At 38.9% G+C, this 144,179-nt stretch overlaps 4 protein-coding genes across 6 annotated transcripts; 2 read left to right on the top strand and 2 right to left on the bottom strand.

Moving 5' to 3' along the window:
- Window positions 1–38,747: 38,747 nt before the first annotated feature.
- On the bottom strand, window positions 38,748–51,639 carry mlycd (malonyl-CoA decarboxylase). Its single transcript, XM_067501970.1, has 5 exons — window positions 51,057–51,639; window positions 46,554–46,666; window positions 46,154–46,310; window positions 44,777–44,929; window positions 38,748–41,209 (listed from the first exon to the last, which is right to left on the bottom strand). The coding sequence occupies exons 1-5, from the start codon at window positions 51,600–51,602 to the stop codon at window positions 40,664–40,666; spliced, it is 1,515 nt and encodes a 504-aa protein (XP_067358071.1). The 5' UTR covers window positions 51,603–51,639; the 3' UTR covers window positions 38,748–40,663.
- Window positions 51,640–53,171: 1,532 nt separating this feature from the next.
- zgc:173742 (DNA topoisomerase I, mitochondrial) lies at window positions 53,172–80,330 on the top strand. The gene is made up of 19 exons (XM_067501626.1): window positions 53,172–53,650; window positions 54,893–54,947; window positions 55,895–55,941; window positions 58,795–58,914; window positions 59,103–59,190; window positions 59,319–59,446; window positions 59,616–59,731; window positions 62,310–62,431; window positions 65,279–65,401; window positions 65,540–65,727; window positions 66,229–66,373; window positions 68,515–68,658; window positions 69,181–69,366; window positions 73,197–73,265; window positions 77,078–77,192; window positions 77,816–77,943; window positions 78,198–78,298; window positions 78,884–79,033; window positions 80,200–80,330. Exons 1-19 carry the CDS (start codon window positions 53,535–53,537, stop codon window positions 80,300–80,302), a joined length of 2,244 nt encoding a protein of 747 aa, XP_067357727.1. The 5' UTR covers window positions 53,172–53,534; the 3' UTR covers window positions 80,303–80,330.
- A 351-nt stretch (window positions 80,331–80,681) lies between these two features.
- hsbp1b (heat shock factor binding protein 1b) lies at window positions 80,682–82,984 on the bottom strand. The gene is made up of 4 exons (XM_067501625.1): window positions 82,780–82,984; window positions 81,742–81,808; window positions 81,400–81,526; window positions 80,682–81,275 (listed from the first exon to the last, which is right to left on the bottom strand). Exons 1-3 carry the CDS (start codon window positions 82,822–82,824, stop codon window positions 81,405–81,407), a joined length of 234 nt encoding a protein of 77 aa, XP_067357726.1. The 5' UTR covers window positions 82,825–82,984; the 3' UTR covers window positions 80,682–81,275; window positions 81,400–81,404.
- A 57-nt stretch (window positions 82,985–83,041) lies between these two features.
- On the top strand, window positions 83,042–128,153 carry si:dkey-246g23.2 (solute carrier family 66 member 2). 3 transcript variants are annotated; one of them, XM_067501623.1, is made up of 5 exons: window positions 83,042–83,164; window positions 85,902–86,149; window positions 86,660–86,793; window positions 110,631–110,847; window positions 123,907–128,153. In XM_067501623.1, exons 2-5 carry the CDS (start codon window positions 85,941–85,943, stop codon window positions 124,079–124,081), a joined length of 735 nt encoding a protein of 244 aa, XP_067357724.1. In that variant the 5' UTR covers window positions 83,042–83,164; window positions 85,902–85,940; the 3' UTR covers window positions 124,082–128,153. The 3 variants fall into 3 exon arrangements, with proteins under 3 accessions (XP_067357724.1, XP_067357722.1, XP_067357723.1); XM_067501621.1 differs by having other exon boundaries at window positions 83,042–83,325; XM_067501622.1 differs by having other exon boundaries at window positions 83,042–83,325; window positions 85,875–86,149.
- The last annotated feature ends 16,026 nt before the right edge of the window (window positions 128,154–144,179 follow it).

Genomic DNA, 144,179 nt, shown 5'->3' with positions numbered 1-144,179 from the left:
CTAACAAGATTTTTTTGTATTTTAACCAATGCTTGCAGACTTCAATAGCACTAACCGCAGTGTATTTTAATTAATCATTTAACTGATCCTATGAAAAATCAGCCCTTATCTCACAAGCAGAATACAGACCAACGGGTACTGGTGGCAAAGTCATTATTCACAAGGCTTATCAACAAGTCTTCCAACTTTATAGGCCGTTTGTCTCTATTGTCTCATATGACTAAAAGGACAAAAAAAACCCAGCACAAATCTTAAAAACAAGATCACTGCAGACTGTCTTTTTGAGTAGAAAATTAGTAAATCTACTGTCGATCAATAATGATTGTCTGGTTTTTAAGAGTGATATGTAAAGATTTGCATAAGGACAAAGATTCTTATTTTATCTTATGATATTAAAGATGCTGTGGCAATCTCACACTGGAGTAATAGATGTCCATGGTGCTGCTTTGTGACTGCCACAGACATAATTTAAGAAAGGAGTTATGTTTTTGTTTGTCAGTGGGAGAGTGTCTGAAAGTCATGTTCTTAAGGAAAAATATGTGACGGCACCAACACTGTGAATCAGATAGATGTGCATCCTGTCGCTGTACAATGTGAGCGTCAGGAGAGAGAGGAGCAGCCCACTGAGGACAGGAAGGAATACGGATGCATGCCTATATGAGTAATGATGCTGGCCATTAAATCCCCTAACTGCATCCATGAAAAGGAAAACAAATACAGTATTGTGCTGCGCACCCTCTGGCATTTGTTGAAGTTGGTTGGCCACCTACTTTACCCTGTGTTTACACAAAGTAAAGTATAGTGATGCTTCCCAAAGAGAAGAAAAAAAGGCACAAAAAAAGGCATAAAAATCCGGTCAAAAGTCACAGATTGCAAAAAGTTCAACGTAAATCAGAAAGAGTGCAAAAACCCTGTAACCCCGAATGAGGTAAGACAAATCTGGCAGCACGGGTTGCCAAACGTTCGCCTTAATTTTGTGCATAAACCTATAACCTAAAATACAGTCAAAAGTTTGGCAGCACAAGTTGCACATTAGCCGTAAACAAATTTTTGTGACCCTTTGGACCACAGTCCAACATTACAGTGCAACATTAAATGGACATAGAAACATCTCACAATCTTACACAATGATGACCTCTACCATAATAAAGGTTTTGCAAACCTGCACAATGCCCAAACTAGGACAACATTCTGTTTCCCTGTAAGAATGTATATGACCATAAACACCTGAACCTAAACTGTTTGATATAAATAGGTAATAAGCTTACAACTAAGAAAAGACAACTCAAACAAAATTTATTTCTAATACATAAATCAAATACATGAAGGTGGTTTCTTATCTGGGGGACATTTCTGTGTGTGCGCCTCCGACAACTAATACTATACAAAAAGTGACTTTTATGCAAACGGCAGACTAATGCTGATGAACCGATCTCGAGATCGAATGGGGAAAAGCCTGCTGTTCATACGTTGTCCTGTGTGTTGAAGCACCAGATAACTTGCTTCTTTGTACGGAGCTGCCTCCCGGGCTGCAAAACAATAATAATGCAATTAATCTGAAAATCACTATGTTTCTCCAGCCCTATTATATTATACCAATTACATCTTAATCTGTGGATAAAAACAGGAATTACTATGTTAGAATCACTTAATTTTGTAGCTTTGTCATCATTACAACACTACAAACACAGAAACCAAATCATCCATAATAAAATGTGCTGAAGGCAAACGATGCTCCCAGCAACTCAGTACTTGTACTTTGTATTGTCTGTATCTTATATGAAGACTTCCATCACTTTGGATACTAAGCTGGCTAAAACTTACAAGTCCTTTTCTCTTCATTTTAAAATATTATCAGTAACACTTCTCTGGAGTTACAATAGTACTGTAACTACTACAGTTTAATTGGAGACATCTGCCTGTGCGTATGCTTTGTCGTAAATAATCACGATCATAAAACAATGATCATAAGAGTAAAAAGAATAAGAATAATTATTGAGTAGCAAACTAAGTAGGATTTTTATTCTTCTCCTAACCTAAACGTCTTAAAATAAATGCGCTTCAATCTGAAATTTGATATGAACTGTGTGAATGAGTAAATTAAATGTCAGACATATGTTCAGACTCCACAGGAGGGAGGAGACAGAGGGAAAATGTAGTTTTGTTAAAGGAAACCTGCCAGAGAGCAGCTTAGGTTCACAGAGCAAGTTACTGCGGTAACTGGAATATATTAATACCCTTTTGTGTCTGCACAAAAGTAGTGCCCATATAAAATTGGCTTAACTTGAGACGCTGTGAATCTGTTCATTTAATTATGAGTTAAGCAAATATTTGTGCCAAAGATGCTCAGTATAAAGACAAATAAATATTCTGTACTGTAGGCCTGTAGCATGAGAAGATCAAATATAGATTGTCTGGTATTTCACAACATACTTACTTTGGCACAACTTATTTCCCCACAGCTACTTTCTTTAAACACTGAAGCTCCGGATTCAAAAGTAAAAACTGATCTTGATAAGACATTATTCAAACATTGTAACTTCTGAAACGGATGCTGAAGATCAGCTGGCGGTTTTACTTGAAAATGTGTCTCATTATGTTGAAAGTTTTTGGAACTACATAGACACAGGCCTTCCTGGACTTCGCAGTTAACGTTGGGACTTGTGGTGACTTATAGAAATAGAAATCTACAGGAGAAACACACACACGGACCAGTACCTATGGTTTAACTCCCACCACCCACTGCAACACAAACTAGGAATCATCAGGAGGCTGCACGACAGGGCAGAAAACATCCTCATCTCCTCTGAAGCCAAAAAGAAGGAGGACAGACATCTTAAGGACAGCTCTCAAGGCCTGCAGTTACCCTAAGTGGGCCTTAAACAAGATGGCGTTCTGATCCAACAGAAGGACAGAGCAGAGACTCAGGGTTAAAGGAAAAACCTAGTGAATTTTTACAAAGCGAGAGTGTCTCAAAAGGATCTTCTGAAAACACCTGTTCACTTCAAACCCACCAACGCAAAGACAAAGACCAAACACCTAAACATAAGAAGAGCAACGTTGTGTATCCAGTCCAGTGCATTAAAGAGTGCTCAGAGCTCTAGAATGGAGAAACCAAACCACTAACAGCATCTACACAAGAGGATGGCCCAGCACAGGAGAAGCAACACCTCAGGACCAGAACCATTCAGGTGGAATTCTGTTACAGGTTGAACGAGCTACCAAACTCTGCACGTTAAGCACACTCACTCCCAATATTCAAAAAACTGCTGAAAACAGAACTCTTCCTCATCTTCCTATGCACTTAAATCTATTAAAAAACAAAAAACTTCCTTTCTGCTCTTTCTCACACTTGCCTCTCATGAAATATGAACACTTTTCTAATAGGACTTTGCTTTGATGTTTTCTCATTGACTTAGATTCTCGCTGCATTTTACCTCACTTTTAAGTCGCTTTGGATAAAAACGTATGCTAAATAACTAAATGTAAATGAATCAGCAGTGTACCTACACCTGAAGGACAAAGGACACCCGTTTGAGGATGACAATGTACACATTTTGGACAGAGAAGACAGATGGAATGAGAGAGGAGTACGCAAAGCCATTTATGTTCACATGTCACCTGTCTCGTATTTCTCATGCTACCCTTTGATCCATCCCCACGAAGATCAAGACCACTTCACACATCCACCAAGAGGGGGACACCTAATGTCCCCCATCTTAGGGGTTTAGGGAGCTTAGGTCGTAATCATTACATCTTGATGAGTCCACCCTGTTCCCACCTCCCACCTTAACGAGCCTATGCAGCCAGGGTGGGACAAAGCCAACTCTGGAGGATATACCTGGGTTCCCCAGCCACTTTATTCAGACTGAAGAAGCTGCTTGGATAAGTAGTAAAGTTTTTCTAACCAGGAGGAAAGAAGTCCACTAGACATGGTTCAATCTTCTGACCAGTCCAGTAGTTTATCAGAAGTGTTGTAAAATAATGCATCTTACCTGATAGAATTTTTTAAACAGTGAGCAGTGTTGCATTGAGTCCCATTCTGTTTCTGTTACAGACAGCTTACATGCATACAATGGCATGTTCCATTTGTTCTGTAAAAAGAAAAAAAAAGCATTATCTTACATGTTATATTGCAAATTGGGTCATATATTAGGAAACATTACATTACAACTGAGAAAAGACAAGGCCCAGCATCACTAAAGAACTAAGCTTGCTTGTTTTGTGAGTTACAGACTCACACTCAGTCAGCCTGCAACTTACAGCGCACTAGACATTTGCGTTCTCACATACACCGTCTCCGAATAAAGTCCAAACCAAAACATTCAAGACTCCAGTGCATGCCTGGAAAGGACTCGTGAGACTACCGTTTAGATTTACCATGGAAAAAATGTGGCTGGAAACATTGTTAAATACTGTGCCGGGGGTTTTCACTCTTTGGTGGGTTTTCACACTTTCACAGTTTGGTTAAAATTATACATAAACACAAAAGGGTTAGGGGTTAGACAAAAGAAATAAGAAGGGTTAAGTTGAAAGATAAAATACGTCTAAATGTTAAATACATCCATACACTGAAAACGTTAAACAGATACTGCCTTCCTGTAATAAACACAAGTTGGCTAATTGTAAGTTCACAAACTGGGTTGCTTATCTTTTTTACTGAAGGGACATTACAGTATATTCACACTGTTCTCCCACTGCAACATTCTCAAAAAATGCCCTGTACAGGGCAAATTACTGCAGACTAATTTCATAACTTCAAACAGGTGTCACTGTAGTGTTCCCACTGGAACAGACTGATTTTGACACAAAATCCAGGTGTCTCAAGGTTGAATGAGCACACACTTTATGGCAGGTCCTGAGGCATGGTTTTGCAATCATTTGTGCAGAAGGAAAGTTTCAAATTTTGTTATGTAAAGAATGAAAATCTGGATTTCAGAGAGAAGCTCACACCTTTCTTCCTTTGTCACATTTACTCCCCCAGCTATTTGTGAAGTGCAATATCAAATTGTCAATTTCAGAAGGTTATAGTATCCTATGAAGGAATTATTCCACCATGTTACTCCCTCTAACATCACTATTTGTAAAGTCCATTTCTTTTAAGTCTGATAAATGTGTTAACAAGTGAGCTTCAGAGGTGCTGGTAGGTTCATTTTGTTGCCTTTGGATAGAGCCAGACTAGCTATTTCCCTTTGCTAACCAAATCCAACCATGCCCGGGGTTTAAATTTAACCGAGGTCTCATCAACTGTGAGCGAGATTCTAAAGTCTAAATTGTTACAATCAATACGGCACAATCCAGATTGGCACTGAGCAGATGATAAGTGTGCGGCTCCAGTCAGGCCAGAGAAAGGCTCCATTAAGAATCCAGAAGGATAACCTGATGAGCATCCATCAAACTGCACTTTGTGATTACTAAAGAGGCTGACATGGTGGTGGTCTGAAGGTGTTTTTTTTTTTTAGAGTGTGTAGGAGCTGACAGGAAACCAACACTGACAGATCAGCCAATTTAGAAGCCTCTGCAGAGGAATGGGGTATATCTACAGCAGACCTTTCTGCCAGGTCAAGCAATAAAATCCTGTGTGACTCCTAAATATCTTTGATCTTTAAAGTCCTTTAAAGCCCTTACACTTCTCCAAAAATAAATACCCTTTCAGTTTGTTTTATTGCCTTGGGGGCTGCATGTAAAAAATATTTAAGCTATATCACTTTTGGAGAGTACTGTACATTAATGACTGAGAGAGCAAAACACACTATGGATTTTGTCGTGTCCTGTGACCATAGAGATTATCTCTCAACTAAAAAACTTCTTTATGTGCTATGGTATAATGTGACATTCACCCTGCTAAAATCCCCTTTATTGCTATATTACTGTCTGTACATAAGTGTTCCTTCACTTTTCTCTTACAAAGAGGAAAAATAATTTAATTGAAAAAATATTTGAAAGCATCCAGTACACACATATCAGTACACACACGTATGACTTAATTACCAATCTAGAGTAAATAGCAGACAAACAAGTTCATAACATGTCACATGAGCACGTTTGAAGACAAAAGTGTTTATTTCTGCAGCCAATGCACACTCAGAAAGAAATGGTGACAAGCTCACCGTCCTAAAAACGGGATGCTGGTCCAAACTGCAATAACAGCGCACACTTTTAGACAGTTCTCAGAGACGAGATATGAAGCTAAAACATGCTGCACTTGTTTTTACACATGAAAAATGACAGGCGACCACTGTGTGAGGTGGTTGTGAATGTCAGATTGTCAGCTTTGGAAAATTACAGACACAGTCTGACATTGAAAAGGTGTGCTGGCAGGGGGTTTCCATTACTGTTTGACTACCTGAACCTTCTGAGCCCCCAAATGCTCCAACAGACACTGTGATTTTAGTGACAAGTGTGAACTGCTGACAGAGAGCTCCTGCAAACAAAACTTAGGGTTGTCTACCATTAAAGGTGAACCTGGCTCAACTTCTGCCAGACAGAAACACAACAGTAATTGGACAGTAATTCAAACAAATTTGCTTACAGAGATCAGCAATTCGTTAATGTTGGCAGAAACATTTTATGCACATTAACAGCTCACTGACTGCTAGTATCAACCCCTTTCTGCTGTCAGGTTCGACTAGGCTCTATCTTTTCAATTACAGAACATTTTCACTGCTTTCATGTTTAGCCAGCTTTCATTCAAGCTGTAAAGGTATCCACATACCTTAGGTGCACTTAATAAAAACCATCTTTCTAGTGACGTGTTTTGACAGATGATGCAAAAGTATTGTTCAGTTTTTAATATTATAATAATGAGTACAGTTATGAAACAAACTGCCTGTTTTTAACATTTCAATTCTATTTCCTCTGATAAGCCAGAGCTGTGAGGAAACAGGAAGGATAAACAGGGAGGGAAAATCCATTTATAAAGAAGTTGGTATTGAATTGTGCAAACAGCTGTGCCTGGTCGAGCTGAACACAAAAGAAAAGAATGGCCCCGTCTTGAACAAAATGAAAGCAATTCCCAGCACACCTCCCCTGGGTTTTCATCAAGAGACACCTCAGTTCTGAACAACTTGACTTTGCATGTGTACTTTGCCTGAGAGAGGAACGATAGAGGGAGAAAGAGAGATTAGGAAGGAGAGAGAGGAGGGGGGGGGGGGGGAGGGGGGAATAAGGCAAACAACACTGACTGGCTAAAACAAAGACAAGAAAAGCCAACTAAATGAGCACCACAGGGGATGGTGGAACTGTCCGGAGATGATAGTGACATGCTCAAATGAGACATTTTGAGACACAAACAGCATACATTAGGATGCATAATGCCCTTGGTCAACATGGCTGAACTGTTGTTCGCCCCAGAGTCCCTTCAACAAGTGAATTAAACATGTAATTTGCCCCCTGCAATTTACCAGGATGGCCATGTATCTAGCTGGGCTGAGCGGTGACATCAGTGTGTGTGTTTAAGTGTATCTAACGAAGCAGTAAAACAGAAGATGCCCAGTTGGCACCGGACCCCCCTCCGACAAATTAACTACAACAGGCTGATGTCCCACCAGCTGGCCCCATCAGCTGTGTGTGTGTGTTTGTATGTGTGTGTTCGTGTGTGTGTGTGCGCGTGTGTGTGTGTGTTTGTGTGTTTGAACAGCTTAGCCTCCAGTGCCTATCGCAATTTCTTAAGATGGACTAAAAATACAGGGTTGTTCCTTTATCACGGTGCATGCAGGGACGTGAATGGCTGAACACAGTGACCATTCCACTGAGGCTGTTATGTCCCCGCAGACTCATTGTCACCGCATGACTTTGTGGGGAAAATTGTCACTCTGCAACAAACTTTTCATTTGTTTTATTTTGATGGGCACAGAGACACCGGCATGAAAATGATGGAAACAGCATGAAATCGCAGATTAAGTGCGAGTCAAAATTCTAGTAGATGAAAAAGATAGAAATCCCTGCTGTCAAAATGGAACAAAGCTGCAGAGAAGATGTACCAAACCAGCAGTTGGAGGGTTTGCGAGATTGATGCAAAATGTTTCTGTTCTGTAGGCTGTTGGGTGTGTAAGAAAGGACACACACAAACAAAAATTAACGAACGTTATGTGTATAGATATCACAGAGTGAAATGCTCTCATCCCTAACTGACTTACCTGAAAGTGCTTATTAGTGAATATGACTGAATATGAGACCACATGTGTGCTTCAGTGACTGAAACCACCATGCATGAGTGAAGATGACTCAAGGTCTATGTTGTATCAACTGACTGCAAATTTTATATTTCCATAAAACATTTGCAGATAAACAGAAATAATGTCACGTAATGAATCTAACTGTAATATGGTTAAATTTTATTCCTGTTGCTTCAAATTGTTTTCCAGGCATTAGAAACTTGCAGGAAAAAAACACAACTAGCCATAGTTGACGTGTAGATAGATTACTGAATGAGCCCTCTGAAGCTGCTGTTCATATTTTCAGTTTGAAAAAAGCTCAGTTAAAAGACACAAAATAACCCCATAAAGGTGCACAACAACCACAAAAGGATGCAGAAAACCATGGACATGACCTTTAACTACACAAAATAGACACAAAATGCCTACACACAAACAGAAAATGCCCAAAAATAGACTTCACATGATCACAGACACACAAAAGTGTCTGTCTCAGTCTGTGCTCAGGTGCTCAGTATTTATTATTGTTTTATACTGAATGTAAACTTAATGGTTCAGATCTACAGAGATGCATGTTGGATGGGCATGAATCTTGTCTGATGGGATTATTTTTTATTCCTTGTATAGATCTTAGCATTGTGGTAATTTTAGTTGGCTGGCAGATGACAGCATGATGTTCTTCTCAGCCTCTGCAATTTTCAGCAACTTTCCATTTTGCTCAGCAAGAGGTCGTCCCTAACCAGATAATAACAGCAGAGGTGATAATTTACTTGATGAAGAGCATCTGAACCAGTCCAGGACTTTACTGTCCATCAGAAGGGGGCGTTCATCTGAAGGGGGGTTGACCTGAAACTTATCTGATAGGAGTAATTATCTTCTCTATACTCATTCAAGCATTAAGGGGATCTTATTTGCTAACAGATGACACTTTCACGCTTCTCTCAAAACATGCAATTAGCAGCAACTTGCACAGCTAGACATCGTCTAGGGAGATAATACTGGAAACGAGGATGATTTACTTGATGATAGGAGACTGCAGCCATTTTAAGATTTGCATGACAGGTTGCACTTGCATCTGTAACCGAGCTCATTTGCTTCTTCATCCTGCTGCTCTAAATAAGGTTTATGGTAATGACTAGATACTGTCCTGTGTCTCTGTTCTTTTTCCAACTTTTCAGTAAGTTTTTTTCAATTTCCAGTATCCATCCTGGGACACTTTCCTGTCCACCTCTGCTGCATGTACCTGACATGAGAAAACAATGGTGTCATCCATTAATGTAAAGCCATAACATTTAGAAGTAGAACTCTGGTGTTTATGATTTGTAATTTTATACCAACGCTGGATCATATTATTACTTTTATTGCAAAAGATCTTCTCGAAAAAATCCACAGAAAATTACTACCAACTCTGCAGTTTCTTGCAGCTCAGCTGAGCTCTCATGCACCTTCAGCTCATTGTTTTTTGGCAGCGCTTTGCTGCATTGGTTCAGCTCTCCCAGCTCTCATTAGCGTCATTTCCAGCCCCAGCAGACCAGCAATTTTTACTGACAAAGCTCCTGTGAGCCCACGGTAGCATGACAGAACGTCAAAGTTAGCAACTAGCCGGACACATAAGCGCAGCATTTATCTGCTTAAAAGCCACATATTTTTTTCTCATGAGTTGGTGCAGAGTCAATACACAGAGTGATTGTTTGACATACATTTGCCCGACAGCCAAAGAAATGCCAGAATTGATAATGTCTGCTGGAGATGCAAAAAAGCAGTTTGGTAACAGATTGGCCAAATGTGCAGAATGTCAATGCTGCTATTACAGCTTATTTCTGCTGCCCCCCAAAAGACAAAAACTCAAAATTTCATTACTTCTACTCTGAATTTTTCAACGTTATGCTGTTTATGCAGCTTAGCTACTCCAGAACATTTCAGAGGTATCAACCAATTTTCTGCTAGAGCTGCAGACGATTTTTATTGGACATACAAACAAATGACAAATTTTCCATCAGTTATGCTCACTAGCCTAAGTTCCTGTTCCAGACCTTTATTTTGTAATCCTCACTTCCCACCTCCAGTCCTTAATTGTTTCTGTAACTTCATCACAATTAGTCCTGATCACTTTCACCTGTGCCTCCCTCACTCCCTATATAAGCCTCCATCTTGAATCCCTGTTACCCTGGCTAATTCTGTATACTTGGAATCTGAACTCTTCCCCATGGCTCTCATTGGGAACCTACCATACTGAATATACAACTTAACTCATATACTAGTCATGCTGGTGGGATCTCATCTTGATTACAGCAACCCTTTGTTAATGAGGTTACCAGTATCCACAATCAAACCCTTGCAGATGATCCAAAATGCGGCAGCAAGCTTCATTTTTATGGACCCAAAAAGGGATTCATGTCACACCACTTTTCAGATCTCTACACTTCCCGTAGCTGGTCGCATCAGGTTCAAAGCTCTGTCTCTCGCCTACAGGGTGATCACCTCAACAGCTCCTACTTACCTCAACTCCCTCATTCAGTTCTACAGTCCTTCCTGTCTGCTCCGGTCTGCCAAGGAACGACATCTGGTGGTCCCAGCACCGCACAGAAGACACCAAGCAAAACTCTTCAGTGCAATGATCCCGCGATGGTGAAACGAGCTAATAAACCCTGCACAATCAGCAAACTCAGTCCCAATATTCAAAAAATTGCTGAAAACAGAATTCTTTCACATCTTCCTATGCACTTAAATTTATTCTATGCTAAAAAAAAAAACTTCCTTTCTGCTTTTTCTTGTACTTGAATCTCATGAAATGTAAACCCTTTTCTAATAGGACTTTGCTTTGATGTCACTTTGGATAAAAGCGTCTGAATAAGTGTCTAAATAACTAAACGTCAAATCTGTCTCCTCCTACGACAAATGGCCAACAAGCGTCCCTCACCTGGACATGGAAATTCTGTTGGACAAAAGGTCTGGTTGTCTACATCTGATCTACCACTCCCTCTGGAGAACAGGAAACTGGCCCTTAAGTTTGTTGGTCCCGTCCCAGTCTCTAAGGTGGTGAACCCTGTGGTCCCCAGACCACTGAGAATACACCCTACGTTCCATATGTCTTGGATCAAACCTGTCCTTCTCACTCATTTCGTTGCCTTCTTACTCTTTCACAATTATATTTCTGGAAATTGAGATTTGGATTCTGTTAAACTCTTTGATGTTTAGATTTGGACCTTGTTAATGTCCTGGATTATTGGTTTGGTATTCTGAATCACTCTAGATGTTTTGGATTATTTCTGTAATTAATTTTGGATTCTGTGAGACTGGGATTGTTCCCTCTGATTCATCCCAGCTCTTCTCCACCAACTAATATTGGATGTCTTGCTGTCTTTCTCCCTGTCATGTTTCCCTTTTTGACAAGCCACATGGAGAACACCTACACGGAGGTAGGTCACCTTGCTCTGACGTCCTCCTGTTTATTCCACCATTCTCCTTCCCTCCTACCTGAGAAACACACACACCTTCCAGGCCCGGCCCTGCTTACCTTGTAAGCAAGTAAGCCTCATAGCGTCTTATCCTCATTAAACTACTTACCTGTAAATCCATTGAAACTCACCTTTGTCTCCTTTGTGGATCTGGGCTACTGCGCCATCTAGCGAGCCGGAGGAATCCCTGCAAGCTCTCGTCACATTCATCCTGTTGCATGTTTGTCAACTTTATCCACATTAAATCTTTTATACATTGATACTCTTAAATGAGTATACACTGAGCGATTTGTGTCTGGCCATCTTTGGGTCCTCACTATTTGACTAAACGTCACACCATTGACATTTACAGTAGTGCCTCTCCAGGGCACGCTGGCAGTACAGCTGACATAAAGGTCACCCAGAATCAAAATTGTCCCATGTGGAAAATGCATGGCCATTTTAAATGTTTTGAGCTTTGAATTTTATTGGTAGTACCAGAAAGCCTAAAGGCAAGGCTCTGAATTTACTCTACATATGGTCCTGAGTTGTATGAAGTGACTCAAAGAGTGAGAATGAAGAAAAAAAGGCTCTTAAATGAGTTCTCTTCACAGATTGGCTCCACCTTTGTCACAGGTTGAGGAGCTTTGATATGTGTAAGAAGCTGAAAGTGCAGTTCAGCTGCATCATTCCTACTGGTCGCTTTCCCGTGTTAGTATTGTGGGCACGTCCACCTCAGAGGAGTGCCTGAGGCAGACCCGCACACTGGACACACTGGAGGGATTACATATCCCATCTGGCTGAGGAATGCCTTTAGCTTTCCCCAGAAGAGCTGCAGGATGTGACAGGACAGAAGGACACATGGCCTCGAATAACCTCCTGCCACAGAGACCATTTTCTGCTAACATGTGTGTCTCTCTGCTTTATAAAGAGACGAGGAGAGTAAGTCATGGTCATGCATTAATAAGTGTTTGTAGGTGTGAAGATAAGACTTGGAAAAACAGGGGAGAAAAGTACTGTAGGTTTATAGGAAAAGATAAAAGAGGCAAAAAAGGCAAAAAGACCGATGTGAATGTCCTCTGGGAATAGACAATGCATCTGAAATGAGTGCACCCTCTGGGATGACAATTTACTCTAAATGGGGAATATCTATTTATTCATGTTGCAGTGACACATTTAAGGTGGTTATTTGCTGTGAAGTGTGCTGCCAGTAAAGTATAAATGAGAGGAAAAAAATTCTTCAAGTTCCATGAAGCATTGTGGGGTGTTGGATGTGTCTTTGTTACTATTATCAGTTTTATATATTAAAGGTAGCGGGATATTACATAATTATGTCTAACAGATGTGTATTTTTTTTAAAAAAGACTCAACGTAATTATGCGAAAGATTTCACTTGCCTTGCAATTACTGTAATTAGGATGTGTTTTCAGCCTTATTTGACAGCAGACGTATGAACTGTTCCCTAATCATCCTTCATTCATACATGACATACAGTAGACAAGTGATCATTTCTTTGCACTGAATTGACCAGTGCTCATAGCGGTTAAATCATCTACCTTGATTTTCTGTTGCTTTTTTCTTGGTTTGCACAGCCACATGGTCACAACTGCAACTTATCGTGCACATTTGATCTACAACAGATACACAAACTCCATAGCTGAGACAGAAGCAGCTGTTTAGGGGGCCATAGTGACCTTGGGCACCGGATTAACAGACTGCAAATGTTGAGACAGCATTTTAGCATCAATCTAGATCTACTCAGTAGCTCCAAAGATCTGCTATAGTCTTTTGACATGTGTTTGATAAAACTTACAAAACATAACAAGTTTATGAATGGAAGTAATTTGATTGTGCTGGAAGAAGTTAAGGATCATTAATTTTGGGGCGACTGTGGGGCAGGAGATAGAGCAGTCGTCCACCAATCCCCCCAGTTGCTGGTTCGATCCCCAGCTCCTCCGGTCACACGTCAAAGTGTCCTCGAGCAAGACACTGAACCCCAACTTAGTTGCTCCAGGTGAGTGCCGGCCAGCTACATAGTAGTTTCCCCATCTGTGTGTGATTGTGAGTGTGAAGGGGTGAATGAGAAGCAGTGTAAAGTGCTTTGAGTGCCAATAGATAGACTGCTATATAAGTTGAGACCATTTACCATTTAATTTGACACTTTCACACTTTGCTGTGAAATTTTGTTCCCATTACAAAATACATCATTCACATGTACTCAGTTTGAGTAGATGTGTGGTTTATTTTTATTGTTAACTACTTTTTTTTTTTAAATTTTGTTACTGCTTACAGAGGAGTTCAAGGTGGAGGTCGGTCTCCAGGCAGAGGTAGAGTTAGCAGAGTGGAAGATTTTGAGGTTCTCTTTGTGAATGACGAGGACGGATAGGATCAGGAATGAGTACATCAGAGGGACAGTCATGTTAGATGTTTGGTGATAGACACCAGATTGAGGTGGTTTGGACGTGTTCAGTGGAAAGACTGTGAATATATCGGTAGAAGGATGCTGAGGTTGGAGCTGCCAGACAGGAGGTCAAGAGGAAGACCAAAGAGGAGATTTATGTATGTAGTGAGGGAGGACATAAAGTTAGTTGGTGTAAGAGAAGAGGACGCAGAGGACAGGGTTAGATGGAGGAAGATGATTCGCTGTGGTGACCCCTGAAAGGGAACAGCCGAAAGCAAAAGAAGAAGATTTTGTTACTTCTGACTGCAGCGTGGACTCAGACTGCTCAGTCTGAGTCACCAATAATTACTGTGATCAGTACCTCATGCACTGGTCGCACTGAGTAAACAGAAGCACCTAAGGTCTAACATGGTTTGTTTACAGCTAAAATGTCTCTGTGCTTTGCCGGGTAATGTCTTAAAATACAAGAGAAAATTGTGAGACATCTTTGAGTGTGAAAACTTGCTTGATGTTTGACTTGTTTCCTCTTGCTGAGCACACCTGATTAGTACTAGTAGTTACAGACAATTATACAGAAAGGCACTTATTAAGAAATTACACAATTAAAGAGGTACTTTACCAATTTTCATCCCGAGGTTCTGTTAATGAGGAACTTGATAACATTTGAGTATTATGGCACAAAAATAAGCATTGGTTTGAGAGAAATAAACCTGACAATGTCTTTTATTGTTATCAGGGTTATCTTGACTGTTAGGTTTAACACAATTTTAATTTAAAAAAAAAAACAATCTGTTACAATCTGTTTGGGGGGGTCTGTAGCAACCACCTTTTTGACCCATTCAGCACATATCATTTGGCTTTATTTATTTATTTTCGGGAGTAGACTGCATGTTTGACTTACATTTAATGAGAGGGATGGAAGGAATGCAAAATAACACAAATGAATGTACTCAAAATTGGCTGTGTCACAGTTTGGCTCATGATTTTCCCTTCTGTTTGTTCAGTTTTATTATTCACAGTTCAGCCCATGGTCTACTCTTTTTTTGTCACCAGGCTCACACACAAATAGTACATCCAAAGTCAGTCCCACTAAAGATGCATACAGAAAAGACTTAAGGAGAGGAAATGTGTTATTGAAGACAGGAGACGTCCTTTCCTCTTAACCATCCTTTGCACCAATGTCTGTTTCTGATGATGGTGACTGAGCTGGACGAGCTGTCAGTCGGACTTTGGGGATGTTTGAAGTTCATATTTGCCCATACACACTTGCCCATTGTATGCACAGTTGGCACTGAGTGTTCTTCTTCCACTCTGTGTTTGACACAGCTTTAAATCTGTAAAGGCATTTTACATTTTACTGTGCTCAGATGAGATCAGACCACAGTGTGTAAATATTTGTGCCTGCTCAGATGCTGGATACATGAGCACATAAACACGAGCAACCTTTTTTAACAGCCAATTATTTACATCCGCATGTACTAGTACTGTGTTTATAAATCCTTTATTCATTACTGGTTGTGATGATAACTATGATTAGGTTTTATAACCCAAAGATTTTAAATGAATGATTTATTGAACCAGATGTTTTTGATAAAGGTAAATTATGTAAATATTGTCACATCAAACTATTTCTGTCCAAACCACAGGGATTTTCAGTCTCATATGATTGAACAGTTGAGACGATGAGACAAATAAAATGTGTTCATTTCTGACCAACATTACACTTCATGACATTATTTACAGTAGAAAAAAACAGATCTTGAAGAGAATAAAGTCTATTTAACAAATATAGAAAGTTCTTTGTGATTCTTTTGTAGCAGGCTGTGTTGAACAGGTTCTGTTTTTATACTTAAACAAAGGCATCATTGCTATGCACTTTCAGAGTAACCAACAGCTTTCTAATGAGGGGGGGAATCATACCGGTAAAAGATTTCCTCATAGGCTGATGTTGTGCATCCTCACTTTGAGTAGAGTCAACATGGGGCAGAACGACTTCCAATGCAAGGAGACAGACTTGAGATGTGCCCATACACCCACCAGCCTCTCTCGCTTACCCACTCACTTCTCCGTCACTTTGTTCTACTACTGTCTTCTCACTGGCCCCACCCACAAACCTGCAGCTTGTTCCCCTCAATCTGCCTCAATATAAAAGCTTCCCACTCACCTTCACTGACAGCCAAGTTGTTTTGTTAGAGCACAGTTTCACCCTCCAAATTGCTGTAGCCCATCAGCTCCATGAATGTTTCCCTCTTGCTGATGCTCATCTTTTTCCATGAACTTGCCTCCATTGCCTCTGTTTGGACTAAAGATTTACCTGTTTATCAGGACATTATTCGCTCACAAGTGTTTTGATATTGGTTTTTGTGTTTAAGATTTTCCTCTAGCAGCTCACTTCACCTTTGTGATTTTTAACAGTTAGTATGGAACATGTTAAGGTGGACCTGCTCCCTTAATACAAAAAGCTGGACCTCCCACGCAGATTAAGAGGTTAAAGAGTGGAGTCGCTGACCACTCCAGAGACAGACACATCCTGGAGATGATGAGGGGAGTCAGCATGCAACATCTGGGCCTTGGGAAAGCTGGTGTTAACTCATTTCATCCCTCCACCTCTGTGCCTGTGGGTGCAGGAGCCTAAACTGATTCCATCTTAACTGGTTACCAGGGGCCACAGGAACTAATGTTTTTTCTTTTTCCTTTCTCTTGAAATACCAATATGTAGCCAGGAAATTGACAAAAGATATTTGTCATCCAACGAAACTATTTAGTTAGAAATATCATAGTGAAATGTTTTCAGGCAGTCAGAAGATGTGATGGCGTTGATCTTGATCTTTTCCCTCGGTCATCATGGGCACATTCTCCATCTGGTGGAATAAGTTCTGATCAACATTGGAACTTGAGATTTCTTTTAAATTTTGCCCTATGGATGTGTACTAAACAGACAAGGTGAACTAAAATACCACTTATCACCCACAGTCCCGCCTTCTCTACTGAAGCAGTTCAGCTATTCACACACTGACTCATGTGACCCTCACAACACACACAATGGCTGAGTGGGACAAGTAACTCACAGGTGGCTCGACAACTCGCTAAGTGTAAACAACTTATTGACAGCGTTAACCACTGTGACTTCCCACCTTGAGTTGGAAATGAAGAACCATTTCAGACGAAAGGATGAAACAGGCCTGCTGCCACTAAACATACTAATTTGGCATAATGTGCTGTGTGTGCTGAGTAGTTTAAATAACTGAGCAAAAGGTATAAAAGAGTAAGTTATTGGTGTGGATGCTGTCTATTAAATTGATTTCCAACTCATATAATAATTTAACACGTCAGCTGGGAACTAATTAGTTTTGTTAACAACTCTGGATTTATTGATTGATTGTGTTCTTTATTTGTTCATTAATTTGTGTGTAATTGTTTAAAGGCCAGCTTGTTGTAAGATCTTTGTTTAACACTGTGATGAAAATGATTTGCAGAGACGGAGCACAAAAGAATCACCCATAATTTGTCATTACACATCATGTTAAATGCTGCCCTTTGAGAAGAATCTCAAACTGCATGGTTACATTTTCAATGTTAAACAATTAGTGTTGTATTGGACTAAAGAATGGAAGTTGAGTTTGAAAAAACACCAGCGTAGTCCAAAGTCCTGTCACTTTTCCATTGGTCTTTACAATTTGAGATTTTTAATTATGAATAAATCACATGTTGTGCACATTCTCATGATATTTAAGGGCATATTTACACATACATATATTATACATAAATGTTCAGTGTTTATAGAAACAAATAAGGAACCTGATGCTGTCTGGCACCTCTATAATGTATTCTCAGTCCTATGAGAAGCAAGTGTGAAAAATCTAAAGACGGTATAAATCTGATCATGTTTATCTTTACGAATGACTGAATGACTGTAAGAACTGTATTTCTAATGTCTGGTTTACCATTATTTCCATCCTGATTGACAGTGTCCTAATTTGACTTTTACATGCTGACGACAGAATTGTGACGGGAAACACAAAGGGGTAACCGTTTAATTAATATAACAAACTGATTTTCACTATCACATGACACACCTTTAATTGCTTTTTATTGATGCTAGAGATCTGATGACTATGGCGTCATTGGAATTTGAATTGACTGGGCAACAGAGTCTGTACAGGCAGAAAAACACTCTTGCATTGTCTCTGCATAACCTCGCCATCACATCTTTCCTTGCTCTGGTCAACACTTGCACTGTATATAGGAAGATAAAGTGAGAATTGATTTATTCTGTTATGGCATGTGAACAAAGGACTAAGTGACAACATAACATGAAAATACAAGATTGCAATTTTTTTCTGTGATCTGAACCTGCTGTAAGGTAAAAAAGGCTACATATGATATTTCAATCTATGTACATATTGCAGCTATAAATTCAAAGTATAGAGACTGGAGCTTATTTTAAAGTTAAGAGCTGTGCCAAGAGGTTGGAGTGTTTTCCTTGGTATATACTGGGTGGGGAGCTCTAATTGTATGAATGTATGATTTTTTTGACTATTCCACAGCACGAAGAGACACTTAAATTCTGAATCAAAATGGTAAATGGTTGACACTTATAAAAAACATTTGCATCCAAAGTGCTTTTACACTGCTTCTTAATCAACCATTCACACTCCCACCGATGAGGGATCTGCCATGCAGCTGGCCTGACCCACTGAGAACAGCTAACTTCGGGTTTACTGTATTGCTTAAGTGTAGTTGGACATATGACAGGAGGAACTGGAAATTGAACCAACTACCCTGTGATTGGTGGACGACCGCTCTACCTTCTCAGCTTCTTCCTCTTTTCCTTTCGGCTGCTCCCTTTCAGGGGTTGCCACAGCGAATCATGTGCCTCCATCTAACTCTATCCTCTGCATCCTCTTCACTCACACCAACTAACTTCATGTCCTCCCTCACTACATCCATAAATCTCCTCTTTGCTCTTCCTCTAGACCTCCTGCCTGGCAGCTCCAACCTCAGCATCCTTCTACCGATATATTCACAATTTCTCCTCTGAACATGTCCAAACCACCTCAATCTGGCCTCTCTGACTTTATCACGAAAACATCTAACATGAGCTGTCCCTCTGATGTACTCATTCCTGATCCTGTCCATCCTCGTCACTCCCAAAGAGAACCTCAACATCTTAAGCTCTGCTACCTCCAGCTCTGCCTCCTGTCTTTTCTTCAGTGCAACTGTCTCTAAGCCGAACAACATCGCTGGTCTCACCACCGTCTTGAACACCTTTCCTTTCATTCTCGCTGATACTCTTTTATCACACAACACACCTGACACTTTTCTCCACCCGTTCCAACCTGCCTGCACTCGCCTCTTCACCTCTTTTCCACACTCACCGTTGCTCTGAACCGTTGACCCTAAGTACTTAAAGTCCTGCACCTTCTTCACCTCTGCTCCCTGTAACCTCACCGTTACACCTGGGTCCCTCTCATTGACACACATGTATTCTGTCTTGCTGCGGCTAAGCTTCATTCCTCTGTTTTCCAGAGCAGACCTCCACCTCTCTAGATTTTCCTCCACCTGCTCCCTGCTCTCACTACAAATAACAATGTCATCTGCAAACATCATAGTCCAGGGAGATTCTTGTCTAACCTCATCTGTCAGTCTGTCCATCACCAGAGCAAACAAGAAGGGGCTCAAAGCCGATCCTTGATGCAGACCCACCTCCACCTTGAACTCCTCTGTCACACCTACAGCACACCTCACCACTGTCTTACAGCTCTCATACATGTCCTGCACCACTCTAACATACTTCTCTGCCACTCCAGACGTCCTCATACAATACCACAGCTCCTCTCTCGGCACCCTGTCATACGCTTTTTCTAAATCTACGAAGACACAATGCAACTCCCTATGACCCTCTCTGTACTTCTCCATCAGTGTCCTCAAAGCAAATACTGCATCTGTTGTACTCTTTCTAGGCATGAAACCATATTGCTGCTCACAAATGTTCACCTCTGCCCTTAGCCGAGCTTCCACTACTCTTTCCCACAACTTCATTGTGTGACTCATCAGCTTTATTCCTCTGTAGTTGCCACAGCTCTGCACATCTCCCTTGTTCTTAAAAATTGGTACCAGTACACTTTTCCTCCAGTCCTCTGGCATCCTCTCACTCTCCAAGATCTTGTTAAACAAACTAGTCAGAAACTCTACTGCCACCTCTCCTAGACACTTCCATACCTCCACAGGTATGTCATCAGGACCAACTGCCTTTCTGCTCTTCATCCTCTTCAATGTCCTCCTCACTTCACTCTTACTAATCTTTGCTACTTCCTGCTCCACACCAGTCACCTCTTCTACTCTTCGTTCCCTTTCATTTTCCTCATTCATCAACTCTTCAAAGTACTCCTTCCATCTTCCCATCACACTCCTGGCACCTGTCAATACATTTCCATCCTTATCTTTAATCACCCTAACCTGCTGCATATCCTTTCCATCTCTATCTCTTTGTCTGGCCAACCTGTACAAATCCACCTCTCCCTCTTTAGTGTCCAACCTAGCATACAAGTCCTCATATGCTCTTTGTTTGGCCTTTGCCACCTCCATCTTCACCTTACGCTGTATCTCCCTGTACTCCTGTCTACTCTCTTCAGTCCTCTCAGTGTCCCACTTCTTCTTAGCTAACCTCTTTCTCTGTATACACTCCTGAACTTCCTCGTTCCACCACCAAGTCTCCTTGTCCGCTTTCCTCTTTCCAGATGACACACCGAGTACCCTCCTACCTGTCTCCCTGATCAAATTAGCTGTAGTAGTCCAGTCATCTGGAAGCACCTCCAAACCACCCAGAGTCTGTCTCAGCTCCTCCCTGAAAACTAAACGACATTCTTCCTTTTTCAACTTCCACCACTTTGTCCTCTGCTCTGTCTTAGTCCTCCTTATCTTCCTCACCACCAGCATCATTTTACACACCACCATCCTGTGTTGTCTGGCTACACTCTCCCCTACCAATGCTTTACAGTCACTGATCTCTTTCAGATTACAACGTCTACACAAGATGTAGTCTACCTGAGTGCTTTTCCCTCCGCTCTTGTACGTCACCCTATGTTCCTGCCTCTTCTGAAAGAAAGTGTTTACTACAGCCATTTCCATCCTCTTTGCAAAGTCAACCACCATCTGACCTTCTGCGTTCCTGTCCTGAACACCAAACCTGCCCATAACAGTCTCATCACCTCTGTTCCCTTCACCTACATGCCCATTGAAATCTGCACCAATGACAACTCTCTCACCTCTGGGGATGCTCTGCATCACTTCATCTAACTCACTCCAGAATTTCTCCTTCTCTTCTAACTCACATCCTACCTGTGGGGCATAACCACTCACAACATTGAACATCACCCCTTCAACTTCCAGCTTCAGACTCATCAACCTGTCTGATACTCTTTTCACCTCTAAAACATTCCTCACAAAATCCTCTTTCAGTATAACTCCTACTCCATTTCTCTTCCTATCTGACCCATGGTAAAACAACTTGAACCCTGCTCCTAAGCTTCTAGCCTTGCTACCTTTCCACCTGGTCTCCTGGACACACAATATGTCCACCTTCCTTCTCTGCATCATGTCGATCAACTCCCTAGCCTTCCCTGTCATAGTACCAACATTCAAAGTCCCTACTGTCAGTCCTACATTCTTAGCTTTCCTCTTCTCTCTCTGCCTACGAACACACCTTCCTCCTCTTCTTCTTCGTCTTCGACCAACAGTAGTCCAATTTCCACCGGTACCCTGTAGGTCAACAGCACCGGTGGCGGTCGTTGTTAACCCGGGCCCCGACCGATCCGGTATGGAAGTCTTTGTCACGATTCGCATGTTTGATTTGGCATGTGTTTTACGTCGGATGCCCTTCCTGCCACAACCCTCTGCATTTATCCAGACTTGGGACTGGCACAAGAAGACACTGGCTTGTGCCCCCTTGCGGTTGCATTGCTCTACCTTCTCAGCTATAGCGCATAAAATATGCCCATAGGTGAGACTTAGAGATGGCTGAGTATCAATTCTGATATGAACCCACAAAAAAAAAAACTAGATGACAAAATAAAGTCAGCAGAAACAACAACTGCAGTTTTAAAACGGGGTTTCATGGATGGACTGTCAATGTATATTCAGTTACATTTATGAGCTTGTAAATATATGCTATTGTGTGATTTTAGCTGTAGCAGCTGGAGAATGTATTGCCTCTTTTTGTGTTAAAGTTAAGACAAAAAGTTACCGCTAGCTCTATGGCAGTAGAACCTGCTGTTATCTAACAATTGCATTTGTCCTGAGACCTGCTACATGCAGGTTCCAAACAGTCTCATGGACAGTTACCCAATTCACAAATATTGCCATATTATTATGAAAGCTTAATTATACTTTAGATCATTTCAGCATTAGAAATGAAGTTAGCTGGAAACCAGCTGTGTTTAAACAAAATGTGTTTAAAGATACATTGGTATGGTACATATTCTTACTATATTGATACACTTGTAGATGGATTTCACCCGGCTGTTTTGTTTTTATTTTTAAAATTAATTAAACTAAATAAACAGCCCACCCCCACCCCCAGCCGTGCAGTGCCGGTCCCAAGCCGGTAAAAATTGGGGAGGGTTGTGTCAGGAACGGCATCCGGCATTTAAAAAAATTCAACTGCCAAGTCAATATGCGGACAAATGGTCTGCTGTGGCAACCCTGAACTCACAGGATAAGACGAAAAGAAAAAGAAATAAAAAATCAATGCAATATTTATTCTTTTTGCATTGATTACTTTTCCCTCTAATTGTTTCAGTTTTCCTGAGTGCTCTTGCCTACTTTTACTTAAGAAGTATTTTTACAGTGTAATATTATTACTTTATTTGAATACATAATCTGAGTACTGCTCTCACCACTGCAAGCATCTGATCTTGGAGGATAAAAGAAAAATAAACTGGTGAATGCAAATAAGAAACTACAGAAAACAATGAGGAGACTGTGTCACATGCATAAAACAGATGCCAAAAACATGTAGAACAAAGATTGCAAACAAAACCAATCTGACATCAAACATGAGTTGGAGGAAGGCGAGACGATAAAAGACAAAAGAAGATCATGTTCTTTTGGGAAACCCCACTTGCTCAGCAGAGGATAAACACCACTTGCAAGCTGCTTGGGAAGAGGACAGCAACAACGTGAGAACTGCCTCAGAAAAGGACTTGATAGTGAGAGTGAGAGTATTTATAGTGGTAATTGGCAGAAGAAGTTGAGTAATCTATAAAAGGTGATACAATCTCTTCAGCATGGTCGGATAAAGAGGGAGCCTCACAATCAGCATCTCCAGACACCAGCCTGATGACAAGAAAGAACCTCAGAAAGCTCTACAAGATGTTTGCAGAATTTGAATAGAAAATAGCAATTTTCCAGAGCAAATTATTCTGCTCTAATACACAAACATTTGCATGCAGGCTTGAATAATGCTATTAGAATTAGAGCCATGTCTCAACAAGTCAGTGGTCGGGTGTTGACTGTTGTTTGGCCATCAGTGAGCATCTGATGTCCTAGTTTTGTGTCCCGCACTGTTGACACTAGTCATTGCTAGCTGTTCAAGGGAAACAGCTAGCAAAACAGTCCATAAAAGGAAAAACGGAGGTGATGTAAGCAGGCAAATGTCAAAGAAAGTGGGGCACACATGTAGAGCTTTTTTCATTTTTCATCTTCATCTGCTAGTGTGATGAGTTATTTCCTCGAATACAAGTGCAGTAATGCTGTAATCTCTGGTCGAGACGAAGACAGTGTGAGACAACGTGTATAAACCTTTTAGAGCTAATTTTAACAAATTGTTGACAACAACTCTTCCCAAGAACAAGAGTTAATTTTAATTAATTTTGTGTGTGTGTGTGTGTGTGTGTGTGTGTGTGTGTGTGTGTGTGTGTGTGTGTGTGTGTGCGCACGCATGTGTGAGAGCAACACTGAAGCAGCAAACTTTGGAGGTGCTATTTAAAGTAGTGGCTTAGGCTAAATATTAGCAGATTATTACAGGAATCCAATCAGGATTAGGGCCAGAAAAATTAGATCCAGCATCCTCAATGAATGCCCTACATTTCTAAAAGTCTGATTTACAATTTTGTCTGGTGATATATATATTTGTTTAAATTTTTTTTAGGTTATGTGTCAGACTTCTACAACTAGTATTAAAGCTTCTTTCTCAAGGCCACAAACTCTTTAAATTTCTTATCCAATTCTTACTGAAAATGGGAGGTTTTCGTGACATCAGCCATGGTTAATTTATTTTAATATATTCAAATACTACATGCTGCGCATACATAGTCATTTGAATGGATATTGGATACGAAATGCGTTCATATTCCTTGCTCCCTCGATACAGGCATATCACTTTGGCAGAAAGATGGATGAACTGTCTCATTTTCATTTAAATGAAAACAGATGGAAAGAATCAGTAGCAGCACAAACATTGTTTCCAGAGCTTGATTTGATTTGATTTTTGATATGATTTCACCACTTTGTAACCACTCATGAGTTAGCTAATTTCTTTGCAAGTATTAAAAGAGAAGAGAATGGCCGCAGCCTATATGTTTGTAAATGATGCCTCCCTCGTCTCCTTCTGACATGCAAACATACATAGATACATAGAGCCCCCCGTGCTTTTAACTCAAGGGCAGCTCAGCACTAGTATGATTTGCTATGCTAATTCAGGATGTCATGCGTGCCCATCATAATAAGTCATTTAGCGCCTGACTTCTCCCATTTCTATTGACACTACTCTTACATCCAGAGGACAAGGATTTTCCTGTCTCCCCTCACTCATCATATATGGATTCATCATGGACTAACTGAATCTGTGACACACTTTAAGGAAGGAGAATACTGAATGATCGCTATTTTATATTTTTGCCTGATTGATCTTCGATACATTTTACTTGTATGAGGATATTTAGATGGACAGTTTTCCTTTATATTTTGCAAATCTCAATACAACAATGTGTTTTCAATCAATGTGCAGATTACTGTGGATATGTCATACGTTTTGTTGAATACAGAAACTCTTCACTATGGGATTTGTGTGTTATCCTGAGTAAATGGGACGATGTTTATGTTAAACGCTTTGCAGAAGTGACAGAACATTTTTAAGTGGCTTTTCACAAAAGCAAAGGCCTTTTTTTTAAAAAAAAAGAAAAGAAGTGATCAAGAAGTAAGAAAGAAAAGTTAACAGGAGAAGGCCAAGTCAAGTTATATTTTATTCTGTATGTTTAGATGAATGTACTGTAGTCTCTTATAATCAAAATTCCTGCAAGGCAGCACTTCTGACTTTAAGAAATAGAATTCAATGCAGTAATATAGCACTGTCATACACTCTAAAGTGTGAGTGCATATAGGTTTAACCATTCAATATACAGTAGAATAGAATAATTATCGACAGCTGGGATTGGCAGCTGGTCCCACAAAGGACTGCCCTAGAAATTTTTGGTCTTTAGCTTTTGTCTGACTGGTTTTATAAGTTTGGATATGGACAATTTAGCAGAGCCCGCTGACCTTGCTTCTAGTTAAAAGTCAAGTGCTACAATAAAAATGTGCACATTAAGTCAAAGTAGAAGCTTAAAACTCTTCTTCTTTACCATTTGTGTCAGAAAACTGAACTGATCCAAAACACAGAATGATTAGCAGGATTTGGCTTTGTTCTGAAACCAGGCACAAGCCCTAAAGTGGAATTAATGGGCATAAATGTTTGGAAAATAATTTAAGGAGCTCATGTACTGTATGTTAATATTCACTGACTACAAATCCAAGTTTATAGATACATGTTGCAATGCAGCGGCCATATATGGAGTTGGAAGAATTGCAATTAATATTTTATTTTTTACTATTTTCCATTGCTGATATTTTTTACTTAATATTGATTTGTAATGACCTATTTCAATGTCATACTTTGCTTTTAAAAGCAGTAAAATTAGAACATTATTAGCAATAGGAAATGCTATAAACAAAACAGGACTTAAGAGATGGTGAACTTTTGCTGCCAACAAAAACCTTAAATGTACTTCATCAATCTGCTCTATTACCATTGAAACATAATTTCCTGGGGTAGCTAATGCTGCAGTTCTGTAGAAAAGAGATTTCTTGATGATTAGTACATGTATTAAAATTGTACAGTGCCTCCTGAGTTTCATAATTAAAATGTATGTAATCCCCACGTAATCTATATCTAATAGAACTGGAGTCTCAATAATATGCAAAGCCATCAAGACACACTGGGCAGGAGGAGAAGAGATAAAGACAGGAGCAGGTGACGGAAGACTGTGTGATGTAACATAGGTGAAACGTTGAGAGGAAGAGAAATTAAAAATGGCTGAATGGAAAGACAGGCAAGGCCTAGAGTCACAAGGTGAGTTAAGATTCAACACATCTGCACACTGTGCTTCTCCTGATCAGAGCTGAGCTCATTGCCTTGTGTCATGGCTGTCTGACTGAGTAAGTCAGAGGCACATAGAGGCACAAGGGGAGGCACATAATCATCTCTCTGCTTCCTTGCATTTGGAAATGGATTGTATCCATCTATAATTGGCTTTTAAGGTAACTTTGGCCCATGGCCTTGAGCAAAGATCATCCATGTCACCCACAAATTGCTCATATCTACTCTGTTTGTGTGTGTGTGTGTGTGTGTGAGAGAGAGAGAGAGGGAAGGAGAGAGAGAAAGAGACCCACATAACATTATTTGTGTTGTTTTGACACTCGACAACCCCAAAACCTCCAAGGTATTTGTTAACAACGTTCATATGTCTCAGAACACAATAACATAAACCTGAGCAGTGCTAAAGATGCATTTTACTAAAAGCTGTAAGTAGCTTTTTAATGAATGAAAAATAATCTAGTTAAACTGAGTAGAAGCAGCACATTTTCATAGTTACAACCATCAAACCTTAAATGTAACAGTGCTATTTAAAAATCCAATTCAGTGTCGTTCAACATCAATTCAGTGTCGTTCAGAAAATGTTGTATTTTCTTTGATAACCAAATGCAGTCGCAAGGTAGGTGTTCATTTAAACTAGTCGCAGACTAAGTAAAAGTTTGAGTATAAACAAGGCCTCCAAACAGAGTAGAGTCACAGGCACTTGCAGTCTTCAAAGTTCCAGATTCACGTGGAAATTCAAAAGAGTACAACAAATGGCAGCAAACAAAGGAACCCAATAGTCAGGAGTATATGGAGCATAAGACAACAATCTGGTGCTGCACGGATGTAATACAAAGGGAAACAAGTAACAAGATGCATGAAAGGAGGGGTGTGGTCAGGAGAGAAGTCAGTGGGGACCGTACAGAATCAGGACAACATGGTAAAAGACAGGAAGTGCAAAAATAACAAAATAAAAGCATTAACGTCAGAATACCAACATTTCCAGAATTAAATTAAGATTGTGGATTAGGGAGCATCAAAACATCATGATCCACGTAGAATAAATAAATAAATGTAATGTTCTTGTATTGCAGTGTAGAGTTAGTTTGTCTCATAATGAAAAGCATAACAGTGTTATGCTTTTCATTATGAAAAGCATAACACTGAACATTCATTCATTATGAGATTATATTAGGCGTTAGGAAAACACTGACACCACAGCGTACTACTTTGTACAATAGAATCTCTCTTTCAGTTTTTGATGTTTTGTACACTAACAAACAATCCTAAAAATATTACTGGTTAATCGGTAATTAAGTAAAGAATTATGGGTAGAAATGTCAATTTAATGCGTTTAAAATACAACAACACAACAAAGAGCTCAGCTGAGAGGAAGTCTCCCATGTCAGCTTGTGAGGTTAAATAGAAAAACTAGTATTATAGCATATGAAATGTGAAGCTGCCTAAACTTTAATGTTCTCTGTATTTATAATGTATATATTATTTCTTTCATGTTCTTCCTTTCATCCTCTTTTCCTCTCCCCGCTGCTCTCGTCTCGTCTCCTCTGCAGACTTGTTTATTCCTCTGCTTTGCCTTAGATTGGTTAAGCTGTCCGTGGCAGAGTAGCAACAAGGTTGTTTGTGATGTCGCTATGGTTGGAAGGAGGACAGCGTGAGGCTTGATAGATCCATTAATGTTCCTTTGGTCTTCCATTTCAAGGCTGCGCAAACACTCGAGTGCATGTGTGTGTGTCTGTGCATGTGTGTTTTGTTTCTACAAAATTGAGAGAAAATATATGGCCAAAAGCTACCGTGTGACAGTGTGACTGTGAGTGATTGAGTGTGTGTGTGTGTGTGTGTGTGTGTCTGTGTGTGTTTGTGTGTGTCTGTGAGTGCGTGCATTAGCCTTTGTGATAGGGTTTAACTTCATTAAAATTCAGATGTAAAAGCACCCAAGATGTCTGAACAACAGTTTTTAATCCGCTATTTCAAACCATCTACAGATGTCTTATACCACATCAAAGTGAAAACTTGTGTAATTGCCAAACCACATGTAGCACATATAAAAGTAGAATAAATATTCAATATCAACGACATCTCCACTGCTTTCTGGATAAGAAGAACTTATTATGCTTTGGTAAAGAATGCTAAGGTGTTTTATAGGCCACGTCATTGACAGTACAGGACTTTCAGGCCACTTGAAGGTCCTCTCTGTGCAGAGGTACGTCAAAGAGGAGTAAAGCAGAAACTACACAAAGAAGGGTGATATGGTTGCACAGCTAATGCGTAGACCTTGCAAATTATTAAAGTATGTTGTGCAAACCTGCGAACCAAGTGAGTTAGTTACAAAATGGAAAGGAAAAGAAGAAGAACAAAATTATAGCAGAGGAGGTTAGGAAATATGAACACATCTTGTCCATCTTGTATTTTTCTCTTTAATCAATGGTTGAGTGTAAAGCAGGTAAATCTGTACATCTTCAGGAAATCGTTTCTCATTAAATCCAACATTGCAGGCTATTGCACGAGTATAACAAACACATACACTACTCACAAAAAGTTAGTGATAGTCAACTTTAGGGTGAAAGTTATGGATGCATGCACCAAGCAAAAGCATAAATTTGACTTGGTGGGTGAGGCTGCTTTATGTCAAAACTGCTGATCATTATAGTTTTAAGATCCACAAGATCTTCTAACACCTGGAGTAAGGCTACCATACTGTAGCTACTGGTGTGTGCTATTGCAAAAACAATTTCAGTAGCAAAGTAACAATTATGTGCAGTTTTTCTCCTGAGGTCAAAAACAAGATGATTGAGATACATCACTGTGGACTGATTTGTGTATTGTGATACCGCTGTGCGGCTGAAGGATGAACAGAAATTCCTATTTTACTAAAGAGCAATTTATCACCAACTTGTTGTTTGGCAGCAGAACAGAATCAACAGCAGGGCAGTAATATTTCTGGGATGTAGGCTTTTCGACAGGCGTGTTGTTGTGCTGTGGTATCTACAATATCAAACAGCAAATAATGTTCTGTGTCGTCACATTTAGCATTGATGCTGCACTACAGTGCTACCATTGCTCCTCTATCTGGCCATCTGTGTAAACACTAATCACTAATCTACCATAATAAAAAGCATAATTATTTTATCTCAGCATCTGTCACAGTGGACGATGTGTCCCCCTCCTAAAAAAAAAGTCACATTCAAAACCAACATCCACATCTAAAGGGAAAAATGTAGTTTTCCCCACAGAGCTCTACTCCCCTTTCACATTTCAAATGTTTCTTATTGCTGCTGCTGCTGCTAAGTAGCCCAAGGAATTCACATGTTTTAACATTTAACGAACTGCATTTTTTATCTGATTCGCCCTGTGTCTTCTTCAGTCCCTGGTTCATTTTCATGCCTCTTCCCATTCATCAATTAGACTTGCTTTTCGTTCTCTGTCACTCATCTACCTACTACCACCCCGCTCCACTCGCCACTTGATGACTCAAGACTCCCTGCTAGGGCAGGCTCAGACAGCCTCCTGCCAAGTGCTCTGACAGGATCTGCTGCAGCCTTGTTTCAATTGACGAAGTCTCTTCTAGTTAATGTACCTTCTAATCCAGTGGTACATGCATCACATAAACAGATTTGGGTTTTATCCATCATTCACAGTTGAAAGTTGCACCTGGTCTAATAGTTGTCACCTTGTCAAGATAATATTACTGCTTGAAATAGATCGCACACTCTTAAATCCCATACCGGTACTTCTTAATTAAATCTTTACCCATGTGTGTAACACCACTGCTTCTACATACTGATGATTGATCATACACAATGTATTCCTATTAATTTTGAGGCTTGAATTCCTCCTTTCCTGTCTAAACAAGTCTAAAGTAGCATAAATGTGTTGTTGCTCTTCCCTACCTGTGCTGTATATTAGCACTCAGCATCAGATAGCTCCCCTCAAATAAATCCTTCACCACCCCAAATTGATGTCCACATAATTAGTGGCAACATTTTCCTTGAATTTGAAATTTCTGCGCAGTCAATGAACATGAATGTGGATGGATGTTAGACACAATTTGTGTGGAGGAGAAAGTACCAGCGGTTTCATAAAAATTCAATTCAAAGACAATTTTTAAGACTGTGAAAAGTAGTGAATTGTGTTGCAGTTTCTTTTTTTCACATTTGCAAAATATTATTGTGGTTGAGATTTGAGGCATGTGTAGAGTATGAGGATTTGTTTAAGTGAATCTTGACACAGTGCCAATCTGTCAAGATGCACCTGAACACCTCATTACAAATCAAAGACTTTTTTAAATCATTCCTAACACCCACAGAAACATGCTGACAGGCAGAGCAAGGTGGGGGCAAAAAGTCAGGAAAAAAGTAACAGATGCTTGATGGTGAATAAGCATCAATGTTGGGTAAAACACATGAATATGCTCTGCCGAATTCATCCATCTGCCTGCTTCTCATTCTCTCCACTCGCATTGATTTAATCAAGATCCCACCAACACTCAACTTCCATATGTGTGTGTGTGTGTGTGTGTGTGTGTGTGTCTCCTCCAGATACTTTGCATGTGTGGAGTGAGCGAGCAGGGATTTCATTAAGTGTAAAAGGCTGAGTTTATAGTGATCAATGGCTGTGCTCATCGGTCACCTGGAGTGGCCTAACCCACCGCAGCATCGAGATGGATGAAGGGACTAGAATGGAGAAAGGACAGAGTGGCTGAGATGAAGTGGAAATAGACAGGAAGGAGGTGTTTGTGCTGATGAAAGAAAGGGTAAGTGGGAGAGAAAGAAAGAGATAGATGAGGAATAATGGATCACACTGACCTCCTAACCCCTTTCTACAAACACTGAGTTATGGGCTCTGTGGGGGAATAGTTAAAATCATCGTTTGTCATCGTTTAATCATCGTTGTTGGTTAAAATGATCAAACATGTACCTGGAGATCATATACCTGGTGGATTGCGTGACGGCACAGTGTCAAGTGCAGCGCACTACCAGTTTTATATACTACACAATACTTACAGGTACCCAGGGCTTTGCAATTGTTATTAATTATGTAGATTAAATTCATGCTATTTTCTGAACAAGCTAATTTTGCATTTCTTGTGCTCATGCCTTGTGTGAAGACCATTATGTGTGCAACCTGCAAAGTGCCACTGCTACACTCGGACAGCACTGGTGGTTTTTGATGTGTGAGTCCATTATTGTAACTAGACGCTTTGTGCATTTAAGCTGGCACCACATGTTCTTATTAATATTAACAGCAAGAGTAGCAGGTAAAAGAGAGGGACATACAGCATGCAACAAATGTCCCCAGTTGGCCTCAAACCAGGGACATTCCGGTTCATGTGCACCATCCTAACAATTCCTTATTTGAGGTTTGAGAAAAAGATACAGCTGTATCTGGTACTTGTGTAAAATGGGCTTGGTAAGTTCAGATGTGGGGGTCAGTGTACCCACATACTGTATGAAGATGCATGCACTCATTTCAGCATGTAAAAACAATGGCCAGGTATCTATTTGCCCATGTGCATTCTCACCTATAGTTATGTCGTTCTTATCGGGTACAAGAAGAATATGATCACTGATACAATGGTTTACTGTGCTGGAACAAAGGTGATGTCTTCCATTACATTCTGAAAAACCAGATTACCTGTTTAATTTATACATCATGACCCTAATACGATCAAAGCCTAGAGCCCCAGTGTGTGCATGTAAATGTGCCCTCTGATTTTTATTCATTTCACTCTGAAAATGAACTTGCAGAGACTTGAAAATAGCTTGAGATAGGCAATCCATCATAGTGAACATTTCATCTCCTTTATTTTTGTCAGACTTATGTTATCATTCCCTGGAAATGCAAATCAACTTTCGCTAGACATGCAGTTTCAGTGTGTGACCCCTCAGTAATTGAATAGCATGAAAGGTGTCACTGGCAGTATGAAATTTTCCACGTGAAGAGTCTGTCTTTTATCTGCCCGCTGCCTACATAAAGAGGACTCGCAGTGGGGAAGATTTCAGATTATGTGAAAACAGCAGAGGGTAAGCAGGAGGCCATCCAGAGAAAATTGAGAAAATTGTCATCCCCCCCATCTTACCACTGCCATCGTCACTATCCAACCTCCTAAAGACACAGCAAGGCCAATTAACCTTCCTCATTACCATTGCTATAGGCCTTCCGCTCCAGAGGATAGCAGGAGATGGGAAACAGGATGGGGGAGTGTCTGAGGAGTGTTGATGGTTAGAGTTGGGTGTTGATGGGTGGCACTGCAGTAGATGGAAGGAAATAAATCAGCGGAATGAAAAATAAGAAAACGTAATTTGTCACACCATTGTTGGCTTCCGCTCTAGCATTGCATAAGGAGCATGGATTCACAAGGCGAAACTTGTGTGTCAGCCCAGCTGCTGCATCTATTTAAATGAGACTCGCAGCCTCATGAAGTGAGACCACGTCTCCTTTCAATATGCAGCTCTGCAGCCGCTGTGCATGTCTGGATGAACGGAGGTAGACGCAGAGTCGAGACAGAGGGAGACGGAGAGAGTGCAATGCGAGCTGATCTGAGGCAGAGAAACAGAATAAACCCATTTTTAAAGGTAATTCTAATGAGAATGAAAGTGTGAGGAGGAGGTCTATAGCTTTAATAGGTCGCTGGGATGGACACTGTGACTGTAAAAGACAACCCGTGTTGACAGCAAAAACCACTGAGTCATTATTCCAGTTGTCTGAGAAGAAAAGTAAAACGAAAGCCTTTTATTCACTGGATGATTTATATAGTTCATCAGATGAAGGACTCATAAAGACAAAAGCTAAAATAAATTAAAAATGCTTGTCTTTGCTTTTCTGGCCTATACATGGAGTATAAATGACACACCTGTGGGCTTTGAATAAATTATCCTAAAATGTTATGAATGGGAGAATAAAAAAGATTCACATCCTTCCTGTTTTTTTTGTTTTGTTTGTTTGTTTTGTTTTTTATTATTCAATTAATTTCATGGAAAGCGGCACTAATTTTACAAATAAAGGTTTATAGGAGCAGTATCAAGTCAAAGTGACTTGATTTTTTAGTTGCTTTATGGAACTTTCTTGTGGCAATTGTAATAATGATCCCTGCTGATTTAATGTGAACAATCTGAATTTAGTCTTATGGACTAGAAAGCAAGTATGGGAGATGTTAACCATGTATTTAGGATTGCTGGCTGCATTATGGAAAGTGTAAGATCCAATACTTTTGGATTTTGGATATCTTGGTCTGGGCTGCACAGATGCAGTCTGTTTTGGCCACAGCTTTGGCTGTCAGTTGGTCCACAGATATCCCATACTAGAAAATCTCTTTTCAGAAGGATTCCTGCTGCTCCGTTGACCAGGTTTTCTGGGACACTGCAAAGGATTTGTGGTCACTGGGGAGCTGTCAGCAAAATATGACTTCCGCAACATCTGGGAGAGGGATGTCTGCAATTGGATAGATTTTCATAAAATTTGACGCAAACATTCATGCTTTTCAGAATGATTTTTATTTAATTTTAATTGCACAAAACTTTTGTTATCCCCTTATCCATCCATCCATTATCTGTAACTACTTTGTAGGGTCACGGGGGGGACCCTAACCTATCCTGTGAGGCCACCACTGTACATATGTATAGTCCCTTTATCTATCATCAACTAATGGCGTTTCCATCAGCCACAGCTGTACTTAGAGTTTAGTGCCAAGTAGCAATAATTAGCATATTAGTCACCAAAATAAGACGAACATATTAAATATTATGCCAGTTACTATGTGCACATTAGCATTGTCATTGTTAGCATGTTAGCCTACTGATGTTAGTCTTCATCACAGACCACTGTGTTTGCCAGCATAGATGTTCACCTTTAACATTGCTTCATCTGTCTCTTGTAAGTGCTCAAACTACGGCAGTGTAATGCTCCATGTAAACATGTGGAGTAACTGTAGTATGCATCTCTTGTGACAATTTCTGCAAATGCATGTACAACCCCATATTCATAATGTTAGGACGATGTGTAAAACGTAAAACGTGAGCCATTTTATCATGTCATGGAAAATATTAGCTCATTTTGAATTTGATGGTGGCAACACAGCTTAAAATCAAAAGCAAATGGAGGAGCATTTGAGAAATAATTGTGTTAATTGACAACAGGTCAGTAACGTGACTGGGTATAAAAGGAGCATGTCAGAGAGACAGAGCCTCTGGAATGCGAAGATGCAAGAAACTGTGTCTAAAAATTGTGGAACAATTTCAGTTGTTCATCAAAAATAATATCAAAAGATTCAGAGAATCAGGAGGAATCTCTTTGCGCAAGGGACAAGGCTGAAGGTCTAAACTGGATACATGTGATCTACGGGTCCTCAGTCAACACTGCATTAAAAACAGGTACGATTCTCTACTGGAAATCCCTGCATGGGCTCAGGAACACTTCCAGAAATCCCAGTCTGTGAACACAGTTCGTTGTGCAGTCCAAGGGTGTCATGCAAAGAAGAAGCCATATGTGAACACAATCTAGAAACGCGGACGTGTTCTCTCTGCCTTATTAAGCTTATTTAAAATGGTTTGAGGCAAAATGGAAAATTGTTCTGTGGTCAGATTAATCAAAATTTGAAATTCTTTTTGGAAGCCATGGATGCCCTGTTCTGTGGACTAAAGAGGAGAGGGCCTATCCAGCTTGTTATTAGCAGACAGTTCAAAAGCGTCTCTGATGGTATGGGGGTGCATTAGTGCCTATGGTGTGGGCAGCTTACAAATCTGGAAAGGCACCATCAATGCTGAAAATTACATAGAGGTTTTAGAACAACATATGCTCCCATCCAGACAATGTCTCTTTCAGGAAAGGCCTTGCATAGTTCAGCAAGACAATGCTAAACCACATACTGCATCCATCACAACAGCATGGCTTCACAGGAGAAGAGTCTGGGTGCTGAACTGGCCTCCCTGCAGTCCAGACCTTTCACCAATAAAAACATTTAGGTGCATCATAGTATCTTCTCACTTCCCAGACGTTTATAGACAGTTGTTAAAAGAAGAGGGGTTGCTACATTGCTACACAATGGTAAACATCACCCTTTTCCAACTCTTTTCAGATGTGTTGCTGCCATCAAATTTAAAATGAGCTAATATTTTCCATGAAATGGTAAAAAGTCTCAGTTTAAAAGATCTTATATCTTCTTTATGTTCTATAGTGAATAAAACACGGGCTTCTGTTTTTATTTACGTTTTATTTACATTTTACACATCATCCCAACGTTTGGGGGAATTGGGGTTGTACACTGAGCTGGTAATTTGTTGTACTTTGGGGAACCATGAAGTGTAATGTTAATGATTTCAAGAGATTTGACTTTTCTGCACAATTTGAAAACCCACTGAATTGACACAATAAATGTGTTGCATTGCAGATGTTCCACCTTAAGGACATTTTTTTTCTACTCAGTCTTTGATTTGTCACTATTTAAACTTTGTAGAGGAATAAATTATACTGTAGGTACAAACACTGTGTGTCAGAACATCTGTTGTGCTGAAGCTCTCAACATCTGGTTTGTTTCACAACTCTCAAACACTGGGGAAATTTATGCTCATGCTCACTAGCAGGTAATTTATATTAACAGCGAGAGACAGAAAGGTGTTTCCAGGTTTTCTGGTGGCCTAAATATCAAGAGTCAAAGACAAAAAGGGGAAAGGACAAACTTTCTCAGGGCTACTAACTGTTTGCCCGATCAAAGAACTTGGTAACAGATCCCGTATACTGCACAGGTGTTTAACTTATGTTTAACTTTACTTAAAAAAAACTGTGTCAATGACCAAGGAAGCAACTAGTGAACTGGTGACTGATGTATTGTATGTATGTATATTGTGTGTGTGAGTGTGTGTGTGTGTCTGTGTGTGTGCGAGAGAGCGAGAGCGAGAGCGAGAGCGAGAGAGAGAGAAAGAGTTTTGACACTCTCATTTCCATCTGTCTGGCAACTGTAAGTCCAGGAGTGGCTGTCACCCTAGGGTGATGCCAGGGCTAACTCTGCCTGTTTACCTCTCTTTCGTTCAATAGCTCAGTCTGATTCAAGACGTCAGGTCAACTAATACTGACTAATTGCAATGTATGAAGGGGGGTGGAAAATGCCATCAGCAAGCCAAATGAGTTTTAATTACAGCCTATAACCAGATATAGCAGATCTGTCAATCTTCTACGCAACTGGGACAGAGAGGAGGTGGTGAGCTGTAAGAAATAATAGCATGCACCTGAAGGAAGAGAGAAGAGAGAACGCAGAAGCTGCAAGATGAAGATATGAAAGAAAGGAGAGATGTAATAGTAAATTAGAAAAGTGAAGGGGAAGAGGATGTTTGGGCAGCCAACACACCAGAGAAACACTAAACTGTGTGTAACGGTTCATTCTTGGTGAGACTCTGCTGCCCTCTAAAGGCTACAGCTCAAAAGATATAAGTGGACTCGAAAGGGGGTGTGTAATATGTGTCTCGTTGCACATGTGGAACATGTGTGAGTGTGTCCAGATTGCTCGTAAAACCGTGAAGTCCTTTGAAGACAGACCAAGGGATCGGATGGGCTGCGGGTGCAGGGTCGGGTTAAGCAGAAGGTGGTGGAGGAGGAGAACAGCGATGATGTGAGGTGAGAAGCATGAAGGCCAGCGACAGCAACCAGGAAGAATGGATTAACACACTTGAATGAAGCCTCTCCTCACACACATGCACCCAGAAAAGTCAGAGGCCTGCAGGTAGAGCCAGCCTTTGGGGGGGATTTCATTTTTCTCTCACTATCAACTGAAAATCCTACTTTCCTCACATCATCACTTACCTGCAAATACTGCTGCAAATAGACCACACAATGACATTTAGAACATGTGCACAGAAGACCTCATCATAAAAAAAAACCAACTCTAGCTGAAGAAGCGGGATGCATTGATTTACCTCAAATGTCAGGAGTAAGTATTACAATAAAATACCACACCCTACACAATCCCAGACGACACATCCTTCAAACTGAGCTGATGCTCTAAAACACGTGCATAACTTTATTGCCACTTTACAGGAAATGCCAGTTAAAGATGCTGAAATAAACATCTCACTGTGAGTAACTTGAGCACAAAGTTTCTGCCAAAAATGGAACTTGCTTAATTATTTTACTTGGGAGATTTGTGTCTGGGCTTTTTTTTTATCCCCTTACAAGGTTGTGGAGCTCTTTGGAAAAATGTGATGTCATGTACTATATTTAGTGTGCTAGTCAGAAGTTTCCCATGTGTTAGGGTGTTTTCCCAAATCTTTGCTTTTATTTTGCCCATTTAATCATGAGTACTTAACGTTATAGCAAAAAACACACAACCAGATTCCATCGGCTTTAAACTTGGCTGGCTTTGGCAGATTTGATTTGTATTAGAAGTAATCTCGAAAATGTTTTGGGTAAAAGTCAAAGCTGGCTCAAACAACAATTGGATTGTTTCAAGAAGATGCAGCCAGCATGAAAAGCTCACAGAGTTCTCCCATACTGTTTGTAACTCAAAATTAATTACATTTTGTTTTCCCTAATGACTTTTTTCCAGCTATATTTGTCTTTGAGGACATCACTTGTGAATTGAAGCTGATTTGGCAAATGTGGGTTCTACTGCACGTGTTTGCAGAAATATTGGACTGAGCTGAGTTGGAATAGCTTCATCTGTGTCTTGTGCCAATGTTTATACTCCATACCATTTAATATATTCAAGCACTTCAATAAAATTAATTTAAATTTGCATTTGGTTTGGGAGACTCTTTAATTAATAGCTACATGTAACATTATGAATCTAATAGATTCTATAGAAACTATTTGCACCCAAAACTCATACCAGGAAATATGATTTTAACTAACTATATAATAGATTTAATGTCAACTTATTCATTGGCAACTTATTTAATTGTTTAAATACATCGTACTTCATGCAGTATATTTTACATATAAGAGATTTCAGTGATGATCACATACTTATTTCAGTAGATGTCCTTAAAACTTTCTGTACAGATGAAAACAAAAGACTTTTACATGCCAGATGTTATCGGGCAGACGAATAAATTAGGCCAAGAAAATGCCAAAGCCACTGCTCTGTGACTTTTCTGGCCACTGTGATCTCTAAAAAATGGATTAGCTTCATTTATAAGACAATTTCCTCTGAACAGGGGACAAGAAATCAAATACACACACACACAGAAAGACACACACAAACACACACACACATGCACTTCACATCTTAAAAAAAAAAAAAAGAATTGTCTGAATTACTCAAATATTTTTAAATGAGGCCTGAATTTCCACAGCAGACAGTTTCTAATCAATTGTAATTAGGTCCTCTGCTGCTTTTTGAAAAGTATCGGCACTAAGACGTGTCAAGACAACGGTGCAGTGCAATATTGAACCTGGCTGTGAATCCATTATCAACATGTGCTCGGCTGGAAATGTGACAAAACTGCAATCTGATTAGATACAGATGAAGACGGGTCTAAGCACACACACTGCACCATGGTGGAAAATGATCTGAATACTTGCTGCTACATTTGTCTGCAAAAAGCCATAACATACAGTAGCAATCCCATTTTAATGTCATTTGATCAAGGCCATTTAAAAATATCAAACCTAGTCTTTGTTACAATGATATTGCAAGTAATTACATGTTCAGATCACATTCATTTGAACAGCAATTTTCAAATTAACTCCATTTAACACATGAAAAGTGGACTTGATAACCACTTTATAGTCAGCACCTTTAAAACAATTAAAAGCTTCCCCATCAGATACTCTAGGTATGCAACAGGGGCTGATTCATCATCTGAAAGGCCGCCACTGAGGAGGTTTGTATCATTTCATTTAGCGGGACCCAGTGTGTCCATAAATCAGATTTCAGTGTGTAACCACTCACCACGTGAGCAATTTGTCTTCTAAGTCCTAAGGGAAATACCTGACAGGCTACTTTAAAATAAGTCATTACTTTGACTGTACGATGTAATATATTTTCTTAAAGAGTTCATAATTTAAAAGCAATGGACTTTTAACCTGCACTGCGCTGTGGTCAGTCAGTACCCTCAGCTATTCCCCAGCAAAGGTAACTTAAAACATGCCTTAGCTACAACCAGCAAGTGTGGAATATGTCATTGTAGTTTCCATGGCAACCCATACCACAGAGTACATCCTTCTTCCCTTGTCAGATGGTGTGACAGTGTCGTTTTTTTCCGTGTCCCACACATACATCAGTGCACAGAGAAGTATGGGTCTCTTATTGACGCCAACATCTCAGGAGACATTCACACTGTCTCTCAAGGGCATCCTTTAAACAACTGTCCTCTTTATGCTTCTTTATTCTCCTCCCCCCTTCTTCACAACCGAACACCATCAATCTAGCCATTTATTTTAACTTTATTTCTCACTTCATTAGTTTCTAGCACACAGAGAAGCACAGGCAGAGAAAAAGGGGAAGAAGAGAGAGAGAGAGAGAAATAAAGAGTGTGAAAAAAATGAAAAGAAAGTTTGGCTCCTATGAGAGATAAAATGCAATTTCACAGTCAACTTGCTGTGATATATTATTTCACAACAATGGGGTGTAGGCTGATATGAGCCCTGTTTGGCACCTGTACAGAGCAGTTAGAACATCACTGATGGCTCCCTGGGGAGGCTGGTCGTGTGTGTATGTAGGTAAAATTAAGGAGAGGGGAAAAAGAAAATCAGCCTAATGGAGGTATAAGGAGGATCCGGCCCAGTGCATCAGAGTGAGCACAGTCAACTGTAAAATATGAGCATTCGTGATACACGGCAGAAAGAAATTCAGTAGCTTTTAGACCTATTAGATACAAGCAGTGTAACAGCAGGTGAACAGGAAACAAGCTGAGGAAATACAACACAAAATGCCACACTCCCCATTCTTCAGCACGTTTGCTGTGAGACAGTTCAACCAATTGAAAGAATCTAATAATTTCCCTCACTGGCAAAGGCACTCATAGATCCCTTGTGCTTCATTAGCCACTGTCTTTCCATCTGGGAAAAACTTACACAATATCAAACAGTGTCAGACAGAAACCTAACCTATGCACTACATGCACAGATGGGATGAGACGCGTCATGTGAGAAATGATTGTGTGAGTGTGATTTAAATTTACAAACAATATCAAGCTTCTAGAATGCTTTTTTAATTAAATATTTTGGACAAAATAAGGTTCATCACTCAAAATTTTAATGGTTTAATGTGCAATCTAACCTGCAGATCTAAATAATAGGTATTTTTAGATGCCCCCTTGTCTCTTCCTCACAGTTTACTGTTCTTTTGAAATTGGGACACCAGTCCCAGCACCTGCTCTGATGCCGTGATGACCTTATTCTGCAGGTAAAGAGCACTGTTCTGAGAGGTCTTGTTCAGGAAGTAGCGATAATTCACCATGATGCCACAGGAGCTCGCCACACCCCTGGGGCTGGTGTCGCCCATCCAGTTGAGCCGCCACATGGTGGCACCATTTTGCAGGTGGAAGTTGGCCACAGGGTTGAGAGCGTGGCCTCGCCTCTTCTCCCCGTAGAGGTACCAGGCACAGAGACGCATCAGGACAGGCTCCAGGACATGAGAAAGACCCTCAGAGTGCATCCACTCCCCAGTGCCAATAAGCTTGCGGAGGGCGTCTACAGTCTGGGCTCCTGGGGAGGAGTCAGCGGCCTGTTCCACCTCCTTCCACTCCTGCTCAGAGAGAAGATCAGAGCCCCGGCCCTCCTTCCTGTACTGGATGAGGACACCTTGGAGCCAGGAGGAGAATCCTGGGATGGGTGACAGGCTGGAAAACTGGGCTATGTGGGGGAACTCACTCTGGAAAACACAAGGAGAGAAAGAGGAACTGTTAACTTATTATCTTATCTTATTCATTCATTTTATTCAGTTTAACCTCAGCTCTGTTTTCCTTCAGCTAATTCTGTGTGTTGGGAGGCTACAATGTGTTCTCCAATAGGTTTTACACCATAGAGTGTCTATTTTTGCAAGTTGCAAGTTGCATGTATGAATCAGCAGGTAGTTTACCTTTTCTGGTTGGCCTCAATTTGTAACACAGATAATATAAATCTACACAGACATGACATAGGTTGCTTATGCCAAGGTAAGACGATGCTGGAATATACCATATACTAACGATGTTTAAACCAACTGAAGATGGGGATTATAATTTCTGTAAATTGATCAGTCAGATATTTTAAAACCTGAACTAAAGCATAAATATGACAAGAGCTGCTCGGAGGCCACACAGCACAGCAGCAAAATGAAGACGACCAAAAGTCTCTGAAAACCCAAGGTATAAAGAAATGTTTACCCATCCATCTGAAATTTTAAAAGTAAAATTTTGTTTAAAGCATTTATTTTGACAAACAAAAGGTTTGACAATATGAGACAGTTCAGTGCTGTCCTCAACTTCTCTTAGCCACCTTGAAACAAAAGGGGATGAGAAAACAAAGTAAATGTCGAAAGAAAACAGATGAAAGGCAGCAGAGATTTGATCCCCGCTAGAATGCAGAGGGCACCACTTTCACAGCAGCGGAAATAAGGAAGATGAACACTCAACCTCTGCATCAAAAACACGGAACAAATATTTCTTGTTTGTGCTCAGGCTGCTGCTTGGAGAGCATTAAAAATCAGCCCCACTGCTTCACACCTGCCCTGCTGATGTAGATGGATGATAGGTCTTCCCTTCCCTCTCCCCTTATTTTATCGTCCTGCTCAGTCCCTTGCACTTTCACCTTTTATACCTGTCCTCTTCCTTCAGACTCCTCTCCCCCATGTCTCTGTCTCATGTCAACCACACACAAAAACACCACCCACCTCTTGAATTCTTTTCCACCCCACTACCTTCTCTATTTGTCCAAATACCCCTCCTTCTCTGTCCATCTTCCCACTTCAGTGTCTAGGTTGATAAGTGACTGAGCGATGTGGCAGGGAGAGAAAATAAAAGAAAGGCTCCAGATAAAAGTGGAAGTGTCAGACAACCCCTGGAGGGACATGATTCGGTGTGTCTGTCTGTCCATCTGTCTTGCTATTTGTTTTTCCTGATCCTTGATTTCTCCCTTCACCACACAATGCCATCCTTCTCACTTTCCTCGTCCTGCTACTGCTTTTTCTCACTCCGCTGCGTCGTCACATCGTCTTCTGCACTCCAACTACATTTAACTACCGAGGTGCTCACATATGAGAGTGGGCAGGGCTGACAAAGAACGGGAGGAGGCCGAAAAAAGGACAGAGGCTGCAGGAAAGGTTAAAAAGAAAGGACAAGTGGAAAACAAGGAACCGTGCCAGAAATGTGCTCTAGGGTCCAATCTGCAAGACAAGCAAGACCTCCTCTCTTCGCCTTAAATCATGACTGTGACCTTTTCTTTTCCACTCCATCATCATAGTGGTCCCTCTGTGGCTGCACCGGTCCTCGCTTCACCTTTACATAAGTAAAGCTCTGTCAAAAAGCCAGGACCTCTGCAGAACACTCGTCCATGTTGTGGTTTTGTGTAGCCTTGAGGATAAAGCATTGTACTTACACTGGCGTCAGGGGTTTGATTCCCACTACGGGCATAAAAAATGCATTTCCTCATGAAGTGTTTTGATTAAATATGTCGAGAAAAAGTCACAGAAGATTTAGTTCCATTTGTTTTCAAAACCTCCTTCTCTCTCCAAAACCAAAACACAGTACCTACACCGATCAGCCACAACATTGTGTACACCTGTACAATCTAACGCAATCAAATACAACAGCCTGCACTCCATTTGAGAGACTTTCACTGCCCTTGCTGCTAGGCTATAACCGACACTGTGCTCAGCAAATTATCACTATTTTGGCCACAGACTTTTGGAATTTCTTTTGATTTGGTGTTGTTAAGGTACTTTGAATCGATATTTAATTTGTTAAATTGCAGAAGTTTACTTTATTCATTTTAATATAAATATTCTGTATAGCAGACAGAGAAAGAAATGAGAAAAAGCTTAATTTTAAATTAGAAAAGATGGATTTTGGTATCTACATTTCCATTATGTCTCATTTTTTTTGTTACACAAAATGCCACAGATTTGTCCCATTCTTTGCTTTGGAGGGCAGAAATAGGCCTACTGAAGCTAATGGGGACCTCTTGCAAGGGAAGATGTTGACATGCAAATCTGAAAGACCTCTTGACAATGACAACACTTCCCATTCGCTAGGCTTTTACAACACAGTGCAATAACCTACTTTCAAACCTCTGACACAAACAGCCCGCATGCTGAAGCACAAAGCACAAAACAATATATGCAAAGCTCGGTGAACTGCATAAATAAAAATACCAATAAGTAAAAGCTTGCAGCAATCAAAACAGCCCTGTTGTATGAATAACTAAAGTGGAAGCAGCTTAGAGCTCTGAAACCTGATTTTAATGGAGGATATACTATAAAGAGCTATTTCCCATCTGCTGGGTAGAGTGGCTTTTGAGGTTCCATTCAGTGTTCCAATCATTTAACAAGTACTAGCTGGAGTGGCCCAATATGAAGGGCTCTTGCACTTATTGAGAGGGACGGATGCAATTTCATTACTGTCAGGTGACTAATGCTCGGTTTATGTGTGTACACATTCATGCGTGCACACCCATCAGCTACAACATTAAAAGCACCTGGTAGTTTTAAAGTTGTAGTGGACATGGATTAACATGGAATGTGGCTCCACAGCCCCATTCGCAGCAAGCAATCAGGGCCACCATAACATTTTTCCCTATGCTGAGACCAGAATAAGGGAAAAACATAAAACTTTTGAAAAGCAACCAAACAAAAATCTTTCTTCTCACAGGTTCTCAATGGAGTAAGTCAACATGTCAGTAATACAGAAAGAAACATTTTATTTCTGGGGTGGACACAAGCAACATTTGATACGTTTGATACTACGCTAGATATCAAGGTGCTCTGATGGAGCTAACAGCTGCATCACTGCATGTGTCATGTACACTGTTGTAGTGAGGTGTTTCTATACAGGTATAGCAGGAACAGGTGGTTTGGATACCGTAAAGCGGGGGGATCCTCAAAAAAAAAAAAAAAAAAAGACTGTACAAGAAGCACACTAGTGCATTATGTTAAGAGGTTGTTTTAATGTTTTGGCCACCCTATTCCAAATGAGCGGCCAAAACATTAAAACAACCTCTTTCTATAATACACTCCAGTACGACTCCACCACCCAGTATGTCCTTTTGATCATAGTTGCAAACTATTGCTCAATTAAAATTAGGTTAACAGACCTGGAACTAACATAAAAACCTTTAGAACTGAGAAACTACTTAATTTCTTGTAATTTCTTGCCTGTTACAAAAACATCAATACTGTCGTTCTTTGATCAGTGGCTTACTGACAAACATGCCCAACTCCACCTTGGATCCCACCTTCACTTACTTGCAATTCTCGCACCACCCTTTTGATGAGGTAGTTGCCCAGCTCCACCCCTTGTAGGCCAGCCTGGGTGGAGGAGATGGAGTAGAAGATGGCTGCATTTATCTTATTCACGTCTTCCTCAGAGTCAAGCGTGGCAAACTCACGAACGATACTCTATAAGAAAAACAGAAATTAGAGTCAGGTGTTTTAACCAATTGCCTCGTCTTATTTAAAGAAGTGAAACAAAACACGTTTGTGTATCATGGCTTCAAATAGAAAATTCCTGAAGTTCTTAGAAGACGAGTTGCTGATGCTCACCAAGCTGAAAAAGGTTACCAGGAATTTGCTTAAAATCGTGTGCAAAAGCCAGAGGGCTACAGGAAGAATGCTCTGTGGATTAATCAGACCAAAGTAGAACATTCTGCCTGAATTAGAAGCGTTATGGTTGTTGACAACCAAACGGTGCATTCCAACATAAGAACCTTATCACATCTGTGAACCACGATCGTAGCAGTACTATGATTTGGACCTACTTTGCTGCCTCTGGAACAGGACAGTTTGTCATCAGTTATGGTGCTAAATTCTGTGTTGCCACAGAGAGATGCTATGTTATCAATCTGTGAACTAAAGATCAGCACAAAGCAGTTGATGCGCCAAGATAATGATCCTTCACACACAAGCCGTTCTACCATACAGTTGCTAATGCGGAAGAAATTAACTGTTTTGAGGATGGTTGAGTCAAAGTCCAGTGCTTAACCCTGTAGACATGATAATAGCAGTTTTCATTTTGATCTGTCATCAATTTAAGTCATAGAATAAATGCTAGTTAGTAACAGCTGCTCTGACCTGCTGTTTGTCATTTTTTCTAGAAACCAGTGATGCTGAGTGCCTGCTGAGAAATATCTCGTTCCTACACTGCACTTTTCTAACAACGCCAATGGCAGTAGCAGTGCAGCAATTGCAGCCAAATAATTTAATAACATGTAATGAAGTAATGTTGGCTAACACAAGAATATGACTATTAACACAGGAAAAGTCACATTGCCACTGGAAATGTGTAAATAACAGCCACGTTTAGATGATTCAGTTAACAAATACTGTGAAAATCAATTAACTATTTTACACCATGACATATTCTCAAATTTCAGATTTCAGTGTTGTCAAAACCACATTTGTCTCCCTGCAAATGGCAAGAAAAGAAAGTCAGCAGTGTAGAGGTCACTCCCAGAGGGATAAGCAGTTTAAAGGTCCTTGTTATTGTTTTTCACACAGCAATAATCCATTTGTCAGCTGTGAGGAGGAACAAATAGAAACCCCCACATGTTTAACTATCCTCAGTGGTGTGGTAAAGTGACACAAAGTGTTACAGCATCTTGTAGCTGTAGGGTAGCTGCTAACCTGAATGTTATCAGATATGTCTTCAGTAAGGGCCACGTGTAGTACGACCAGGGGCTCTCCCGGCATGGCGGCATGGGTGAAAGCATAACAACGACGGTATGGTCCCACCCTGCGCTTCAGGTCCGTCCAGTTCCTTACAGGGTGCACCGCCTCATACCTGACAGAAAGCAGATTTAAGAGTGAAAATTCACTGCAATTCACAAAATTCACTTGGTGTTAGACAATGGCAGGGTCATCAGGGACAGCTCAGTGGACAATCACTGGTCAGAGCAGGGGTTAGTTTATAGGGAGGATTTCATACGGTACAAATTGTTTGTAAAAACAGATGTTACAATTAAATTAAAAGGATAGAAGAAAGAAAGAAGTGAAACACAGTGTGAGGATGCATCAACGCCCTTACTGGCTGATCTTCTGCAGAATCTCACAAGGGGATGTCCAGGTGATTCTTTCCAGTCGGAGCAGACCTACAGAGAACCACTCAGAGAGCAAGCTTTTCAGTGTGCTGTTCAGGTCCTAGGAGAGGGGGGGGTGAGAGTTTAAAATGATCATCCACATCCAGCCGATAATCAAATTCACCACATTCTTTCTCTCAAGCCAGGTGTTCAGGAAAATCAAAGCACACACATCTTGCATTTGCATTTTATAATATCATAGAACTTATCCTGTAGGTTGCAAGTAAATAAAACACTCGCAGGCATTGAAATCTTATATGCACTGCTATGGATATTTTTTTATTCTTTTGTATCTTACAAAGACAACAATACCACAAAAGCACTGTCTGGAAATGCAGCTGTTATATGACTATTAAAAAACTAAAGACACACTCCTTAAAACCTCATGACCTCTTTTAGTAAGACAACTCAAAGGCTCCATCTCACTGACTGACAGTGAAGTTGCTTAAGTTTGTCTGTAGGCTATTACAGACTGTGGAGGGTGTATGGTCCCCTCGGGTGTCTGTATGCTGTTTGAATGTTTTCACATTATGAGTAGTGATTTGTCTGAGCTTGCAATGGGTTTAGGGGAGGCACTTCAATAAACAACTTGCCATTTCAAAGCAGGCCTGTCTGCCTGCAAAGGTCAGACTTCATTTAAAGCAAATCTCTTGCAAGCACACAAACAAGCTCACACGGTGCACGCACGCAAACACATAAATTCAGCTTATATTGGCTGTTCCATAGGATGACTTCACTTTTGGCTTCAGGCTTTTTTTAATGCTGGCTTGTCAGTCATAATATTAGCTAATACAAACAAGCTCAAATACTGTAAAGTCGAGGCATAAAAAGCTGCTGGGAGAAATTGTCTATGAGAAACTATCAAGTGCAAAAACAAAGAAATCTGAAATTCTTCTTCACATAAATGCATCAAGACCTGCATTATTCAGATCTAAGGTTGAGAGGTTTCATGCCTGGAATATAGTGAGGAGCAAATCAAAAGTAACTCTTGTAAATTAACTGTTCAACAAAACTTTTCTTACCACTTATATGATGTGTGTGTGCTCCTCATACTTTACAAACAGTCAGAAAATAAATAATCTATAATGGCCAACAAATATTTCTGCAGAAAACCCTGCACATCATCCTGTGAGAGTGCAGAAGCTGCCTTAGGTAGCCAGTTCTGACCCACACAAAAGGAAGTTCAAACTGAGACGTGTATTCCATTGACCTAGCAAAAGATGAAGTCTTTGGAAATGTGAAGGTCAAGCATTTAAAGCTTGAGGTTAGGAAAAAGATGAAGGATATGAAGAAAGGGGATAAATACAATCCTGCCTCAGCTATGAGTATCTTCCCTACCTCAATCTGCAGTTATAGTGTGATTATGCAGTGAAGTGGAGACTGTAGTGCCTGGAAGAAACAGTCCGTCTATCTAAGGCCAAATGACCACTGAGTGCCAAAGTGGTTACAGGTCAGGCCCAGACAGTGCCAAAACCTTTTCTCGAGTGGGCTGCAAGCCACAGCATGGGAAAAAATAGCCTCACAGATATCTTATGTACCCCAAAGAGCCAAGATCCCAAATTACGTCCCTCTCTTTCATCTGCTCATAGTTGAAAAAGAATTAAAGGCCTAGAGATACAAGGAGTGGGAAGGAACATCAAATCCGATTACCCAACCAAGGGAGACCAATTTAGCATAGAATTCAAAATGAAGCACTTTCAAAAACAACAATTATTGCTGCATTGCGTTTTCCAAACTTTAGTAACTCTAAATTTGATACAGTTTCCCCCATCTCTGTGATTTGGTCTTAAATCTGTTATCTCCATCTGTTTTTGGATTAGCTGTTTCTCTATCCTAGTGTGCCTATACCATCAATAAAGATACTAAAAGCTTCATATTTACCGTGACCTTTTTCTCATTTTAGCTCAATCAATTCTTGCAAGCAGGACAAACAAAGACTGCTGTGCACAACCAGGATGAAGGTGGTGAGCAACAAGTAGAAGTGGGTACTCTGTAGGTAGCATAGACCTTTTTAAAGGCACAAAAGCGCTCAGTGGGCCTGGGTTATTGAGATTTAATACATCAGAACCAGCTCTCAGCAGGAATAAAACAGATATTGAGCAGGGGAAAAGTCCTGTGGCGATAGGTCCAGATCTCTAAAAATCATATTAGGCAATAGCTCTTAACTCTGGCTTTCAACTCAATTACAAAGCAAATGAAGATATAGAATCTTATCACAAAAAGGATAGAAAACCATTTTTTTCACTCCAGAAATTATTGCAGGGCAGTTTTAATTTGTCCATTTCAGTTTTGCAATCTTGATTAACCTCATTACAAATCAAAAGTGTGCATGTAGAGAGAAGTGCACGACTTGACAATTATATGAGAAGCAGTATGTTTTACAGTAGGCCACAATGAGACACCTGGTGAATACACACCTGGTGAGTTTTATAGCAGAGTTTGTCTGCTTTTACTATATAATATGTGATTTTTGCTTATACTGTAGGTTCAATAAAGGAGCTGCCCAACAGCAATTCTCTTGAGCATAATCTTATTAAAAACGTAAATGTAGTAATAAATGTAGTTTCACATCAACTCAGCGTGAACCCTATTTGGAGATACAGCCTTTGCAAAATATGCAAGCCAACTTTTTTAATGACAAATATTAAACCCAGAGAAAATGCATCAGTTACTACACACACACACACGTTTGATTGAGCATACATACAGATTAGCATTTAAAATCTGCCTTTCACTGTACCCATGAATTCCAAATACAAACTTCAAGCAGCTCTTTACCTTTTGTTAAACCTGACATTGACAAAAATATTAAATAATATTAAAAATGGTTTTGAAGCACAAATACAATATATTTCCCATGGTTTTGGTTACTAAATTGTCAGGATTTGTTGCTTTTTAATGTGACAGCAAAAACAAGGGAGTTATTGCAGTAACCTTAGGCTTTCGAAAACTGTGACAGGCTTTCCGCCAATTCTAACAATGTGTGCATCTTCTGTAGCTCAAATACTGAAGATAGAAATAAATTCATAGCTACAGATACAGTAAAAATGACTCATGAGGACAAATTTTCTATACAAGTAGTTGATACACCTGCCAAGACAGCAGTTGGATTTAATTATAAGCTTCGTTCTTTGGCACATTATTTAAAAAGCTGTCAAATTATTCCCTTTATCCACCAAATGACAGAGAATGTATTAATACCAATACAGTACATTCCATGTACATGTGTTTTGTGCTAAAGAATTACTGGCTGACCTTAGACACTTGGTTGTGGAAAGAACAACTGAGATCTTAGTTGTGAATCAGTAACAGTGCTCATTAGAATTTCCAGCGAAATAACTGCATGGCATTAATATGACAGCCAGCTTGCTTTCTGAAAAATATCCAATTCTTATTCAATGTGCGCATGGAAACTGCTACATTTCAGTGCTGAGAGAACTAATAATTGTAATTATATCTGACTGAACATGAATGACTGAACAATGAGGCAAATGAGACTGGAATTTTTTTTCTGAAAAAAAGTTGCCAAAAAATGTGCCATTAATGGGCCAAAGAGCTTGGGGGACATGTCTGTGTTATGGAAATTTTGAAGTTTTTTTCCACTGCCTTTTCATTTCAATTATATATTTTTTGTCTTCAAAAGATTCATCCAAATTATTCATTACATGCCCGATTTACTGTATATTCAGTTCTTTTACCTTTTAACAGCAGAGTAGCTCTAGTCTATTCATAGTTTAAAAGGGTTTATTTTTAAACAAGAGCTTTCCAGCAAGAGTTGAATGCAACTCTGATCACTGCAGCAAATACTAATCTGAAGGAAGCACTGAAATTTATATGGACCAAACTATTTTTTTCCCCTTCTCTCTCACTCTCTCTCTATATATACAATGGTGATAACTCTACTTGGGTGCATTAAAATAAGAGGTGATTCTAATAAGAGGTATTTAAAATGAAGTAGGTAGCCAAAACTTTAGAACCACCAGTTCTTGTAATACACTGAAGTACGACTTTGATGTCAATAACAGATACATAGTAGAATTATCACCTTTCTGACAGGTTCAACCTGAAAACTTAGAAATTATAACCTTGTAAAAGTAAGTATGCCTGATCAGTGAATATATAAATAAAGAAATAAATAATCAAAAATCAAATGTAATTTCGTCATTTTTTGAAGCACTGAAAACTGTAGCAAAGGTCATTGCTACTGAAGCTGTGATGAAATGTGAACCGCGTCATGGGGGGCAAAACAAGGGGCGTGGTCGGGTTATGACTCTATGTGGGGGCTAGTTGCATAAGCAGCTATACTTAGCCGCCTGTAAATAGGGTTAAAATATTAAATTAGTTAAATATCTACAGTGTTTTACATCAAGCGACGTTGCCAGAAACTCAAGCGCGAACAGTACTTCTTGACTCTTGCCAGCACCCGTAGAAAGTATAAACAAATGTATTACCCTGATATGCGGGCTCTCGCCAGCTTTGGATGAGATCATTTCTAGCACATCAGCTCGAAGATCCACCAGGAACTTCACTCCGTTTTCCACCCTGCTTATGTGATTTAGTAACTGTTTATAACGGGGAGTCAGGCTGTACCGAAGCCTGTCTTCCACTTGCAAAATAGTTGACAAGTCCCGTAGCTGATTGTCCAGCAGCTTCACCGCTAACTCTGAAACGCTTTTGTGGTCAACTCCGAAATCTTGTGACAACTTCGTCAGGAAGTTGAGCTTTTCTTCTTTGGTGAGACTTCTGTAGAAGTGCATAAACTCCAAGCTGTTTGACTCAGGAGGAGGGGGGGGCTTGTCTCTTGTTTCGTAAGTGGGTAAAGGTGCGACGACTCTCGCCAGTATCTCCTCCATACTCGTGGTACCGACGCGAATCGGGGAAGAGTAGCCGCGCCAACCGCTGATTTCTGAGACCTCCAGAGCCGTTTTGAGGACAGACCGGAGTCGCCAGCACCTCACACTGCTACGAAAAGCCCAGATAACGGGGTGGGATATCATCGCTGGGAGGGAGCTCAGCTCTCTGTTTTGGACCCACAACCAGTGAACACACAGGAGGGAACTGCTTCCGGGTCTCTTAAAGAGACAGTGCAGCTGCAGAGCTTGTTCCTAAAATCCAGTGATTCAATTATAATAAAAAATGTAACACTATTTCTGTAGCCTTGAGGGGTTTTGAATATGCAAGAAACGTATTATGAAATAATGAGGTTTCTTTTTCATGTTCTTTGGATTGTGCGTATAAAATATCCAATGTTATGAATGAGAAAATCATGATTTGAACTGTCCATGAAAAGGCCATATATAATGTCCATTTGGAAGAAGTCTTTACTGTGAGGAGATTAACTACATACACCAATCAAGTAGATAGTTCATGCCAAAAGGCCTAACCTTATACCTATATTTGGAAAAGAAGAAGTTCCATGGTTTCAATGTCATCAACAAAAAAACATCTCTCACTTATTCATCTCTCACTGCTTATCCTATTTGGGTCACAGGGGGGCTGGAGCCTATCCCAGCAAAGAGAGACATACACAGACAGACAAGAATTCACACCTACGTACAAATTTAACCTAATTTAACCTAATTTTAACTTAACCTAACATGCATGATTTTGTGGACTGTGGGAGGAAGCATGGGGAGAACATGCAAACTCCACACACAAAGGCTTGTCTGCTAATATACTAACGATAATTTAAGACTACATGATACTGACAAATCTCCAAGGAGCTGTCATATTCATGAATTAAGAATGACACTTCTTCTAAATTTTTTTAGAGACTATAGCGCAAAATGTGAGTCAAAGTGATTAAATTCTCTCATTTGAACCGACTTTTCTCTAGTAGTGAAGCTGGAAGTTATCTTTCTTTGTCCCTTTCTTCAGCAACTTAAGTATTCCTCAAGCAGTAATGTCATTTGCTCTTCTTACATTTCTGACACTTTTTCATAAACATTTTAACTGGATATATAATTTGAAAAAATTTTGTGTATTGAAGTGAAGGTATTCTTACCTCTCGGGTTATTAAAATACCACCACTCTCATATTATTGAACATTTCAATGAATATTGTATATATAGGTGATTAGAAAAGGGGTTTTCAACATTGCATACCCTCAATTCTGAATTTGCTATTAATGATTTATGACATTTTTATCCGAGGTTTTTGACCAGGTACAGTTTGTAGCTCTTGGTTTTTATCCATCATGTAGTTGCAGTGTTTCTGGAGCCTAAATATTATTTGCTATTGGCAAAGACCCAATAAAAAACCCCAAATATTTATAATAATGTTAGTTATCTGAAATGTCAAGTTATAGGCAAGTGTGACTCATACTGTAACTTTTACGTAGGTATTAGGTATTAAGATGAATCAGTCAATCTCTGCATGCCTCAGTCATAGTTTCAAAAACATAGCAAACGCTACGCTATTTTTTTTTTCAAATTCAATTCGACGAGCACAGGTCACTGAAACGCACGGGCCACAGAATATGGTGCAACTTCACACAACCTGGCAACCTGGCAAATGTCGGATGTTCCTCAGCCAACCAGGATTCAGATGGAGTTGATGCCAGCTAAACTAGACGCTCGCACAATCGGATGAATTTCCCTCTATCAATCGGGGGGTGTTAACCGCCTAAAAAGTTTGTATTTTACCCAGAAACTGCAGGTGTTGCGCTCGTCGATTGATATCTTAGTTTTTTAATGGCTAGTGGTTCTTATAATTATTCGTACTTGCTAAACCAATAAAAGACCTTTGCTATTTAAAGTTAGTGGTTTTTTTTATCGGCGTTTGCTGAAGCTAGCTAGCTAGCTAGCTAATTGGCTAACGTCAATTTTTCAGGGCACAGGTTTTTACAATTTTAACATTGTGAAACAGAATTTAGTCGCTGCTGACCAGTAAACGTTCACTGTCCTCTGACAGAAAGGTACATATGAAAGATGGGAAGAGAGAAGGAAGGTAAAGGTGATGTGAAGGTTAAGCACAAAGCAACCAAACTGAAAAGGCTGAGTGACCATGAAACCGCCGGTGCCGGGGGAGATGCACCCAAGAACAGGTCAGTGATGTGTGTTTGTGTGAGAAACGTAAAGAAATATTATTCAAAAATGATTTCTTTACATACAACGTTATAGTTTTCCGACCATTTATTCATACTTTTATCACGAGCCATTCAAGTGAAAATATCAAATAAGTTACCTGAAATGTTACAATTTACAAAAGCTCCTTTAATAATATATGTATATGACTACAGTACATCCAACATCTGTTCAGCACCAACATGGGCCACACATCAAAGCTGGCTTTTTGCACAAAGCCAGCAAGTAGCATTGCCTTTCATGTTGTTGAAATGTGGAGACAAATTAATTCATGTGGAAAAAAGCTACTCTTGCAGTGGTAATACATCAGATGAAAGTGAGAGCCATATGGCAGCATGTGTGTGCTACTAAAGGGCAGACACAAGAAAGTGTTACTGTGAGAATGCTATGCTGGCTGAGCTGTCGAGCAGGCTGGTGCTTTTGAGTACATGCATTCATTTCACTGAGTACAGTGGGTACTCCATCTTCATATGAATAAATTAATTAACTTGATATCTGATGCATTTATTACTATGCATATGTGAGCAGACAAATGAATGCGGAGTGATATGTCATTGGTTTGTGTAATTGATGAGAGCAGAGAGATGAATAGACACCTGTAAGCGCTACTGGCAGTAGAGCAGGCAGCTTTCTGTGACAGCTAGCCTCATGTTATTTCATGGCACACTGACTGAATTACTGATTAAGGATCAACTTATCCTTCTGAGGTACAAGACTCACAGAAGTAATTTTCCTGAGCATGGAAATGCCTCTTGTTTTAACAGTTAAACTGCCTTAGTGTCATGTTTGGGGAAAGTATTATTTAAAAAAAAAAAATTAACATAGCTCCAGGATAATTGCAGCTAAATTTCATTTTCATACATTCAGCTCTGAAGGAGGTAAAGGTCAAAATGAAAAGAAACATGTTCAGAGCTGTAGGAAGATCCTCTGGGATGCTGCTTGTCAGATTGGTGGCATTTTATAGAATTGTCTGACAAGAATTATACAAACGGGCAGAGACAAGAACCTACTTTTAAAAAATGCAGCTCAAACTGTCTTTTGGGCCCATTTCAGTCATTTCATTGTAGCAGGGAAAGCTGATGATTCCCCGCAATTGTACTATATTTCCCTGACTGGTCATATTACAATTCTGCATCACTAACAAGGCTTTTCTCTTCCTCTCATTGTCATCCCTGTCCCAATTTAAATATCCAAATGAGCAGTGCAAAGCCAACAAAATCTACAGAGAAAACTGATAATGAAAAGAATCATAAGAAGGTAAACCAGTACTTTCACTTTACTTTGTCTTTTTTCTAGACGTAAATGAAATGTTCTATTGAAGCTGACCCTGACTAAGAACACCTTAAAGAAGTAGTAAAGTGCTTTAGAGCGTTATGAAAACATGAAATCATTGAAAAATAACCTTATCCCGAGCAACTAGCAAAAATTATTTTCAAACTAAATGAATCTGTCAATATTTTCAGTTGATCTTTTGTTTTCTAAAAACATGTCAGAATGTTTAATGTTGAATGATATAAAATGCCCATCACAATTTTCCTAATATCTGCATTCTTAAATTGCCTGATTTCACAAATAAGAGATGTTGAGTTTAGAATGATATAGACAGTAAATTCTCAAATTAAAGATGCTGGATGCAGCCAGTGATTTGCATTCTGGCTTGATAAATGGATAATCATAATTGATTACATTTTTTGTTAATGGAATAATTGATTATGCAAGTTTATGTTCCCATACATAAAGAGCCTCAGATAAAAGACCTTGGGTGATAAATTTACATTGAATTAATCATAACGGACACAGGATTCACATTCAGATGTAACATACATCGATCAGCCACCACATTAATAACATCTGTTGCTTTTTAATGTTGTGGTAGACGAAGGTCAGCATGGGCAGTTTGACTGGTCTGTGGCTACACAGCGGTGTATGTAGCAAGTTATGCTCTGTGCGTTCTGACACTCATCAACTTTTTCCCATATTAACCCCTGTCTGCCACAATGTATTGTGTATTTAATAATGCACTTGGTGGAAGTCATGAAATATATTACTTGACATCTTGTGCTTATGTCCTTCAGTCGTGATTTCTTGCATTGTTTTTATACAGAATTTAGATTGTTACACTGCTTGCTGTCACAGGCCAGGTGTGTGCATCTCCTGCAGTGCAGTTGTATCATGTTGAGCTTTAATTTGTTTCCTCCCCTCAGGTCAAGACATTCAAGACAGAAACACTGGAGCCAGCCAACAGTCCCAGGTTTGCATGAAGTCATAATGCCTGTAAGATAATAAGTTGACATGTTGCTGTGGAGCTGAAACTGTATTTTTTTAGTTTCCTCCTCCGTTCTGAGGTGATGGAAATGAACTCTTATATTTTGATGTTGTAGGACCCTGGACAGAGGCTGTTCCCATTTTCTACAACGTGTTAAGCTGTCTGATTGAAAATTAATTTTAATCTGCTCTGAAGAGAAATATATATGGCTTGTCAGGAAAGTAATAAATGACAATGCATGGTATGAGTAGCCGGATGCTCAGCACGATGTTGTTGGGATGGCAGACTTTGGCCAAAGGCCTGCTGTGTCAAATCTGTCTCACAGCAGTGTTTCTATAGCGTGTTAATGGTTTGTTTCCCAGAGGTGGACTTAGTCCAACCCGATACGACAAGTAACATTTCAAAGGAGATGTTGGTTGGAAAAACTATTTTGCTAAATTCTGGCTTTTAATGTTCCCCTTTAGGGTTTTTTTTTTTCCTTCCGGAAAGGCTCAGGTGGTTATTGTGCTAGTTGAGTGGGTTTCATGCAGGGAGGAAAGTTAGGTCCTCGTGGCAGAGTTGGGGAAGAAACATAAGGCTATTAGAACCACAGACCGTAAATGTCAATGGACGCAGTGACCCACCCTTCTTTGTATAGCTTTTTATGGATTTTGCTCAGCGATGCAGTATACCAAAAAACATGAAAACTTCTACCTACTTCTTTTCTCTCCATATCGAACGGTCTGACCAAAGAACAAATTAGAGTTATAACATAAACTAAAAGAGAACACAGAGAAACTGAGATGAAGGCTTTCCCTTTATTTTAAAATTCTATTCAGTCTAAAAAAAATCATCATATCATTGGCTCACAAGGAGTTTGCTTACTGCCAATTTAGAATATGGTTAAGAGATGCAGGTAGGTGCTGAGGTTTCTCTGTTTATTTGTCACATTAAAAATCCCTGCTAATACACAAGGCCTTGTGCAAAGTGATTTAGTGAAAGAGTTGCATTTGGCCAGTGTTTCTGCATATACTGTATAGTGTTAAGTGAAAGCTACATAAAATGAGGAGGCGACTGGCTCAGAAGGTAAAACAGTCATCCACCAATTCTCAGATTGCTAGTTCGATTCCTGGCTCATCCTTTCACATGTCAAAGTGTCCTCGAGCAAGACACTGAACCCCAAATTAGTTGCTCCCGGTGAGTGAACAACTAATTTTGGGCTCTTGCATCGGGGTGTGTGTTTGTGTGTGTGTGTTAGTGATTGTGAGTGCGAACGAGTGAATGAGAAGCAAAGTGCTTTGTTACTAAGGTAGAAAAGCACTATATAAGTGCAGACCAATTGACACAAGCATGTAAAAACAGAAGTTTCCCTGAAGAACATTGTGTCCAAGTAAGCACTTGTATGAATTTATGTAAGTCCATAATTCAGTTTTCATGCTCTTATGAGCTATGCAGGTTCTGATGAGCAGATGGAGGAAAACAACATGGCAAAAGGGTTAGGCTTTCTATTTATAATATAATTAAACTTGACATACTGGATAAATGGAAAGGTCAAAAAATAATTAAACTAACAGTGTGAAGTTGGATTAAAGACATTAGTGCATAAAGGTCAGTAATGACATTAAAGTGTGACCAAAATTTACCTAGTTTTTACTTTTTTGTTTGTTTTGTAGTAACCTAAGGTATAGTGTATGTGGGGGAAAATGTTTACACAGCAGAGCCTGCACATTATATTAGCACATTATATTAATAATAATAAGTAATTTAATTTCTGTGTCTGAATTATGAGTGTCTACATTTATTTAATAAATACTGTATTCAAACTAGTATGTAGTGATTCCAAGCTCAGCCAAGACCTTTATTTAAAAACATTATTTACTTACTTATTCACACAATATAAAAGGAGAGGGTCCCTGATAATATTGGTACTATGTACAATCTTACTTGTACTACTGTCACGTCAAAATAAATTTGCAAAAAGTTTGGAACCATACTAAATATTTTTTATCATACAGTAAGAAATATCATACAGCAGAATTGCTGTCTCTTTGCTTTTCTTAAGAGGTAAAAGAAAGGTCCAATATCATCTTTAGAAAAAATCTGAACACAAACATACAGCATTTGCAGCAAAGACCATATAACCTTAGTGAAGGCTTTAACGGTCTTACTGTAGAAGCAAAGAGCGAGTACATTAGTCTTTTGCAGTGCATACCAGGTAGATGCTAAAACAGGTTTGTAATTTGTCAATTAAATGAAGTGGTTTTGATTTTTCCCACTTCCCCTTTAAATAAATGTTAGAAAAGGGGCGCACTATTATCTATTAGCTGGGGTAACTGTAGTAATTTGTTGATTAATTTGGGCCAGATTCCTACCCACCACTTCCTCAGTCTGCAGGAAACTCCAAGCTTGCAATAGTGTAATTATTATAATTTTTTTCTAATTGCTGTAATTGTCATTATCATTACTGTTTCCGCAGTTTTGCTTAATTACCACAATCATTTGTGATTTCTTGTGGTCAGTGAGCCATCATTGTGTGCTTAAATTTTTATTTTTTTTTTCCCTATTCTGCATGGCATGGTAATTTTGTCCCAATTCTTTAGCCAGCAGTGTAGCAGGCAGCAGTAAAAAGAGCCATTAAGCTTTTATTCTTTTTTTTGTTTTAATGGAGTTGATGCTAATTTAAAATCAACAGACCACAAGAAAGAGAAACAGATTTTAGAAATGTGCTTTTACAAGAACAGTGTTATTAATGAAAATGGGTTTTCTACCAAAAATGGAAAAAAAAAAGCATTAACACTAGTACTAAGATGACAAGATTAATCAGCTTTATAGTAATAACTGTTTTTTTGTGCGATTTAGCAAATCTGTAAAACAGGATCTGAAGGATGATGACTTCACCGTGAAAAAGAAAGGGCTGAAAAGGAAAAGAATTAAAGATGAGCCCATGGAAGGCTCTTCGCATTCCACTGCTACAACCAAGTAAGTGTGACCAGATCTGAGATTTGGATTGGCCTGAAATTAAATCATTGCTCACATTTGTAGGGCTTTTCTTCATCGATATGATCAACAATGATCGTAAATACATGTGATTCTTTTTAAGTAGTTCATTAAGTTCTACATTTTTGTTTTGTGTAAGCTGTTAATATTCTGTCTCTGCATATGTGCAGCTCTAAGAATAAAAATAAGCAGCATGGGAAGGAAGAAGAAAGTGACGGAGAATTTCAAAAAAAGAAGTCAAAGAAGAAAGCAGAAAAGGTAAACCTCTGTCTTCCAAAGTTAATCTGTCATCATCAGTGAGACTCTTGCTATAAAATGTTTACTGGAATTGTGGTTCAAAGGGGGAGTGTTGAATTCACATCTGAAGTGTTTTTTTCTTGGCACAGATGGTAAAGAAAGAGGAAGGAGAGCATCCGGTCTCAAAAAAAGCTAAGAGGACAAAGGAGGAGATAGAGGAGGCAAGACAGTTGAAGATCAAAAAGAAGGAGGAGGAGGAGCAGAATCGTTGGAGATGGTTTGGAAATGCTGCTCTTTTCATGTTGCATTGACTTTGCCCGACCACATCTAACACACACACAAAACAATCAAGCAAAAACTGCATGGGAAAACCAGAAAGGACCAATTTTCACTTTCTCAGACATGTTTTTTTTTCTTTTTTTTTTATTCTGTTGCTTTTCTGTCAGGTGGGAGGAAGAGAAATATGAAGATGGGGTGAAATGGAAGTTCCTGGAACACAAAGGACCCTACTTCCCTCCTGAGTATCAGCCCTTACCTGACAACGTTCACTTCTACTATGATGGTCAGTTAAGCATGGAAGTTGGAATGTGAGAGAGAGGGCGATTATGGTTTCAGTGTTGAAAGGTGTTTTTTTTTTTTTTTTCCCCCCCACACTATCATACTTTTTCTCATCACGGTCAAAGATCAACAGCTTGTCCCTTCAGGGGTCACCACAGCGGAACGTTCCGCACGCATGTGTTTTTATGCCAGATAACCTGCCAGCAACCCTCCCATGTTGTCTAGGCTCGAGATAGGCACCAAGATTGCCCTTGATGGCTGGACGGGGCCACATCTAGTGGGGTGGGATTTGATCCCGTGCCCTTCTGTATCCCAACCCAATGCTCTACCCATTGATCCACCACGCCCCCTTACTTTGTCTCATCACAGTAATTTGAAATCCTAGTATCCTAACAAATGATGTACAAAATTCCAAATTTCATACACTACATGGTGGCATTGTGCACATCACCCTTTGATTGTTTTCCAGAATATAGTGTAGTTTTACTTAGCCTACACAAAACCAGCATTACCATCAGCACATTCAGTTCAGCTATTCTTATCTTTATCAACATCCTCACATAGTGATTTTTTTTCTCACATTAACAAATGAGTTATGAAACCAGAAACATTGTAAAACACTTTTGGTGAGTGCTATTTGCTTTTTGTTGTATGACCTTAAATCAAAATCTGAGTGCTTTTTATTGTCATAATACACATGATTACTCATAGTTGACAATTTTTTAACACAACTCAGAACACTGAGTTTCCCTCTTATTTGTCAACATAGATTTCAAATTTAACCTCAGTTTGTTAAACCTGCTTCTACCCCCAAATGTGTTAAGTCAGTTAAAAGCTGGAATATTCCGCAGGTATAGTTGAAAAGCCGGATGACTGATCAGAGATGGCCACCCCATTATAGGCCTATTAGTCTAATTTTGTAGCAACATTTTCTGATAGGGCATGTAATGCAGCTCAAGGTAAATATTTTAGGGAAGCAGGTTTAACGCACTCTGAAGTTAACCCTGAACTAAATAAATCCTCATCACTGACAATGAGACTCCATGACAACAGTAAATAAGAGCAAAGCTGCGATTTCAATTTAGTCTGTTATGCTCATGATGACACACATGTTCAATTCAATCAATTTTTTTGTGGCAAATTTGAAATTACACTATTACATTTTATTGAGTCATTTAATTTATTATTTAGCAGACTTATAAGTCCTATATACAGGATTAAGTGTTTTATATAGGACTTTGACTGTAATCAGTCTGACCTACCACTGATGTACAGATGACAGTACAGCTTATAATGAATCACGGTTAAAAGTGGGTGTAAATTTTTAGATATTAAAAAATCTTGCTTGACAACATTTAATTACTGATTTTAATGTTAGGCAAAGTAAATTTAAACTGAAATGCTTAAAATATTTCCATAGTCACCCAAAAAAAGTATATGATGTCATATTAGACAACAGAGGATCCATCAGTGTGATGAATTACAACAAGAGAATTTGCTCTTCATAGATATGTCATGTTTCTAAACCTTTCCACTTTTTTGTTGAAAAATTAAAATGTTTCATTGCAGGATAACTGACTGAAAGGGTGACAGTTTTCAGCTTAAACAGCTTAAAAACAGCTTAAACAGCTTAGAAAGCTTAAAAAAGAGGGAAGCTGTAAATATTATACTCAACTGAATACGATGCATGCTTAACTACTTTGGTAACCTATTTAAATTTAAGAAGTGATCAATGCCTTTAAACTGGCTGATTTATCAAAAAAGAAATAACGGTCAAGATAGCTCATATTTAACAGACTAATGGGGTACACAGGATTTGTATATCCTCCCAACACACTTCTGAAAATGAATGCTCTCAGATCTGTGCTTCAATATGAACTGATGAATGAGGAAAGACTGGCGGCGAGGGTTTTAGTTTCACAGAGTGTTGCCACAGGAACTGACATAAAGTTGAACTTATCTCTGTTTTTGCAACCGCAAAGTGCAACTTAATACCAAAAGCTAGCATTTTGAAATTGAGCTGACTTCCTCAGAACTTAAAACTACTTTAGAATTGTGCTGGAATAATTTTAAAATCTCAGCTTTTCTTACATTGTTGCAGCTCAGCTCAATAGACCACACACACAAGACACAAACATGCACAACTTGATCTTTAGGTCAACAAAGGTGTATCGGGTCAAATAGTGATTGATGAATGTAATTGTTTTTGCTGCACAGCAGGGGCCTATAGGGAATTGGCTTGATCTCTTAATTCCTGTACGTGCTTGTTTATGGCTCACTCTTGGTCATGGGAAGAATGTAGATCTTTGTCCTTGTCTTTGTAAAGTCCTGGTTTATTCTGATGGGACTGTGGAGGAGCTGTGGTGGGTGTTATTGCATACTAGATGTTATTCAGATGCTAAGCCTCCAAAGGTGTAAAAGTAAACTGTTGGTCTGATGGACAAGCTGCATGAAGTGCAGTTTGTATTTTTTGCATGGAACATGTAAAGTTAGGCTACAAAGCATGTATGACCTCTAGACAAAAAAATGGAAGAAAATTTATTTATTGCTTTATTTATTATCTTGTACAATTGATTGTACAGGCAAGAAGGTGAAACTGAGTTTGGCTGCTGAGGAGGTGGCTGTGTTCTTTGCCCAAATGTTGGACCATGAGTACACCACCAAGAAGGTGTTCCGGGAGAACTTTTTTAAAGATTGGAGAAAGGTAAAGTCAAAAAATAACATCAGAAACAGTTTTTCCCCCTAGACATTTTTTCTGGCACGGTGGGAAGAGGATAGTAGAGGGTTTGCTCACGCACAGACAAAACAATTGGGTGTTTATTTCTCATGCAGCACCTTTCCTTGTTAAATTCCATATAAGGGTTAAATAAAACAAAGTGAACATTAATAAGATAATTTCTCCTGTATGTCTCACACGAAGCCCTCTGGGATGTTCCTCTTCTATCAGGCTAGTTATGCTGATGGCATCTACAACAGAATATTCCTGCCATTTATAAAAGAAAAAGTTTATCCATGCTATTTTCATAAATATTGCTTTTATGTTTTAAACTGAAATGTAATAAGTCAAACTTTCTTCTATTTAAAACTTTGTTGGACTTACAAATTTAAAATAAACTGGAACTAACCATAGGTAGTTCGATATATCAGATTCAATGTTAAACATCCCATCAATATAATTTATTTTTGCTTCTGTGCACTGGGTTTAACAGCACAAAATCATATTGTCAGACCTAATGTCACAGCTCTGCATTGTAAACATAACCTGCCGAGCAAAGAGGCCACGGAGGAGCAGACAAGAGAAACATGCAGTTCAGTTGTGTTCACACAAAGTCCTTCCTGGAGGGTTGTGTGGAGATGTGACCATATTTGTTTGTGTTTTAGAACGTAACCGCTCTGTAACGATCAGAAAAGACTGTTTGATTTCTCTTATTTACGTATTTGTTCTCGCTAAAGCTGCTTCCTCTCTTCAATCACTCACTATGTCACTCTACCACTGTGCTCGCGCTCACCAAGCTGAGGAGGAGGAGAAAATTAAATTGTGCGTTTAAGGACAGCAGCGGACAAATCAGCCTTTATGAAGTCAACAGCATCTGTCAATATGTAACATTTGGTTCTCATTCTTTAATTAGAAATGAGAGGAGTGGAGCTAGGACAGGCAGTGAAATTTGGGCACAACATTAACAATAACGGCTCTAGGATCCCTTCGTACCTACCCATGAGATGTTAAAAAGAACCGGATTGGGCGTGAATGCAACATCCCTGGATTACTAGTACATCACCAGAACCTTAAATCAGCCAACACAATCATTATAGATTTTCATCCAGCATCTCTCCCCCTGATGCTGCTATGATGATAACTACAAGCTATGTTTAATATCCGTGCACATTATTACACTTCTTTACATTTTACTCTAACTTTTAATTGTTGCTTTGATAAATGATGATTTTTGTTTTAGCATAACAGTGTCAGCTTCTCCCAATGTGAGTGCCAGAAACCTTATCTTGATAACATTGTGTAGTGTGTGTGTAGTGTATGGCAGCTTTGTGTGTTGTGTACAAGGTTTGTTGAAAACTGTAGATATGTGTGTAGAGTATGGGTTATGTTTGTCACTGTTACTGGTAAATGTGCACCAGTGTCTGTCAGGGTGTCCTTTGGATAGAGACAACACTGTGCCAGGCCCCAAAGCATATCATGCAGAATTAATTTTGCGCTGCCTAGTGCTCAATGCACTTGAAAATATGATTTGTGCGAAGGCATTGATATGCTAATCTATACAAGTAGCTTCTCTGCATATGAACAAATCCAATTAAACTGTTTTATTACAGCCGGAAAAAACCTTTCCTCGCTCCACTGCCCTCGGTGCCCACCCACTGTCGACTGTCAGTCAAGCTTAGATACACAGACCGACTGTGTGTCCATACTGACAGACTGCTTGTTGATCTGGAGGTCTGTTTTACATCTCATTGATGACTGAAGAAGATTGACTTGATGAGATCCGTGCTGCTCTAAAAATCTTGATAGATTAATTTATTTTTCTTTTTAGGTTTTTGGGCTGCTACCCTGTTTTTGATGAGCACCCTGTTAGTGATGAGTGATGACTATAAGGTCAAGATATCCCGGTCATGAAACCTCTTATCATCGTTCTTTGTTTTGTTAGTGCTGCTCGAGTTCAGCATGACCTTAAAACCAGTATTTTCTTTTTTTAAAAAAAAGGATCTTCCGTGCAAACATGCATGATGGTCTCCACAAAGCTGCAATTGTTTTCTTGCCAAGCAGCAGGAGCTTATATTAAAAGCCCCTTATGTTGTCCTGACATTTTAGCACCACAAACTTCAAGCGGTGAATCATTGTGCAGTGTTGTAGAAAGTTTACGATTAAAGTTAAAACTCAACTTCTCTGCTACTCCTCCCTTCAGTGTACTGCTTTGTCAAGACTGTTTATGTAGCTTGTTTTACAGTGGCCTTCTTGAGAGGAAGTGGTCTATATTCTGGCCTTTTCTTAATGACATGTTTTTTTCCCCATTTCTCTTCTCTCTGCCTTCATAACATGCGTAATAAGATAAAAGGTCACTGGTCTATTTAGAAGTTTCTGTATAATGTGTTAAATCCCTGTTCATTTAATAAAGTCTTTTTAGTAAAGCACTTAAACCTTTAGTTCAGGTTTTTGAACCATCACATTACTACACATAGTTAATACTTTAGAACTGTGTATCACAAACACAGTACATGTATGTTGCAAAATATGCATCTATATAATTAACACTGACTCTATTGCAGTTCATTTAATTTGGCAAAGAGAGTTAGTTGTGCATTGTAGTATATTCAGGCTGCAAATTGTTTTTATTTTGTGACAAAAATTAATAACATTCTAGCAGCACTTTTACTATTATCTTAAATATTGATACATTTTTAAATCAAAATTGGTGTACATTAATTTATAATCAAATACACACACACACACACACACACACACACACACACAAAATTCAAATATAAAAAAAGCTCAATGTGACATCAGAGAGTGATAGTGTAACACATTGTGGTTCTTTAGGAAATGACCCAAGAAGAGAGATTACTGATTCAAGTGCTTGACAAATGTGATTTTGGAGAGATTCATGCCATGCATAAAGCCAAGGTGGAAGCCAGGAAAAATATGACTAAGGAGGAAAAACTGGTAAGTTTTACACAGTCTTCCCTCTGTCTATACATTGTTTTCACATCTTTCATTTAGTGTCAACGTATAAAGGTGACAATAGACAATTCGGGTTCTCAATGACAGACATTTTAAAAATCTTTTTTACATCCATTTTAGGTTTTGAAGGAAGCCAATCAGAAGATAGTCGATGAGTTTGGCTACTGTCTGTTGGACCATCACAAAGAGCGGATTGGAAACTTTAAGATTGAGCCTCCAGGCCTGTTCAGGGGTAGAGGCGAGCATCCTAAACAGGGTATGCTGAAGAAAAGAATCCAGCCGGAGGATGTCATCATAAACTGCAGCAAGTAAGAGTGTGACGTTGTAGTGACGCATATATTCCTGCTAAGAAGAGCAGGATTAACAAGAACTGCATCACTTTAGCTCCTGGAAACATACCTCCATGGGAGACTGACCTGAGTGCACAAAATGTTTGAAAGACTGGAATTATGTAGAATATTTTTAAATGTTCATTATAAACCACAATGAAGTTTGGTAATACCCTGCTACAAATGCTGCAATGTTTGGATTTTAAATATACAAATGGTTTTCTTAAACTCTGAATTATATCTAGGCTTCATTGAATTTTTCTGGCACACTGTAAGTTTATACTTGCATTCATACTTGAAAATAGAAATTACAACTTTAGCATCATTTTCTCGTTCTTATGTCATACATTTCTGTTTAGGGGGTTTGAGCCGCTGTAAGATGCTTTAGTTTGCACTCAGATACTATTGTTGCTTGTACACACAGATGCACACACTTTCCTTCCTTTCTTTCTTTCTTTATCTTTTTTCCTTTTCTGACAGAGAGTCCTGCATCCCAGTGCCACCTAATGGTCACCACTGGAAAGAGATTCGACATGACAACACTGTGACATGGCTGGCCAGCTGGACTGAGAACATCCAGGGGTCTATTAAGTACATCATGCTTAATGCCAACTCAAAACTCAAGGTAGGATGTAAATCCATTGCAAACAGGTAAAAATGTTTGCTTCATTAGGCACAGGCAGTATGTCAAATAACCTGCCAAAACTTTAGCTATAAATTGTTATTTTTTTAATTTAACCACTTGTCACAGAAAAGAAATGGTTTTTGTTTCATGTTTTAATTTTGAGAAGCCTGTCTTTGATTGATGGTGTGACTTTACATGACTCAAATTTGATGTATGCAATTTGAACACTTCAGGTTTTTAGGTAGTTGATAAATACATTAACCCATCAATCATATATTTATTCTCACAGCACCTGAAGGCACCCCCTAGTAAAGCGTTGCCATAGCACTTATCTCACCTGCTGGCTGCTCAGCAAAATGAGACGTTGACACAAATGACAGATGTCACGTTAGTAGCCACAGTGGATAATATGTCTCAAACAAGTTTCAGCTCTTTTTCATGTCACACATCATTAGTGGAGACCAGTTACTGCCTGCAAGACCGAAAAAAAATATATTCAGCAATCAATTGTATTTATTTAGGATAAATTCCTCCCTATTCACTCTCATTGATTTTCCATTTTATAATGTACAGTAAGTTTACTTAATAGTGATCAGTCAGTTGAGATTCCAGACACTTACTAACCATTGTCGACACTAACAGTTGTTTGAACAGCGCAACAGAAATTATCACTTAAATGAGGAGCATTGTGGGATTGTTAGCAATCACTAAAGCCAAACACTAAAAGTGGTGTGTGCATGGCATGTATATACTTTGAGTGCGCTATCTCTTTGAGTGTATAATTAATTCAGACACTACGTTTTAAGCTGTGATGTCTGTTTTGAGACTAGGTGAAAGAAATGGTCTGTTTTCTTTAGTTTCTATCAACATTGAATCAAATAAGTAAAAGTACAATCATTTGTAGTCCCCCTCCCCAAATCATAGTGAGCACGCTCTTGTTTGTGGCATAAAAACAGATAGTAAAGTAAATGTTGAATCAAAGCTTGATTAAATTAAGACAGTTCTGTCTGATTTGCTATGCGGTTTTATTTTTATTTTTTCTACATTTTCAAACAAAATACTACATACAAACACCAATAAAAAGAAAAAAGTTACTTGTGGCCTGCAACATTTTTATCAGACAGTCAGGAAACTGCAATTAACTGGATAGTTTTCTCTCTTTCAGACCATACTCTGTAAGATGTCTGGATGTGAATATCCCAATAATAATAAATCTGAAATGCTTAGACCAGCCTGACAACAACTATGCCACATTTAGGGTCACTTAAATCACCATTCAGATTTTTTTGTTGGAACTTCAGCAGATTGATCGTGCCTACATGCACTACATCCACTGAGTTGCTGCCATGTGATTGGCTGATTAGATAATTGCTTTAACAAGCAATTGAACAGGTTTACCTAATAAAGTGGCTAGTGATGGTATATTGTCATCTATATATTTAATCAGTCACATTGCTGTGAGAAGGTTGTTTGTGATAGACTTCCAACTTTTAATAGAAGTTGTAACCTGATTTAAAACCCTTTTATCTGGGGTGGGTGCACACCTGGGCGATAAATACACTTTAGTAGTTCATTGTCTGTTTAATTAAACAGTCTAAAAATAAATATTGAAAGATTCTTTTGAATTCAGTTATTTTAAAATCATGGTAAATTTGTTTGTTTCTAAACTATTAAAATTCCCTAATGGTTTTATTCAAGAGTAAATGGCAATCCTTGTAAGGTGTGCATGTTCCGATAAGACTTGTGTGCAACGACTTGTTATTCTTTACCTTCATTTCTCTGTCACACTCCACTATCTGCTCACTCTTCTTTCTTTCCATCTTTCATGTGCAAAGGTTAAGTTATTCCACTGGTAATTTCATCGACTGTGTGTGTGTTGTTCAATGATTGGTTTAATTGTTTCTTGGGTTCAATGTATAACAAGCAGCAAACCTTACTCAAAGAAATTTTGATTAAAGTTAAGTACTAACGTGTTAATACATCATATCATGATTATACTGTTGAAAACTAATTTGATATGAGGCTTTTTTTGGTTTGTTTACTTTTGTCCTCTGTCCTTTCCTGCACACTTTCTGCTTCTTGGTTTTCTCATGTTTTCTTTTTTTCTCTTTATTGCCTTTCCCATCTTGCTGTAAATGCAGGGAGAGAAGGACTGGGAGAAATATGAAGTTGCTCGGAAACTGAAGTCATGCGTAGAAGACATCCGTAACCAGTACATCCAGGATCTCAAGTCTAAAGAGATGGGCATTCGCCAGAGAGCTGTTGCCCTCTACTTCATAGACAAGGTTGGGCTGAGTTATGACTTATCCAGCAATTATGATACTAAATGTAATGCTTACAGTACACAGTTGTGCTTGAAGTAGACTCCTGTCAGTGTTGCATTCTTCTTAAAATCTGACAGGAAAGGAATTATGAAAGTTGGAAATCAATGCAGTGTGTCTTAATTGCCTTTTCTCTTTTCTTATATAGGTAGATGGAAAATCATTTATATGACTAAAACTGGATTCTATGTAGTCTTTTACGTCCACTGACCCCAAGCTAGTTATCTGATTCTGCGCTATGTGAAATGACAGTGTATATGGGATTGCTTTTAGCTCAAGTCAAGATTTCAATTCTGATTCAGCTTTTTGTTTACTATACAGTTTTTTCTTTTTTAAATACTCCACACACAATGTATTTCTGTTTACTTAGCTATCCTCTGATTGGTGAGTTTGCACTGAATGAAAGGGATGGTGGCGATGGGTGCTTGGAGTGTATGTTTGGATTTGATTTGTGTTTGCTTCTGATTTCTTTTCTAACCCATAAAGCTGGCGCTGAGAGCTGGTAACGAAAAGGAGGAGGGAGAGACGGCAGACACAGTTGGCTGCTGCTCACTACGCGTCGAGCACATTACCCTGCATGAGCAACTGGAAGGCAATGAGTGTGTCGTGGAGTTTGACTTCCTGGGTAAAGACTCCATTCGCTATTACAACAAGGTCCCCGTCATTAAGAAGGTAAATAGCACAAATAGATTGACAGCGCCACACCCATATATCCATCTCCTGCCCTTTTAATTTGTGTATTGTTTGGAAAGGAAAACTGTATGTGGGTAATAATATGTCTATGATTTAAATTATTATAGCTCATCCAATGCAATGTCCAGTCCAGTAGGACTATAATTCTACATAAGACATCAGTGTCATGGCTGTACATTGCAAAATAAAATTAGTGTATTTCACTCTAATAATTTAGATTTTGCCCTTTAGGTTTTGGCAGAGGTCCTTGCAGAGAAGGTCACTTGTATACATATTGACACACAGAACCCAAACAGAGAGAGTACTTGGATCCATTCTCAGGGCATAGTTGTGGATTGGATTCCTGTAGTTTAATTTATCAGTGTGAACTGTTGAACTGTCCCAATGCTCCAGTCTTCTGACCCATTTACTTACGATAATTTTGGACAGTGCTTAGAAAATCAGGTTCAGACAACTGTCTGGAGTAGTTTTTTTTCACACGTATAACGTATAGCACACAAAAGGAGATTGGCCGTGCAATTATTGGAAATACTCTTATTTAGAGGTAGTGCCTGGTTAGAGCATGCAGGAAACAAATTATAACTTCAAGACAAAAATGAACAACCCACTGCCTTGCTGCATTGCTATGAATGTGACAATAAATCTCTTAAAAAAACATTTTTTATTAAAACTGTATGCTGTTCCCCAGTGTCTATGCCCAAATGGGCAATATAAATAAGGAAAAACTTCACTCAAAAAGCTGTTCTTGTTATGCTTGTTATAAATTCTAAAGAATAACACTCGGAACAGCTGTGCAACAATAAAAATAATACCCACCAATAGTTAACTGCATATTGAGCTATGAATGCTACCAAAACACAGGTGACCTGCACTCTGTAATGTCCTTAAATACAAAAGTAGCACAACAGTAGCTCTTGTTAACATGAGGCTACAGCTTCTATAGAAACACAGTGACTTTCTTTCAATGTTAAAGCCCCAAATTTCTGCTGTTTTCATATTACTGAGGTAAGATTTTATACATTTGTTTGTTTTATAGTCTTCACCTGCTCTGGTCAACATTACTCAAGCTTGTTGACTAGCAAAGCCAATGCACGTGCTTACATTTCCTAAGGAAATGAAAACAGCTGTCTTCGTTCTGTTCATTCAGTTGTATTCTCTAAGTGTTCCATCAGATGTGTTCGACTTTGCCGGTAACACTAACTGTTTGATGTTAGACCATTTCCAGAACATTAAGTGTTTTACAGTTGTAGTACCTCTTAGTTGCCCTGCTGCTTTTATATTTATATTCATGCTTTTTGCCTCTGGGGTCTCAAAGTAGAATAATTGCATAAGATGATCTTGTGCAATTAAACAACTGCAGCAGAAAATACCTGCAAATTAAAGGTGAAAAGTACAAATCTAGCATAGTCTGTAATACACATTTTTTTTAAATCCAACATTAATATCCATTAATAAATGGCTGCAAACAGTTAAAACCTTTCACATTCATTAACAATTTTAAGTTTTCAGTTTTAAGTTCAGTTGTTTTTTTAGTGTGTTGTAATTATTTTGTAAGGCTTTGTGATGTTCGGAGTATGCACAGATTACACTAATTGCAACAGGACAGGCTAAATTTCGTCAATACTGCATAAAACAATTAAGCACTGCAGCAACTCTTTTTAATTGTTAGTGTATCTGATACACTAAATGATGACGCATACTGTAATGAGCAGGTTAGCCCATGACACAATAGAAGAAAACAGAATGTGTCTGGAAATGTTTTTTTAATCTTGTTTAGTTGTCTGCAATCTGTCAAACAGCTGTCACATTTTTGTGTGTGTATGTATGCATATGTAAATTTCCAACCCCTCCTCTGGTGTCGACCCATGCTATCTTCTGTTCCAGAGATTGAAAAAGAAATGTTAGCACCTGACAGCCAAAGTGCTTTTGTTTCTTGGCAGAACATAGAATTATTCAAATGAGTGCATTCAGAAGCAACACATTAGCTAGAATTAATTAGTTTCTTGCATATTTTAGCATCATCAATTCCCAGGGAAATCGGTAAGACTGCTACTAAATGTCACTTGGAATAAAGTAGAACAAGGATGGAAGAATGGAATTTCCATTTTTAACCTCTGAAGTGTTTTAAGCCATTCAATCTAATACCTAGGTTTACATGTTTGGCTTATTTATACTGTATATGCAATCAGCTGTTTACGGGGAAGATTTTCCATGCAGAGAACATAATACGATACTGGGAAACGGTTCAAAAATAACGATAAGGTGGATCCAAGTGATGCATGATACAGACCAATAATACTCAATTTCTCATCTAATTTGTTAGTATTACAGTTCTATCTAAGGAAAACAGGAAAACTTCCCCTTATGGCTACTCTCCCTGTGTGCAATCCATCAATGAGAACACCTTGTATACTACTTCCTTTGCTTTTCCTACCTATGAATTCTTAACCAGATACTCATCAGCACATTAGTGTATGGTTATTGTTTAAAAAAACAAAGTGCCTAGTAATTACTTAATTAGAACACCATTTAGATTTCTGAATGACTTTATCGAATAGTTGTGGAGTGTGAGAACACCTGCCGGTGCTGCATAAATGTATTGTCTGGTACTTTGAGCCTGTGGAGAATTTATTTATTTTCTAAATGATTATTTCCATTCTCAACACACACACACTCGCACCAAAACACATCACTAAACCAATTAGGCAACCTCACTTTTGTGTCTCTGCTTCACTGAGACTTTTAAACACATACTGATTTACATTTCCATCATTTTCAAACCCACTTGCACTCTTAATTTTTATATTTTCAGTTTATTTGCCAAAGGGGAACACAGTTGCCACAAATAAGACAATGAATTTGTCATTGGGTTTTGTAAAGTAACACATCTGTTGCTATTAATTGTTTATGTTGCATATGTTACTTGTTTGTCTGGGGAATAGAGAGTTTGTGGAACCAACAAAGTTGCAGCAAATGTCACATTTAATTGTGCGTTTTGTACTCCTACGACTTTGCTCCAGAATTCACATGCCACTATTTACACAGAACCCAAACAGAGAGAGTACTTGGATCCATTCTCAGGGCATAGTTGTGGATTGGATTCCTGTAGTTTAATTTATCAGTGTGAACTGTTGAACTGTCCCAATGCTCCAGTCTTCTGACCCATTTACTTACGATAATTTTGGACAGTGCTTAGAAAATCAGGTTCAGACAACTGTCTGCAGAATTCACATGCCACTATTTACGCGAAAATGCATTCTAAATGGTCTGCACTTATATAGCGCTTTTCTACCTATTGGTACCCAAAGCGCTTTACACTGCTTCCCACTCAACCATTCGTGCATACTCTCACTTACCCAGGAGCAACTAAGTTGGGGTTCAGTATCTTGCTCAAGGACACTTGAGCCGGTGATTAAACCAGCCAACAAAGTGTGTGGTTTTCCATTCATTGTGTTTTAGATGTTTCCTGTTGCATTTACTGACATACAATTTCACCTATAATGCTCTCCACCCAGATTATTCAAAATGTGAGTGTAAGCCATGTAATATTAAAAATGTACGACTGATCATTTTTAAAACTGGCATTATGAATAGGTTTGGCTCGTTCTTCCTAAGAAAGTATCTCTAGTCCTTTAGTGAAAAAAAGTTCAGAATTATCATTGGAACAACCTGTTACATTTCAAATTTTAAGCGGTTATTAAGTAGAGTAATTAGCCTCAGGCTGAAATGTGAGGAAATTTTCATTTTAGCTGTTTGATGGTTTTTAATACTCCATTAAATCTTTTGATGAACTTTTTCTGTCTTTTCAGGTTTTTAAGAATCTTAGACTGTTCCTTGAGAACAAGCAACCTGGAGACGACCTCTTTGACCGCCTTAATGTGAGTGTTTCATTAAGCATCCTTGAGCATGTTTTCTTGCCACCCCACTTGTTACGTTTTGAACCTTTTGAGAAACATTGCCATTAGGTGCTCTACATCTTTGTCGAATTGCTAAAAGCAAGGCAGTAGTATAAAGAACTTGGTGAAAATTGATTCATAAGTACTTTGCATAATTGCTAACTTTGTGTAAAGGAATACCAGGATTTTTTTTCCCCAGGGTTATATTGTGAAATATTTAAATAAAAGGCAGAAAAAGACTATGAAATCTAAATAGAATAACTTTTTTATGATTTCTAGGGACAAAAGGCTGCACTAACAGAAAAGCAGGGACAAAATTGTAAGGTGTAAGAGATGAGATTGAATGAGGATGAGCCATTGGTGTGGCAAGATGAAAGGCGCAAAGTGAGGAAACAGGAACTGGGGAGAAGGGAAAGAATATTGGAAACGGACGAAGTGAAAGCAGAAAAAGAGTTTTCAAAAGAGAGAGGGGATGGACTGTCGCAGATAAAAATGAAACTGCATGAGTGAAAATTGAGAGTGAACATGCTGAGCGGATGAATTTACACACATAAAAGTCTGGTGTCCTCTCAACTTCTTTCTGTAGCTGCAGGCAGCAAGGCCACACAGAATGCAGCAGTTGTACACATGGTTAGTTCACTGCAGGAAGACACAGCTTCTCAGGCTGCAGGAAGACTTTATAAAACAAAAGATTTGTGTATTTGAATCTATACCCCAGGCTAAACGGTTGTCCTGGTTTGCAAAAAAATTTCAGGGTTTCTCAATAAACAGGTTTATTGTAGTTAAAACCAGGTTAGTGCACCAGCAGCTCACAGCCTGGTGACTTTGTGTTAAATGCTTTGATTGGTAAGAAAAAAACTTGATATGCTCAAGAAAGACAGCGTTGAGGCTGGGAACATAGTAATGAATTAGATTAATAGCCACATTAGAGGAAAGATAAAGCATGCACAAGGTCTGAGACCCACTCCATGCATTGGTATATAATGATTGACAGGTAGGGAAAAGAAGAAGGAAGGAAGGACAGGAGTGAGAGGTTGAGATGAAGATATGGAGCAATTGAAGAAGGGAGTGTGAAGCCTCTGCTCTGCCCTCTAGTGTGTCAGGAAATGTCAGGGTGTGTTGGAGGTGGAATGGTAATGGCTGCTGTGGGCAGGCAAGATTGACACCCAGAAAGGCCACGCCACTGAGAGAGGTGTGTGTGTGTGTGTGTGTGTGTGTGTGTGTGTGTGTGTGGACGAGTGCGCGGAGTGATGGAAAAGTGACAACTGGTTCTGGTGCAGGAAGGTTAGGAAGGAGAAGGTACACATTTGCTGGAAAAAGGTAGAAGAAGGCAAAAGGGAAGAAGTCACAGGCAGGCAGCTGCTAAAAGGCTGAGATGATGAGGAGGAAGATTTGTGATATTGGAAAAATTGGGAGTGGAACGTTTATCAAAGAATGAAGAAGAATAGAATAAGCTTTGCATGTGAGCTTGGGCTAATTTTTTCCAGTTCTATGCACATATAAATAGAATGATGAGTTTTAGGACTACTTGAACAAAAGGAGAGACTATTAAGAAGAATGGAACCACTATCTTTGTCTCAACTAAGTATTAATCCAATTAACTATTCTCAAAATTGGGCCCTGCTGGCTTAGTAGAGTTATATCTGCAGAAATTACTGCACTGTATTTCACAATGCCTTTCAAGTATCTATAGGCATTCAGTTTTGCAAACATTTAGTTGTTCTGAAAGACATTTCGGAGAAACGGAGAGAAGAAAAATTGGTGCTCATCAGTATCCGATTGCAAAATGCTCAGCCACAGTAATTGTGGTTTTTCTGAGTGCACACAGACACACTGCAAAAATCTGAGTGTCTGAGCTTAGCTGAAAATGGAGGTTTTTGTCAGACTTGTTTGGAAGGCTTCTCTCTTGAGTCTGCATCATTAGGGCTACAGTTCACACTGTATGCAGTTTCAGGTTAACTGTGACCTCAGTGGGATTATCTTTACCTACATCTTAGTAAAATAAATTAAATTGCTACCTGAAGTGTAGTTAAATCCCAATGAGTTGTTCCATTTTGGCACTTTTCATTACTTGCCCTCACTCTTTTTTTTCCACAGGAAACTGATGCAAAGACCACACAAATTGGAGAAAAATTAAACACAGATCTTCATAGCTGCATTAGAATGGCAACAGTCAATATTATGCCCTGACATTAGTTGCAATCACCACAAATTAGCCAGCATTATGCTAATGAAAAAGTCCAGTACTGCATCCCATTATTATAGACAGGAAATTAGACCTGCAGTAATGACAATAATGCCCTAGGAGGTAGCACGGATGACATACAAAAACACACTTTTGCACACACAACAAAAAATGCCAAGGGAAACAGGGGGTGTGAGAGCTATCATACTTGACCCTCAGACAAGCAGACACCTTCATTAGTGTTGCAAGGGCAGAGTTGGGTAGCTCATTAGCAAGGAAGGCTTGACAGCAGATGTGAGTGTGTGCATATGTGTGTACCTGTGTGCTCTTGGGCAGACGAAGACACGCACATGTATGCATGAAAACCCTCCCTGGTCCTGTTTTTAATCGACTTGTGAAGTGAGACTCAGTCATTCATTCAAGTTTTTGGCCTCAGACAGCTGGGTCCTGACCATGCACTGATTATACGAACCACATCATTGTTGCAGTCGTTATCAGAATCTTTTGGGTTTCTTTGTTTTTGCCAGAGCTGTGAGCTGCCCAGCAATCTGATCAGTTTTTCCCCTACATTTGTGTACTTTCATCTATGTTTAGCAATTCAATGTGTAGGCACCTCATATCAGTATGTGTGCAGTGAGCATACACATTTGTTTTGCCACACCAGTGCATGTACCTTTACACCGTTAACTCTCTTTCATCTCTTTGCTGTTCTGTTGAAGCTGCTGCTAGTTGACAGGTGCTAATGGCCATGTAATCACTGGCTATGACAGTTCAAACTTGTAATGCCTACAGAAATGTCTGAGCGGAAGTGTTACTGTGATCGTTTTTGTGTTTCTCCATACTCTAAGAGGTGATGGTGATAATAAAGGCACAGTTTTTATTTGTGATATACATTCTGTGGCCACTTTATTGTTGCAAACTTTCGGTACAGCTTTACAACTGTTCGATAATGCAAATCTAATCAGCCAATCATAGGGCAGCAGCTCAGTGCATTTAGGCATCTAGACATGGTCAGGACAATCTGCTGAAGTTCAAACCAGGTATTAGAAAAAGAGAGTTTATTTGAGTGAACTTGAATGTGGCATAGTTGTTGGTGCCAGACAAGCTGGTCTGAGTATTTTAGAAACTACTGGGATATTCACGCAGAGAATGAAGAGAAAAGGAAAAAATTTCCATTGAGTGAAAATTCTGTCGTAACTGTTAACTAAAAACAGGAAACTGCGGCTAATGTTTTCAAGGGGTCATCTTCTCAGGGCTATGTCCAGATGTCAATCTAATATAGCACCTTCAGGGTGTGGTGGAAGGGAGGATTCACACCATGGATGTGGAGTGGACAAATCTTTAAGAAATGTTTCAAGCACGTTGTTGAATCTATGCCACAAGGGTCCAAAACTGTTCTAGCAAAGTCTACCTAATAAAATGTCCAGTGAGTGTATTACATATGCTTTAGAGACTAAGTAGAACAATCCCACATTGCCATCTAGTGGTATAAAATGTGTTGATATGCTGGCCTAGTAGTTATTTGATGACTGTGTACATTGTAGTCCATATCACACTGATGTATGTATCTATTTGCCTTTGTCCCTCTCCTTCTCATTTCTCATGGCAGACAAACTTGCTGAACAAGCATCTGAGTTCCCTAATGCCTGGTTTGACTGCGAAGGTTTTCAGGACATACAATGCTTCCATCACCCTGCAGCAGCAGCTTAAAGAACTCACAAACAGTAAATCACACACTCATGATAATATACAGCAGTCTAATCTTACATAAATTACTGTATAACACACGTGAGGTTTTAAGGTACTGGCTCATAATCCTAAAGAGTTACCAGCAGCTTTAGTGCTTTTTATCGTTTTTTATCATTGTCTCATTACCTTGATGCTTATCATGGAGACCCATAGTTCTCATACTTTTAACTTGTGTTATTTGAGGTACCCTGATGTCAGTTAACTTCTTTTGGTAGAAGTACATTATCAAGTATCTACGCAGCACTATGCATTAGCCTGACTCTTATCGGAGTCCCATTGGCTGCCTCTGCCACAGTTTTTCATTCACAGATTCACACTCACTTCTCATGTCTGAATTGCCACTGAGAGCCAATCTGCAGGCAGACATATGGTGGCTGTACATATTGTGTGGACCCTTAGGAAGATTAGCTAAAGCTAATGGGGATGTGTGAGATTTACTGTGAGTTTTGTGAGATTCACAGTGTAGATGGTAGGTGTGAAGTAAAAGCATGAGGGGTGCCAGCATGATTTAAAATTTCTGTGCATAATTCAGATCACATCCATGCTCTGTGGAATTTTCCTGCCTAAATACAAATCCCTGTTCTGTCACCATCTAAAGAGTCTGACAATGTGGCAGAGAAACTACTGTCCTACAACAGGGCTAACAGAGCAGTTGCTATTCTCTGTAACCACCAGCGGGCGCCACCAAAGACCTTTGAGCAGTCCATGGCTAACCTTCAGACGAAGGTAAGAACTGTTTGACTAGGTTAATTAGGCAGTCATTCATCGCATTGACATTTATCTTACAGGACAACAGTGGGGGCAATAACATTTCTGGATGTTCTTGTGTGTTTCAGTTAATTTGTCTATTGAATATCATCCCAGGCCCGATTTCTAGATAGTGATGTTTTATAACCTTGCAGCCCAGTCAAAGATATCTTACAGCTGACCCTAATCCATAAATTAAAAAAAGTGCTGTTGTCCTCATTTGCTCCACGTAGATTGATGCTAGAAAGGAACAGCTGGCCCTGGCTAAGACAGAGCTGAAACAGGCCAAAAAAGAGGCCAAGGCCAAAGGCAGTTCAGACCCAAAGCTGCACACGTAAGTGTCATGATTCAAGTGTCAACAAAAAACATCGAGCTCCAGACATTTACAGTTCAAAATATTCTGCAACAATCCCACCCACGACATGCAATAGAAAGGTACAGTATTCTCCCGGTGTGATTAAAGCTGTGAGAAATGTATGATCTTGAACTTAAAGGTTGGTAGCCCTGCTGTTAACTCACAAATATAAGCTTCCCTGTTTTTAATTTTTTTTTGTGTGTTCCAGCCAAATGACAATTGCAAACAATGCTGGACATTATATCGGAGAATATTGTATTCAGTAGTACATTGAAAAGGAATACCTGGTTCCATTGGATGTCAACAAGAAATATAAGCCATTTGTGAGAAAGAGATGATTACAAAGAACAGCATTTATGTCTGAACTCCATAGCACTCTGGTGTTAGACTAGTGACTGACGGCGTGACTGTCCAACGTTTTTGTTTTAAGATTTTTTTAAGTTTTTTTTTTTTTTTTTTTTTTTTTTTATAGATGCAGAGATTTTATTAAGGTTATTACATGTATTTATACAAAACTCCACTCCGTGACTGTATTGCACTCGCCTTGTTAATATTTTCTGCCAGGCTGGTGGAGCGGAAAAAGGCCGCAGTAAGGCGCTGCGAGGAGCAGCTGCTGAAGATGGAGGTACAGGCGACTGACAGGGAGGAGAACAAACAGATTGCCCTGGGTACCTCAAAGCTCAACTATCTAGACCCACGCATAAGCGTAGCTTGGTGAGTGAATACAAACATATACACTTAGATGAAAACACTTCGAAATCCATCCCCTCCATATCTACAGCACTTCTGTGCATCACCTTAGTTGAATGTTGTTAGAAATTGTACCATATTAAACATTCTGTAAGTAATATAGAAAATGTATTATATTTGTTTAGAATCACTCCCTCCAGGAACTTGCATTCTGTGATTACAAGTTAATTCAACAAATAAAATAATGAAAACTAAAATTAAAACAGGTTACCATAAAATGTCAAACAGCAGCTCAGATTACCTGTCAGTAATGTTAATTCTAGGATTTAAACTGATGACAGGCAAAAGGTCTGCTGTCTACTTCAAAGATTCTGTGTGTGTGTGTGTGTGTGTGTGTGTGTGTGTGTATATATATATATATATATATATATATATACACATATATATATATATATATATATATATATATATATATATACACATATATATATATATACACACATACACACACACACACACACACACACACACACATACACACACACATATATAAAAAAGTTGATAGTTTGGCCCATGTTACTGTCCAATAGCTACTTGCTTCATATAAGGTGACTGAACCTTCTGATGCAGAACTTAGCCTACAATTAGATTTACTGACATTACATCAATCATTAAACTGGAAGATGCAAAATCGGCTGGTGGTTTTACTAGAGAAATGCTAATATGAAAATAGAAACAAATAGTATTACAATACAGGGGATAAAGAAAGCAAGCAGTGACTGTCCAACATTATTTACAGGATCTTTCATTGAGAATAAACAGTGACAATGACTTGTAGTGACTGTACTCGGGCATTAGTATACTACCTCTGTCCTGGGGCCTTACAGGCGGTGTCAGGAAGCTAATTTCGGCTGTAATTCATCTTCACACTCATGAAGTCAGTCAGTTTTAATTAGAGTGGATTAACATGGCACCTGTCAGTCCTTCTAGAAAACTGAAAAAGTTACATATTTTCAGATCATTAGATTGACTGTGCTCTCTTTGACATGTATGTACGGCAACTATGTCCTCCGTGGTATTTCTAACATTGCTTTTGTTATAGCAGTACTTTAGGAGAAAATACCTTTTAGACCCACTAGAAGATTACCTGTCTCTTGTGTTGTTTAGTGTAATTTCTCCCTTTATTGCAGGTGTAAGAACTTTGAGGTACCTGTAGAAAAAATCTACAATAAAACCCAACGGGACAAATTTGCCTGGGCCATTGACATGACGGAGGCAGACTTTGAGTTCTAACTTGAATCTTCTAAAACTCTAGTGAACTAATACCATGATGCATTCAAAGAATCATCCACTTTATATTACATAGAACTTAAATGTTGCATTTTATAAATGTTCATAGACTGATGTACTTCATGAGATAGGGTAACATGTTTTGTTTCTTTTTTTAAATATTTTGTTTGAATTAATTTCATTAAAGGCTCCTATTATGCAATGAAAATGTGGTTACAATTTGTCTAAACTGTTACTTATGAGTAAATATTGCTGTCAATATCATACCTCTAATTCCATGTTATTTCAATATATTAAAATGTGCTGATCAAAAAACATGATTGATGATTTCCATTATAAAATATAACTGATAAGGTTATATAAACAAAAACAGACACTTGAGCACCTCAGAGTTGATATAATTTTAAAAATTCAATCAGCACCAATCCAAATATTTAAGTAATACATGACAAAGTGTATTTGTATTAAATAGCATTCATAGAAGGAAACTCTGAATTGGAATGCATCCCACACCTTGGTAGTAACAGTACTGTTTGTTAACCTGCAGACTTTAGATGTTCATGGATCCCACTTGCCATTTTGGTAGGGAAGGAGGTTCCACTGGCCTGTTTACCTGCGGGTTGTTCTCAACGCAGGCTAGGGCAAAACTGTCCCTATTAGCCATTACCTTAATGGGGCTGAATTAATTATGATTTATGATGGCAGAAAAATAACCTCCAGGTCAACACACTTAATCCACAAGTTGCATTTCTTTTCGTGAGCAGTTTAAGTTCTGAAGGGCATATCACACTATATTAACTTACAAATAACATTCAACTTTTTCCAAGTCATTACATAACTGTTAACCGTTTATCACAATACTTAGTATATATAAAAAGCATTTCACACAATTAACCACCAAATCAACAGAAGTCGTTTTTAGAATGGGAACAAAGTCTGCTGCTCCTGAATCTAGGACCCACTTCACATCTTCGAACTGTGGGACAGAGAAATGGCCCATGTTGTAAAAAAACTCAGCGAAGGTGAATTTATCAACATTTAACACAATTTATTTTATTTAGTAGAAATACAACAAAGTTAACTTAACAAAACCCTCTTACCTTCATTAAGAGCCTTGACCCTCTTTAGCCTTTTCTGGTGTTGCCTCAATCTCCTCGACACCTGCCTGGGTCATCAGGTCAGCAATGTTCTTCTCCAAGTCATCAATACGTGTGCTCATCTCATCAAGTAGAAAAGTGGTTAAGACACATAATTTAAATTAGATTCTCCACAGTAACTTAAATGGGCAGAATTATGGCTGAGTCAATCTGGTAGTAATACACTGATTAAAAAATGCTGCAAGTAAGAGATGGTTGATGAGACAAATAAATGTTACATCAATGAATTGTTGGATTAGAATAAAACTAAACTAAAGCAAGGTTAACACTTAGTATTAAGGATATTCCTTCCTATGATCTGGTCAGACATGGTCTGGAACTTGTCCTGCATCTGTTGCAGCAGTGTCTGGACCTGTGGAACAAACAGCAAAAATACTATAAGTGACAAAGCACTAAATCACAAATCAGTTGCCTCAGTGAAGATGGCAATTTGATTGTTGAATGCGTTTAAGTAATGCCAGTAGACTGTTGAGTACAAATAATGTTTCTGGCACAAAACATCAGCACTCTGACTCTAATGCACCATGCATGTTCTCCATGAATGGAAAAAAAAAGAATCAGCACAATGATAACACAGGTATCCTGTTTCCTTGACAACAGTGTAAAAGCTTAGCAACCAGATATTAACCAAGATTTTTTTTCTGATTCACTGTGACAAGCATGTCTGCAGAACACTGGGGGGGGGGGAGGGACATTACCATAATGACATTTATGTATTTAGATGAATGTTTCCTATATAAAACGCCATAAATTACTGTTTGGATGCGCTGTAATAAGAAGCTTTTCTCAACCACTTCTGAAAATGCAGATGTATATAGAACATATATAAATGAATAACTCTGAGGGGAGTGGTAAATGGTTTGGGAGAATAACAAACTCAACAACTCTTTACTAAAGCTCATCTCCATGACAACGCCCAGAAACATTAACATTGCTATAAATCATATAAAACATCATATCATATAAAGTAATTTTTTTTCCGAGTGAAACTTCACGGTGCGTTTGCACAGATGTAACACAGCCTAATAACTTTTATGCGTGTAACGTTACGATTCAGTGATGGGATTTAGAAGACTGCCTGACCATTACATAACATAATAAAGCCAAACAAAAGCCAGGACGTTATAGTTTATTAAAATAGTTTAACAGAGTCATTCCAAATATTTTACAGTTAAATTGACACCTTCAAATGTTACATATAACGTTACTGTAAACACTGGCTAGCGATAACTTACTGTATATTTAGCATTTATTACTACTGCTAGCTAAGCTAAGCTAAGTTGCTATAGCTAATACTAGCTTGCCACCACGATCACGACTCACCACATTGGTAAGATCCTGCACCGACTTGGGATCTGTCTCAGCCATTTTATGGTGTCAATGATTATCAACGGCTAAACAGCAGTAAAACTCACAAAGCGGTATACCGGTCACTTTGCTATCAGCTTTGTAGCTGTTCGACACAGATAGCAATGATTCGCACCCACCACACAAGTCAGCTGTTCAACAACACGTAGAGTCTCGCGAGTGCCTGCTTGGCGGAACTAAGAAATGTGGGATAATGAGTTTAAAATGGGGAGCAAACGCGAGTACTCTGTAGTTTCAAAGTATTTGTTCTCCAGAAGTGGACTGCATCTCATTAATCGCCTTAACATTAACGGCGTTCACACGTTTAAGGCTGATATATGGAAAGTCTGCAAAAGAAATGGTATGTATGTGTGCGCGCGCGAGTGTGCATGCCTGCTGGCGCGTGCACGTTCCCTCTCCTCCTCTAAGTGCTGCGATCTGAGAGTTGGAGCTGCCGGGTAAGGAGCCCCGGGGGTTGACGCCGAGACATTGACGGGGTTGGGAAGTGAATGAAGGCGACTGGTAAGTGAACCTGGAAGTTGTCCGCGGTTCACCTATGAAACGTTTTAATTAAACTCTTAAACTCTGCCAATAGAAAAAAATCTCTCTCTCTCTCTCTCTCTATATATATATATGTATATATATACATATATATATATAAGAAAAAACTCAACTCTACCAGATACGGTGTATCACACCGGTGGGACGCTCGTGCTTGTTGGGAACGTAGATTTAAAAATATTCAGGTTACCTCGAAAGGTGAATTCGATATCACAAACGTTAAACCTCCTCTGTATACTCATCAACGTTCGTTGTATACTTATAACACTGACCATTTGTTCATTAACTATTTCTGTAGTTTCCGGAACCCAGTAGCCCAAAATTGATGCCCGAAAGTTCAGACATGTTGGCCCAACCCCACGAAGCTATGCTTTGCTTACATAACACAGCCTGCTCTGCTGCAGGAGGTGGCCCAAAGTACTTGGGCTGCTTTAGTGTGATGGTTTATTCACAGCAGCAGCAGTAGCAGCAGGAAATAGCTCTGTTGAGACGCCTTGGATTGTTAAATTCCTGAATAATCTTTAACTTTATAGGACCTGTAAAACATTCTTTATGAAGTGTGCTCAAGGGGGTAATCTGCAGATTTGCATTCACGTTGAATTGCTAATGATGTTACATTTTTCAGAAAGTTCTGATTAATGAGAGGCAACTTTGTATGTCAGTGCTATGATTTGGCTCTCTTTGCAACAGATCCGGTAGCCTGGCGCAATCTCTCAGAGCAGTGCGGGCTTGGTTGAATTTTGATGCCCATACTTACAGCTGAGTTGTGTGAAATAACAGCTTTGTGGTGACTAATTAGACTCTGCTCATCTTCTGGATTCTCTAGTAACAAGGTTTTCTAAAGTTTGGTTATTTTCTTTTCTTTTAATACTTTTATATAGAGCATCCAATCAACTCAGTGGCTGCCAAACATAGGATCACATGAGTGTATCCTTATTCTGGTATTATGATTTAGAGCAAGAGATGAGTATAGTACTATTGTTTTATTACACAGACATACAAACCAGTAGTTACATAAGAACCATGCCATCAACTTCCTGTACTTTTTGCTACTTGCTCAGATGTGTAGGACATGATTTTGTGTACACAGCAACATAATGGTTTATATTTAAACTCATTCACATGCCATTCCCAAGGAGCTGTTTATCTAGTATCAGAAAGCCAAGCCACTACCACAGTTTTTACTCTATGGGTTTCTCTAAATCACAAAAATGTTTCTGTTTGTAACTAATGTCATAATCACACATTTCCACTTGGCATTAAGCACCACAATTTTAGGGTGTAAAGTACCCGAGTAGCTGAACTAGTGCAGCTTGGTAATAAAATATGTAGTGTAGCTGCAGTCTGATAGAAGTTAGTAAATTGCAGCTTATATAGCACTTTTACATAAAGCGCTTTACAATGTTGCTTTTCATTCACCCATTCACACACACAAACACACACACGTACACTGATTGGGGTGGCTGCCATGCAAGGTGTTTACCTGACACATCGGGAACAACTTTGGGTTCAGTGTCTTGCTCAAGGACACAACGACATGTAACCGGGACCGGGGATCGAACCACAGACCTTGTGCTTACCAACTGAGCTACAGATTCCCCTCAATTCCCAGTAACCTCATATGTTGCTCCAATGTGCGCTTTCTCTGCCTTCCCTGGATACAGGCCATTTAACCTTTACTTTCTACGAGATAACCTTCGACTTCAATTTCACACGTCTCCCCCATCTGGCTATGCAGCTACCAGTTCATAAAGTACTTTACATAACTGTTGTCTCTGTTGCCTCAAATGTGAGAGCCTATAACATTGTGTCGATTAGATTAAGTCTAATCTAATTTACAGTTTTATATAAAATTAGTTTTGTGACACTTTTGTGTCCTGCACATTTTTCGTTGTTGCACTTCTTTTCTGCATACTGTACCCTTATCTTTAGATATGACCACTTACGCCTGTATCCTTTACAGCATGTGCTTCAGTGTTTGTGCATACCTAGCATGCACCTGCTTGTGCATTTAGAAAAAGGATAGACATTTTTTGATTAATTTCCCACTTAATTGAAATTCTTGGTAATATGCTGCAGAAAAAAATTACGAATCCAAAGATCTAGAACAAGGAAATACTAGAGGTATTTCCCTTGTTTTGTAAAGTTTTGTTTTCTGACTGATTTGCCAAAAGCTGTTGAAGGTAAATACAGGCATGTACAACATGATAACATTAACCGATGTTGACTCACAGTATGAATATTAGATTTAAAGAAAGGTCTGCACTCATGTACAGTAGTATAACAGTAGCTTCATATCCCAATAAGTCATTGTGATAGTGAGAAGCATGCACTGACACTGATTGAAATTGAAGTAAAATGAGAAATACAGCCATTGCAGATTTTACAATTTATACTTACGTGTTTCCTATTGTGATGTATCAAAATGTTTTCATATGACAGTCCATATGTTGGTATAATGTATGATATAAATTCAACTTTCTCTGAAAGTTAATTTTCTTCTGCCTAAGTTATTGGGCTACTTATTTGTTTTCAAGGTGCAACCACTATACGTTCTGACAGCTTCTCTCTGAGTGATGGATGCAGAGGTCTTTCTGCAAGAGGATGACACAGGGGGCTCATGGATTTTGCTGTCCTGGCTGGCATCCTGCCTCATGGTGTTTGGAGGGGCCTTGCCATATCTACCACAGTACCAGGAGATCCAGAAGACCAGCAACACTGATGGCTTCTCCACCAGAGTCTGCCTAGTGCTGCTTGTAGCCAACATCCTGCGTATCTTCTTCTGGTGAGGCCACGAGGGGAACACTTGATTTCAGATTTCTTGCTTGCTTTCATCTCTTTGCTGCTTCGTAAGTGAATGCGATTTACCGTGTCATGCATCCGATCGGTTCACTTTTCAGAACTCAACAAACAGTTATAAAATTAAAGACTAAACATAGGTGGTTCAATCTGAAGTTTCTTAAATTGTTTTACACGTCAGAGTGCACAAATTTTTTTTTTTTAATTTAAAGGATGAAATAAGGAATTTAATGGGCCCTTTTTAGAGTATGATTGTAATACTGTATAGGTACTTCTTATTGTTTACATGGCATATACTCTACAAAAACCAGTAATGATATGATCAAAATAGAAGTCTTGTGCTTTAACTGGTTATTACATGCTCCGTTTATATATAATTGTTTTTCTTTATTGGTTATTTTAAATTGTTGAAATCTACTTTTGGTATGTCACATGATGATATTTCTAAGACAAACTCAAATGTGATATGTGTGGTGTTTTTGTTGTGTCCTTTTAGGATAGGGAAGCAGTTTGAGCTGACCCTGCTGCTCCAGAGCGTAGTAATGATCCTCACCATGTTTGCCATGCTCCACCTCTGCTGCACTGTCCAAAACACCAACCAAGTGAGCACCAAGCAGCACCGGCTTTTAGGTAAAAAGCTTTGTGCCATAAAAACCTTGGCTGATGAAATTCATAACTAACCACACAATGACACAGTAATAACCTATAGAGAGTGATCAATTCTTAGTAGCAAATGACTGATCAGGCATAACACTTCTGTGTGTCAGCAGTTTAGATTCCAAGTGTTTTAGCTCCTGCTTCTCACCAAAAGAGGGGGCCATTGGAATAGCTTAAATGGCAAGGCTGCTGTTTTCAAAATGCCTTACTCTGATGGCCACTCTTTGCTTCATATGGGACTTTCATTTCTTTATACTTTATTGAGACATTACTTAAGTGTCATTTTTTGTGGATGTCAAAACACATGCTGCTGTACACTAGTAATAGTGTATAGCCTGAAGGGTAATGAAAACGGTGTTAAAATAGACACATTACAGTTTGCAAGAAAGTGCAAAGCAAAGCGAAAATGTCCTATGAATGTATTAGTTGCCACACTGGTATTGTCACATGAGATCAGTCTGTTCTGAGCTCAGTGGTGTGTGTGTGTAGGTTTATGGAGTCAATGAGAAGTGAATGAGGCAACAGTGCAGTGTGAGGGAAAATTAGGGAGGAGATGAGGAAGGCTATTATTTAGCAGACTGATACCTGCATCAGCTGTGTGTGTGTTTGTGTGTGTGTCTGTGTCCTTTGTTTTCAGATACAAAGGGAGGGAGCCTATCCCAGTTTTCAGGGTCAGTCTTTATAGGGTGCCATCTTTTATTGGTAATTCTGTTTTTTTAACAGATGCTTGAGTTGATTGCTTTTGCAAATAGGCTGACAGAAGCTCAGTATACCAAGTATTGTTTTTAATTAGATACCAGACTATAGAGGGAAACTGAATGATGAAATTGTGTAATACGCTGATCATGCAGGTCAAAATAAGTTATTAAAGACATAAATCATGATCAGTGCTTTTTTAAAATTTAGATGAACTGTATCTGTGTGAAGGGAAATTGTTTTTATAAAGAAAAACTATGTAAATCAATTTATTTCAGTGAAAATTTTGAAAAAAAAGTGAGGTTTGGTTAAGAAGCCAGAGGTGTTTGTGTGTGTGTGTATGTGTGTGCGCGTGCATGCCTTCGTGTGTGTGTGTGGACATGAGAGTAATGATTCTCTTTATATAAGGCATCTATGCTTGTCTTGTCTTAGCAAAGAGCTGGTGTATTACTCATCATCAGCCCTTTTTTATTAAAGCCCACGCTTAAACTTTTTTATGGCGAATAAAATGTTATATGACAACTGGTGGTGGATTGTGTGTTTTCTCTGAGGGCGGATGATTTTCATAGACTTCATACCCATCTGTGCTCAGTATTTGTGCACATGTTGTAAGTAGTCAACGATAAGTCTGCCTGCAAGAGATTCAAGGATTTAACAGAGAAAAAAACAGAGATGCTTAATTAAAAGTGATCCAGCCCAGGTTCAGATCTTCATATCGAGGTATAACCTCGCTGCTAAAATGCAGTATGATCACCCTCTTACATCACGCACCTCTATCTGAAGAGCAAGCCGGAGGTCCAGTTACAAGGAGTGTGGATATGATGGGGGATGGTGGGCTCAGGACAAGAATAGATCAGAACAGCCCTTCGTCCCAACTGTCTGCTCCACCCACCATCCCTTAATTCCAAGTCTTTCTAGCAGATCAGGGTCATTTCTATGTACATAAAATAGTTTCCTCCCCCCAAGATGCAAATTGGCAACATTTCCACATATGTAACTATTTCTTTGGATCATGCTGAGCTCTGTTTTCTGTCATTCCTTTGCATCCTTCTTTGCTCTTTATCTTTTATTTCTTTCACCTCCCTTCTTTCTTCCCACCTTCCTTGAAAGTTCTTCTTCATAACCTTCTGTCTCATCTGCACCCTCTTCATCTCCTCTTATTTTTTCCTTATAACTTCTCCTTTCAGAAGGGCCACCTGAGACTGCCAAAGTCCATAACTGGGGTTATTTCTGATCATGTTGCTTGGCTGCCACCACCTGTCCCCTACATTGACCTCATTTTATGCTTTCTAAAGAAACACAAACACAAACTGACAATGAAGCTTGAAATTTTGGTAACTACTCATAATGATGCTGATGCCTAGCTGTTAAACTTCTTGTGCTGATTGTCCTGATATCATCACCCTTTGCCTGACCCACTTTCAGTTTTTTCTTACTAGTGAAGACATATCTTGCCACGTAGTCCATCTTTCAGTGATAAACAGTATGTCTGCTGAATTCTGTATTGCCTAAGGGTGTTAATTGTGCTGCTGATAAAATCTATCTTTGATTCACAAGAGGATCCAATTGTGCACACAGAGATTTTTCAGCAAAATGCAGCCGGCTGTGCATTGTTGCACTAAAGTCTTTGATGGAAGTTGAATCCACTTTTTAAAATGGGTGTGTTTAAGTCCCAGATTGCCCCCTGTTCTCTGCTAAGCCTGTTGGCCTGCTTTTAGTCTTAACTGTTGTTTCCATCCATGGTACGTTTACCATTGTTGCCAAACATTGCTGGCTCTCTTTCTGATATAGGCTTGGAGAATGGAGCACACACTCATTTCAGAATGGCTGAAATGAGTATGGTCCACAAAGACAAACCCCCATTTCCATTAATATAATTTCATAATGTTATGTTCATTTTTGTTAATGGGTTTGAACAGTAATGGAGTGGGTGAATTGAATTTTTTTGTGTTAGAATTAAGTTTAGGTTAGTGTTTAAGTAAGAGGCTATAGGGATTGCTTTATGCTAATAAGTGGCCTCACATACAATGAAGTGCTGAAATGTTTGCGTGTGCTTGGGCATGTGTGCTGGCTTTTCTTTATACCGCCTTAATCCCAGTGGTGCAACTACAGAATGTTCAGGAAAAGCTGAAGGCTTTTTTGATCTGCCTCAGCATTGCTACAGAAGCCATTACATTGTCCTTTTCATGATCACCAATTAAGATGAAGCTTCTTTAATATCCTTATATATAAAACAGTAAAAATGTTCAGAATTCTTTTAATTTATTGGTAAAAATTTGTTCAAATTTAATTGTCTGAGTACTATCTGTGTCTAAAGGATTATTCAAAAGATGTAGCTCACGGATTATGAGCTAAATAAAAATGAAAAGTTTGGTGACTTAAAGAGAAAAGATGTGCTACAGGCACAGTCTTTTTAATGACCTCTGCATTAAGCTGACTCAGAGTTATGACTTTGCAGTGACTTCCCATGGCTACCTCATGCTGCTACATTATCTGTCCTGGCCTTATGATTAAGGGATTGGGAGCCTGATGGGGAGGGCAGGAGGATAAACTATGTTCAAAGGCAAATGTTTTGGGCTTGGGGCAATGAAAGTGGAGAGGTATTTCAAGCAAGTGAAAATATTAAATGAAATGTCTGTGGAAACAGAGTAAAAGCAAGTGAGGAAATTCATATTATTTGCATCAACTGGCCCATGCTGTTTATGAACTATGTAACTCTTAAAACTTGAGTTTTTTTTTTAGAACACAAAAGGAACACCACCGTCCTCTACTGGTTGAACTGAGTAAAAGCGCATCTTAACCACTTCACCAAAATTGATCTTAGCTCTTAAGGAATTTTTTATTTTGAATCTGTTTACAGAGTTTGTAACTTTAAATTTTATTTCCCATTTAATCAGGCAACACTCTCAGGTCTCGCCTACAGCCTCACTTTGTGACTCAGCCAGCAATGACCCACAATTGCTTTTTAATATAGTGTATGTGGGAGCCAGTGAAAGCTTGCCAGATCATAAACTTAGGAAGCCATGGGACTCTCAATAGCTGGCATTGACCCTGTGGTCATCCTTAAAACTGTTAGCACTCCAGAGGTGAAAGCAATTTAAGTTTGCTCTAGATAACCTCTTTGGGGGATGTTAGACAGAGCGGTTACTTGAAGCTTTACAAGAATTGTTTAAAGAGTGTGGGCACAGTGGCTAATTTATTGTCTGTACTGCAAAATGAATATAAGCATGTGAATAAATACTCTTTTTTTGCAGAAACATATTCCTCATAAATTGACACCATAGCTGTTATATTTCAGCAGTTTAACACTGAGGTAACTCATTTGAGTCATTCTAAAATTCATTGAGGACCAAGATGTTTGAGTTTTAAAAAGGTTTGTCACTGATTAAGAGCTTGATATTTGACTTTTTTTACTTCAACCTCGTATTTAACAATTTCATTGCCTACCTCAGCACTGATCACTGTTTTTTTTTTTAAATAGTGACAACTTTTAATCAACAAAACCCCAATAAATTCATCTGTCATTCCTGTGTATGATTTTAATAAGATTTTTTCCTTATAATACTAATATACTTTTATTTAGAATCTTTCAGAATGTTTACATTCAAGTCCAAAAGAGGAATATACAGTACATCAAACAATTTATAAATTCCAAAATGTGTTACTTGTCCCGAAAAATATTCAGAATAGAGCACTTTAAAATCCCCTCACTGTCTGTATTTTGGTAAATGGTCTGCTTATCCACCAGGCCCAAATATAGCACTCCTATCCAAAGTACTTTAATGTTGCTACTTATTCCCCTATTCACACACAAATGACAGCAGCTGCTATGCAAGGTGCTCATCTCACCCCCCGGAACAACTTGGGGTTTTGTGTCTTGCCCAAAGGCTTTTTGACATTAGCCGGGTGATTCAGGAATTGAACTAATCGTGTAGTTCGTGAATGATTACCCTACCAACTGACCTACAGCCTACTTTTTGAAGGTATTTCTGCTGCTCTTGGTTTTTGTTTGGTCATGTCAATTTGTGTAATTTGTGGATTATTCTGTTTGGTGACATAGGTACTTGAAAGGGGTTATTAATGAAGTAGAAAAAATAAACTTGTAGAATAGAAAAATGTTTAATGTCAATTCAGAGTCCTTCATAAGTTCTTCAGCAAGACTTCCAAAAAACATTGTAGTGGAAATGTTGCTTATGTTTTGGATGAGTGCTTATCAGCAATAAGAGTTTGTCAATCCATCTGGCATGTGATGTCTGAAAGCCAACTTCAGCTCCACTCTGAATTCAACAAGTCCACCTCATTTGTTCCTCGCTTTAAATTCATTTGAGAAAGGACATTCAAAAAGATGTCCAGCACTCTGTGAACACACTGTGAACAAGTCTCTATATTCTGTCACATTCACAATATTTCTGAGAGTCAGAACAACCAGCTGCATTAAAATCAGTAGTTTTCTGTAGTGGAACACAGCAAAATTAGGTATACTAGGTCTCTTCCCTTACATCAGGGGCTTCATCTAGGCAAACAGATGGGAGAACTGAAGTTATTCTCAAGTGCAGTAGTTTCAAAATGCTTATCCAAGTACGCTTTGTCACAAATAGAGTAAAGTTGGGTTTAACAAATTTATCCTTTCATTTTTCCTGAACATAATCTTCCTGAAAAAAATCTAGATTGTGCTAGATTGCTGTTGTTTGTCAGGCCCATTTTTAATCCTATCACAAAATTATGCATAATTTGCTACGACGCATTCATTCTGTTGGTCTTAACCTTTAGAAATGATTGAAGTATGTGTTAACCCCAAGTGAGGGTGTTCCTGACAATCAAGTTAATGTTTTTATGAGGGCCTGCTTGAAACACTGGGACAGAGTTAGGGAGTTGTGATCCTGAGTCTGATAAAAGTGATAACACTCATCTAGGTTTACGTGTGACAACATACTGTATAGGCTCATTTTGTGTGTTTGCAGCAAATAGACAAACGGTATATATAGATTGATTCAGTGTGTTCAGTGTGATTCAGTGTGTTGTTTGACTGACTTTGACCTATACCACAATACCAGTGGTTTCCCACCTTTTTACCATGAAGCACCAACCACTTGTATCTAAGAAATGCTGAGCACCCCCAGCCCACACACATATGCAATCATCAAAGAATAATAACAATTAATTATTACAAGTGATTACAAGTGATTATGCTGATAATGTTTGTTTTGTTGAAACAAAATGTAACCAAAATTATGTCAATATATTGATCAGCAATTAATACATGATATTCATATTTTAATTCAAATTTAAAAGTCAGAAAATAACTCAACAAGTCTTGATCTCAAAATACGTATAGTATTTCTAAAACATGGATGCCCTACACTCGATATTGTCTTAGAGTGCCTCCAAAATTGACATTTCCCAAAACACGGTTTAGGGAGACCAGTCCACCTGGTTTTACTTTTATTGTAAAACATGCACCGAAATACAAATGATAGGGCCAATAAGAAAAGAAGGAGGAAAATACCCATCCCAACTACCATCCCGGCTGCACGGAAAATCTTCCAATCGCTCATTGCTGATTGACAGGTCATTACAGCCTAACATTACCTTGGTTGTTTGTGTTAAACTTCAGCAGCGAGCAGAGGCAGATCACCTGTACATCAGAACGTAGTATAGACTTTTTGAATTAGTCTTGTTTTGTTACAGTGTTATAACAATAGCAATTAGTGACTTCTTCTTCTCCAAAAACCCGTGGTCCCTAGTGGGGCCTCCCAGACCCCAGGTTGGAAACCAAGGAACCATTCTGTCACTGTAATTCTTAATGGTGCAGTGCAGACTATGATGAGTCTGCCTTATCTGCAACATACAGGCAGCACTGCAACAGTATGAATCGGGTGTGACAATTAAACATGCCCTCACAAATGGACAAAGACAGACATTGTACAACCCAAGAAATTGCATTTACATATCATACACACAGAAAAGTGGTCTGGTTACTTTTAACGTCAAGTGTGTTTAATAAAACCCCTGATAACGGCAAAGTTTAATTAGAAAGTCAAATGAAGTCAGGTAGGTGAGAGGTGCTTCATTAGCATTTAAGCATATTGGATTACTTGAGTAGAATTATTAAAAAATGGAAATAAAATAACTTGCCTTAGAGGGAGTATTTGTGGAGATAACGTTTTTGCATCTCACAGAAGCTCACAGAAGAGTTGCAATGTGAAAATATTTTACTAAACCAAAGATAGGTTTTTTAATCACCTTTTGGATCGATTAAATTGTTTTCAAAGTAATATTTGCCATTTTAATAATTATCAGTAGGAGTGGTGGAATGTTGGACACAAGACAGCTCTGTTACCCTTCTTATAGCATCTGATAGGATGAGCCGTGACTCGTCCCACCCAACTCTAACTCACCTGAGTAAGTATGTAGGAGTCTCTAAAAAGTACAAGAAACTGAAGGGCTGAGTAGTTGGCAGGTGGAAATCATTCAACATTATATTTAATAATGAACTCCTTTAAATGATATGACAGGGATTAAGGTCAGACGCTGGTAACTTGGAGTAAATGTTTAGAAATATGCAAAAACAATGGTGTACTTTGTCTTTTAAGTGACTCTTCAATTAAATGGGTGAATGTAATTTTAAAGCTCAATCTCCTGATTAGTCAATTTCATTATCCAAGTATATTTTCTGTTTAAAAGCATAATTTCTTAAAGGTACCTTTCATCAGGTGTTAAATGTGAATCTTATTTGCGTTTAAATCCCCCACCTGGTCCAAAAAAGGTCACATCGAACAGAATGAGAAATCAATCTTGGCTTTCAAATGAAAATGTCATGTTGAACAAAATTTCAGTCTCTTTCTCTGAGGGTCTGCCCTGATACCTTGTAGCTATTTATGAATGTAGGTTAGTAATTCATGAACTTGTTCTTGACCCTGTTGAAGTGGTTGCATCAGTCAAGACAGTGTCACCTCATTAGAGCGGCAGTACGGAGATGACCTGAAATACACTTTGTGTCTATCATGATCCACCGGCTATGTGTGCTTGCATGTGTGCACATTTGCAAAGGGATAGGGTGTTAGTGTACGACGAATGTCATCTGTCTGCCTGCTAACGGAACAAAAACATGAATCGACGTCGCAAGTTGGGCTAGAAATTTATCATACACAAAAATTTGGTACCTGGGACAATTTCGGGACAATAAAGAAATTACCATACTTTGCATGGATTTAGTTTTTATAGAGTACCCACAGTGTCAAAATATAAATATTTGGGTTCTGAAATCAACAGATATGAATTTTTCAAGACACCACGGAGATATGAGCGAATAAGAAAGTAAACATGTGGAGCAGCTTCTTCTCTCTGAGACTGAGCGAGGACAGAGCTCAGTTAAGTGGCTCTCTCTGTAGCAGAGAGGGAGCAGAGAGCTCAGGTAAAGTCAAAGTTACTCCTTAACTTAACCAGAGAACCTCAGTGCTCGTTCGGGTAAAGGCGTAAAAATGCTCCGTAAATTAATGATCTATAAGAGTAAACGATCCAAACACTCGTTAAACGATCATTAACGTTTAGAGAAGCGTTATTTTCAGCTGTGCCTGGTTAATCGCTAACTGCTATGAACACGTTAGTTTACATCCACGTAAAGCTGGAAGTTAGAAAAAATCTGTATGTGCTGCTCTTAAGGTACTAACTGTTTAACCTAATGTGCCACAGGTTCTGGTGGACACAGAAAGTGCAGGACCCTGTTGCTGTCAGCAGAAAGTCCCCATCAGCAGCAGACAGAGGAGATCAGGGCTCTGTAACAGTGACTGATTTCATGTTCATTCTTCTGTTCTGTTACAGTATGTAAACCAAAGTGAACGGAACTGTTTACTGAGGAAATGTAGAAGCAGCACATTCCTTTAACTTGAATGGAATTAACTCTTGCTTTAATTGTATTGTGGAGAGACTTCATCAGTCTGTACAGATTACCAGTTAAGACTGGCCTTTTTTTTGGGGGGGGGGGGGATGCCCCAAAAGTGCATACTTTGAATTATGATATTAAAATATAAATTATGAGAATTAACTGTTATGTTATTATGTCATAATATTGTAGCGAACCAGGGGGAGTGGTCGCTGAGACGGAGACTTGTAGGAGCTATGGATTGTGGAAGTTCTGTTCTGTTCCATTCTGTTCTGTTGTAGGGGTTATTCTTATACATGAAAAAAGACAGATTAATCAACATACAAATTGTTAGGTACAGCCTTAAAATCACTACCTTCTCAGTATGTAGTTGATGAAAGAATAGTGGTGCGATATGCCATGTTTTGGGATAGATCTGATACTAATACCTATACCTTTTAATAATAAAGGTGGATGCATCATCAAATTGCTAAATCTGAATGAATTTCCATAAGTGCTTTGGGGATTTTTCCTTTTGATTATTAATTAGTTTATTATATAATAAATAAATATAAATATATTAATTAAAACCCAGGACAGAATTTGGGCAAATCTATAGGTAAATAGAAAATGCTTTAATATCATAATAAAAGGTGTGGGTCTGTCGGGGTGGATGATTTCTCTCCCGCTCCCTTCGTTTCTGTAGCTCAGTGTTTTCTTTCGTATGATTTTTCATATGGTTGTATGGTATTTTACAGCCTTTTTTACAAATTATGCAGCTTTTGCCATTGTTTCATTTTTGGCCAGAAAATACAGTCACACAGTGCTACCACTCCTTCCATTCTTCCATTCTGCTCCGTCTCTGTGCTGCTGGCTGGCTGAGCCTTCTTGCTTACTTGTTTGCCTGGCGCCGCTCAGTCATGTGACGGTACTACTTCAAAACACAAGACGGGGGAGGAAGAGCAAAGTGTGTCTGTTCCGCGCTGTGACAGGTGCGGTACTTGAAAGCAGTGGGACTTAGACAGATGCAGACAGCCAGGTCGCCTCTTTGATGAAACTGCAGCAGTTCATACAGGAGAGAAACTAAAACTAAAGTATTGATCTCATTACACTGGTATCAATCAATATCAATACCAATGTTGGAATCGATATTGTTAGATCTATACGGCCACCATTATGAAAGACCAACCTCAGCTTATTCAGTATGACAGAGCAGTCAAAAAACATCATCATGATGCAATTATGTATATTATGGGGCTGATCAGTCCCTTCAGGAATACACAATGTTGTAAACTCAACAATTAATTAAAAAGATCTTACAATCTCCCAATTTGCTGCTTTGGCTTGTTTTGCAAAGTTTTAAAAATTGTTTAATCATTAAATTGTGCATTAAAAAAGGGTGGAGTCAACTTGTAATCCACCCTTGCCATCTCCCGGCAAACTACAAGATGTAGATTTTGGAGTTGTAGATAGCAAATGTTTAATTTGTTTTCTTGAAATGAAATAGATGGAAAATTAAACAAGCCTAAAACTTGTCACTGTTGTTTGACTTATCCAGGTTGGATGTAAACATATAGTAACGTGCAAAAGTTTGTCTTATTTTGAAATAGCAAAAAGACAAAAATAAACAATTTCGGAATAGACAATTACAAATGTTCCTTAGAAATTTAAGTTAATTTTAATTAACTAATTAATTAATCTATTAAGGGGAATGCAAACCTTTGCAGTCATTAAATTGTTATTATTATTACTTTTTTAATATTCACTCCTTGACCATTTGTGATACTTCTGCTGATGAAATAACATACTGTAGTCGTACATTGTTATTGCACTAGGATCAGAGTTAAACTTAACATTATAACATAATAACTTTGCAGTGCAGTGACTTGTTTCAGCCTCCAGCAGTTGAAAAAAGTTTTTATTGTTCTTTCATTGTAAAATCTGTATCCATTGTTTGGACATTATCTCATTTAAATATTTAAATAGCTTTGTCACTTTCCTTTTTAATCTCCTTTAACAAAAGATGAGACACACAACAAACACAGTGACTAAGGCTTAAATAACTAAGTTCTGTAATTTAGAGTAAACTGATTATGGACAGCCTGAAACCATAGAGGAGTAACTATAAAATTGTTGCAGTGATGCATGTAGGGTGAGCAAAATTGGCTGATGACTCATGTAGTTCCTGAAGGGTTGAGGCACATTAGTCCTTGACGCCACAATGTCAAGGAAGCAGCAAGATAAAACACAAATGCCCGTGAGGTTTAAGCTCATTATTCTCTCATTGAGCTGTTCCTCCTCCACACTCTCACAGTTTTGTTGGTCAGTGTGTTGTGCTCTGATCAGACCGGATCCGAACAAATGTCACAGTCAAACTTTAAATACCCATTGGCTTGCTTATTATGCTTATTATGAGAAAGCTCTGACACACAGAATTTCTCACTCAAATATCTCTACAATAAAGAAAATCAATTGTATCACAGGTAATAGATTGACTCTTAATTGTGATTTTTCCAAGTTTCATTAAATACCCTGTAAGAGAATTTGGTGGCACGTCTAAATGCACCCTACTATCGCTCAGTTATTGAGTTACACACATCCAAGAATGTTGTGAAACTCTTTTTCAAACTCAAAGAAAAATTCAGAGATGATCCATTTTGTAAAAGAACAGGAACTGAATGTATAGTAGAGGATGTAGCAGGATTTCTTCTTTCCCACTGTCCTAATTGGAAAGAAGACACTGTGCCATGGGCCCTGCGCCATCATTGAGACACTAGTCTAACACAAACTCTTCTGACTTGTCTCCAACATGTCACACTGTGCTTTCTCAGAACACGAGTGCCTACAGGACTGCCCTTAAAAACACACACTCTCTCTCACACACACTCACACACCTGCAAACACCTGCATGACAAACTTTAAAACTGGCTAAAACATAAGTTCTTTCTAACAGATTGTTGACAGTCTTGTGTGTCTTGTGGGAAGTTTTAGGTGAGTAACTTTTTGACTCGTCCTCAGTTACTGTTGATCTCACTGTTTCTGCAGATCAAATAGGTTTTCAACAAGCAGCTCAGGCAATCATCAGAATTTATAGTGTAGAACAACTAGAATTCTTTCTAATCAATAGTCTTTGTTGCCCACAAGTCTCTATTTGCTAGTCAGACTTTAATTTTATCCATGGACTGCCGCTGATCTGACTTTACCTAACACCTGCCTTGTATCTCCAATAAAACTATCAGATCTAAACTGTTGAAGCTAGTGGACACTGAAGCAACCTCACAGCAACACAATATTTGCTGATTCTCAGATCCTCTTCCATCAGTGTCATTTTATAAAATGTTCAGGAAACAACAAGGAAAAAGCACTTAATAATAGAATCTGAAGTCTTACAGTATGTTATTTGTTTGGAAATGCATGTTTGCCAGCTAGTGCCCTCTAGGCATTATGAAGTTCACTGTGCACAACCTCAGGGCACCTAAGATACACAAAATGTGATTCTCCCACTGTCTATGTTAGGGCTCAAGGTCTGTTCATGTTGAGACCTTCAGTTGAAAGGACTAAAGCACCACCCTGTGTTATCAACAGGGTGTCACTTGGCACTTATTTCTTGTACAGTAGTTAGTAAAACAAATGGTTTTGAGAATGAGCTCAATAGACCCAAACTAAACACCTAATAAGCACTTTCTTCTGGCAGCCATTAAGTGCTTTGTACAAATAATTTTGTCATTGTAGAAATTGTTAAAAATACAAATATTAACAACAATAATCATGACATACAAAAAAATGGTACTTAACCTATATTGTAGAGAATATATTTTATAGTAACTTAACTCTTTTCATATCTTTTGTCTGGACTATTTCTGACTAACATATTTAGTTTTCATGGACTTACCTGCCTGGACTTGCCCTCACATTGTTTTTTCTATCTTGAAAAAAGAATACGGACATAAACGGTCCTGGTATACTCTAATTGAATTGTTATCTCATGGGGTCATAACTACACACACAGAGGGAGGAAACAACAAAGCCAAGTAGTCATTTGTGTAGTGAGGAAGGTCAGTGGACATTCTATCTAAATAATGACTTTTAATGAGCTGCTGCTGTGCTAACTACTGTAGACTCAACCTGGGTGATGAGGTAATTGTACCCAGGGGAAAAGGATGGATAGAGTGTGTGTGTATATGTGTGTGTGTGTATGGGAAAAGCTGTGAGAGACTTAATACATAGATAGATATCCTTCAACAAAGAAATGTGTGTGATATGATATGAAATGTATGATCCTCAATCAGAAAATAAACTGCTGCTCATGTCATGTCTTAGGTTGAAATTACTTTTATAAATAAATTATTTACAATGTTGAAAGATGAAGTACAACTCTCATTTAGATGTTCGTATATTCCCCTTACACCTCAAAAACAAGCTTTGATAAATTTTTAATATATTTACTGTATCTTGATTATTTTAATCTAGGCTGTTTTTTACTTATTTGTTGTATACTCAGAGCCCATTTACAGCACTGTGACCTAACAGGAAACATGACCAGCTACTAAAGATTTACAACATTATCCATACTATAGCAAGTTTAAAAATTTACGAGCCATGTTTATTCATGCATAATTTAAACAATTTTGCCAAAATTTCCCCTTAATGTTTTTTCTGCTATCAATTCCAGACGTTTAATCTTATATTATTTCCCATATTTCCATATTTCACTGTGTTTTTATGGAAGTGTAGTGCTTCCCATCTAAACATGTCCGATTGTATTTATGATCACACTTATCCACAGCGTAGCGCCTGTGTGGTACGTGTTACCCTGGTATGGTTCAGGAACCCAAATGATGTGATTGAATGAACTAATTTGATTTATGAACACTACAAATTATGTATGCAAGAGTGTGTTCCTTTATATCCATAGCATTCGGAAATGTCAGCATAGTGCCTTAATGTGCCCAGTAATTACATAATGTCATTAACACAATTCCAAGGCAGTTATTGCCTTGTAATGCTTATAGCATTCCCCTTAAGCTGTGTATATCCTTATTCAGTTGTGAGTTTAAATTGAAAATTAATGTTAGTGTACTTTTTCACAGACCATACAGGATATATATGTGCCACAAACTCTCTCTGCTGTGAAGGTCACATTGTTTGATCTGGAAAGACTTTTTTTTCATACTCAGTGTAATTGTTCAGTCCCACTGCCCCCATTGACTTTGTTTTCCCAGTCACGTTATCTTTGATGTACACCTGTTTATCTTTATAGAAAGTAGCAAATCCCCCTCCACCACAGCCACCATTGATAATGTGTCTGCTTTAGCAGACCCCAATAAATGGTTTAGATGCTCACTGTTTCCCGACACTTCCATCTGGTCAACAACTGATTATTGTCAAAACTAGATCATCTTTACAGAGGTAAGTCGACGTACCAGGGCTGTGTGTGTGTGTGTGTGTGTGAGTGAGAGAGAGAGAGAGAGAGAGAGAGAGTTAAACAGAAAGGAAGCAGGCCGACTAAGAGAAATAGTACAGTATGCATACCTTTTTGTGTATATACATCATAAAGTACTGACTCTCACCCACATCACTGATAGAAAGAGAAAGAGAACCAGAGAGCCGAAGCGGAGTTAATTTGATGTCCTCCATGGTTTCCTAGCATGTATAAGGAAGGGTGGAGCGCTTCAGCAATGCTCCTCAACTCCATCCCTTCCTTCATTTTTAGTTCCAAGGTCACTGCAGCTCTGCACTTTGGCTTCATCATTCTGTATTCATGAGGCACACAGCTCCATGGTCCACTACACCAGTACCATTCTAAACCCTTTTATGTCTTCTATAATTACAGCTGCAAACATTCTAAGGCAAAACTATCATTGCTAATGTAAACTTACAATAATTAGTATTCTGTGTCATCATGCCAGGGTGCTTTGTCAGTCTACCTCACATTATCGACAGCTTTACTAATATTTTGTAAATGTTTGTTCACTAATTTATTATGTTTTTGTGCACTGACTTTAAACAGTGGGATGTCAACCTTGGTTGTGTGTTCTTTGTGTTGCCATTGTTATTCATTATAAATGAAACTTGGTTCTGTTTATGGGTCAAATTTCATTAGCAAATTCACAGCCTATCCCAGACAATGATAGAATAATCTATAGGGACGACATTCAGTACCTGATGTGTGTGCAGACCATAACCTGTTCCTCAAGCCATTGAAAACCAGTGGGGTTTTAGTTGAACATGTTGAACATGTATCCAGTTAAATGTACTCACCTTCTCATTAAACTCCCCTATCCTTGTTAAAAAAGCTCACCAGCACCTAATTTCCCAGAAGCCAGAAGCCAGAAGAAAGATCACCCGTGTCCCAGGATACTGCTGGTATTTTAGCACTGCATCCTTAACATTATCACCTTCTGCGTGTCTTTCAGCCCAGACCACAAAGCTCTCCAGTGAGTGGTAAAACCTGCTCAGCACATCAGACACATTGTTTGCGCAGGCCAAGAGGCATCATTAAAGATGCCTCTCAGCCTAATCATGGACTGTTCACCTAACTGTCATCTGGCAGGCATTACAAATGCTTCTGCTCTCGCATCAGCAGGCTGAAGAGAAGCTTTTTTCCCCGGGCCTGTAATCCTGCTGTACACAATGACGATAATAGAGTACTATGAACTGTGCTACTTGTACAGCATTTTAACTGGCATGGTCTGTTAAAATATGTACACGGCCAACGGTACGCATGCAAATTATAAATTATGCTTATGATACACTCTTGTTTCAGTACAGTACAGTAGCGTCGTTTGTATATAAACTACATACAAATATAGATTTTTCATCCATCATGGGGCTACACTTCTGGGTATGTGCTAAATGAATTTCATTGCCTTGTATGTGTACCTGTATGATATCAACAATGCATGCAAGTGCTGTTATATAACAAAATTCCCTGGGCACACAGACAAAACTCCTTGCTATATAGTCCTTAAATTGTCGGACTGTATAAAAATTCCATGACAGCAACAAGTGTAGATTTAATCATCTTGACACTCTTAGCTAAAAAATGGGAATTTGAATCTCAGTGTTTATGTTTCACTTCTAATCCAGATTTCTATAGTAGAGCCAGAACAAGAGGAAACCTGCCACTGATCAAATAGTACTGTAGGATTATTGGCATAGGATCAGTTTAGCAAAACAGACTTTCTTGGCTACTGTCAGCTCTCTCACCTCTGTTGTTCTGCTATCAAGCAAGTGCAACCCCAGCTCGGTGTAGTTTAAAAGAATGAGCTGCCAATGCTGGTTGAAGGTCCACAAAAGAGAAGCAATTTACTTTTGGTAAGTGTTTTAGCCTCAGTGTTTGGAATTAGTAGATAATATCTCATCAAGTAATACCCATAAAAAGAAAACATATTGCGCTAGATGAGCTTTAAAAAACATGAAATGGAAGAATAACAGTACTTTCTTTGAAATGTCAGACTTTTATTTTGCTTGAGATAGCACATTTCGACAAGCAGTGAAATTCAAAATGAGAGAACAGTGAAGTTCTTAAGGACGAACAACCTGCAGACACACCAGATTTCGTGTGATCTTAAAAAGATTTGAAATATTTACGGATTTAGCTGGCATGCAAGGAAAGATACTGCTGCTATCAGGACAAGTGAAGGACAATGCCAGTGAAGCACTTTTTATCTCTGCTTTTCTCTGCTTAATGGAACTTGTAGTACTGGATAGATGCAGAGAAGGAGTGTGGGCGAGAAAGGGAGGAGGTGAGAGGGCAAATGGAAATGGAGGAAGTTATAAGGAGGTCAGCAAGAAAGAAGGCAGTGCTAAAAGATACAATGGGAATAGGTCTTCATTAGCCCTCCATGTTCCTACTAAATTGAGAACTAATCAAGGGCCCCAAAACTGGTACAAAATGCTGACAGGCCAAAATGTGTGTTTGGTGCAAAGATGGCGAGTACCAAAACATGGCAATATACAGTATGTATTAGATTTGCACTGAACATACAAAGGATTTTACCAAGTTCTAGCACTGTATAAATGTGGACTGTGGTCATTGGTTTGTGTTTTACGTCGGATGCCTTTCCTTACACACCCTCTGCATTTATCCAGACTTGGGACCGGTACAATTGGACACTAGCTTGTGCCCTCTTGTGGTTGTATTACACAGTATAGAATATTGCACTATTTTTAGGTAGAAAATGCAATTTATAGCAATTATAATTTTGATTCATTGTCCACCTGTTATAGCATTATTATTAACATCTGAATACCATGAATGGAAGTCTTTTATGGCTAACACGAGGCTGACAGACCTTCTCTCATTTATCTTTAAGCTGCAGGTGCTGGCCAGTGACTTTGAGGCACAAAAGTGTGCAGAGGCAGCAGAGCGTGAATGAATGTTAAAAGGTATGCTGGACGATAGTGGTTGATGTGAGAGTGTGAATGTGTACCAGAATTGTCAGTGGACCTGAAGCTGAAATAAATGTTGTTAACTGTGGACATGTCATGAAGTGTCAGGATCCACAGGCACAGGAACCAAGCGCAGGAGTGGGCCATTGGTCTTCCCATCAGTGAAAGTCTAAGTGAATGTCTAATGTAAAGTTAACGCCATCACGTTTTCCAAACTGTTTAAATTGGCCTTGTCTCTCTATCAGTCTCTCTTTTTATTTTGTATTACACCGAGGTGGCTCGTTTCGTGTGTATGAGGCTGTTCTACTATCCCAGAGTTATTTTTTGTGAAATGGGTGAGAATGTGGAATCTATTAGCATACAGTATAACAAAGATCAAGTGGTCAAAGAATTGTTGTTGTGGATTGTTAACACCTATAGAGCTTATTAGTTAAGCTTTTTCTGGGTCAAGAGGCTAAATAAAGCACAAATACACCCAGTGAGGAGGCAATCAGTGTGGGAAAAACACAGACATAGTTCACCAGCAAGGTCAGAGCTGCCCACTTTACTGCCACTACTGCAGAAACTGGGAGAATAAAGAATGCTGGCCAAAACATTGTTCGCTGCAGACCATAAATAAAAGACATTTCTTGCTCCCATCTCTAAAACTCAGATTTTATGTTAAAATTATACTGAATAAGACGTTATGTAGGGCACTCAAGAGATGAAAAGTGTGGAAAAAAATAATTAAATTGAGTTGCATGGACCTTCATGGTGAGATGAGCAGAGCAGAAGGACACAAAAAGTTCAGATTTATTGAACTTTTACCTGTGCTTCACTGACTCTTGACCACTGCTTTTACAAACAAATAACTAATCTCTAAATTTCACAAACTGTCTGATAACATATTACCCTCATGTTAAGACTAAACACAGACGAGCTATGTTAGTGGCAAAATATGCACATGCAAAAACAGCTACCAGCTACTGCTGGTACAATCTTTTGCTTGAAACATTAGCACTGTAGCCATGGTGGTGCCGTAGATGACAGCGCCATCAAGAGTAAAATACTGCGAATCAGGATAGAGTGTGCTGCGGTAGGCACTAATTTTTCAATGATGACAACACTAAATACTGTTATTAATAAAATGTTAAAAGAAGAAATTACTTATAGAAAAATAATATAGAGGTATATTTCTCTTTTCGTGATGAGGTACTAACTGTGCTAAGCTGACTGTCATTATATCATCATTCATTTTCTTTTCAACCGTGCAGCATATACTGTAGCACATTTCTTACAGTTGTCAGTAGAAACGTCTATTAAAATGCACACAGTGCCTCCTCATTAGGCATTCAAGCGAGCAACTGCAAACTATTGACTTCTGAATGTATTGGAGGTTTCTGCATGAATGACTTTTGTATTACCCAAATATTATACAAATGCATGTGTCCATTGTCCTTGTGAATAGATGCAGCCAGGCTTTTTTTTGGGGGGGGGGGGCAGATGTGACCAAAGACAGCTGTAGGGTTGGGACTGCTGAAACAATGTGACACGCAGTTACAACTTCTTTTACTTTGTGTTGTTAATTTACTACACATAATAGATAAAAAGGGTGCAGAGGGTGTACTTAAGACAAACCATGTACTGAAACGACAAATCCAAAAGGGGATTAGGTGTATAAACTAATAGGATAATGAAAAAGAAACACATGAAAAGCCTAGCTACTGAAATTTTAAATGTTATTGTTCCAGACATTATGATCCCCCTATGTAGTATACATTTACGTGTAAATGAGGATTCTGTGTGGTCACAACATTTCTCAGGAAATGCGTAAATAGGATTGTAGTAGTAACACAAAGTATCATCTTAATCCTGCACTTCCCAGTGATTTCCCTAACTGCACTTCCTCTTTTTGACTCCTTATCACCCCCCTGCATATTTTAAATTTCTCTGCTGTTAGACTTTTCGCCAGTACTGTGATTTTTGTGAGGTTTTCTCATTTTGGTGTTGGTTGTTACATGTCATCTATAATTTCCCATTAATGGAACGATCTACTGTTTTGTAGGAGGAAGGGTCTACTTTTTTGTGCAGCAGCCTTTACAAAGTTTAAGAGAAAGCATATTAATAAGTATATGGGGTGCTCAATCAGCAGTACTCATATTTGTCTTAATAAATTAACTAAATGTTTTACCAGAGAAGGCAGCAGTGTAATGAAGTTCCTCTGCCCCAAACTTAAAAATGAACTAGTTCAAGCATGTAAATCCACAGGGAAGCCAATTTATTTTTGCGTGTATGTGTGTGTGTGTGCGCTCGCATATGCGTGTGTGTCTGAGTTGCATCCCCACTGCAACTTAATGAGTGGACATTATTTTAGAAGCCTTTGTATAATTCAGAGAGCTGACAGAGAAAAAGGGAGACCCAGACAGCAGTGGACATTTCCTCTCTGTCTACACACAGAGTCATTCTGCTCCTGAACCCAGTTCAAACCAAAGACCAAAACCCTTTTTCAGTTTTCAGTCCTTGTGATCCTATTAAAGCTTGTAATGGAAGATATCGGAGGATTCTTCTGCTACTTCATGGACTGGTAAAGCACAAAACAATCTACAGGTTCAGCTCATTTATTCAATGGGATGAGAAGGTCAGCCACTTGCATCATCGGCTGTTAAACAAGCAGAGAAACAAAAAGGGGAGTCCATTGCAACCTGTGTGTCGTGCAAGGGGCCAGACCTGTCCTTAGATTAGCCCAGTGAGCCATGCAACAAACAGACAGCCTACAGGGCATGTCAAACAGCAACCTTAACACAACTTAAAATACAACAAGCAGGCACCACTGAGCTCAGTCATTCATGCAGACTGTCAGTGCTGAGTCAGCATATCTCAAAGCTCTCTAGCTGTCAGAGTCTATCCTTGTATCTGTCTCAGAGGCTCTATTCCTTTACGCTTCACACTGTGCCTCTTCACTCAGCCTGCTGGGGAATGCGAGTGTGGCCTCCATACATCTACTTGACTGACTCAAAGCTACTCCTTCTCTCTTTTTGATTTTCTCATCCTCCATCTCTCCATCCCTTCGTCCATGTTTAATCATCTTCTGTGCAGTATGTGTGAGTCTCTTGCTAAGGCCTGGCAGTGCAGAAACAACGTCTGAACAAGCTACGGTACATCAGCTGAGACTGTGAGACCTCCAGACTTACATGTGAACTGACACACGCACATGCACAAATTGATTGACTTATTCTGTCTGAAAAACATCACATCATCCCCAAGTAACACAGGTATTGACATGCTCACAGCTGCTTCCTTGCCCACTTTTGTAATTGAATTGTTTGATCTTGAATGGTCTTTGTGTAAACAAAGAGTCTGTGTGAAGAAAGAGAGCACCTCACCTCCTCCTAGCACACTGCAGTCTCCAATGCCTTTGAAGTGCAGCCCTGGAATCAACACATACCAGACAGGAGGATGCTATTTGGAAAAGGCCAGGCAACCTGTCCTGTCCTGGGATGACAGAACAGCAGCCACAAAGGGGGTATTGTGTGTGTGTGTATGTGTGTGGGTGTTGGTGTTGGTGTGAAGTGAAGACACTTTTTTTAGTCACAAAGTAGGTAGAAGGAGAAGGACCAAAACAGGGAGAGGGAAAAAGTGAGCTGGGCATGGTGCATGATATCAGAGAATGATAAATAAAATAAGTCACTCCATGAATGAGGCATAAATTCTGTCTTTATTAAACACTTCTGGGCACTTTGATTATGCAGGTAAACATATGAGGCTGTATAAATAAGAGATGAAATGGGATAAAGAGAGAGAGGCAGATGCGGTTAAGAGGAAGGGAGATGGGTGTGTTGCTTTATGTTGGAAAATTGAATTGCTTGGTAAGAGGACAAGAGAAGAGTGTTTTTGGTGTGTGTGCTGCAGATAGGGAGGAGAGAGGAAGGAGAAACAGAATTAAAAATTGAGCAAGGCTCAGCAGGAGGCTTTATACACTGGGAAGTTGACAGTAGTTTTGCAATATCACCACTCGTATTGTTGCTGTTGTCAGCATCTTCATACTTCACCACCTTGGCCTCATTCTAAATAGAAATGAAACGGATTTTATGCTGTTGATAAAGGTCGGACTGTACGCCTCTTCAGCTTTCCCCCTCCCAGCCGTCAGAGACTGCACTGACTCAGCTTGGGTGTTGTGTTGTGGTAAAATGGCATCGTAAGTGAAGGGAGACTTGTGATTAAGAGCTGAAATGTGCCATGCTCTCCGTCTCCAGCTCCTCGGGTTCTGTCATTGTCATAGTCTGGGAGGACAGTCCTAACATGCACAGAAAGTTGACATTTGTCATGTCACATGTGTCCGAGAGACGCATGTGTTGTATCTCCCTCCTCTCGCACCATGCATGCCTGTTGTCAGCTGTAGGCGATGTTTCTTTTGTGGCTCTGGGTAATAGAGCCATTAATCACATTCGCTGTGTGCCACAAACATGCCACACTGCAAGATGTCTCACTGTCTGTCCCAGGATGCCACAGCAGATGCAACTCACTGGAGTGGAATGGGAGACATGTTGAAAGCGTGCTGGTTTTGTGTGTGTGTGTGTGTGTGTATGTGTGTGTGCGTACGTGCGTGTGCTAAGTAAATATTTGTATCAGATGTTACAAATTATTAACAGGAAAAGACATCAAGGCACCTAAAACTGAAATTGTGCAGTGGGTTTGTAATCAGCCAAATGGAAGAGTGGTTGGTAGTTACTATAGGATACCTTTACTCCAAATTCAAAAATGTCCCTTCGTGTACTACATAAAAGGCAACGATGATACTTTGTTATTTATCTCTCCATTGTGTGGCATTCAACAGTATTCTTGACTGTGAAAGTTGTAGTTTCTCAAACAAAAGTTAAGTCAAGGTCATTTATTAGCCTAATACTGTTCTTTTATCATTTCCCTTATAGTGTCATATCCAAGCCCATTGTAGCTTCTTAAATAGCAATAAGACATTCAGAAAAGCAAGTAAATCTACACATTAAAGATAAGTTGATATACTAAAAATCAAACATTTTTCTCTAAAAAAGTGAAAAAATTGTCATTTCTCAGCTTTTATGAGTCCAGCTTTGCTGCCTTCTCTATTTTATCATTTTAAGTTTAATGTTTAAAAAACTATAAGGAAGTATTTGAAATTGAGTATTTGTATTTTTCACTATTTGCTGATTGATTATTCATTCTTATAGATCAGTAATCAATACTAAGTATTCCTTAGATTAGCATATTTTGCCTTTGAGGTCAAAGTTTGAAAGGTAACAGCAACACATGGAGATGTCAGGTGCTGCACTGTATGCAGCGTCACACTCAAGTCCCCACACTAACTAATGTGCTCTTATTTAGCCATCGATCCTCTTTAGCTGATGGCAGTTGGTTTCCACAGCTCCATGGTCATACATAAGCAATGAGAGATTGTCAATCATTTCACATTATAGGCTGCTGAGGAGATGGCTGATGGTGATGGGATTGTAAATGTTGTTTGCCTAATGTTTCTTTCGAAAGCTTTCTTGGCAGCCCCTGTGAACCACCTTCAATGCCATGAACGTGGTCCTTCTCAGGCCGAAAGGGCAAAAATTACAGGGAAGCTCTGCCACTGTGACTAAAGGTTTATTTAGTTCTAATTTAGAATCTTCCATTAGAGATGAGTAGATGTTATGAAGAATAATCAACAGCACTGGACAGCTGTGGTCATTGTTGATGGTATTTATCAGTGAACTGGAATAGTTGCAAATAACAAATAGGGTGTGTCAGTGAAAGAATAGTTGCAAACCAAAGGTAATAAACCTTCTAAATGGATATTCTTGCTTCATCGAAGGCCAGGTTATTCCAAATCTAATAGAAATGTAAAAGCTTTCGAGGATCTCATTTATCTATGTTCGATTCACTTATGCATGTGCACAGTATTGATTTAGGATTGCTGTCTTTGCAGAATTTCCATGAAGCCTTTAATGAAATGCTCTCATTCCTGCTCTTTCCTTCTCCCTTCTTCTTCCCCCCTATATTGCCCTCCCTGCTTTCAATCTCTGTCTGTCAGTGTTGCTCTTCTGTTTCCATGTTCACGTACTGCAGCATAACTTTAAGTGACAACAACGGTTAGGGTTAGGCACAAAACCTTCAGGTTAAAGCTAAGTTCGAAGAAAAATTACATAAAAACAAAATGCTATAGTAACTACGTGCGCCACGTTGTGTAACAATCATCAACATCAATAAAACTAAATCTTGGACTAGAGTCAAACCTCAGTCTACTGTAGAAAGGTCTTGTGTCTGGTTGTACCATCCACCACCCAGTCAACTTCCCTAAGACGCTTTTTCACTTCATATTTTGCGTGATTGTTTTAGGCATCAAATATTGAAGTGTCTGATTTAACTACACTAAACTCTGAAACACAGAAGAGACTGGACAAGGTGGCACTCTTTGACAAAGATGATGAACACAGATAAAACAGTTGCTGCTGGGATAACCTCGAAGAGTTATGTTGTACAATCTAGTCTATGAGTACTGCACTGTGCTGTGGTTTGGCCTCTGCAGGCTTTTGTAACACACACTCGATCCATCCTCCTGGACTTTCCTGTCTGCCTTTCATTATCTTACTGGTAAATTAAACACACACACGCAAACACTTTACATTGTTTTAACATAGGTAAATAGAGCTTTGCTGAGCTTCTTTGTATAAATCTATTGAGGCTCTTGTGTTTGCTTTCTTCCTTTTAAATCCTCCCACACCTTTTCACATGACTTTCTTCCTCTTAAAGTTTTCCCCTTCCTGTCACATCTATCCACCTAAGTTTTGCCTTTATAAACAGTATAATACTGCTGAGATGTAAGATACACTGTGTGTATCTGCTTTATCTTTCTCTTCTCTAGACTTGGATTTTCGCTACTTCTGGAAGTGGAGTGTGTTTGAGGACTACCTGCTCTTCTGCTTTGGCTTCACTGTGCTGTGTGCTGTGGTCACTTTGCTGTTACTGGACTCAGCTGTGTTTGTGGAGATGCTGGGCTCCCTGGCCATGATGTTTGAGGCCATGCTGGGCCTCCCTCAGATGCTGCAAAACCTCCATAACCGCTCAACCAAAGGCATGAGGTACAACATGCTCTTAGGTCAATCAGAGCTTTGCAGAAAGCACACAGCTCACAGTGGCATTCACTGGGACACTCCCACAGGACTTCACTAGTCTCCTATTAACCTTAATCCAGGCAGTACAACTCATTTATAATCGCATGAACAAATAATAAAGGTATAAAATTCATTTATAATCATTCGAGGCTTCTTGAAAATTAATCAGCACAGTCCCTCCAAGAAATGTTCTTGATAGAATCATTACACGCTGCATTTTAAGATAATTCTCAGGGTTTTTTACTGTATCCATGTTAAATTCAAGGTGACCTTGAATGGAGGTAGGGAGTTGTGAGAAAATAGTAAGTGAAGGAAAGAGTTACTAAAATGTTTAGCTTGCAATATCAATGTATTTCCAGTTATGATGACGTGAGGAGTGTGCAAAAGGTCAATATGTGTAGTGATTGTGATTAACCTCTCAGGTAGAGGACTGTGAGATGAATTATGCCACTAATGGTACAGACCCTCTCACTAATTATGATCATTATTTCCTCATTATGTCTCTTGTCATCAGTGGAAAACCATTCATAGCGTCTGTGTGAGTGCCTACGTGTTTATAGGGAAAAAATGCTAATATCCTAGTGTTTCTCTCCAGGGGATAACTACCATGACTTCTCTCAGTAGATATTCAGGAAATCAAGTCAGATACAAGTTAACATGCATGTGAGGGAATTGTGATGGAGGGCTAAAATTAGGATTTTGCCAAGACATCAGTTGGAATTAGCAATTTCTATTGGGACTCAGAGTGCTTTTGTTTATTTTGTCTTAAAATTTCTGCTGACACAAATGCACAATGATTACATTTATGATTATGTATTTTTTTCCAACAAATTATTAATTTTATTATTGATAGATATGTGTGATTTATTTTATAATTTTTGAAATTATTTAGTGTTGAATATTTAAAAATGGTGACAGAGGTTTACTTCAGTACCTCTTGTATATTCCTCTTCATATGCATGTTTTTTTCTGGATCATTCTATACTGTCACAGAAGCTTCTATATGGAAAAACATACATGACAGAGTAGGATTCAGACACGCATGCACATATCTTTTCTGATACAAGTATCCATAAACATGGAAGGACAAAGCTCTTAAATTGTCTACAAGCAAAACAGTAAGTACTCAAGAGACTGTGTAGGTGATTTACTGTCTGAATGGTAAGACATTGTCTCTCAGTAATTTGCCCAGTTTTCCAAAAGTGTCCTCAGGGTTTACATTTAGTCTTGCACTTCCTGTGAGTGCCCATTCAGCTCAGGCTGAATATCACAATAAAGATTAAATACACAATAACACTACATTAGGTCTCGGAGCTGCCCAGTGAATAAGTTAGGATCATCAATTTACTAAACTCAGATCTATGGCAAAGTCCCTGCATTCTCAGTAATGTAATAGTCGAGTATCAGCCTTCACAACAACAAGCACAGATGTTACAACATTTTTCTCAAAGCTTGTACCTTAAGGTACCTCATGTAGCTTAACCTGAGGCTTAACATTTTTTTAAAATGCTAAATAATTTACATAAACTCAAAACAAAGTTGATCACAGCACACATCCTTGGTTTACCCCTGTTCTAAACTCATATATTTAAACACAAACAACAGATGCTACATATGAAGAAATAATGGCATTGTAAAACTTTCAACTGAGAAAATCTTAATTTAACCACTCAAATGCCTTCTCAGAATTAATAAACACACAAATGTAGATATACGTATTTTTTTGTGCAACAATTGAAGTAACAAAATCTATATGATCAATACAGGATCTAGCTTTATTGAGTCCGTTTTGCTTATCTACCAGCATCACTGGGAGCAGCTGTAGCTCAGTTGGTAAGGCAGTTGTCCACAGGGTCAGTGGTTCGATCCCCAGTCCCGGCTATATGTCATAGTGTGTCTGGGCAAGACACTGAACCCCTAACAGCCCATTCCCATCTCCAGCTGTGCAGTGCAGGTCCAAGCCCGGTAGAAATTGGGGAGGGTTGTGTCAGGAATGACATCCGGCGTAAAAACTTTGCCAAATCAACATGCAGACAATGTTCGGCTGTGGCGACCCTGAACTCACGGGATAAGCAGAAAGAAGAAGAAAAAAAAAGATTAATGCTGCTATATTAAAGGGGTAATTTGGGATCATATATCATAAAATTTAGGGATTGCTTAAAAATTTGCTATACAATTGGTAGGAATATTACTACTATCAAAACAAACCCGGGATATCTTAAGCAAAACATTAAATAACTTTAGACACTTTAAAAGACTTTAACATTTCATATGAAATTTCAATATTTCCAGCAGCTTTCCTGAATCACTTTTTTAAACTTGGTAAACACTAAAAGTTGCATTCAAATAAGGGTTACACTTCACACATTTTACATCCTGAGAATAATTTTTCCGTTCTTCAACTTTACATCCAGAGGTGGTCCTCTTGTCTTTCTTGAACTAATCTTTTAATTAACAAAATGAATTAGTTTGTAGCTGTTTAATATGCAAGGAAATCCTTCTTTAAAACTTCTGTTTACAGCAGGTGCACGCTATGTAAGGTACACTCAGTGCTTTGTTAACCACATTGTCAGACCTTGAGAATCACTCGCACTGGTATACCCAACAAATGTATTAAACTCACCCACTACAAATTACACTTCCACGATTTAGTACTAGTCTGTAAGTACTGTAAATGATCGGAGTCATCATAGAGCTGTTGTAATGTTTGCATCAGTATTATCATGGCATTATCATATCATATATATATTAATATATGCTATATGTCCTATCAATATAGCACAGGGTGAACATAGCTCCTTATAGTTCCACCACCACCACTGAACTGCCCTCAAGCTAAGGCCCTACACCCTACAAGAGCTTCATTTGAGCTGCTCATCATATGAACTTCCAGGTGTGACCGTGTAAATGTGGTCAGGGGATTCTTCCATAAAAGAGAGAATTAATCTCAGTGAAATATCAGTGACTACATAGAAGGATACAAAAAGGTAATGATGCTCCTAATAAATTATATATATGTGCGCACATGATTCACATAAAGAGATAAAAGTGCATAAGTTGATAATGTTGCACTGATAAACCTTGCAAACCAACATTGGACGAACCACTTCTGACAGAAGGAACAAAACTACAGGTGTTAAGAAAGTCCTATGTAATCAGTGCAAGAATTTAGCCCTGCTGGTTATTTTCCAACTTTGTATTATTTCCATTAAAGTAAGTAAATAGTTTGAGCATCACATGCTGTTTAGATCATACAGCTGATTTGAATTATTAAACACAGACATCGTGGAGATGCAGTGTTTCATCTGACAGTGTTTTGTAGCTGTCACCCACTTTGCATTTGAAAGCACTCATTACTCAGGTGGAAGTTGCAATTAAATGGTAAAGTTGCAATTTGTTTATATAAACAACAATGTGCTGTGTTAGTGTGTATGAGTGATTGTTGAGCGGTCTTTGCTTGGCTGCCTGGGGAGCCCGCCTGTTTTTCTCTTCCCTCTCATTAAACCTTATCTATTTTGCCTCCTCTCTCAGCTCTGCATCAAAGCACCCAACCTTCACAATGTCACTCAGTGGCAGTGGAGGGGACACTGACGATGGTAGTCTGCCTGTCTGACTGACACAAAAGTATGCAGACAAATACAGTATTGCCTTTCTCAAGGGATACTTATCTCTTAGTTTGCCTCCTCTAGACAGCTCCTCTGCTTTTCTTTTACTGTCTCAATCAGTTCAGTTTATTGTTGTTTATGCCGTGACTGTTACAAGAGAATTCAAACTACCTACTTACAATTGAGTCCAGCAAGAAGAAAATAATAAACAGTGTACATAAACCCCTGTGCTATTTGTTGTACACTTAGGTGTGAGCTCTGATCCCCATCAGTTTTCCTTACTCTTTCTCCCACACCTTAACAACTAGCAGCTTGTTTCTCGCTCTCACTCTTAATGGTGGTCCTATTCCTTGTCCCCTCAATAGCAGCATAATGGTGGCTTCATGTTTCTCTTGAGGCAGCCATTACCTTGAGGCCATTTCAGACAAAAGGGCAGTACCTGTACAGTCTGGCCCTGGAGAATATGATGCAGACCTGCTGAGATGACCTCTAAGCATTTTCTGACCTACAGACAACAATTGTGTTTTTCAAACGTAAGCATATGTGGAAGGGAAGGTGAGGATAGTTGCTACATGTAAGATGTAAGAGCAAAAAATATATATATTTATACTCTTATTTCTCTGACTGTGTGCAGTTGTGATGTTTTCAGATCATAGATAATTGATGAAAATGTTTTTGCTATTGTAGGAGTTTGGGTGGCTGCACTATAATATATGGTAATGTAATAGATAATATAGCATTGATTTCACATAATGTTAGGTAAAGTATATTGATGAGTAAAAGCCTAAAGCCATGCTAAGAGCTCTGTGAGGCTTTAAAGTTTAAGTTAAAGCTATCAAAGCCATTACTGTATAGTACAAGTGAGATCAGTGGTTCTGTTAAATTAGAGTCTTGTCTGTCCCGGGGCAACATAAGACAGAAGAGTGTATTTTTGAGACTTCACATTTTGTTTTATTCATCCAGTTGCATGAAGCACAAAACAATATTTTTTTTGCAACAGTGAAAGCTCTATTAAGGCTCTTCTCCCTTGAGCTCACTGGGCTATACCAACTTTTGTCCTGTGATCACAGTGGTGGAGGACTTCTACAAACTTTTTAGTAATCTAATTAAATAAATGTATTTCCTATTGAGCCAAAACTGGAGAGGCAGGCTCTTCTGAGGAGAAATCATAAGTATAAACACACAATAAATCCTGAAGGCAGAGTAGCAGTGCATCAAGGTTAGTTTTGGTATATTTAAAGTAGAAAAAAGAGAATAAAATACAGAAATAAGAATTACATTTTGGGGACCAGGTAAATAATTTGTACATATGTACGTTCATTTGTATATTTCTATAGTGCATCATGAACATCAATAGATTATTCTTATTAACCACTCATCTAATTGGATCAACTTATGATCGAGCACCAACTAATTTAAAGTGGTATATAGTATATAATTTAGTTACTTTTTCGTGTAGACAAAAGGACATTTCCAGAATGAGAATTAGGTGGCTATAATTATTTAATAGGTTTCCCTTACTACTGGTTCATTAAAGTGCCTTTTTCATGATAAATTAACGGTTGTTTTAATTATTAGAGATATAGCCATCCCTAGGACATCTCATCTATTTTGACTTGTTTACATCCTGTAAAAAAGTATCTGAAGTTCCCTTAGGCTGCTCTGTGTGCTACTCCTTCTCCTCACCTCCCTGCCATTTCATTTTGTGAAGTAGAATCCATCTTTTTCTGGCAGTTTGGGAACTTTTGTGTGTTTGCCTGTGTGCGATCGATCAACATGCATAATTCATAGTTAGTGGGTTAAGAGCAGCTCGGCATTCCTCTCGCTGGGCCCTTTGATTTTCGTCTCTCTATCTGCCCCCTTCAGGGAGAGCTACAGCCCTACTGCTAAATCACCTCACACAAACACAGACACTTGTGTGGGTGCACAGGTGTGTGTGTGTGCGTGTGTGTGCGCACACATAAAACCAGGATGCATGGACATCATGCCAGTGCACACATACATGGTTGAGCTGAAAAAGAGATGGAAGAGGTGACTGAAGCTCTTTGAAGCTTTGAAAATCAGTTGCTGAATCTTGAATGTGTGTGTTTCTATGAGCTTTGTATTAGCCGCCAGCATATCCCCACAAAAGCAGCTGAAAAGGGTTTCTTCCTGCTGAGATAGGATGGATAACTTTTTGGCTTTTTTGTTCATAGGAAATTCACTGCAAAACTTTGAAAAAATGTAGTTATTATAGAATCAGTGCAACAAACCAGTGTGTCTCAGCCTTAAATGGAAAGTGAGTTCAGTGTTGTAGAATTTAGTCTACATTGTTTTTGTTTCACTGACACATCACACTACTACTCTGGACTGCAATCACAAGATTTACATATATGGATCCAAATGCAGCAGAAAAATAAAAGCAGTCTGTGCTGTGCCTGCAGGAAATGTTAAGCCCTCACTTGGCTATTCCTCCGACCCCTCAATCCATCCGTCGGCCCATTAGTCCCTTGAGCAGCATACAAGGTGAAAAGAAAGCCTTCCTGACAGCAGTTGACAGGAGATGAGGCAGGAGGGGGGGAATGAAGACTGAGGATAAAGATTAAAAAGCAGGTTGAGGGAGGGAGGGGTATAATTGAGTAACAGAAATGATGATGGAGGGCATGAAGAATGAAAACTAAAAGAGGATAGGTGAGCAGAATTAGGGGTTAGGGTGGTGAGCTCAGTGGTCAATATGCTATGGTCAAGACATGTGAAGTGAACATAGAATAAGCCTGGTACATTCCTAAAGTATACCTGCTTTATTAAAGTTATGTTGACCTTATCCTCTACGTAGATGAAATCAAAGAACTAAAGGTGGAGGTTATAAGAAAGAGAAGGACTTTAGAATGAGGGTTTCTCTGTGGCCCCTCACAGTAGAGGGACTGAGGTGGAACCAGCTGACAGCTACAAGTTTCTGGGTCTCCAGGTCACAGAAAAGCTGAGTTGGACTAAAAACACCATGACAGTAGTGAAGAAGCAGCTTCTCTTTAGCAGGCTGGGTTCAGATGTTGGCCCCTCACCCAAGTCTATAACGGACTTGTGTAAAGCACACTCCTTAAGCATTACTCCTAAAGCGGCTCCAGAATAGCTTTTTTCCAGCCACTGATTGCAAAGGACATTCAGACAGAAAGGAAATACCGACTTTTAACTTTTAACACTTATCAAACTCTGTGTATTTATTTATTCATGTACACATTCTTTACCTCAGTTCTTTAGAAACAACCTATCTCTGTCGTGTAAAAGCTCCTGTATTTATCTGTTTTCCAGCTATCAGTTGTAAAAAAGTAAAAACAATTATCTTCCTTCATTATAACACGAACGTGTATTGTATTTTTTGTTTTTTAAATATCTGCATTTTAGAAAGAATCGGTAGTAGACTATAGCCCCAGGTCACACATGATGAATAAACATACACTTGCAAGAAAAAATGATAGCACTGTTTGTAATTACTTAGTTTTCTGCATAAATGGGTCCTGAAATATGTACTATATTCACCAAAGTTACACATATTAACATACTCAATATTTTCTAACTTGGTAAAACATAAATAGTCACGATCTTCATATTTTTGTTGAATACACCCATTTAATATACAAAGTGGTAGAAAACATAACTAAGAAACATTGTTATTAGCTGGTTGAATCACCTTCTGAAGCAGTAACCTCAACCTTGCCCTTGCTGTAACTGTGGATTAGACCTGCACAAGGTTTAGGAGGAATTTGGACCATTCTGTCTCACAGAACTGCTTCAGCTCAACCACATTCCTAGGATGTCTGGTGTAAACAGTGCTCTTAATATCTCTATTGAGTTAACCCCTTCGAGCTACATGCAGATCAACAACTCTTGATCCAAGGTCTCCTGAGATCTCTTATTTGTGAGGCCTGGCTCAATAAGATGACACTGTTTGAGTGTTTTTATAAGTCAAGGTAGTTCTAAACCACACTTCCATTTTAGTTTCATTGATTGGACTTCAGTTTTGCTCATTTCTGACTCCAGTTGACTTCAGGAGTCTAGTATTGCTATTAATTCTTCACCCAGTAAAAATCACCTTGTATATTTAGTGGGTGTGTTCAACATGAAAAATTATGACCGTGTTTTATCATCTTAGAAGCATTGTGTTTGTTGGTAGTTGTGATCAAGTCACATTTCATGATTAATTTATGATGATCTATATTTCTTCCGACTATAACATGCCGATCAACAAATCTGATATTGTATACAAAGGTGGACTGCATATTGTATTGTATGCATAATCACAATGTTTATGTGTAGTATTAGTATTTCTCAGTGACTTGGCTACAACACAGTCAGTACAGTGTTGGTATATTACCAATATTATACAGTATATTACACAAATTTAAATCTGAGCTTCACAGCTACACATTTAATTGTATGTTTAATAATCATTTAACTCCTCAAACAGATACAGTCTGTTACTCTAAACAGATAAATTAATATATTGTTATAAGACTGGCATTGTGCAATAGCTATAAAATACTGTTGAAAACTATTTTGTTATCAGATGTAATGGAGCTCTGCAGAACATCAAATGTTTTTTGTCATTACACTGCAGTACAGTTGTAATATTAACATAATCTCCTTTATCTCCTGACACCTTAAAACAGTGGCATAGCTAATATATGTTCAGTGGGGCAAGGGAGGAAGCATGACGGTCACACAGGTGGTAAACAAACCCCAGGCTTTCAAATGTCTTAAATACTCAAAGAAAACAAAATAGTTAGTTTTTATAATAAAAACCTCCAACCCTGGCTTATAGCCATTTTATGCATTATTACAAGATTTCCCAAATATGTTGCTTGTGCGTAATTATACATCAGTCACAGTTCCCTAATGTTACTCTAATATTCTAAAAGAAAAAAAAACATAAAGCTAAAAACATTTAAAATTGTTATCATTGGATCATTGGCATTTTTTACAGTCATTGTAGAACTGCTATAAGATTCAGTTTACAAAGTGATATTCAGAAATGCGCCAGGCAACATGGCAAATATCACACACGATCATTGTGCCTTTAGGTCTGTCTTTCTTCTCTGTCTCTGTCTCTGTCTCTCTTTTTAAATGTCACCCTGTTTCCTGTAGTTGTGTTCCACTCCAGTCCCTTAAAGGAGCTAATAGCTGGCCTGACAGCACCGGTTCAATACACGGCACAATTACCGCCTAGCCCACATACAGTGCAGCCACCACACCATGCACTAAGACCCCTCTCTCACTTTGTACATCACTGTTTCCTGCCCTGTCACAATGCCACTATCAGTTTGGCCTCGTTGCCCCCCACCCCCCCCAATGAATGAATTCATTGCCATCTATATCTCGTCATTTTCCTTTTACATCCTCCCTCATTCATCTCATTCCCTGAAGTACCCAGTTCACCATTTCACCTTTTGCTCTCTCATCTCCTGCCACTTCAGCTGAAGGTGTCAGGTCAGTGATCAATAAGAGACTTGTCCAGGCTGAGTCAGCGTGTGTGTGCGTGTCTTTGCTCAGAATGCACAGGTCAGTGTCCTAGTTTTCAGTTTCTGTTTGTATTCTACGTGTTTGCTAAAGTGCTTGGTTGACGGATGATTCGTAATCAATAAGTACCATAATCCCGCTTCTTCCCTCCAACGACACAAATGTCGTTCAGGACTAAGTTCACTTGTTTGTCCTGTGTGTCTTTCCTTCCTCCTTATAACTCACGATTAATTATGCTGCTGCCAGATGGAACTACAACAGATGAGCATTACAGAGTCTGTCATGAGAAGTGTGTGTGTGTGTGTGTGTGTGTGTCTGTGTGTGTGCCTGGCAGGGATGAACGACCTTAAACTAAAGTTTTGTCTCCATTCCTCTGCACTACTGTAGAGAGAGCTTTTGGACAGATGAAACATCCTGTTTAATTACATTGCTAATGACTCATCCTTGTTAATGCTGTTTGCCATCTCTTGAGCAAAGAAATTAGCCCAAGGGGGGAGCGGAGCATTTGGAAGGTTGAAGTAAGGGAGGGAAGGTTAGGCAGAGGAAGGAAGAAGGGTAAGGTATGAATGAAGGGTTGCACGGCTGCAGAGAAGGGCAGAGGATACATCATGTGCAAATTTAAATTGAGTGGGACAAATGAAGAATGTAGTCAACTCTGACTATCACATAGTGAGGACTTCTGATATTCTGTCATTTATACCATATAAGTACATACTCAAGCGGACTTTTCAATCAAGCCTTTTGTATTTGTTAGTATGGTATTGTTATTTAACTTATTGCAGATAACGGATGTGAGTACTTTGCATTTAGTATGAGCGACAACCTAAATTTACTGTAAAGTTACATTTCATAAAGTAAAAGATAAGAAAACACCAGTTAGTCTTACGATAATGATGAGGAGTGCTCACGTTATGCTCAGCTGGTTTGCTTTCATGTTTATGCCTTTAGCTAGGCTCACTACTTTCTACTTTTTTATTTTTTTTTGTTAGCAAAGAGAAAAACAGACAGTTGCAGACAGTCATCCTGGTGCTGAGCATGGTTCACAGTAAAGGCTGATAAACGTCACTAACTTTATTCCCTTTATAGAGGAAAGAGGAACAGAGTAAAATGCCATGGCAGTGGAAATAAAAGTAAAGATGACAGTTTAGTAGGACAAGGGAGAAAATAAGAAAATAGTGCAGTGAGAAGATGAGGAGAACTCTGAAGTTCAACAAAGGGTATTCTCTAAGGGGTAAAAAAACAAAAAATAGTGCAACAAAAATCAAGTTTTTCGCCTGAAAAAACTCACTTCTTAGTGAGAGAGAAAAGCATAACGATTTGAACATTTTAGCTTTTTTTTAGTGTTTCCCCCAAACATTTAAGTCATTAGGGGGATGACTCAGATGTGCTTTATAGAAGAGCTCCTTGGTCAGTTTTTCAGGGAGGTGGAAAAGCCCGAGTCTTACTAATGCCTGAGGGAGTTCACTTGTAGGTGGGAGGATGAGTTGGAGCAAACACGGATGAAACACGCAGCTGTGCCGGTTGGTGCCATAATGTCTTTATTTATTTATCTTATTTATTTCAAATTCCACATTTAGTTTAGATCTGTTCTAGAGCAAAATACGAAATCAATTTAAAGCAAGAGTATGTGACTGTTGCTAAACAAAGTCCCCCAACAAAGATAACAGCAGCACACGCAGAGATGAGTCACAAAGTACAGTGTTACAGTAACATCTAGGCTGCACAGTGGCAACTGTGATATAAGATTTCATACGATGCTGTAAAAAACGTGCTGAGTCCACTTCAGATTTCTTCTCTTGTGTGTTTCAAATCTTAAAACAAAATATAACAGAAATGAAATTTCTAAATAATTATTTTTCCACATCACTGTATGTTACCAGACTCTGGTAAAGTGAAACGGCAAATCTCACCTAATTGATCAAACATGCATTTGATTGCTTTTCAGTTCAACATGAATAACATGTTATTTCATCACGCTTCTGTAGCTGAACTTCCTTAGGCATCAGTGGATGGACATCTGGCACTTGGAAAGTCAAAGTAGTTAGCCTAGCACTAATTTTCCACTTGACATCGTTGTTTATCTTTCACACCCGCTCAGTCATAAGGGGGCCCTGCACTTTCAGATCTGTGTTTAAGTAAGGTCAACCCAGGGGCAAAACACACAACTGTAACATAGTGTCCCCAGTTTGATTCCTGGCCAAGTGTGTTTTATAGCGTGTCATACTCCCACACATTTCCTGTCTTTAGTACCAATATAAAGTGTTTGACATAAAAGTAATTGTTAATCACTGTGTGTTAATCACTGTTACAGTTTTTATTTCCTTACCTTATCCCTAAAACACTTAGCTGAGTAATGAACTAAACTTACAAACACACAAAATCCTTCAAATAATGTTTTTAACAAAATTGTTTTTAGTTTGAATTTGGCTTTAATACATACTAGAGTGGCAATTATTTCATTTTGTGACACGTGATGCCTGAACTCATGAGTGCGTCAGTGAAGGTACAGTATGATTGTGTATGAAAGTGTCCAGCCTGACTGTCCCATGCTGCCTAACAGCTGTGGTTTCAACTTTCAACTGGGATCATTATAGTCTTAGCCACTTGCATTAGTCTGGATTGTTAATCACATTCGGCTTCCACATGCAGTGTCTGGGTTTGGTGCATTCTCAGATCTGCTGAATAATAATGTCCTGATTTCCATGCCAGGGCAGGATTGTTTGGTGCTCATTTTTTTGGTTTTGCTTCGGGCCTGAAGGAACCCCAAGGGAGTGATGGGAGTCTGACGTGACTGTGCAAGGAGAGCTCAAGGATAGGACAGGACAGCTGTCCCCATAGTCATTAGGCAAACTCTACACCCATACCCTCTCATCATCCATAACTATTTCACAAAGGTCCCCCCCCCCCTCGTTCAGAGCGGTCCCTCACTTTCTCCCCAGGGGTTTTGTTGACTTAGCCATGTCTCTCTCTGTCTCTCTGTCTCTCTCTCACTGCATGCTAGATAATTGCTGTCTCCGCAGGCTCTCGGTCCCACTTCTTTTCTTTCTCCCACACCTCTGTCTGACCCTTACAGTATGTCCCATTGATGATTGATTGTCCTGCTCAGTCCCTAGGCCCTGTCAGCCGCAATAAAATAACAACCTCACATTATATTCATACCTACGGGACGTCACTGTCCACAGAACAAAACCTGGGAATTGAGGGGTGAGCAGAGAGTAGTTGCAGCAGAAGTGATGGTGGAATGTGAAAAGTGAAAAGAAAGAAGGAGGAACACGAAAGATAAACTGAGAAAGCACAACAAGCAGTGATGAATGACGAAGTATACTTTCTATACTCTCACCGATCCTTTCTGTAAAGTTTCAAAGGGCTCCTTTGGGGTGTAGTGTTGGCAACAGGCCATCATTATGGTAGATGACTGCTGTCTTCTTCAAGGTCTTTGCTTCAGCCATGTCTCCCTTACCAAGTAGTCATCATGTCAACTTTCTGTTAGTGGATGAGATCAATCCGGAGCGTAGATTGAATGTTATTATGTCTATTGATTTTTCACTGTTATTGTCCTATTTCTTTAACTGCAGGAACTTAAAGATCAAAGGAGAAAACCACTTTTTATAAATCAGTTCAATTTTGACAGGTTAGGACAGACAGGAAGAAATTTTATTTATTTTTTTTTTTTTTTGGGGTCATAGACTAGTTGGTTACTTTTGATGTTACACATCTTTTTACCTGATGCATGTGCAGTCATATGGACCTACCCAGATTTGTATAGATGACAAAATTTGCATCATTTAACGTGACATTTAGTGTTGCTTTAAAAGGCAGAGTCAGGCAAGCTGTTTGTAGTTTGTAGTTGAGCTTTAGCGTAGTTTCTTTAACATGAGCATGACACAGAATTTTTCCAAAATGTGAATGACTGCTCTCTTTTTTTCAGTGTGAAGATGGTGCTGCTGTGGACAGCTGGAGATGTCTTCAAGACCACCTATTTTGTGATGAACGAAAGCCCAGCACAGTTCTGGGTGTGTGGTTCAGTCCAGATCCTCACTGACGTAGCTATCTTGCTCCAGGTCCTGTTCTACAGCCAAGACACTTGGTCCAAACGAGGCTGAATGTACCCATATCTATGTTTTGTGTTGTTTTTTAATAAACTCTACAAGCTGAAATGTTGGCAGAATTGTTAGAGGAGGCAATAGGAAGCAAACCATGGAGAAAACCAAAGTCAGTACAGATTATTTTAGTGTTCAGTTGAAAATGTTCTGTTTACAGACTCAGTTTACCTACAAGTGCTGCAAAATTATCTTTGAACAAACTCTTAAGCATTTTGTAATTAAGCACTAATAACAAATTGTACATAAATGCATATTTAGAATTTTATTTTTCTTAGTAATAAAACATTACATGGACTCCTGTCCAAAGTGTGTAGTCAAATGTAAGAGAAACTTTTCTCATGTTGGCAGCTCACTAACAGCCGACCTGTGTTGCTGTAATGATGCTGGTAATCATGTAATCTACAATCTACTAATCAATGGTGAAACTCCCACTTTACTCTTCACACCTTACTGGATTGTTCCCATGATATACTGTATTTGTGTGTGTGTGCGTGTCTATATGTGCTTAGCTGTGCATGTTTGTGTCTGAAAGAGTGTGTTGATATGCTTGCAGGTGTGTCTTTGCTGCAGAAATAGATTATTGCTGTTGCCACAGAATGTACAGTGCAGTTACAGTATAGTAACTATAGACACATATTTTATCAGTCTGTGTCAGAACTCTGCTCTGTGGTTTCCTTGAGAATGAATACAGGTCATCTATGCTACAAACAAATGATTTGCACTGTACCCCAGACACAAACCCTTTTGCAATCCCCAAAGACTACATTAGGTGTCAGGTAAAAATAACTTTTGATGTTCATAATGAAACAGTATTTCTAACTATTTATAGCATTGTCAGTTTTATCACAGACAATATGTCATTGTCCCATTACTTTTCATCAGTTTCTGTCATCACCTTTACATGTAGCACTTTTGTTTTGTGGGACTTTAACAGTGAACGAATGACATAATTCGTCATAAGTACCACAGATAAGTGATGTTTAAATCACTTTGCTTGGCAGAAATATTACATTATACATTTACCTTGATCTTTTATTGGACACCATTAGTGTTTAGAGCCATCACCCACTGCTGTGCCTGACTCAAGGGCAAGATGTACTTTGTTTTTTAAATGCATAGATGATCATTTTTATTTGGATCCTAGCTAAGTGAGAATTGTTTTAAAGCTTGAAGAAACATATTTTTATGAAAATAATTTGACATTTTTTTCAGTTTTCACCTGCATTTCTTTGAACCATGGCCTTAACACTGAAACTACAGAATGTAGCTTTTTTATTTTTTAAATGCTGCAAATGTATTTAATTTCTCTGCACAGCTACCAGTGCTGTTTCGTATGTCTTTGTCACAGGAAGCATTGACAACACCCCTCCCCTCCAAGATGTGTTATGGAGCATATGTACTAAAAATATTCAGAAAAAGTTACATACTGTAGCTTTAAAATACCTTCTCATTTTTCGGACACCCCATTACAGCCTAATACTTTTCATACAGTTACTTAGTTTAGGCTGTTTAGTTCCCTGTCATCGACAAATTATTCCCAAAAGTGCAGCTTAAATTAGTAATCAAACTTTGGGAAGTATATATTCACCCAGAAATGCTCTATTAGGCAGAGGACAGATTATGTAATACATGGTCAGTGTGCTAATGTTTAATTCCTTCTTGCTCCTGCATGTACAAGCTTTGGTGGGCTGTAGCAGCTGGGCTGTGGAGAGAACAGGGTTTTAAAGAGTAATGATGACTCAAGCAAAGCCTTTTGCTCAAACTACCTTATTAGCCTACCTTCCACTTAATTTTCATACCTTCTATGTCTTTCATGTAATTCATTTTTACACACCCTGGTGGCAGATGGACAATTTCTTGGTGTAATAGGTTTGGGAGAAACATTACAGCCATTACAGAAACAGGGAAACCTTATTCAGCCATTCCAGCCTTTTCAAAATATAAATCCCATCACAGATTTGTTTTCAGAAACTCTATTTATAATTAAAACACTAATTTAACTATATAGCCTCAAGGAGACTTGTGGATCTTTTCCCTGTTATCATGATAGTTTCATTTTACAAATGCACTGCGGGCTAAAATAAATCATCAGCAGCTGCTGATCAGTAGTCCTTGCAGGTTTCTCTTTACTCTCCCCTAGGCATTATTTAATTAAGTAATAAAGCCACCTGCTTATTAATTCTTTCAGTCACTTTTTTATTTCACCAGTGTGCGCCTAGTTGTTAAACGAAACCTGTCTGTGTTTGGTTTCCCCTCAGTAAAGTTCATGTTTAAATTACACACTGCAGTGGTTATGGTTTGAATCATGCAGGCAAACATTGCCTGTAGCTACCAATATGCGGCAGTCAAATGATTACTTCTGTGGAGATAGGGGCATTGCAGCTCTGCACAATGAGGAGTGAGCGGTAAATATGAGCTTTATAAATTTACCAGTGATTGAGTCGAGTTTTTTCTGTGCCTTAATTTTTCATTTGGATTTTAGTGTTAAACACCATTTTGAAATTTTGAAAAGTATTTACTTTCTTAGTGAGCATGATATGGTGACATTCTTACCAGTTCCATGTCTGCATAATATATGTATGAAGCAATAGCCAGCAGCTGCTTAGCTTAGCTCAGTGTTACAATAACTGCCTGCCAGTAGCCATGCAAGGCTATGGTTGTTGGTCCTGACAAAGAATGTTTGGCACATAACTTTGTCAAGTAGCATTGTTTTTTAATTAATTTCTGTGCGAGTTAAACAAAACACTTTAATGGCGCTACATGGCAAATTTCGTAATCGTTGGAAATGGCCAAGTTAGCAGGTTTCCTAGTTCCAGTGTTTATGCTGTGCTAAACATAATGTGTTGAGCGTGCATGAAATCCATCTTCTCACTAAAGTTAAAAAAAGCCATATTTCCCAAGATGTTAAGTACCTCCAAATGCCTTTTCCCATCCCCAGCCTGTCCAAGCCTGGTAGAAATTGGGGAGGGTTGCGTCAGGAAGGGCATCCAGCGTAAAACTGTGCCAAGTCAACACGCGGACAATGATCCGCTGTGGCAACCCTGAACTCACGGGATAATCCGAAAGGATAAAAAAAATAAGAATAATTTATATTATTAACATTTTATTGTACGTTTTATTTTCAGGTAAAAAGCCAAAAGAAAATCTAACACCCTGTACATAGGAAATTCATTTCTTGTGTTCTTTGTATGTGTATCAATTTATGTATATGTGTATGTGTAAATATGAAAACAAACCTTAATCACTGGGAATGTTTGAATATGTTGGTTTTGTGTTTTTATTAGATGCTTTTGAACCCCACTGCACCATATGTCGGTGTCTATGCATCCACAAATGCTCTTCTCGTGATAATGCGATAAGTATTCAAATATGAGAATATTTATAGACCCACTTCATTTGGGAGGGTGTATTTGTTGAAGCTCTGTCTGCATGCTTTGTTCAAATGCAGCTATCTTGCAATACATTGTTGGCCATATTGTCAGCTGTACGTGCCTTATCATCTACAGCTGAATTGCAATATTACTATTCTGTAGGCTCTTATCACCAGATGTTTGTCTTTATATTGTCTTTCCATTTAGCCGGGGCTCAGAATAGCATCCTCTATAGATTTGGTTTAACATTGGTGTTTGCTGTTGTGATTTCTTCTCAAGGACAGTAGGACAGATTTGCAAACACACACTGCCTGGATGTGATAACCCCTCACCCAGCACATAAAACTAATAGGTGGTTTGCCATTTCTGAGGAGGGAGAGCGTTTGACTGTCATTTCTAAGAAATACAATACTAAAATAATTTTAGGAAAATTGTACATTTTATGTAAAACTAAAAGTACAACTACAAAAAAAAGTTATATTTTAAGTATTAAAAGATGTCCTAAAACAATGACATCTTTCTCAAATGATATATACCACTATGATGGTTGCCATAAATTGTAAAGGGCTTTGACAATGTGCATTAATGGAATCATATAAGCAAAAAGATGATGTTACATTTTGTTTAGTATCTTATTGGATATATATGTATGTGAAAAATATATGATGTTATTTTCTCAAACATAAACTATTTATATTTCAGCTTGTGTTTCTGTGTCGTTACTGGCAGTGTATTTCCAATTAATTAAATGTCATAGAGCATGTTAAGCAGATAATGTTTGGTGACGTTAACATTAAAAAGTAAAATAAAAAAGTAATCTGATCCGAGCACAGCAGGCAATTACTGAAACTTTGAGCGGGATTTTGATAGGATGTTCATATATAATCACCTGAAACCTCATTTGAACCTCATGAGTTTGTGCCAGCTCAAACAGTGAAATTAGACCTGAATCACATAGAGATAAAAACATGCTTTTATACAGCTCTATATAATCCCTTACCATACAGAAATTCCCAATGCAGCTATCACACACATAGCCTACATTATTCAGCTATATAAAGGGCACATGACTGATATCCATGAAAAAAATCCTTGTATTCATCTGTTTTAAAGAAGAGTGAATGTACCTGTGCACTAAATAAATTATGAAAAAGACTGCTTCTAGACATGCGAGAAGGAGATTGATGTGTTATGGGATGTTTCCACCCCTTTGCAGGTATGTTGAATAGGTAAAGTAAAACAAATATTTTTTTACAGAAAAATAATATTTATGCACGTTCAGCTTGAACAAATGTTCCTTCATCCTCAGAAGTACCAAATATGGTCAGAGTATAAAAAGAAAGTTTGCATCCCCCTTGCTAAAGCCTTTAAATAATTAATATTTAATTTAAAATAAGTTGTCTGATTTTTATAAAAAAGTCACTTAATGCTTGATGAGTGGCACCAGAATTTGGTTTTGCGATAAAAAATCTTAATTGGGTAGATGTCCAGGGGCAGTCTTAAAATCTGAAACAGGTGCTAGAAAATTCAAGACCTATGTAAGAATCCCAAAACAAACGTAAAAGCAACCTGACAAAGAAATGTCCACACCTCCACAGTCAAGGATAGTCAGCACAAGTCTAAGCTGATTGGGAGAAAAGCAAAGAGAAAGCCAATGAATCAACAAACCAAAACAATTTAAATTCCCACAGGTATGCATGTCTTTGGACAAGACACTGAACCCCCAATAGCCCATCCCCAGCCGTACAGAGCCGGTCCCAAGCCCTGTAGAAATTGGGGAAGGTTGCCTCAGGAAGGGCATCCAGTGTAAAAAAATAAAATAAACTGTGCCAAATCAGCATGCGGACAAATGATCGACTGTGGTGACCCTGAACTCTCAATATACTCCGAAAGGAGCAAAAAAAACCCAAAAGGGGTGTAATGAGAAACAAAATGTCAATGAGCAGAGGGAACACCATTGTCACAGCGTACCCATAGGTTAAAAAGGCAAAAAGTAGGGAATTATTACAGAACAAGTCATAAAGGGGGATGCAAACTTTAGCTCTCATAACATTTTTATACACTATAATCATTTTTGTTACTTCTAATAATGAAAGAACGTGAAACGACATTTCAAAGTAAGGGGATGTAAAGTTTTGCACTCAACTGCACATTTTTATCTCTCTCACACACACACACACACACACACACACACACACAGGTAACCCCTCTGACAGCACTGCTGAGAAGCATGGCAGCGTGGATGGTAAAATATTAATCTGAATACAGTAGATAATGGGAGACTCTCAATGTTTAATAGATGAGTTGGATGAAGACAGACTGTTTGCTTCGCTGGTTGGTGCTCTTACTGTACTCATTTCCTGACCTGACTTGTATATCCATTAATAATAAACTGGCTACAGGTCAGTGTGGAGCCTTATTGGATACTTGATGGCAATATGTCATACTGTACATGGATCTGCTTTGTATTCCCATCCCTCTTCTGTTCAGCCAACAATGACGCATGACCTTGCCTGACATATTATATGTGAGGTAATTCACAGTATACTGTATCTTGTTCTCATCTGGCTGTCTTCCTGTCTCTCTGTCTACTGATCCATCAGCTGATCATCCAGCATGTCCATATAGTGGCTTGCTTTAATGATAAATGAGATGGCCTGAAATAGTCCACCTGCACTCTACATCTGTGATGTGCCGCAGTGCTCTATCGAGCTCCATTTATTAATGATAGTAAGTCATCTTGCTGTGAAAGACAGGAATGTGCGCTTCCTGTCCCCACTGAGTGTTTTAAACTTTATCATAAGCATAACAGTTTAAATTCGTGTTAATGCACCATTGCAGACACACTTCAGGAATACATGTTTTTACAATATATTTCATGCACTCATGTGGTTTTTGGCATAGATCTGATACTGACTGTCTCTTCTTTTAAAACTGTAGATTTTCAGTATGTTTAGAGTACAGATTGTCAGCACTGAATTTAAGGGCTACCATTTTATCTTAGGATAAATATATGGAAAATTTATCTCAATCCTGATAACTTCTCTAAGACTAATAAACAGTGTTTTACAGCTTGTAAAACATGTTTCTCTGTCACACTGTGATCTAACGGAACCCAAACTGAGCACAAACATTGAGCTCTTGATCGTAGCACTTAGCTACTTCCTCGAGTATAGCCAGCAAATTGATTGACTACAGTTTTACTAACATTATAAACATGATTCACATCCAAATAGCTGTACTTTCCAAAAGTAATTCCTCCTTTATTTATATTACTTATAATTAACAGCAGCAAGACGTGTATGTTCAACCTAATCCCTGTGACATCTTGGAAAATGGACATCATTCATCTCATACTGCAAGAAGTCCGGGTTTTCCACTGATAGCCACAACAGATTCAAGGAACTGCTGTCAAGCAGACATATGGCTGTCCATGTTCCTCCTTTAATGAAGGAAGGATAAAATAGATCGGGGAATAAAAAGAGAGTCAAACTTCCAGACCCAGGGCAGGCAGGTGGTCCCATATAAATGGGTACAGGCAAGCTGCAGATCCTTACTGCAGATCCAACTTATTCAAGACTTCAAAATCTTCAGTGCTGATTTCTAGTAGGAGCCAGGTGTGAAATTAACCTTTGACACCATCTTTGCGTAAAAAGTAGACTATAGGGAACAGCACATGAGATGAGAACATCAACAGTACAATCTTAGTATTACAGTACAGTATTTTAAAAATGTGTCAACCAGATGGTGCTGATAAAATCCTATGATGCTTCATAGCCTTGCAGGTATGGGATGCAGCACTAAAATGAAACAGGGAGAAACAGGAGAGGAGACATGGAGACACAGTAGGCAATAAAGTAGAAAACCAGGTACAGAAAATCTCAGAGTAAAAGAGGACATGATAGGATTAACAATGAAGCAACAAGACCAAAGTACACAGAATAAACCACCAGAGGGAAAGACAGTGCAAGTCAAACTGTGTACATTTGGGAAATGTAACATAGCCAGATGGTTCAGGGCTTAGAGCAGTCTCATGGTCCCACAGTCCAGGACAGTCAACCCCACCGGGCATGTACAGACAGGCCAGGCACTGTGGGACAGGATCAAATGCTCAAGATAGATGAAAATGTTCAGAGGCCATAGAGATAACAGATGTGCAGGAAGAAGGAAAGGACAGAGAACATGAAGGGACAAAATGTAAAGAAAATTCAGGTATACATTAGGTGTTCATGAACCTGAGGGGCAGGAAGGCCTTGGTATTTCAAAAGCACACTGACATGTGAAGTCACTGTGACCTTGTGCATCTATTATGTACAGTATATGAACTTTATCTTTTCATCCAATAGAGAATTATATAGTCTGCATGATAATCCTGCCTTGCATACATTTTTGCTTCAAAGTTCATAACATCATATTCATCTCAAAAAGGGGAGGCAGTGATGTGAGAGAAAATCAATTTCCTCTTTATAATTTTAGTTTTTGACATCTAATAAAACCACAAATAAATGCATGAGATGTTTTTTTTTTTGTTGTTGTTAGTTACAGTCAAAATCTAAAGACACTTTTGTTAGACAGGTAATGTGTTGACTATGACGGATCAACAGGTCAAGCAGCCAAATCTGTATTGTAGAACAAGGGATTCACATTTAGCATATGCTTTTATCCAAACCAAGCAACAAAAATAAGTCAGAGGAAAAATTGGGAGCAAAATCTCCTGCAAAGCTTCCTGGCATGCAAGTATCACATCATGGAAAAAAGTGTGTTTTTTTGTTTTGTCTTTTGGAGAGTAAGGTTGCTGAGTTTGCAGAGATTGGTAGTCCATTCCACTAGCATGGGGTAAGTGAGCTAAAGAGCTTTGCTTGGAATGTTTTTCCTTGAGACATGCTGCTGTATTTTTATTTTTTTTTGCACATGCTGGTAGCCCCCTTAGCAGGGTGTTGCAGTAGTCAAGACCACATATGACCAGTGCCTGTACAATGAGATATGTAGCACATTCACAAAGGTTGGGTCTGGTTTTACTGATGTTGTACAGGCCAAAGTGGCATGCCCAAGATATGGTCTGTAATGCTTAATCAGTGGAGGTCTGGCTTCTGACAAAGACAAACTGAAGTGGAAATGTCCCTCATCCAAACATACATGTAAGCGAGACCTGCAGAAATGTGTGATTAAACAGTGGAGTCATGCAGTTAGAAGAACAGGAGAAGCTGTGTCCCAGCACCTTAGAGGGTGTGTACCACACTTAAAGCAGAGGGCTGAGAATGGAGCTGTGCTGCTGTTACGCCCCTGTCTAGGGGGTAGGGGTGCAACATACAAAGGTAAATTAGGATGTTCCCTCTCCGGACCCCAAACCAAAATCCAGGGTCGAGATTTTCCAACAGAAAGATATTTAAACAAAAGAAAGTGTCAAAACATGACACTACAACTCAGGGTGAACCAAGGCCAACATAATAAACAAAATAAGCCATTTCCCACAGAAAGTGCTAGCTAGCCTGATAGAAATAAACAAACAAAAAGACTGTCACTAACCTTATCTCCCTTATGTAAAAACAATCAAAAGAAAATGGCAGTTCACCCCTACAGATTTAATACTATTTACAAAATATTCAATTTATATACAAAACCACCAACAATTCAAAAATGCTAAATAAGGTTTGGAAGCCAAGAACAGCGAACAGGTGCTGCTGCCAGAAAAAGCCCCCCCACTGGCTGTTGGGAACCATACTTCTTAAAACTCCAGGAAGTGTAGGATGGACCAATCAGCTTCCGGTACTGCCCCCCCAATCTGGCCAATCAGGCAGGGCACCTATAAGAACAACAAAATAAAAACAACACATACGGCCAGGGCCGTAACAGCTGCACACCGATGGAAAAGGCAAATAGAGCTGGATACTGGCACCAGCCAAGATACTCTGAAGGTTTGCCCAGATAGGTTGTCACAGATTGTGTATAGGTTTTAAGGACGCAAATAAGGAGACGGCAAGAGAAGGATAAAGTAAAAGGGGAGTTGTAAGGACAAAGGGGGTGAAGACAACTGAGAATCGGTCCACTAGGAGGACAGGAAAACACAAGCAATAAAGGCAAAAAATTAAGAATCAGAACATAAAACTAAATACTAGAGTGAGGAAAACTAAACTGCAACTGAGCTGAGAAGAATGGACACGAGATACAAACACACATACGAATACACTGAACCTAGAGGTGCTCCAATACAGGGATTCGACAGAACAGTAAAGGGGTAAATAAGGATGAACTAATCATTGTACGGAGTGTACAACAGACGCAGAAAAACAGTGATAAATAACCAAACCTCAGACGGGTACAAATACAGGAAATTGGAAAAACAGGGAAACAGCAGTCAAAACGGGGGAAAAAAAAAAATCCTGGGCCTTGTTGTCCAGAGGTATGCAACAGAACAACAAAGACAAACTGGCAGGAAACTGAGGGAAAAGCCATTTATTAAAGTACAGGGGAGCAGGTGAAAATAATCAGAAGCTGATGACACTAAGGCAGGAAGTAGGCTGAGGGGCTACAAAATAAAATCTGGAGACAGGAAGTGAAGCTGGGCAAAACAGGGAGAAACTAAACACAGGGAACAGCATTGTGACATATGTATGGCCTAAAAGCAGACAGAAGGAGCTGGTATTTTACAGTGTCAGCAGTGTGAAAAAGTGCTCGTTGTGAGGAATGTATTATTGATGTATGTATCAGCACGGCTTATTGTTGGTGCAGTTGCCTGTAGGACAGTGGAAGGGGTGTGTTCCAGAAGACAGGTGCAGGATATCAAGAGAAATGATGATACCTGTGGTGGTAGCAAAAAGTGCTCTTAGTGCTCCTCAGAAACTACAATTTGTGATTCCAGAGAAGTATGCATGTTGTTTTAGGATGGTATTAACTGCTTGTCCATTTATTTGTCTTTCACATTATTTTTCAAACCGATCAGCCACAGCATGACCCGTCTAAGCAGTCTGCAGCTACACTGCCCCATACGCAGCAAAATATGATACAATACCACTGACTCAGTACTCAAGTAAAATTCTGCACTGCAAGTGGAACCAGCTCCCAGTTCAGATTCGGGAAGCAGACACCCTCTCTACTTTTAAGTCTAGGCTTAAAACCTTCCTTTTTAATAAAGCATATAGATAGTTATAGTTATGCTGCCATAGGCTTAGACTGCTGGGGGACCCACCCCCCAATGCACTGAGCTCCTTTCCTCCTCTTGACCATCTCTCCTCTCCTCTCATCCCGCAATTGTCACCATTGTATGTCATTAACTCTGTGTGTTCTCTCCCGTAGTTGTCTTTGTCCTCCTCTGTCCCCCTCTCTCTGTCCCTTTCTGCAGGTGTCCCCCGGCTTTGAAGCTGTGTGTCTTCCAGCGTGAAGCTACTGGTCCTACCAATCTGCCCGATGTTTTGTTGTTGCTTTTTGTTGCTCTGTTCTTTTCTCTCTCCCCTTTCCACTCACCCCAACCGGTCGAGGCAGATGGCCGTCCACCCTGAGCCTGGTTCTGCTGGAGGTTTCTTCCGTTAAAGGGAGTTTTTCCTCTCCACTGTTGTCTATGGCTTGCTCCAGGGGGAATTGTTGGGTTCTCTTTATATATCTTTATAATCTTGACTTTATTCTGTAAAGTGCCCTGAGATGACTTTGTTGTGAATTGGCGCTATATAAATAAAGTTGAATTGAATTGAATTGAAGTACCAGTTCAGACCTTTTAAAGCAAAGGTTTAAAGCAGGTTATCTACATTTAACTTAAAAACTAGTTAGAATTTACTTAGAATAATTTTTACCGTATGGAAATAAACATTTTAATGCTAAAATCAGAAGTTGGTATTAATGATGTGGCTGTGGAAAGACTTGTATAGTCATTTGTTGAGGAAAAATGTAAATTCTAAATGTTAAATTTTAAGATAAGATACTGTAAATGTTTATTCGTCTCACAGTGGGGAATTTTCCATATTTGCAGTGTGAAATATCTATATAAATAAAAAAGTAATGACTGCTTATAGGTGAGCAGTGAATTTATTCCTAGTTTAATACTGCTGTTGAAGGAGCAAGCCAGGCCTGAAGGAGGCAGATGGTGTATAGGCCCAGTGCAGCTCCATGCTGCATGAAGAGGACAGAATGACCCAGCAAGATGAGGTTGAAACGAGTCTGATGGAGGGTCTCATCTGGCCTGTAACTCCAACCAGGGAGTCACATATATTACGTGACCGTTAAAATGTAAAGGAAACACAACAACTGAGACAATCTATAAATGAAGTTATTTGCACTGACTTATGAGTCGTTCTACAGATGGCATGCTACTGCAGTATGTTTTACCATAGAAAGGGTTTTTTTGAGGCTCCTGCAGTCACTGTAACTGAGGAGACAGGACCGAGTCTCCTTAGGACGAACACGTTTAGGTGCATGCTCAACTGCTCACCTGTGGTGCGAATGTTTTCGTCTGCCTTCAGTGGTATTTCTCCACCTGAAGATCAAGCCCACAGATGTCCAAATGCCGCTTTTTTTTTTTTTTTACACCTTCTCCTTGTTTCGGTGACATTTCTGCCTTAAATGGTGCTCAGGGTTTGTGTGACAGTGAACAACACATCATGTCTGTGTGTGTTCAGGTCAACGTCTGTGTACACCTGTGGGTGTGTACATGCTGTCTATCATGGCAGAGTGCGCAGCACAGTAAGTGTCATGTTACCTACAATAAGGACATTAATGGGTGTTGTTGAAGTGGAGCCAGACGACAAACCAGCCAGCCATTAAACAGATAAACAACGACAAAGACTCAATTCCAGGAAAGGAAAGATGACACAAGAAGTATAAACCACCTTGTTTTATACCTTGCAGAGAATACTGTATCAGCTTGTTAATGTTGACTGCATAAGAATAATGCATAAAAACATTAAAATAAAACATAACATTAACATAAAAAAAGTGTTAGTGTTTTTAATAGAAATATTGTACTATGTTGGCTTTAAAATACTTTCTTCAGAGAGTAATTTTATTATACTGTTTAGGAAATTTCACACATCCCACAAAACAGTGATTCAGGCATCTAAACAGAGCTGCAACAGCACAGGGAGGAAAGGCAGAGGACTAAATGTTCTGTAAAAGTGAAGCGGAAAAACGAGGAGTGATGTTTGGGAAAACAACTCGTAGTGGTTGCCATGCACAGATAATAAACAAAGCAAGAATTTAATAACAGCAGCATTTTTCTGAATGATCCACTATTGACGTTCTATTATGGGGACAGAACTGAATGGCTACACAGTGTTTTAAATAATAATCCATCCATAACCAATTATAGTAATCTACAATACTGATAATTTGTCATTCCAAGTGGCACTCTAGCCCTCTTACACCTTAAAATCTTGGTTTTCACGCGTTAGGGAGTAAAACTCCACTGAGTACTACTCTTCGAATGATGTCACCTGAGTCCGTGTCACTTGGGGCTGAGAAACTAAAATGTTATTGTGTTGAAATTGTATGAGTAATGTAGGTAACAAGAAAAAAACAGGTGCAAAATAAATACGAGGATCAATAAATCTTTTCATCATCACTAGTCTGATGATATTCAGTCCTGTTTGATCATTTGCAATTTGCTCAATCTTCTACCAGCGAGATCCTTTTATTATATTCCAGTTGTCCAAAGTCAATGTTCTTCTCCGCCATTTTCTTTCTTTTTTGACACCTTATCAAAGCACCAATCAATGAAAACTATTGATATTTGAGCGGCAGTTATGGAGGATTTAATTAATCAGGTGTCTTTAAAAGTCAGTTAAAGAGCTGCATAAGGCTCATACAGTCCAAACACTCATTATGACTGCTCTCTGTTTCACTTCTTTTTTTTTTTTCTGTTTCCACTCCTCCTCCTCAACAACATTAAGTGACTCCAGAAGTGGAGTGGTAGCGCAGTCCAAGTGTGTCACAGCGCAACAGCTGGAACGTAATTCTAAACAAAACAGCAAGCATTTTGGGTTGTTTGCCCGTATGTTCTCAGGCTCAGAGGCGTGTGTATGATTGTAGACGGAAGGGTTTGCAGTCCACAGCCACATTTTGCTTCATGATTGCTCTGGCAGCACTCTCATCTCCGCTATTTGGTGGTTGGCATGTGAGGTCACGCACGAAGCAAACTACTATAAAAACATCTATCACACACACACCAGCTGTTTAAGACACACTTATTTCTGAGCGGCAGACAGAGAAGCTTCAGTGAAAATCTCAGCTCCATATGTCGCGTATGCGACTCTGCCGATGCATAGCAATTCACTGGTTACACAAGGCTTTTTCACGGTTGTTTTTATACGTACACACACACGCGCGCACACTCTCTCTCTCTCACACATTCAGTTCCTCCCTTCCCTAAACAATTAGCTCAGGATTAAATTGAGGTCAATACCTTCATCTATATTGAAGCTCGATTCTTTGTAATATTTTATTCAATTCCAATTCATTTCTCCTAAACAATATTGTTTTTCCAAATGGTTCCCTTTGTTTTTACACTTCAATTTAAATTCAAATTAAACTACTCCTAATCTGGCTGTATAACAAAAAACTGGGACTCGATTGTTGCTTTTCAAACTATCCATTTTTTCGTGCAACCTGTTATCTGCTTCCAGGTGAGGTAATTATAATGTTGAAGTATATAATGAATGAAGTTTATGACATTGAAGGGCTGCACATCCCACTGAAGACCATCACCAACCCACAGACTATATACTGGACAGGCAATTTAGGGGAGGAGCCGCTAATGATAATGATGATAATAGTAATGTAGTCAATGATAAATACAGCCACGAGGAAGAAGATTATACGGGTCGTAACCTCACTGGCATCAGTGCCAAACCAATTTCTTCCCACAGTCAGTTAAAGCAGAGCACCCATCTGCACTATTTCACAGTCAATAAAGTTTACCCACCATTAGCGAATACCACTGACTGCTATCAACAAGGATCATTTGCATGTTATGGTCCTGCATTAAGATTTATTGTCCCAGTTTTTAAAGCACATCTCAGGGCATGTGGCGGATGGGTAAATAATCAGAGGCGTACACTTCTTGTTATTAGGACTGAGCTGATCTGGTACAAGCTGAAATTACGATAAGCACACAACAAGCTCATTATCTTAAAACTATAAGGTTTCCATTGAATAATGGGGAGATGCATATTGCAAAGCTCATTAAAATGACTTTAAGGTTCATTGTAACCTTTAATATTTTAACCAGTTGTTGATTGGTTTAAATGCTGTCCTGCTGTCAACAATTGATCTCCCTTTGAAACATTAAGTAAATGTCTAGATATATTGGAAATATATGTTAAGTAAGTTGGTACTTGTCAGTATTCATTTCTCATCTGGTAGGCTGACTTGCAGGATCCCATTTGGTAGACACACTTAGCAATACAGTATGAAAATGCTACGTAAGCGTAAATAAATATTTAGCCTAACATTGCTTACAAGTTAAAGCTTAGTTAACGTAACGATCATAAAGTAAGGAATTATATACAAATAGGTTTTACGCAGCAATCATTTGCTCGCATCTGTTGTAAAAATCAGCATTTTGTACCTGGGAATCTGTTATTATTTAGCTACAAGGTGCTGACTCCCTCTGTTCTGAGTAACAGCGTAAGTAACAATGTTAGGCACAATATAATAACTCTATACTGTCCTATTTTTGGTATCTTTGATGACTTTTATTTTAGAAAATCCCACTTTTTGTTTCTTCAACATAATTAAGTTTTAGTAGAAGTCACTCTCTGTGCAGAATTTCAATTAAATTTCGATTCAACTTTATTTATATAGCCCCAATTCACAACAAAGTCATTAACCAGCATCCAACCTATTGTTAACCTATTTAACCCAATGCAATGAGCTGTTGTATATGCCACCTTCCTCTGTGGAAAAGTAAAAATCCTTGCACAGATTTTGCCAGATCCAAGGGCAGCGGCATCCCCCACTGCCTCACGCTGAGCGAGATAACTGATGGCTGGAGGGTGAGAGGACAGAGAAGGAGATAAGAAGGGAGGAGGCAAAGGTATGAGTCTGTGGGGTGGGAAAAAAAGCTAAATCTGACTATGAGGTAAATTACTTTAAAAGAGAAGCTACATGATAAATATGGGATGAAAAAGAAAAGAAGTTGAAAAGAAGTTAAAAGGCTACAAATGGAAGTGTTGGGATATTTAGCATGCATGCATTGGTATCCACGTACAGTTCTGTCTTCTCATTATTCCTCTGAGAGAGCTGCAATACAAAAAAAAAAAAGAGTGATGAAAGTCTGGTGGAGATAAGAGCCTCTCCATCAGAACAAATGTTTATTCTAGAAATATGAGGATAGAATAACAAATGCTTTGTATATAGCAGCTGTGCAGTTGGTGAAGCCTTTAATAATATGGTTTTATACCCAATCATACCTTTCTTTCATAGAACACTTATATGGAAGTATGACAGTGTGCAGCTGTCACAGCTTGTGTTTATAGATTCCTGATGTCAGAAAATGACTCTGTGACTATGACTCTGCAATGATTTTCCTAAATGTAATGTATGTTACTGATTGACCTTTGATGTGCTGCAGAGGAGCAAGACAAGTCTTAAAAAAACTTTCTGTGAGCAATGAGGTTAATACGTGAATACATTTGCTTCCAAATATAGAGTTTTGCTTATTTTACTTCAAAGATGTTCTGCCTCTGTTGCCCTGTGTTTGAGATGGGCAGGAAAAAGACTGTATTAATGTGAAGTTAACAATATCTAAAGACAGTTGTTGGACTGCCTGTGCTGTCACTCATTACCTTAGTGCTTATTCAGTCATCAATATTATGTAGAACCACTTTGGAAACACAAGCTGCTCTAACCAGCATTTGTAATTTTTTTTTTTTACCAACGCGACAATTGCTGTATCATAATTTCCCCCTCATGTTTGGGTCAATATAGCAATTACACAAAAATGTGTCAAATTTGTCCAGTATAATGAGTAGAAACCTACCTACCCAAAAGTGGTTCTTTGACCCAGTGTTGGTGTACAAATAACATCACCACTGGCTCAAAACAACTTACTGGTACTAGCTGAACACTAGTTGAATTTTAACCCAGGAGTTTTTGTAAAATGTGAACAGATTTTTCTTGTGGGAGAAACCAAATTTCTAAAACTTGGGCTGAGCATATCAAGTAGAAATGACACTAAAACAAAATCTTGTTCCTTTGTCTGCCCTGTCAACTCTGTCACTAAACTTTCCCTAGGCAGCTCCTACAAGCTTTCATTGGATCCTCCCAAAAGCCGTACTTATACCGGCAGATTTCCACAAGCTGGCAAATGGGAGCTAATATAAACCACATCGTACAGACCTGAAGAAAAAGAATAAGAAGGCTTAAAGGCCCATTATAAGAAAATGAAGTTTAGGGATTCTAAATTGTCCAAAACTGGTAAGGAATATTAAAAAGTGTATATGCATAACATAACTGACAAACATGTAATCATGGTTAAGAGATGCAAATTCACCTTTAATGGTACCTCTAGCTCGTTAGCAATAGCTGATTATTAATGGGCTTACTTACATACGCTGATCCGCCACAAGATGGTTGTTTTAATATAAAAATACAATTTCATTTTTTTCAAATAAAAATATTATTAACTAATAAAAGCTGATGCATTGTTATCGATTAACCACCTGTCAGCACATAGTGTCTAAAATCAGCTCCACCTTTACCATCAATGTAAAATCTAACTACCGTAGATTGTGCAACTCAGGGTGAACAGGAAGCTGCTTTTCCTGTTATTTGAGCAGGGCTGCTCAAATACATATAATGTTTACAAATTCCAATAGTATATTTAACCTCCATTGAGTATTTTTTCTGAGAGATTACAATGAATGGGAGAGTAATCTGAGAATTCTTCTATTTTTAACAGCAACATGAGAGCTGAAACCGAGACGAAGAAGTCAAATGAGAAGTAAAGTAAAAGGAAGTGGAGATGACGTAGATCAAAGTGAGACAGGGATTTAGAGTAAGAGAGACAAAAGAATGAAAACACATGTTTGACAGATAAAAATAGGGGTGAAAATCAACTCAACATTAACATGCTGTTTGTTTCTCACAGATGTGTGAGCAATGGCTGAATAACATGTAACAGTCAGGTCCAGAACAATTCTTTTACAAAAGCAGGATTATTAACAAATAGATCAAAGAGAACAAAATCAAAATGCAGGGCTGAAAAACAGGGAATTAACAATTTACAATATATTATAGATGAGTTTTATTATTACTTTCAAGTTGATCAGCTGAACTCACCAGGATACACATTCTCATACTGAGCAGGGAGTTACAAAATCCCAAAACTGAAGTGGCCGATCAGTGAGGCTCTGTTCTCCATTGCAATTAACTCGATTTACAGTGGTGAACACAGCACACAGCAAGTAGCTTTTTCACTGTTGCTATCTATAAGGTATTAATTAGACAGAGCCAGGAATAAAAAGAGTCCCTTAATGAAAAGAGCATGGCAAAAATTCATGACTTTTGTATATAAACAGCGATGCTAGATGCAGTGCAAAGTCTTGATCACAACTGTGATCAAGTAATATATTTGACTTTGGGGGGGAACTGGGGATGGTAGAACACCTTCTGTTCTAGATCCTTTAAACTTATATACAAATAAAAATTACTTGGACATCTAATACATAACCACGTGTGATTATGTGAGTCAGATACAAACAGTTACAATCATTACAGCCTATCCTGTTACTGGGCTGAGTGACACCATGAGGAATTGTGAGGTAATTTAATGAAATCTGATCCAAACCATCTCATTTATGCACAGCTATTTGAAGAACAAAGAATTAACTGTTTTCAAATAAAGCCACATGTAGATGGCACCATACACGCCTCCCACCCTTCTTCCCACCCCAAGCAGCAATTAAACAGCTGACTTCTCATAGGTTAATTGCAAAGCATGAACCAAAGTTATGTCATGTAAGTCAAATGAATTGGTCTGTTGTTTATTGTTCATCACAATCCTCCCATACACTCACATTTCATCGTATCTTTTTAATCAGCTCGTATTTAGTTCTAAAGTGGTTCAAATCTTTTCACACAGTAGGAGACTATGTTGGGTCCCTGGGTGAGTCATTTAGTCATTTAAAATAAAGGTTGTCTTTATTACCAAAACCAGTAAAATTTGTGACTTGTTATCCTTGATTCGAAGTGCTGTAGCTATAAACAGTTTGTGGGGAGGAGCAGTGGTGTCAGTAAACGCTGCTTTACAGTTTGTATAGTCGCGCTCTCTCTCTTCCTCTTAGGTAAGTGCAGAAGTTGTATTGCGGCAGTACATACTTATCAGCTCTCCTCTTTTTAGTGGGTTCAAGTGCCACTTGTTGGGCCAGACAGACAAAAGACAACATGGGTTAGTTTTTGTTTCTGGAAGTTCTATGATGTTGGCTTGGTGCTTGGCGCCCACTGAAAACAGTGGAGTGTGGTTGATTCATCAGTATTAACAATCTATTATATCATAATTACATAATACCAGTTACAGAGGACACTGAATGAGTATGTGTGATTTGATTCTTTAATTTTAAAGGATCTAAATCCTTCTTCCAGATTAGATTTTTATGACATTTGCATCACGTGATCGATAAAGTTGTGTTTGTGTTTGCTTTAAACAGATTTTCCACTGTATTTTCTGTTTCTAGCCATTCAAAAAAATCTGTGTTCTGTCGCATAAATGCACAATAGTTTATAGAAAACAAAGTCCTTCTCAGCACAGCTCACAAAAATCCTACAGCTCCCAAGGGGAATGCCCACTGCATCTCCTCTGTGCTGGTAAACAAGTCCTCAACCTTTTTCCACTCTCACATCTTCTGTGTGACTGATCTGCCCACATTGACAGATTGTATGGTTGCATCACACGTGCAGACACACATACACACACACAAACACTTTTGTGCTTGCAGACACATTGCACATAGAACGAAAGACAGAGCGAGTGAGATGGAGAGAGTAGACTTCTCCTCCCACACACCTAGTTTTCTAAAACAGGCTCTGCTCCTCTTCTCTGCTGTATCATTGCAAGCCTTTATGGACCTCTTGTTCCCAGTGTGAATTATTAACCATCGCTCTACAAGCCCAGACAGGCTAGTGGAGAGAAGAGCATCTCTTAGACACTCAGCATAGAAGAAGAGAACTTCACTTTTGTTATTAGTGGCACATCCTTCTCATCTTCCAGTAAGCCATGCAAACACTTGTGGAAAAACTGGGGTGTTGCTAAGGTGGGGGAATCCTCCTCCCTCATTACTGTCTCCTCATAATGTGCAGAACTATTCTTCTATCAGTATCACTAACAAATATTATGTGAGAAGAAACCTGATGTCAGCTAATAGAAAAGACTAGAATCAATAAGCATTATCAGGTGTGTGTGTGTGTGTGTGTGTGAGTGTGAGTGTGCGTGTGTGCAGTAGCAGGGATAATCCAGTTACCACTACATTTCTTAAAGCATCAGGCTCTGATTTCATTAGGTTTCTCCAGCCACAGAGTCTTGGCATGCTGAGGATTAGGTTGAATAGGTTTGTGATCTTCTTTGCTGCTTTCTTTCATGCTGTTTTAGCTCAGACTTCCCAGTGCTTGATAGCAGAAAGCCCAGCTCAGTGCTCACCACAGCAAATGGTGGGTGCCCCCAAATCACAGAGACATCATTGAAAACTCAGGTTGAGATTTTTCATATATACTTACAAAATATTAATTCTCAAAACATTACATGTTTT

Source organism: Channa argus, chromosome 4, assembly GCF_033026475.1.
Source record: "Channa argus isolate prfri chromosome 4, Channa argus male v1.0, whole genome shotgun sequence".
Lineage (NCBI taxonomy): Eukaryota > Metazoa > Chordata > Actinopteri > Anabantiformes > Channidae > Channa > Channa argus.
The sequence above is the reverse complement of the archived record's forward strand: the minus strand, read 5'-3'. Positions and strand labels throughout refer to the sequence as shown.

What these genes read in the sequence shown, in the direction of transcription:
- zgc:173742 (XM_067501626.1), top strand. Translation starts at nt 53,535, where the DNA reads ATGGGAAGAGAGAAGGAAGGTAAAGGTGATGTGAAGGTTAAGCACAAA. An exon ending in CCCTCTACTTCATAGACAAG is followed by an intron (nt 68,659 to 69,180) that starts GTTGGGCTGAGT and finishes TAACCCATAAAG; the next exon opens with CTGGCGCTGAGAGCTGGTAA. An exon ending in AGGTCCCCGTCATTAAGAAG is followed by an intron (nt 69,367 to 73,196) that starts GTAAATAGCACA and finishes CTGTCTTTTCAG; the next exon opens with GTTTTTAAGAATCTTAGACT.
- hsbp1b (XM_067501625.1), bottom strand. Translation starts at nt 82,824, where the DNA reads ATGGCTGAGACAGATCCCAAGTCGGTGCAGGATCTTACCAATGTG. An exon ending in TGCAGGATCTTACCAATGTG is followed by an intron (nt 81,809 to 82,779) that starts GTGAGTCGTGAT and finishes TTTGTTCCACAG; the next exon opens with GTCCAGACACTGCTGCAACA. An exon ending in TGACCAGATCATAGGAAGGA is followed by an intron (nt 81,527 to 81,741) that starts ATATCCTTAATA and finishes CCACTTTTCTAC; the next exon opens with TTGATGAGATGAGCACACGT.
- mlycd (XM_067501970.1), bottom strand. Translation starts at nt 51,602, where the DNA reads ATGATATCCCACCCCGTTATCTGGGCTTTTCGTAGCAGTGTGAGGTGC. An exon ending in ATTCTGCAGAAGATCAGCCA is followed by an intron (nt 46,311 to 46,553) that starts GTAAGGGCGTTG and finishes GCTTTCTGTCAG; the next exon opens with GTATGAGGCGGTGCACCCTG. An exon ending in ACATATCTGATAACATTCAG is followed by an intron (nt 44,930 to 46,153) that starts GTTAGCAGCTAC and finishes TTTTTCTTATAG; the next exon opens with AGTATCGTTCGTGAGTTTGC.
- si:dkey-246g23.2 (XM_067501623.1), top strand. Translation starts at nt 85,941, where the DNA reads ATGGATGCAGAGGTCTTTCTGCAAGAGGATGACACAGGGGGCTCATGG. An exon ending in CAAGCAGCACCGGCTTTTAG is followed by an intron (nt 86,794 to 110,630) that starts GTAAAAAGCTTT and finishes TCTCTTCTCTAG; the next exon opens with ACTTGGATTTTCGCTACTTC. An exon ending in CGCTCAACCAAAGGCATGAG is followed by an intron (nt 110,848 to 123,906) that starts GTACAACATGCT and finishes TCTTTTTTTCAG; the next exon opens with TGTGAAGATGGTGCTGCTGT.